The sequence below is a fragment of the Amblyomma mixtum genome, chromosome 7 (genome assembly GCF_055824585.1).
Source record: "Amblyomma mixtum isolate Tamu chromosome 7, ASM5582458v1, whole genome shotgun sequence".
Taxonomy (NCBI): domain Eukaryota; kingdom Metazoa; phylum Arthropoda; class Arachnida; order Ixodida; family Ixodidae; genus Amblyomma; species Amblyomma mixtum.
Window position 1 is genome coordinate 153,096,420 of NC_143018.1, and position 144,179 is coordinate 153,240,598.

Here is a 144,179-nt window from a genome sequence, read left to right on the forward strand (position 1 = left end):
ACATTTCAGAAACACAAAGCAATAGCTGAGAAACAAAGATTCCCATCCGGAGCAGGTATACATGAGGATTACAACCAGCCTCTCACACTACAGGAATTAAAAATAGTATTATCTTCTGGAAAAAAGACAGCACCAGGACCAGACAACGTGCATTACGCTATGCTTGCACATCTCTCCGAGGCTGCTGTACAGGCACTGTTAAAATTCTTTAATAAAATCTGGATAACTGGACATATACCTGACGAGTGGAAAAAAGCAGTCATAATACCTTTTCTCAAACCCGGAAAACCACCAACAAGTCCTAGCAGTTATAGACCAATAGCCCTCACCAGCTGCATTGCTAAATCTTTCGAAAGTGTAATAAACATTAGACTAACCTTCGTACTGGAATCTCGGCAACTACTAGATAAACACCAATGTGGGTTTAAGAAAACATGCTCCACCACAGATCACCTTGTCCGCCTGGAAAACATCATCCGGGAGGCGTTCATCCACAAGCAGCACTGTATTGGGGTCTTCTTCGACTTGGAGAAGGCCTACGATACTACGTGGAAGTTCGGCATCCTCCGTGACCTAGCAGAGCTAGGTATCCGCGGCAGGATGTTGAACTGCTTGAACGACTTCCTGGCTAACCGCACATTCCGAGTCCGCCTAGGAGCAACTCTCTCCATGACTTTTACCCAAGAGAACGGCGTACCCCAGGGGTGCATTCTAAGCACGACACTCTTCATAGTCAAAATGAATTCCTTAGCTAAAGTAATACCCAAGTCCATAATGTATTCAGTTTATGTAGATGACCTACAAATAGCATGCACGTCCTCCAGTATATCAACCTGTGAGAGACAAATACAAATCACACTAAATAAACTAGGTTCTTGGGCAGACAGAAATGGATTTAAATTTTCCCCTCAAAAAACAGTAGCTGTTCTTTTCTCATTGCGACGAGGCCTACAGGTCGATCCCAGTCTATACCTGAATCACACTGCGCTACCAATTAAACAAGAACACAAATTTTTAGGCCTAACTTTTGACAAGAAACTCACATTTCTACCACACATTAACAACCTAAAAAAGAAAGCTTCTCAAGTCCTCAATATCTTAAAAGTGCTCTCACGGAAGCGGTGGGGGTCCGATAGAGCAAGCCTTTTACAAATATATCGCTCTCTGGTGCGCTCCAAGCTGGACTACGGGTGCATAGTATATGGTTCGGCAAGAGCATCCTACTTAAAAAGATTAGACCCCATTCATAATCTTGGTCTGCGCCTATCATCTGGAGCATACAGAACGTCACCAGTAGCCAGCCTATACGTTGAAACTAATGAGCCCGCTCTTGAGGACCGAAGAATCGCACTAACATGCACATACGTCTTAAAAATCCGTTCTCTTCCGAAACATCTCTGCCATCCGGTTGTCACCAAGTGCCCATCTAAAAGATTATTCATCAACAAACCACATTCTATCAGACCATTACTATTGCGCTTTGAAGACAAATGTGAAGAGCTAACAGTACTTGACTGCTTACCGAATATTGCACAAAGGAATGAATATTTGCCACCATGGTACAGCCTGCCTTCAGTATGTGACTTCACAATGACACATTTAGATAAAAAGCAAACGCCAAATGATTACGTATTACAGGAATTCTTTGCACTACAAGAAAAATATGACACCTACATTGAATTTTATACCGATGGCTCAAAAACAGAAAGTCACGTTGGAAGTGCAGTAATCCAAGGAAAAAATAAACAGATAATGCGACTACCAGACTGCGCATCGGTTTTTACTGCTGAGTGTTATGCCATCTTTGTAGCTGTAGATAAAATAGTAAGAGAGAATATCAAAAATAGCATCATTTACACCGATTCCCTGAGTATGCTTAAAGCACTGCACTCCAGAAATGCAGCTGAACCTATAATAGGAAACATCATACATAACATAGTTAAAATCACAAAACAAAATCATAACATTAAATTCTGCTGGGTTCCTAGCCATGTTGGAATTGTAGGTAATGAGAAAGCAGATGTATGCGCTGCACAAGCCCGGAATGGCCAAATAAAGCAAGTGAACATACCGCACAGGGATTGTTTAAAGTTTATATACAGTAAACTCAAAAGTAAGTGGCAGGCTGCATGGCAAGAGCACGTAAACAACAAACTACATTCTGTGAAACCAATTTTAGGGGAATGGCAATCATGTAGGCATCAAGAACGTTTTACCGAAGTTATTTTATGTCGGCTCCGCATTGGACACACCCACCTCACGCACAGCTTTCTACTAACCAAACAGAACAAACATCTTTGTGACATGTGTGGTGCTGAACTCACGGTGAACCACATTTTAATTTCATGCATAAAACTAGAAGAACTAAGAAAGAAATATTTCACAACATTTTACAGGGAAAGCATCCCATTACACCCCATGCTACTCTTCGGTGATCGAGCACTGGTTGACATTTCATGTATTTTTAGGTTTCTCAAGGAAGCCAACGTTTTAAACAAACTCTAAGTACTTTTAAAAAGCTTCACCATTAACAAAAACTCTAACCTTGTGTTTGGCGCATCATAGCCTCAGTTGCTTTTGCGCCATTAAAATCAATATAACTAACTAATAAACCTACATACTGCTCCCCAACCTCGGGGAAAATGAGTGTTTTAGATTTGTCTTTTAGTTCACCGTCTGTTTTTAACGATTTTAACTGGAGTGTTTTAGACAATCCATACGGAAGTGATCATCTCCCTGTCATAATAAGTCTTTCATCCTCGCTAACAGTTATTCCCACAAAACCACGGTGTTGGAAGCTACATTTAGCTGACTGGCAACTTTTTACAGCACAAGCTACATTAGAGAAAATAGTTTTAGAAAATGTTGCCATCAATGAGATAAATGAAAAATTCACGAATTGTATCTTAGCTGCCGCACATTTAGCTATTCCTCAATCCTCTGGAATAGTAAAACAAAATCACAAATACTGGTACACAAAACAATGTAAAGATGCAAAAAAGAAACAAAACAAAGCCTGGGGCATTTTTCGGAGATATCCAACACATGAGAATCTCATAAACTTTAAAAAAGCAAGAGCAAAAGCACGATACATCAGACGCAACGCAGAAAGGGCATCATGGCAACAGTACATATCCTCGATAAACAGCTCAATAACATCCAAAAAAATGTGGGAGCAGGTGCGGAAATTCACTGGAAATTTTACTCCTTTCACATTCCCAATGCTAACAACACCCGGTACTCAAACAACATTAGAAGAGCAGGCCAACATATTGGGTGAGCATTTTGCTACAGTATCAAGCTCAGCCAACTACACACACTCTTTTCAAAAGCACAAAACAATAGTAGAAAAACAAAAACTTCCCTTCAGAACATGCATACATGAAGACTACAATCAGCTAATTACAATGCAGGAACTAAACGCAGTACTTACATCCGGTAAAAAGACAGCACCAGGCCCAGACAATATACATTATGCCATGCTTGCTCACCTCTCTGAGACTGCCATAGAAGCTCTCCTAAAATTTTTCAATAAAATATGGATGAGTGGAGAAATCCCCCAAGCATGGAGAGAAGCAATCATTGTACCCTTTCTAAAACCTGGCAAACCACCAACTAGTCCCACTAGTTACAGGCCAATAGCACTCACTAGCTGCATAGCAAAATCATTCGAAAGCATTCTAAACATCAGACTAACCTTCATACTTCAGTCCCGGCAACTTTTAGATATACACCAGTGCGGTTTTAAAAAGACATGTTCCACAACCGATCACCTTGTTCGCTTTGAGAACACAGTCCGGGAAGCGTTCATCCACAAGCAACACTGTATCGTGGTCTTCTTCGATCTGGAGAAGGCTTACGATACCACGTGGAGGTTCGGTATCCTCCGTGACCTAGCGGACCTAGGTATCCGCGGCAGGATGCTGAGCTGTTTGAACGACTTCCTAACCAACCGCACGTTCCGAGTCCGCCTAGGCGCAACCTTCTCCAACACTTTTATTCAAGAAACTGGCGTACCCCAGGGGTGCATCCTCAGCACGACCTTATTCATAATCAAAATGAACTCAATAGGCAAAGTAATCCCAAAATCCATAATGTACTCAGTTTACGTAGATGACCTCCAAATAGCATGCACGTCTTCCAGCATACCTACCTGTGAGCGACAGATACAAATAACAATAAATAAACTGGCCACCTGGGCAGATAGAAACGGATTTAGATTTTCTCCTCAGAAAACAGTAGCGGTTCTGTTCTCTTTGAGACGAGGCCTACAGGCCGACCCCACACTATATCTAAACCAGACCCCATTACCTGTCAAACAAGAGCATAAATTTCTAGGGGTAACTTTTGATAAAAAGCTCAGTTTCTTGCCACATATAAACAGCCTAAAGAAAAAAGCTTCCCAGGCCCTCAATGTACTGAAACTACTGTCAAGAAAACGCTGGGGGTCTGATAGGGCATGCCTGTTACACATATACCGTTCTCTGGTTCGCTCTAAGTTAGACTATGGGTCCATCGTATATGGCTCAGCAAGACCATCCTACATAAAACGACTGGATCCTATCCACAATCTTGGTTTAAGGTTGTCTTCAGGTGCTTACAGAACTTCACCAATAGCAAGTCTGTATGTGGAAACGAATGAACCTTCCTTAGAAGATCGAAGAACTGCACTAACTTGTACATACATCCTCAAAATCCTTTCACAGCCCAAACATCTCTGTTACCCAATTGTCACGAAATGCCCATCCCGAATGCTCTTCAACAACAAGCCCCATGCAATTAAGCCGTTGCTCTTGCGCTTCGAAGAAAAATGTCAAACTCTGAACATACTAAATGAAATCAAAAATATTGCCCCAAGACACGAAGCGCTACCACCGTGGTACACTCTCCCCACAGTGTGTGACGTCACACTAACACGCTTCAGTAAAACCTGTACGCCACACGACCACATAATACAAGAATATCTGGCACTACAAGAAAAATACAGAAATTACACTGCATTTTATACTGACGGGTCAAAAACTCATGCGCATGTAGGAAGCGCAGTAATACAAGGAAAAAATGAAAATGCAGTACGACTGCCCTCATGTGCTACAGTTTTCACCGCGGAGTGTTATGCTATTAGTGTTGCGGTACAGAAAATAACAAATGAAAACATCAAAAATAGCATCATTTATACAGATTCACTGAGCGTCCTTACAGCATTAAACTCCAAAAATGCCACAGAGCCACTGATTGGAAGCATCATAGACAATATAGTAAAGGTCACAACACGAAAACATTTTATAAAACTCTGCTGGGTTCCCAGTCACGTTGGCATTAGGGATAATGAGAGAGCTGACACGTGTGCTGCACAAGCCAGAGCCATGGAGGTGAAACATGTAGGTTTGCCTCCGAGGGATTACATGAAGTTAGTGCATAGCAAACTAAGAGCCAAATGGCAAGCTTCTTGGGAAAATGAAAGAAACAACAAGCTGCATACTGTAAAGCCTATTTTGACAGAATGGAAATCATGCCGTCATAAAGAACGTTTTATCGAAGTAATTTTATGTCGTTTACGCATAGGCCACACACACATCACCCATAACTTCTTATTAACAAAAAAAGACAAACCTGTGTGTGAAATGTGTGGTGAGGAGCTCACAGTGAATCACATTTTAATCTCTTGTTCGCATCTCGAAGAACTTCGAAAGAAAATTTTTACGGTATTTTACAATGAACACATTCCATTTCATCCCGCATTACTTTTAGGCGAGCAAACACTCGTCGAGTTTTCACTTGTTTGCAAGTTTCTAAAGAAAGCCAATGTTTTAAATTTAATATAATGTAACTTCTATACACTTAACATAACATCATCTAACCTTGTGTTTGGCGCATGATAGCCATAGTTGCTTATGCGCCATAAAACCCCATATAACTAACTAACTAATTACAATCAACAAAATGGCAACATGGGCAGACAAGAATGGTTTCCAGTTCTCAACACAGAAAACAGTGGCCTTACTTTTTTCACTCAAACGAGGCTTGCACACAAATCCAACATTACACCTCAACCAAACCGAGCTGCCTTTCAAAAAGGAACACAAATTTCTAGGCATCACCTTCGACAAAAAACTTACTTTCCTGCCTCACATAAACGCACTGAAAAAGAAGGCGTCGCTAGCACTGAACATACTGAAAGTCCTATCACGCAAACACTGGGGTTCTGATCGGGTATGTCTTCTACACATTTATCGCTCTGTAGTACGTTCCGTTTTAGATTATGGCTGCATAGTGTATGGATCAGCAAGGCCATCGTACTTGAAGCGACTGGATCCTGTGCACAATTCGCGATTGCGCCTTTCAACTGGTGCATACAGGACGTCACCCATAAATAGCCTGTACGTCGAAACCAATGAACCACCACTTGCAGACAGACGAACAATGCTCACATGCTCATACATTTTAAAGATCCGTTCCCAGCCTAAACACATCTGTTACCCACTCGTTACAAAGTGCCCATCCCGAACACTATTTACTAACAAACCTCTAGCAATCAGACTACTTCTTCTCCGCTTTGAAGAGAAATGCCAAGAACTAGACATAATAAATGTATTACCTAATATTGCCCGCAAACCTGATCCACTCCCGCCTTGGTACTGCCTACCATCTGTGTGCGACTTAACATTAACACAATTTCGGAAAAAACATACACCACATGAACAGATATTACAAGAATATTTAGCACTCAACGAAAAATACGAAGAATACGAAGCATTTTATACCGATGGATCAAAATCGGCGCACTACGTGGGAAGTGCTGTAGTTCAGAATAATTGGGAAAAAATAGTACGGCTACCTGAGTGTACACCCATTTTCACCGCTGAGTGTTACGCAGTCTTGCTAGCTGTAGAAAAAATAATAAATGAGAACATTCAGAACAGCATCATTTACACTGATTCTCTGAGCATATTAACCTCACTTCACCATAACAATGCAGTGACACCACTAATTGGTGATATCATACACAACATAAGAAGCGCCACATTACAGGGACAAGACATAAAATTTTGCTGGGTTCCCAGTCACATTGGAATAGCTGGAAATGAGAAAGCAGATGAATGCGCTGGAAAACCTCGAAAAAAAGAAATAAAGAAAGTGTACATTCCCTACAAAGATGGTATGAAGTTGGTGCAGTGCAAATTAAGAAATAAATGGCAGTCGCAATGGAACATCGAAAGAAATAATAAGCTACATTTAGTAAAACCCATCCTAGACGAATGGAAATCATGCTCACACCAAAAACGATTCATCGAAGTTATTTTATGCCGTCTCCGTATAGGACACACACATCTCACACACAACTTCCTGCTAACAAAGAAAGACAAACCTGTTTGCGAGCAATGCGGGCATGAACTTACCGTAATCCACATACTACTATCATGCACAAAACTTGAACCATTAAGAAAAAAATATTTTGCTGCATTTTACAAAGAACATATCCCATTTCATCCAGCGCTGATTTTAGCTGAACATGCACTCGTTGGTATACTTGATGTTTTTAGCTTTTTAAGGGAAGCCGGTGTGCTTCAAAACCTGTAATGTTCCGACCCTGTGTTTCTCTACTTAGAACGATACACCTCAGCCACTTTCTCAGTCCTGAGAAGGAGGCTGAGGTTTTTATCTGAGTAGTTGGGGACCTCGAGATCCTTGCCGAGCCAAGGATGTCTGCGGAGGCGACCCAACCTTTAAAAGTTTCTGCTCTCAGACATTTTTAAAATTATTGTCTTTTATCAGCTAGTTAGTAAAAATAACTTTTAGGCCCTTTGCACCACCGTTTTTATACACTTTGTCTTCAAACTTTGCTCGAGCCAATTTTACTAAACCTTGTTCTTGGCGCATGATAGCCTTAGCCGCTTATGCGCCATTAAACACAACACAACACACAACACAACACAGAACTCGAATATCTAAGAAAAAAACATTTTACTACCTTTTACAAAGAACACATTCCTTTTCATCCAGCATTGATATTAGGCAAAGATGCACTTGTCAGTATACCCTGTGTTTTTAGCTTTTTAAGGGAAGCCAGTATTCTTCATCAACTCTAATCTACTCACCCTGTGCTTCGCTACATACAATTATACACCTCAGCCACTTTCTCAATCACGAGAAGGAGGCTGAGGTCTTTATCTGAGTTGTTGGGAGCCTCGAAATCCTTGCCGAGCCAAGGATGTCTGCGGAGGTAACCCAACCTTCAAAAGTTTCTGCTATCAGACATTTTTTAAAATTCTTGTCTTTCTTCAACTAGTTAGTAAAAATAACTTTTAGGCCCTTTACACCACCGTTTTTATCCACTTTGTTTTCAAACTCTGCTCAAGCATAATTTTTCCATACCTTGTTCTTGGCGCATGATAGCCTTAGCTGCTTATGCGCCAATAAACCCAACACAACACAACACAACACAGTTCTACTGCGCCTGTGGCAGGGCCATCCACGCCCCAGGCAGGGACAGCGAAGGCTGCTCTGCCAACTCCAAGCCAGGGAGTGCCGGCCCATGGGTCGACATCCCGCAGGACTTCCCCCCGTCGGGGGAGGCCTGACACTCACCCACCCGCGGCTTCCCCGCGGTCGTCCAGCACCTCTTGCGAGGTAATGGACCAAATTCCCAGCCCGCCTGCTTTACAGCGGCGGAACAGCTCCCTTGAGCGGAAAAAAGACAGGACCGTCATAACGGCCCCAGAAAATAAGTAAACTCTCAATCACTCCTATCCCAAACATAAATATGGCTTTTCTGGTTCAGTGGAACTGTAGAGGAATGTTGAGGAACTACAGTGACATAAAAGATATTCTAGGGTCAATCTCGCCCGTAGCTTTATGTCTTCAGGAGACCAATCTTGGTCCACAACATGCAAATATCCTGAAACACTAAAAACTTTTAGACGCGATCGTGAGCAGGCAAATAGACTCTCTGGAGGCGTCGCGATTGTTGTGCAAAGCGGCGTCCCTGCTCGAGAAATCACACTCAAAACAAAGCTTGAAGCTGTTGCGGTCAGTGTTGTCAGCCATAAAACAATTTCTATCTGTTCTGTATATATTCCTCCACATTTTACATTAACAGTCCACGATTTACAAGAACTTGTCAATGAACTTCCAGAACCGTATCTAGTAGTTGGGGACTTTAACGCTCACTCCCCTTTTTGGGGAAGCGAGCACCGTGACTCTAGGGGTCAAATAATTGAAGATTTTATCCTCACAAATAATGTATGTCTTTTAAATACAGGAAAAGCCACCTACTGCTCCCCTGCCTCGGCGAAAATGACCTTTTTAGATTTGTCTTTTAGCTCACCTTCTGTTTTTAATGATTTTAACTGGGACGTCATTGACAATCCATATGGCAGCGATCACCTCCCTGTACTAATCACTTTAACATCCCCACCGGAAATAATCCCCACAAGGCCACGTCGCTGGAAGCTCCACCTCGCCGACTGGTCACTTTTTAGAGCAAAGGCAACTTTAGAAAATATAGTTTTAGAAAATCTTACTATCGACCAGATAAACGAAAAGTTTACTAATTGTATCATAACTGCCGCACTCACAGCTATTCCTCAGTCGTCAGGAGTGACACGACAAAACCATAAAGTATGGTGGACAAAAGAATGTAAAGAAGCTAAAAAACAACAAAACAGGGCTTGGGGTAAATTCCGTAGGTATCCGACACATGCTAATCTTTTAATTTTTAAAAAGGCAAAAGCTAAAGCTCGGTACGTCCGTCGCAGTGCCGAGAAAGCTTCATGGCAGAATTATGTTTCATCTATCAACAGTCAGCCCTATTGGAAAAAAAGGCAATGATGTAAATATTGGAAACCAACACTGGAAACCTTGGTGGATTATGGTAATGGAAAATGCGTTGGAATGACTGGGCATGTTGGAATGACTGGGCATGTTGGAATGACATGTTGGAATGTTGGAATGTTGGAACAGTGGACACCTCAATCGTGTTTTAAGCTACGTGGCGGTAGTGACAGATGTGCGCTGCATGCTTTGGCATTGACAACGTTGTGCCAGAAACGCTGCCACCTGCCAGGGTGGCAAGGTGGGTGGGGGCTTTGATGTAGATATAAAGAGAAGTGGGAATTTCATACCACTTATGTGGGAGAACATACCGTTTCTCTCGCTCGTAATGGCTCCCACTACTGTGACAACCTCGCAAAATGCTTGCGCAGACCTCGTCTTTGAGAACCAGGCATTGGTGCAGCAAGACCAGCATATATCCATCTATTTCTCAGTCCACAAAGCTTCCTTCATGACAATCAAGAACTGTTAGTGGAGTGTTTCTTGGAAAAGGAATATATGTGGAAAATAACAAGTTGTCTGTGATTGTGCATACATGTCTTGCTCGAATTCTTTGTCTCAGTGTATCGAAAAGCTGAAACACCTGATCAGCTGCGCTCAAATTTTGCATTAGGAAGTAAAGTAATTGTCAGCAATTTTTTAATTCCCTGAATTGTTGAGCTTCCGGGTCTGCTAAAAGGAAGAGGTATATTTGGGCACAGTTTTCTGAACCACAAAAAGCGCTAAAGATGGAGGAAGCTCCTCCGCAGAGGTGGTGGCGCGCGCGTTCGGTTTGAGAGGGCTGAAGAAGGGGAAATCGAAAAGAGGACGATGTCAGTTTTCGGTGCTCGGAGTGCCTCCCCAGATCATCTGTGCTATGGGTAAGCTGAGAATGGCTTGAATGTCTGAAAATGTCGAGTTGTGAGGAGCAGTGCAAGACAGCGCTAAAGGAAAGAGTGCAGTTTTGAGGAGTAGTCTGCTAAATACAGGCAGATGAGTTGACCGCCTGGTGTCCAATCATTTCGCTTTCTTAGCAGTGATGAACTGGAGCGCGCAATTATTGACATCTCCAGAAAGCGGCCAATAATGTGCTTCATTTGTATTTCACGCTGTGTTAGGCTCCTAGCTTCACAGTATAATATCTCCTTAGTGAACGGCTCGAATGGTGTTGTAAGTCCTACCGCAGGTTTGGTCTAATGGTTTGAGCCTCCGCTTGCCATATGGTAGGTGCGGGGCTCGCTTCCCAGTGCAGCCGGATGTCCAGCGGTGATACAGTTGGTAGAAGTTTTCCGCTTTCCTGGCGCTGGGCTTATTTCGGGTGAAATGACTTAGAAATAGGGATTTGACCCCACCTTGTGTAGCCGCAATTATTTTGTGTCAGGGCGCTCTATGGCCAAACAGTCGCTTGCGCCATTAAAAACTCATCACCCATGATGTGGTAAGTATGACCGAAAATTCCCGCATTCACTTCTTGCGCATAGACAGTTACCTCAGGGGCTTTCAACCACATGAGACATGGGCGCTCATCAGAAAACGTCTTGTGTTTCCTAATGGTCCAGGTGAACCTCTTAAGTGTGTGCCATAATGGTGGCGCAAAGGGATGAGTGAAAGCGGTACTGAGATCACAACCTATGAGGCTGCTATTGAAACGATGGCAGTGTGTTTTAAAGTAGACAATAAATAGGCCTTCGAGACTGCTAATGTTGCCACAAAGGCAGAGGGAAATGCATGACTGCAAGTTATTCATCTCAGTGGAAACAAAGCGGTGCCTGAAAAACGAACTTGTGCGTGCGCTTTAAAGATATCGAGCAATTAAGGCACAGGGCAGGCTGGCAGATGGTCTAGGTGTTTGTGCCGTTCTTCGAATGCGTCGTCTCAGCCAGCGTGCTTAAGGATCGTGACGGTGGACGTTCAGGCATATGGAACCGCTGCCTTTTGCGGAGTTTCCTCGCAAGATTCGTTTGGCCGGAATACTCACGACACTTGCATGCCTCCAGGGTACAGTCTTTGCCAAAAGTAAAGGGGCTACAGTGCTTGCTTTCTTAGCCGCGTAGCGACCCACTTAAAGCAGCCTTTAAGCTCTGAATCTGTGTAAAGGCGAACCCTTTTACTCACGTTCTGGCACCTTTCGTTCCTTATGCGCGCCGCAATGGCTCAGTTACGCTTGAGAAGAAACAAACTGCTGCTCAGTTACTTCTTCGAATGGGGTACGTAGCTGTGGAATTGAAGCGCCGCGAAAATTTTAGAGAGAGCAAAATTGACAACATGCGTGCAGTCTGTGTGGGAGATTACAAAGCATGCAAAATGTGTACTGTGTTGAATTCCCTTGTCTTTACGTGGCTTCGTCTTTTCTTCCCTGGCATATATAAATAAATACCCCTTATTTTGTTTGTGATTCCAAACGATCCAGGGGAACTTAATTAAAATATGCTTTTTGACTAACTGGTCATCGGAATGTGTCAGTTCGAGACCGAAGGATTATGTCGAATAACGTAGGTGACACGAGCTGCGGGGTTTTAGATATGGAGAAATGTAACCGATATATTGTGCGACGTGAAGAGAACCTATAAAACGGTCATGGGCACATACAAGCTAACAAGGCGTCGAGTCAGCACGAAAGGCCATGGTTTTGGGCAACGCTAATTTTTTGCCTAATTAATTTTCCTCTCACCTGCCTTTTACCCTTCAACTTTATATCCCGTTATCCCTTCTCTAGGATTGGCTTAGCAAACCCGTTTCTTGTCCCAGTTAACCTTTCGCCTTTCCTTACCCTTCTCGGCCTCATCCTTAACAATCAAGTTGTCAACATTTCGTTCTGGAAAAAAAAATTAAAAATTTTGCATTTCCTCTCACGCAAAAGGGGTGGAAAACATAACTCGACCATTGTGGGTGGCGTACCGAGGCGTCTACGCATACGGGTGATGGCAGCAGCCAATCGCACATCGAGGCTAAGGATCGGCATCATAACGGCATGCACCTGCTTCTGTGTGCACAATAGTAAAAAGAAGGGAACTTTCGCAGAACCGAAATGCTGTGGTGCTATTTTGACTTAGGCGAAAAGAAGAAACGCCGTGTGATATGCGATTTGAACGCGCGTTAACCCCACGTGGTAGAAACTGCCGTCCCTCACAACCATTTCTCAGCTTTGAGCCATCAAACCGCGCATAGAGTACTGCAGCAAAAGCATATGCAAACTTCTTTTATACAGATAATAGGGAAGTACAGGAAGTCGAAGCATTAGTAATTAACAAAGGAATCATATTTTGGCTTAATTTACCCACGCTGAAAGTGGCAAATGGCAATCATGAAGCCATAAGGGAGAGGCAGAGCTGGAATAAAAACAGGAAGTTCGCTGTCTTTCTTAGACCTAAACGAGATATAAATGATGTTAAGAATTAAAACATTTATCAGAGGCCCAAAAGTTTGAACCAGTCACAGCAGGGAGTAGTTTTCACGTTGTTTACGGCCATAATGGCTGCACTTTGGCCCGTTATTGGCTATTATAAATAACGGTATTTTTTTCCGAAAGTATTAACTACTAGCAAAGAAAAATTTTTGTAACCGGTTGCATGGTTTCACGAAGTTATCCCATAATAGTGAACGTTATTGACTTCTCCTGTTGCATTAAAACGGTAAAAAAAATTGCTTAGAGTTATAGGAAAAAACGTATATTTGCGCAAATTACCGCAGCTTTTTCTTTTCTGTCCATATCTTTTTGCAATGCTTACCATGTTGGATTCCATAAAACAACTGGCCCAGTTAAGAGCAAAGGAAATATTTTGGGCAGAACAAGCGCTGTATTTTAAGGCGAGAGCCTTTCTTGGCTCGTAAGTTGTGTGGGCGTAGGTTGCAGACGGAAGTTTTTAGACGGAAGTAGTCCACACGAATTCTCAATCATAAGCTGTATGATTACGCTACAGATTATAACAAACATGTGTAATGAAATAAAAAAACGAAATGGAAAAATTAAAAACAACATATCCAAAGATTGAAAATTACAAATAAGCAAAAAATGGAAAATGAAATAACAAGAAAATAAAATAAAAACATAAACATAATCAAAAATAAATGAAAAATGGGGGGAGAACATACACGGAAAGGCTTTCGTACTTCCACTCTTAAGCAGACTTCAGTGCAATACTGTAATTTTTTCGTACTGAATTCACGCTTCAATATAAATGAAAGCAATTTATTTTTTTTTCCAGCTTTGGGGAGAGTGACTAGATCGTTTAATCGATCTGCGTAGCGGTGGCCCTCGCATCACTAATTAACCAACTAATCCTGGCTGAAAAGTGAAAGCCGTAACTTACGATTTCGGCGAGAAAGCTAAAATACGCTAGACGATGGAGAGATACAGCGATGACCACCGAAATATGCGCGGCTCGCTTCATCGCAGGCTACTTATTGCAATAAGTGGAAATTAAACATGTTCTACCTTTCCGCACCGACAAAGCGGAACCAGCGCTCTGGAAAAACTGCAGCACTCAGAAGAGATGACTAGCAAGAAGTGAACCAGTACACACACACAAAAGAAAATAATAACACAGCGCGTGTTTCGCGTAATTTCCGCCGCTTTTTTTTTACCTCTGCACTCTATCTTGCGCTACATATCAAAAAGCGCAGCTGCAGACCCTTCAGCGGTTCATGACTGTTCACCTAAGAAAAAAATGACAGGGGCACTAAATGAGCCTTCTTACGAGCTTCGGGACGAAAGCATTTATTTTTAATTTATGTTTTTTTATTTTCTTCCTAATACCCCACCTACTCATTAACATAGAGTCGTAAAGGAACGCATAGCGTAGTTCACCTTTATTCGCTGAGAAGCAACGCAGATTTGTGGCTTCTGTGCTTGTGTGATGGCTCATTTTGTTAAAATGGCCCTGGGTCCACACTTGGCATGAGGACATTGATGCTCAGACACCAAGAATGGTTTTAGAATATGATTTAATGAATGGATCTCCCTTGATGCCGCTTACGGGAAAATGCAGTAAGGCTCGTCCACGTCGGGGCTGTCAGCTTGTCGTGGGACGGGCTCGATGAATGGCTGGATGTATGCTGCTGCCGGGTTGGGGATTCTTCGCGGCTGTGCGGCTCTCGTTCTCGGCCAGGCGTTGGATGAGCTGCCAGGTATCGAAGCGTGCTGTCGGAGGCCGAACGGGAGCGAAGGCTAGACCCCGGGCTCCCTGGTCCATGCGCCGCCCCGGTCTTCTGCTTTCCTCCGTCTCGACCGCTCGCTCGAATCGTCCGTCTCTCCCCTGTTCCTCCCGTCGGCTCCCCCTTTTAAGCCTTTTGCTTCTTTCTTTCTGCAGCCTCCCCCTTCGCAGTAGCCGCTGGCTGCTTCTCGCCGCCCCCGCGGCGCCGCCCGCTCGCCGCTTCCTTTCGTTCACTCCGCGCAGATCTCCCTCCTCGTGACAGCGTCGAGCCCCCTCCGCGGCGACACGACGCCAGAATGGCGCGGCCAGCCGCTTCCCGGGAAAGTCGCTGACCGGGTTCACTCCGCGCAGCTCTTCCCTGGAATCGTCGTGACAGGCTTAATCCCCACCGTAGGAGTCGACGACGGTCATCCTATGCGCTATGTGGCCTGGCCGCTTCCAGGGAGTCACTGACCGGGTTTGTGCGGGCGCTGGTGTACGCGCACGAATTGTCACTCTTGCTTCGCGATCGGAATGTCCTTGGTTCAATTTCGCGCACCTTCGGATATTTTCTTCCCTTGCTGATGACTTGGTAGGGGTTTTCTGGATCGAATTTCCTGCACGCTGGTCCTTAAGGGTAACGGAGTGAATTCCCAGAGAAATCAAGCGTAGCAGGGGGTGGCAGAAAGTTAGGTGGGCGGATGAGATTAAGAAAGTTTGAGGGGATGCGGTGGCGGCAACTGTCAAAGGACAGGGTTAATGCGAGAGATGGGAGAGGCATTTGCCCGGCAGTGGCCGTAGTCAGGCTGATGATGATGATGATTCCTGGACGCTGACAACGACGTCGGTTTCGTTGCTAATGGGCCACGTAAGGCTTTCGCCTGAAAATATTTCGTTCGATGCGAATCATGAGAGTTCCTGTTGCGATGGCCGGTGGTGCATCAACGCTTCGCAGTATGCCGGAAAACACAGCGACGCATCTTCATGCGTCGCAAGAATTGCGTGAAGTGCTCAACCGTGCCAAAAAGACGACGTTATGAAAATTCATATTTAAGATGTTTGGCTCTAAAAGGCTGTTTTGATAACGTCGGTTTAGGTCATTAGCTCCCATGTAATATCTAGCACACAACGCAGGAAAGATTTCCTGGGTGTTTCCCAGGATTTTCCATGGTTTGCAGTGTTTTGTGTCGTCTGTTCTCCAACCCTGTATACGTGGCTAACGCTGTTGGCGAGAGATTTCGACTTGAAATATCCTAGTGGGGAAAGCTGTAGAAGAATGGCGACTTGAGCCAATCGGATGTATCTCACCTAAAACATAGCACACAGTTGAAGGACACAGAACACAATGCTTGTAGTGTCTACTCTTACTTTTTCATTCATCCATGAGCCCTATATTTTGTTGGGGAAAGCTGTGTCTGACACTGAGGACGCATAAGACTCTGGTTAAACACTCCTTTACTTTGTTTCAGATGAACACACAGTCGTCGAACCCGAGCCTAGGTGTGAGCTCGGTGGTAAGTTACCTGTATTTTATTCACGAGCATCTTTCTGGATCTTAAGCATTCGAACTCGTGTGGCACTTCATGACACAGAGCTTCATACCGAACCGGACTTTAGAAAAGGCAGTTTTGTAGGAGGAGCTGATTGACGCCATCTTGACTTCTCAGCAGGATCCGTTCTCCGCGCTGAAAGCTATAGAGCAAATTTAGGGAACAATACCATGTTTAGTTCTACCATGCAGATATTCTTCTTCTTCTTCTTCTTCTTCACCTCTTTATAATGTCCCCGCAGGGAGGCGTCTGCAGCATGCAGACGTTGGTGAGTGGCGACACCACGGGGTTAACCCGAGCATCCGCAGGGACATCCCCGCAGGGGGATGATGGTGAACAATGCGTCACCACGGACCCGAGCATCCGCGCTTAGCCGTGCGTGGCATCGCCGTGTCCGGGGAAAAGGGGATCCTGGTGGTTGAGCTGATGCCGAGCGTTTGGACCCTTAAGGCCCCTCGGCGGAGGCAACACACCACTTTGGCCCCAGCTTCCTGTAGACGGCACCTCCGGCCTGACCCGACCGGGGGAAATCGGCAGTCGCCTTTTCCTGTTCTCCTCTCCATCTTTCACTTTCCTATCTCCTTTCTTACAACTCTCCTGTATCCTCCTCCCTTCTTGGTTCTTTCCTCTTTTTCCTGGCGGCGAGGGTTAACCGTGTGTGACCAACTACCCTGTGTTGAGTCATATTAGGTTATAGTTAAGGTGTACAGCTGGCGTGGGCAGGACTTTCTTTCAAGTTCCTGTCGCGTCCCCTTGTTGGACTCCATGGTGGGTGGCTGGCACCATGACCGAAAAACATTAATTTTTTATGGCTCCCCCCCTTTCCAAACTTGATCGCTCTCTAAAAAGAGTGCGGAACGAAGCAGAGAATTTTTTTTCGAAAAAGAAAGCAACATTTGCCAAATTCCATGTCATCCACAGTGAAGTTCAAGATAAACAGGCCAGAATTCTTTCTCCATTCATGGTATCGAAATGCTTAACAGAAGCTTTGGGCCCCGGCTACAAAGTATCAAAAATGACCAGTGGCGATTTATTACTGGAACTCCGAGAAAATGTCCAAACCACCAAACTCTGTAACATAGTGTCTATTGGGGACACACCTGTCTCCATCACTGCACACCGATCACTCAACACTGTCCGTGGCGTCATCTCAGAAAATGATTTTCTACATCTCACAGAGAAAGAAATGCTGGAAGGACTCTCAGATCAAAATGTCATAGATGTATACCGCATCAAAATCCGCAAGGACAATAAAGAAATAGATACCAAACACCTAGTTCTGACTTTTAACACATCCACATTGCCCGAAACCATCGACGTTGGATACCTCAAAGTAAATGTAAGACACTACATCCCTAACCCCCGAAGGTGCTTTAATTGTCAACGGTTTGGCCACGGATCACAGAGTTGCCGCGGCCGCAAAACTTGCGCGAAATGCGCGTCAAAGGACCACCATTCTGAGGAATGCGACGCAGCTCTACGCTGCGCTAATTGTGAAGGAGACCACGCTGCGTACTCCAGGGCGTGTCGGTCCTGGAAAAAGGAAAAGGAAATCATCACCATTAAGACCAAAGAAAACATTTCATTCAAAGAAGCCAGAAGGCGTTTTGCACTTAACAGCACATTCTCCTTCACAGCGAAACCAAACTTCGCTGATGTGGTGCGCAGGGGCGTAGCACCACACAGCACTCCGGCACCTGCCGCGGCCAGTTCTACTGCGCCTGTAGCAGGGCCACCCACGCCCCAGGCAGGGACAGCGAAAGCTGCTCTGCCAACTCCAAGCCAGGGAGTGCCGGCCCATGGGTCGACATCCCGCAGGACTTCCCCCCGTCGGGGGAGGCCTGACACAAACACATCCGCGGCTTCCCCGCGGTCTTCCAGCACCTCCAGTGAGGTGATGGAGGTAACTCCCGATCCGCCCGCTTTGCAGCGGCGGAACAGCTCTCTTGAGCGGAAAAAAGGCAGGGCCACCATAACGGCCCCAGAACATAAGTAAACCCCCAATCGTTCATACCCCAAACATAAACATGGCTTTTATAGTTCAGTGGAACTGCCGAGGAATATTGAGAAATTACGATGACATAAAAAATATTTTAGGGTCAATGTCACCCGTAGCCTTATGTCTCCAGGAAACCAATCTAGGTCCACAACATATGAACATCCTGAAGCATTATAAAACTTTTAGACGCGATCGTGAGCAGGCAAATAGACTCTCGGGAGGCGTCGCGATTGTCATACAAAGCGGCGTCCCTGCTCAAGAGATCAGGCTGAAAACAAAACTTGAGGCAGTTGCAGTCAGCATTGTCAGCTACAAAACAATTACAATCTGCTCTGTATATATTCCTCCACATCTCACAATAGCAGTCCACGATCTACAAGGCCTCATTGATGAACTTCCAGAACCATATTTAGTAGTCGGGGATTTTAACGCTCACTCCCCTTTTTGGGGAAGTGAGCGCTGTGACTCTAGGGGTCAAATAATCGAAGATTTTATCCTCACAAACAATGTATGTCTTTTAAATACAGGAAAAGCCACCTACTGCTCCCCTGCTTCGGGGAAAATGACCTTTTTAGATTTGTCTTTTAGCTCACCTTCTGTTTTTAATGATTTTAAATGGGATGTCATTGACAACCCATATGGCAGCGATCACCTCCCTGTACTAATCACTTTAACATCCCCACCGGAAATAATCCCTACAAGGCCACGGCGCTGGAAGCTTCACCTCGCCGACTGGTCACTTTTTACAAAAAGTGCCACACTAGAAAATGAATTTTGTGACCACCTCAGCACAGATGAAATTAATGAGAAGTTTACTGAATGCATAATATCGGCCGCAACACTCGCTATACCACAAACAACAGGACTTGCACAAAAGAAGCACAAAGTGTGGTGGACAAAAGAATGCACATTAGCAAAAAAACAACAAAACAAAGCCTGGAGCGCTCTGCGTCGATATCCCACTGCAGAGAACTTACTTACCTTTAAGAAGGCAAAAGCCAGAGCGCGGTATGTGCGAAGGAATGCTGAGAAAACCTCTTGGCAGAAATGTGTCTCCTCAATAAACAGCTCAACAACATCAAAGAAAATGTGGGAAAAACTTCGTAAATTTACTGGTGACCATACCCCTTTTACACTTCCTCTCTTGACAGCACCCGGGACACAAACATCTTTAGAAGAACAGGCCAACATTTTGGGCGAGCATTTTGCTGAGATCTCAAACTCATCGAACTACACAAACACATTTCAGAAACACAAAGCAATAGCTGAGAAACAAAGATTCCCATCCGGAGCAGGTATACATGAGGATTACAACCAGCCTCTCACACTACAGGAATTAAAAATAGTATTATCTTCTGGAAAAAAGACAGCACCAGGACCAGACAACGTGCATTACGCTATGCTTGCACATCTCTCCGAGGCTGCTGTACAGGCACTGTTAAAATTCTTTAATAAAATCTGGATAACTGGACATATACCTGACGAGTGGAAAAAAGCAGTCATAATACCTTTTCTCAAACCCGGAAAACCACCAACAAGTCCTAGCAGTTATAGACCAATAGCCCTCACCAGCTGCATTGCTAAATCTTTCGAAAGTGTAATAAACATTAGACTAACCTTCGTACTGGAATCTCGGCAACTACTAGATAAACACCAATGTGGGTTTAAGAAAACATGCTCCACCACAGATCACCTTGTCCGCCTGGAAAACATCATCCGGGAGGCGTTCATCCACAAGCAGCACTGTATTGGGGTCTTCTTCGACTTGGAGAAGGCCTACGATACTACGTGGAAGTTCGGCATCCTCCGTGACCTAGCAGAGCTAGGTATCCGCGGCAGGATGTTGAACTGCTTGAACGACTTCCTGGCTAACCGCACATTCCGAGTCCGCCTAGGAGCAACTCTCTCCATGACTTTTACCCAAGAGAACGGCGTACCCCAGGGGTGCATTCTAAGCACGACACTCTTCATAGTCAAAATGAATTCCTTAGCTAAAGTAATACCCAAGTCCATAATGTATTCAGTTTATGTAGATGACCTACAAATAGCATGCACGTCCTCCAGTATATCAACCTGTGAGAGACAAATACAAATCACACTAAATAAACTAGGTTCTTGGGCAGACAGAAATGGATTTAAATTTTCCCCTCAAAAAACAGTAGCTGTTCTTTTCTCATTGCGACGAGGCCTACAGGTCGATCCCAGTCTATACCTGAATCACACTGCGCTACCAATTAAACAAGAACACAAATTTTTAGGCCTAACTTTTGACAAGAAACTCACATTTCTACCACACATTAACAACCTAAAAAAGAAAGCTTCTCAAGTCCTCAATATCTTAAAAGTGCTCTCACGGAAGCGGTGGGGGTCCGATAGAGCAAGCCTTTTACAAATATATCGCTCTCTGGTGCGCTCCAAGCTGGACTACGGGTGCATAGTATATGGTTCGGCAAGAGCATCCTACTTAAAAAGATTAGACCCCATTCATAATCTTGGTCTGCGCCTATCATCTGGAGCATACAGAACGTCACCAGTAGCCAGCCTATACGTTGAAACTAATGAGCCCGCTCTTGAGGACCGAAGAATCGCACTAACATGCACATACGTCTTAAAAATCCGTTCTCTTCCGAAACATCTCTGCCATCCGGTTGTCACCAAGTGCCCATCTAAAAGATTATTCATCAACAAACCACATTCTATCAGACCATTACTATTGCGCTTTGAAGACAAATGTGAAGAGCTAACAGTACTAGACTGCTTACCGAATATTGCACAAAGGAATGAATATTTGCCACCATGGTACAGCCTGCCTTCAGTATGTGACTTCACAATGACACATTTAGATAAAAAGCAAACGCCAAATGATTACGTATTACAGGAATTCTTTGCACTACAAGAAAAATATGACACCTACATTGAATTTTATACCGATGGCTCAAAAACAGAAAGTCACGTTGGAAGTGCAGTAATCCAAGGAAAAAATAAACAGATAATGCGACTACCAGACTGCGCATCGGTTTTTACTGCTGAGTGTTATGCCATCTTTGCAGCTGTAGATAAAATAGTAAGAGAGAATATCAAAAATAGCATCATTTACACCGATTCCCTGAGTATGCTTAAAGCACTGCACTCCAGAAATGCAGCTGAACCTATAATAGGAAACATCATACATAACATAGTTAAAATCACAAAACAAAATCATAACATTAAATTCTGCTGGGTTCCTAGCCATGTTGGAATTGTAGGTAATGAGAAAGCAGATGTATGCGCTGCACAAGCCCGGAATGGCCAAATAAAGCAAGTGAACATACCGCACAGGGATTGTTTAAAGTTTATATACAGTAAACTCAAAAGTAAGTGGCAGGCTGCATGGCAAGAGCACGTAAACAACAAACTACATTTTGTGAAACCAATTTTAGGGGAATGGCAATCATGTAGGCATCAAGAACGTTTTACCGAAGTTATTTTATGTCGGCTCCGCATTGGACACACCCACCTCACGCACAGCTTTCTACTAACCAAACAGAACAAACATCTTTGTGACATGTGTGGTGCTGAACTCACGGTGAACCACATTTTAATTTCATGCATAAAACTAGAAGAACTAAGAAAGAAATATTTCACAACATTTTACAGGGAAAGCATCCCATTACACCCCATGCTACTCTTAGGTGATCGAGCACTGGTTGACATTTCATGTATTTTTAGGTTTCTCAAGGAAGCCAACGTTTTAAACAAACTCTAAGTACTTTTAAAAAGCTTCACCATTAACAAAAACTCTAACCTTGTGTTTGGCGCATCATAGCCTCAGTTGCTTTTGCGCCATTAAAATCAATATAACTATAACTAACTTTATAATGGCACATACCCACGTGGGGGGATTGGCCAAGGTGTTGTGGTATACATAAGAAAATTTTCATAGGATTAAACGTGAATTTTGAAAAATGCGGATATTGACACCGTCCATTCATCGTCGTCGTTCTACTAGACCCACGTGAACGCGGAATGCGCGCGCGAGCTGGCCTTAGGAAGAAGCCGAAGTGTCTGGCTGCGAATGCTCCGCTTTTGAGACCGCTACTGACGTCCGCTGCAGTCACCTACTTTGAAGTGTCCAACCGAGCCGGACGTACTGTACCACCCGTGACATCTGGTGGAGGTGCTGTGTAACGCATTCCATGCCTCGGACTCCCCCAGCAAGCAGGGATTCAAGTCCTCGAGGGTCATCTGCCATCGAGGTGACGCCTGTACACCACAGTAGCCGCCGGCTCCAAGGCCTTCAACCCGAGTTTGGGCTTCTGGAGTCTCGCTCAACACAAGTGGTTCGTTCAGCGCCATCGTCGACGACCATCCAGCCCGAAATAGGCATGCAGACGACGATTAGTTCACCTTCTGTTGTGCTGCAGCAGCCTCGGGAGCCACCGATCTTACAAGGTTCTCCAGTCGAAGACCCGGAAGACTGGCTGGAGAAATTTGAACGCGTAGCCCGGTACAACAGATGGGCGGAAGACTCGAAGCTTCAACACGTGTTCTTTTCGCTGGAGGGCGCAGCTCGTACGTGGTTCGAGAACCGGGAGTCGTCCATAACGACATGGAACGTATTTAAAGACCAGTTCCTGAAGGATTTCACTACGGTGATTCGAAGAGAACGGGCCGATCTGCTTCTTCAGTCCCGAACCCAGCTACCAAATGAAAGCATACTGGTATACTTCGAAGAGATGGCAAAGTTATTTCGTCGAGCTGACCCGGACATGACAGAGCAGAAGAAACTCCGGTACCTTATGCGAGGTGTCAAGGAGCAAATCTTTGCCGGACTTGTTCGCAATCCACCGAGAACGGTCGCAGAGTTTCTGTCGGAGGCAATCACCATGGAGAAGACACTCGATATGCAGTTGCGGCAATACGAGCGTCAGCCTTTGGCCATGACTGCGGTAGCCACGGACATCAGTAACACCCACATGCTTCGCGAAACCGTACGAGCTATCGTTCGCGAGGAGCTCCAGAAGCTGTTCCCTACTACGCCGCCTGCGCCAACGGTTTCTGCTCTATCCGAGGTTATTCGGGAAGAGGTGCAACAGGCGCTTACAACACCAGCTCCCTTCCAGCCGTCCACAGCCCCACCGCGAATGACATACGCCGCTGTTGCTCGTCGCGCACAACCGCCGCCGAGTCGTCTTCAGGAAACCCCGGCCTCTTTTCGGCCGCCATCACCTGCTCGTCCTGCTCTATCGTATCCCCGTAACAGTGACATCTGGCGCACTCCCAACTACCATCCTCTCTGCTATCACTGCGGTGAGCCGGGTCACCTGTACCGCCACTGCAGGTATCGTCAGATGGGCCTGCCGGGGTTCCCTGCAGATGCACCCCGTCCGCAGCCTGGGCAGCGACCCAGAGAACTCAACGATTATCTGGCCGAATCTGCCGGTGGGAGACGCAGGTCGCCATCTCCACGTCGTCGGTCTTACGGTGACTTTCCTCGGGGAAGGTCACCAAGCCCCCGCCACGAAAACTAAAAGCAGCAACCTTTGAGGGGGAGGTTGCTCACCGACGAAATGTAACAGACCCTCCTACGCCGCAACTAGGTGGCCACCCGATGCCACGACCGAATGCCGTCCAACACCGTGAACCGCCGACTCTACGTGAATGCCACCTGACGTATCGAAATGAACCCGCACCGCAGCCGTGACCGAACACCGCGCCGTACCTCTCACACGACGTCTACGACAGCAAACCTGAGCATTTCCCTCGACGGAACAGACGTCACTGCACTCGTCGACACAGGGGCGGATTACTCTATCCTCAGTGGAACTTTCGCCGCCACTCTGAAAAAGGTCACCACTCCGTGGATGGGCCCACAGATTCGTACAGCCGGGGGTCACTTAGTTACACCGACCGGGACTTGCACATCAAGAGTAGCAGTTCAAGGCGCAACCTACCTGGCAACGTTCGTTATACTTGAACATTCTTCACGTTACGTCATTCTCGGCATGGATTTCTTGACCGAGAATGGAGCGGTCATTGACCTCCAGTCAAAGGCCGTGTGTTTCTCCACAGAGAATGCAATACACAGAGATCCAGACCATCCGACCGCACTTTGCATCCTGGATGACCACGTCACCATCCCACCTCGTTCGAGTATTATGGTTTCTGTCGGCGCCAAGACTGTGCGGAATTTCGAAGGCGTCGCGGAAGGCAACCAGATCTTGCTTTTTGCCAGGAGCCTTGCTGTCGCCAGAGGAGTCGTTAATCTCGTCGACGGAGAAACAGAAGTGCTGATAACCAATTTCGGTGGTGCACACCAACATCTGAACGTGGGAACCGTTGTGGCTCACGTTGATGCCATCCCCCATGTCAGCAGCACACCCAGTATTTCCACAATGTCGTTGTCGCAACAGCAGAGCCCAGTCACTGGTTTCACGTTCGACGTCAATCCAGCACTCTCCCCGACGCAGCAACAACAAGTTAAAGATCTTCTTCTGCGCTACGGCGACACCTTCTCGGTATCATCGCGTGTTGGACGAACTCACCTAACGAAGCATCGCATTATTACGGACGATAACGTGCACCCTCTCCGACAGTCCCCCTACCGAGTGTCTCCCGCTGAACGCGACGTTATTGGCCGCCAAGTGAAGGAAATGCTCCGCGACGACGTAATTCGTCCTTCCCGGAGTCCCTGGGCAGCGCCAGTCGTCCTCGTGAAGAAGAAAGACGGAACATTGCGGTTCTGTGTAGAACCGTCGCTTAAACAAAATCACCAAAAAGGATGTCTATCCTCTCCCCCGGATCGACGACGCTCTGGATCGCCTTTGTAGCGCGAAATACTTTTCTTCGATGGACCTCAAGTCAGGTTACTGGCAAATTGAGGTCGATGAGCGGGACCGTGAAAAAACAGCTTTTATTACTCCAGATGGCCTGTACGAATTTACGGCCATGCCCTTTGGACTGTGCTCTGCACCGGCAACTTTCCAACGCCTTATGGATACCGTGCTTGCCGATTTAAAATGGCAGACGTGTCTCGTCTATCTTGACGATGTTGTCGTCTTCGCCCCGACTTTCCAGGAGCATCTTCACCGCCTCGAATTGGTCCTACAAGCAATAAGGTCTTCTGGACTCACGCTCAAAAATGAGAAATGCCACTTTGCGTATACAGAGCTGAAGGTCTTAGGGAACGTTGTGAATCAAGCCGGTGTTCAGCCTGATCCTGAAAAAACAACAGCTATTGCCCATTTTCCGCCGCCGCAAGACCTGAAAGCTGTCCGCCGTTTTCTTGGATTGTGCGCGTATTACCGTCGCTTCGTGAAAGATTTTGCTCGCATTGCCGAGCCGCTGACGCGCCTAACACGGTCGGACACACCTTTCAGATGGGAAGCAGCGCAAGAAAATGCATTCCGCAGCCTTCAAAGCCTCCTGCAGGCACCTCCCGTTCTGGCTCACTTCGACGTCAACGCCGACACGGAGCTCCATACTGATGCCAACAACATCGGCTTAGGTGCTGTCCTGGTCCAGATCCAAGCGGGTCAAGAACGGGTCATCGCTTACGCAAGTCGGTGTTTGTCACCAGCCGAATCAAACTATTCCGCTATCGAGAATGAATGCCTTGCCATTGTATGGGCCACTTCGAAATTCCAACCGTACCTTTACGGCAAAAATTTTAAGGTGGTGACCGATCATCATGCCTTATGCTGGCTCGCAAGCCTTAAAGACCCGTCCGCTCGCCTCGTCCGATGGGGTCTGCGGCTCCAGGAATACGACATGACTGTCGTGTACAAATCCGGGCGCAAGCACTCTGACGCCGATTGTCTGTCCCGCGCCCCAGTAGATCCTTCTACCGACGCCTGTAATGATGACGACATCTTACTCAGTGCTCTCAGTGCCTCCTGCCTCACTGACCAACAATGCGCCGACCTCGAACTTCGAGATGTAATGGAATTTCTCAACGGCAGCAACACGACCGCCCCACGCGCTTTCAGGCGCGTGTTGCCTTCTTTATGCATCCGCAATGGTCTTCTGGTCAAGAAAAATTTCGCTCCAAACAATACGCAATACCTAATCGTTGTACCGGCTAGCCTGCGCAATGAAATCCTCCAGGCCTCCCATTACGAACCCACTTCTGGACATTTGGGCATAGCGCGTACGCTAGCCCGAATCCAAGATAATTACTACTGGCCTCGTCTCCGTGCTGATGTCACTCACTACGTCAGAACGTGCCGAGCCTGTCAGCGTCGCAAGGTACCGTCAACCAAACAAGCTGGGTTCTTGATGCCCATTAGACCACCTACAAGGCCCTTCCAACAAATAGGAATGGACATGCTGGGTCCGTTCCCACGTTCGAACTCTGGCAACAAATGGATAATTGTCGCGACGGACTACCTTACCCGCTATGCTGAAACGTCAGCTCTACCCAGCGGCACCGCTTTAGAAGTCGCCAAGTTCTTCGTGCATCAGATCGTACTCCGCCATGGGGCACCTGAAGTGCTGATCACTGACAGAGGCCCTGCGTTCGTGGCTGAGCTGCTGCAGGAGATCTTGGTTTACCCTTTCTGAACCCTTTCTGACATGATTTCCATGTACGTCGATATTGAACACAAAACGTGGGACGAAGTGCTTCCTTATGTCACCTTCGCCTACAATACGGCCATGCAAGAAACAACGCAGATGTCCCCATTCCACCTCGTCAATGTCGTGCAGTGACGACGATGCTCGACGCAATGTTGCCACACCTGGACGACTCTAGCCTTCACACTGATACCTACACGTTCCTGGAACGCGCCGAAGCTGCTCGCCAACTGGCCAAAGTTCGAATTCAGGACCAACAACTTCGAGATGCAGATCGCTACAATCGGCGCCGTCATGACGTCCATTATGCGCCTGGCGACCGCGTGTGGGTGTGGTTTCCCATTCGGCGACGAGGACTGAGCGAAAAACTCCTCCATCGCTACTTCGGACCATACCGCGTGGTCAGGTCATTGGGCGACCTCAACTACGAAGTCATTCCCGATGGATTTCGGAAGTCCCGGCGGTCTCCGTGCCGTGAAGTGGTTCACGTGGTCCGCCTGAAGCCTTATCAGGAGCGGTATCCTCGCCCACTAATCCCGTTCTTTCCTTCCGACCTCTCCACTCACTCCCAGCATCGGGACGATGCTTCTTTTTGCCGGGGAGTAATGACACCGTCCATTCATCGTCGTCGTTCTACTAGGCCCACGAGAGCGCGGAATACGCGCGCGAGCTGGCCTTAGGAAGAAGCCGAAGTGTCTGGCTGCGAATGCTCCGCTTTTGGGACCGCTACTGACGTCCGCTGCAGTCACCTACTTTGAAGTGTCCAACCGAGCCGGACGTACTGTACCACCCGTGATAATATAATGATTGGTTTGGTTTAATGGGGTTTTAAGTCCCAAAGCGCCTGAGCCTATGAGGCACGCCGTAGTGAAGGGCTACAGAAATTTCGACCACCTGGGGTTCTTTAACATGCCTTTACATCGTTCAATACACGGGCCTCTATAATTACGCCTACATCGAAATTCTGCCGCCGAGACCTTGATCAAACCCGCGTTTTTTGGGTCAGCAGCCGAGCGCCATAACCACTGTGTTACCGCGGGGGCGGGACGCAGATATAATAAGGAAAAAAAAAAGAGCAAAACGATGAGGCAGCGTATGAGTATCGAGAGTTAGCAATAGTGAACTAATACTGCGTCATTAGTCACCTAACTTGGCTTTGTTCCCTTCCTTACCCACTATTTTCTCTGCCTTTTCCTCAATGATGCATCTGTAATTTCCTTTGCATAGCTCCCTTCGTTGCACTCAAATTAACTTCTACCCTTCTGTTACGCTTCCATGTCTCTGTCCCATATTAAGTTAGTGCCTGTAGAGTACAGTCCGCGTCACTCTTTCGTTGAGCGCTCGAGCGGCGCACATCCCCGCAGAAAAACCGACACCTTTTCTCTGCGATTTAGAAGTAGCGCTTGCTTTCAAGTACAGCTCAATAAATTTACACGCATATGACGAAGAGCACTTTGCTTGGAAACTATGAGCTGCTTTCTATTTTTAGTTTTCATTGCACGGACTACACTGCCCGAGCACTCTATACAAGGGTGACGCAGACTGTACAGCTTTTACATGCTTTTCTGTGGAAGAAGAGTAGTAAACTTGAATTATTGATTTGAGAGTGCGTGCCAGAGTTCACTCCATCCCATTCTTAATCTTGTAGCTAATTCACTATAGCGGTCCGGATATGCGGTCCATACTGTCCTAAGTACATCTATTCCCTTACCAATTCACACGCTTCACTATCTACACTTGACTGCTGCTCCCTTCCGAGACTGTTGAGCATTTCCTTAGTTTCTTGCATATTAATTTTAAACCCGCTATTCTATGCCTGCCTAGGTCATTCATCATGCTCTGCTTTTCGTTCCCGGAGTTACTTGGCAACGCACTATAATCAGCGAATCGCAGAACGCTAATGTATTCTCCGTTAATTCTTACCCCTTACTCTTCCCAAACCAAATCTATGAATAGCTCGTAATACAAACGCCGAAGGGTTCTGCAGAGATCCTGTATCCTGACACCCTTCCTTAATACGATTTTATTTTTTTCGCCACTGCAAATCTGCGGTGGTCGCGCAGGCGCAATAGATATTTTGCAGTACTTCTAAATACTCTTCTTCTACACCCTGGTTCCTTAAGGCCTGCTTAGTAAGCTTATCGGTGACCTTATCGGTCTTTAATTTTTTAAGTCTTTTACGCCCCATTTATTCTGAATTAAGATTAGGGGACTCTCGAGGTCATAAGGCATTGTGCATACAGAGTGGCTACATTATCTAGCACAATCTTCTTACCGTCCTTCAACAGATCTGCTGAGTGAAGTTCGCGGTGCTGTAGTTTGTTTACCGCATCCGGTCGCGTTATGGGAATGCCCATTACGTTCTTTTTCTTGGGCCCTCCGCACAACCACACAGGAAGGGGTCAGTCAACCCGGCGGGAGAAGAGGGGGCGCCGAATGGCGGGGGATTACAGGAGACGTCAAACTCCCCTCATGGACTCAGTCGTTAGGCGGCATCCTGTGTGCACGTGTGTACGGCGAGGCTGACCCGCGCCACAGTGCGTGGCTCTTTGTACCATGTCTGCAGCGGCATGCTTTGACATATTGTCACGCTAGCTGCAGGCATGAGGAGCGACGACGAGAAACAGATGAGTTGAAATGGCGTTCCTCGAACTTGGCGGCCACCGGACGTTGGGAAAGCGAGTGTTCGCGAAGCTCGCAGCGGGAAAGCATAATTATCCGAAATCGTGATGGTGGAAAGTGTGCATATGTGTACAGTGTCGCGATGAGTTACCTTCTTTCCCCAATCATTCATTGGTTGTGTTATTCTTTCCCCAATTGCCGATTTGTGGTATTTTCCTTTCCCCAATAAGTTATTGGGTGGATATTTGTATAGTACTTGATTGGTCCCCCGCAGGGAGGCGTCTGCAGCATGCAGACGTTGGTGAGCGGCGCCACCACGGGGTTAACCCGAGCATCCGCAGGGACATTCCCGCAGGGGGATGATGGTGAACAATGCGTCACCACGGACCCGAGCATCCGCGCTTAGCCGTGCGTGGCATCGCCGTGTCCGGGGAAAAGGGAATCCTGGTGGTTGAGCCGATGCCGAGCGTTTGGACCCTTAAGGCCCCTCGGCGGAGGCAACACACCACTTTGGCCCCAGCTTCCTGTAGACGGCACCTCCGGCCTGACCCGACCGGGGGAAATCGGCAGTCACCTTTTCCTGTTCTCCTCTCCATCTTTCACTGTCCTATCTCCTTTCTTACAACTTTCCTGTATCCTCCTCTCTTCTTCATTTTTTCCTCTTTTTCCTGGTGGCGAGGGTTAACCGTGTGTGACCAACTACCCTGGGTTGAGTCATATTAGGTTATAGTTAAGGTGTACAGCTGGCGTGGGCAGGACTTTCTTTCAAGTTCCTGTCGCGTCCCCTTGTTGGACTCCGTGGTGGGTGGCTGGCACCATGACCGAAAAACATCAATTTTTTCTGGCTCCCCCCCTTTCCAAACTTGATCGCTCTCTCAAAAGAGTGCGGAACGAAGCATCAGACTTTTTTTCGAAAAAGAAACCTACATTCTCAAAGTTTCATGTGATACATAGCAACAGTGACCAAAAGCAAGCTCGAATAATATCCCCATTTCTTGTAACCAAATGTTTAACAGATACCTTAGGGCCTGGCTACAAGGTATCCAAAATGTCCAGCGGCGACCTACTCCTCGAACTCCGTGAGAGCATCCAATGCTCGAAACTCTCAAACATTGTTTCCATAGGGGACATCTCTGTCTCCGTGACTCCCCACCGATCTCTTAACACAGTTAAAGGCGTTATCTCAGAAGCTGACTTCATCCATCTAACAGAAACCGAAATGCTTGAAGGACTTTCTGATCAAAATGTAATTGACGTGCACAGAATCAAAATCCGCAAAGACAACAAAGAAATAGACACCAAACACATGGTCCTCACGTTTAACACCAGCAGTTTGCCCGAAACAATCGATGTTGGATACCTGAAAATCACAGTCAGACACTACATACCCAATCCCCGCCGCTGTTTTAACTGTCAGAAGTTTGGCCACGGCTCGCAGAGCTGCCGCGGCCGCAAAACCTGCGCGAAATGCGCTTCGAAGGACCACCCTTCTGAGGAATGCGACGCAGCCCTACGCTGCGCGAATTGTGAAGGAGATCACGCTGCATACTCCAGGGCGTGTCCGTCCTGGAAAAAGGAAAAAGAAATCATCACCATTAAGACCAAAGAAAACATTTCATTCAAAGAAGCGAGGAGGCGTTTTGCGCTTACCAACACATTCTCCTTCACAGCGAAACCTAACTTCGCTGATGTGGTGCGCGGGGGCGTAGCACCACACAGCGCTCCGGCACCTGCCGCGGCCACTTCCACCGCGCCTGTGGCAGTGCCATCCACGCCCCAGGCAGAGACAGCGAAAGCTGCTCTGCCAACTACAAGCCAGGGAGTGCCGGCCCACAAGTCAGCCTCCCGCAGGACTTCCCTCCGTCGGGGGAGGCCTGACACCCACACACCCGCGGCTTCTTCGCGGTCGTCCAGCACCTCTTCCGAGGTGATGGACCAAACTCCCAGCCCGCCTGCTCTACAGCGGCGGAACAGCTCTCTTGAGCGAAAAAAAGGCAGGGCTACCATAACGGCCCCAGAACATAAGTAAACCTCTCGTTGCTCCTACCCCAAAACATAAACATGGCTTTTTTAGTTCAGTGGAACTGTAGAGCCCCCGCAGGGAGGCGTCTGCAGCATGCAGACGTTGGTGAGTGGCGACACCACGGGGTTAACCCGAGCATCCGCAGGGACATCCCCGCAGGGGGATGATGGTGAACAATGCGTCACCACGGACCCGAGCATCCGCGCTTAGCCGTGCGTGGCATCGCCGTGTCCGGGGAAACGGGGATCCTGGTGGTTGAGCCGATGCCGAGCGTTTGGACCCTTAAGGCCCCTCGGCGGAGGCAACACACCACTTTGGCCCCAGCTTCCTGTAGACGGCACCTCCGGCCTGACCCGACCGGGGGAAATCGGCAGTCGCCTTTTCCTGTTCTTCTCTCCATCTTTCACTGTCCTATCTCCTTTCTTACAACTTTCCTGTATCCTCCTCCCTTCTTGGTTTTTTCCTCTTCTTCCTGGCGGCGAGGGTTAACCGTGTGTGACCAACTACCCTGAGTTGAGTCATATTAGGTTATAGTTAAGGTGTACAGCTGGCGTGGGCAGGACTTGCTTTCAAGTTCCTGTCGCGTCCCCTTGTTGGACTCCATGGTGGGTGGCTGGCACCATGACCGAATAACATCAATTTTTTATGGCTCCCCCCCTTTCCAAACCCGATCGCTCTCTTAAAAGAGTGCGGAACGAAGCATCAGACTTTTTCATGAAAAAGAAGCCCACTTTCACTAAGTTTCATGTTATACACAGTAACTGTGAACAAAAGCAAGCCCGAATCATATCCCCATTTCTTGTTACCAAATGCTTAACAGATACCTTAGGGCCTGGCTACAAGGTATCCAAAATGTCAAGCGGCGACCTACTCCTCGAACTACGCGAGAGCATCCAGTGCTCGAAACTTGCAAACATCGATTCCATAGGGGACATCTCTGTCTCCGTGACTCCCCACCGATCCCTCAACTCAGTCAAAGGCGTTATCTCCGAAGCTGACTTTATCCACCTTACAGAAACCGAAATGCTTCAAGGACTCTCCGACCAGAATGTAATTGACGTCCATAGGATCAAAATCCGCAAGGATAACAAGGAAATAGAAACTAAACACATGGTCCTTACATTTAACACCAGCAGCTTACCCGAAACAATCGAAGTAGGGTACCTGAAAGTCAACGTAAGACACTACATACCCAACCCCCGTCGCTGTTTCAATTGCCAGAAGTTTGGCCATGGCTCGCAGAGCTGCCGCGGCCGCAAAACCTGCGCGAAATGCGCATCAAAGGACCACCAGTCTGAGGAATGTGACGCAGCACTACGCTGCGCAAATTGCGAAGGAGACCATGCTGCGTACTCCAGGGCGTGTCCGTCCTGGAAAAAAGAGAAAGAAATCATTACCATAAAGACAAAAGAAAACATATCATTTAAAGAAGCCAGAAGGCGTTTTGCAGTTACAAATACATTCTCCTTCTCAGCAAAACCAAACTTCGCTGATGTGGTGCGCAGGGGCGTAGCACCACACAGCACTCCGGCACCTGCCGAGGCCAGTGTCACTGTGCCTGTAGCAGGGCCACCCACGCCCCAGGCAGGGACAGCGAAAGCTGCTCTGCCAACTCCAAGCCAGGGAGTGCCGGCCCATGGGTCGACATCCCGCAGGACCTCCCCCCGTCGGGGGAGACCTGACACTCACACACGCGCGGCTTCCCCGCGGTCGTCCAGCACCTGTCGCGAGGTGATGGACGTATCCCACAGTCCGCCTGTTTAGAGCGGCGGAACAGCTCTCTTGAGCGGAAAAAAGGCAGGGCCACTATAACGGCCCCAGAAAATAAGTAAACTCCCAATCGTTCCTATCCCAAACATAAATATGGCTTTTCTAGTTCAGTGGAACTGTAGAGGAATGTTGAGGAACTACAATGACATAAAAGATATCCTAGGGTCAATCTCGCCCGTAGTCTTATGTCTTCAAGAAACAAATCTAGGTCCACAACATACAAATATCCTGAAACATTATAAAACTTTTAGACACGATCGTGAGCACGCAAATAGACTATCTGGAGGCGTTGCGATTGTCGTGCAAAGCGGCGTCCCTGCTCGAGAAATCACACTCAAAACTAAACTTGAAGCCGTTGCGGTCAGTGTCGTCAGCCATAAAACAATTTCTATCTGTTCTGTATATATTCCTCCACATTTTACATTAACAGTCCACGATTTACAAGAACTGATCAATGAACTTCCAGAACCGTATCTAGTAGTTGGGGACTTCAACGCTCACTCCCCTTTTTGGGGAAGCGAGCGCTGTGACTCTAAGGGTCAAATAATCGAAGATTTTATCATCACAAACAATGTATGTCTTTTAAATACAGGAAAAGCCACCTACTGCTCCCCTACCTCGGGGAAAATGTCCTTTTTAGACTTGTCATTTAGCTCACCTTCTGTTTTTAATGATTTTAAATGGGATATCATTGACAACCCATATGGCAGTGACCACCTCCCTATACTAATCACTTTAGCATCCCCACCGGAAATAATCCCCACAAGGCCACGGCGCTGGAAGCTTCACCTCGCCGACTGGTCACTTTTTAAAGAAAAGGCAAATTTAGAAAATATACTTTTAGATAATCTCTCCATCGACCAGATAAATGAAAAGTTCACTAATTGTATCATAACTGCCGCACTCACAGCTATTCCACAGTCATCAGGAGTGGTGCAACAAAATCATAAAATATGGTGGACAAAAGACTGCAAGGAAGCAAAAAAATTACAAAACAGAGCTTGGGGTAAATTTCGCAGGTATCCGACTCATGAGAATCTCATAAATTTTAAAAAAGCAAGAGCTAAAGCTCGGTACGTCCGTCGTAGTGCCGAGAAAAAATCATGGCAAACTTACGTCTCTTCTATAAACAGTCACACCACATCTAAAAAAATGTGGGAACATGTGCGAAAATTAAATGGAAACTTTTCACCGTTCACAATTCCTTTATTGACAACACCTGGCACACAAACAAGCATAGGGGAACAGGCAGACATATTGGGGGAACATTTCGCAGCAGTTTCAAGTTCATCACACTATGCGCAGTCTTTTTTAAAATACAAAAACACAGCCGAAAAACAAAGACTTCCAACTAGTGGAGGGGCAAACCAAAAATATAACAGTGTGATTACCCTCCAAGAAATTAACACAGTACTGTCTGCTGGTAAAAAAACCGCTCCAGGACCCGACCAAATCCACTACGAAATGCTGGCCCATCTCTCTCAACCTGCCGTAGAAGCACTTTTAAGGTTCTTTAACACAGTTTGGATATCGGGAAAAATACCTGAGGCCTGGAAAAAAGCTATTATTGTGCCGCTTCTTAAACCTAGTAAACCCCCAACCTCTCCTAGCAGTTATAGACCCATAGCCCTGACTAGTTGCCTCGCCAAATCCTTCGAAAGTGTCCTAAATATACGACTAACCTTTGTTCTTCAATCCTGTGAACTTCTTGATATCCACCAGTGTGGTTTTAAAAAGGGATGCTCAACTACAGATCACCTAGTCCGTCTCGAAAATACAGTCAGAGAAGCTTTTATACACAAACAACACTGTCTTGCAGTCTTTTTTGATTTAGAAAAAGCATATGATACAACCTGGAGGTTCGGGATCCTCCAGGACTTAGCTGAACTTGGCATCCGTGGCAGAATGCTGAACTCCATTAAAGACTTTTTATCTAACCGTTCATTTAATGTCCGTCTAGGCTCAACCCTTTCGAGGGATTTTATTCAGGAAAATGGAGTGCCTCAAGGATGTATTTTAAGCACAACTCTTTTTATTGTAAAAATGAATTCTCTTAACAAAATAATACCAAAGTCTGTTATGTATTCACTTTATGTGGACGACCTCCAGATAGCTTACACATCCTCCAACATATCAACATGTGAAAGACAAATACAGCTGACAATAAATAAACTGACAACATGGGCAGACAAAAACGGTTTCCGATTTTCACCACAGAAAACAGTGGCCATTCCGTTTTCACTCAAACGAGGCTTACAGGCAGACCCCACCCTACACCTGAACGAAATAGATTTACCCGTAAAAAATGAACATAAATTTCTAGGCATAACATTTGACAGAAAACTCACTTTCCTGCCTCATATTAACGCGTTAAAAAAGAAAACTTCCCGATCACTAAACATACTCAAAGTCCTTTCGCATAAACACTGGGGTTCTGACAGAGCAAGCCTTCTAAAAATTTATCGTTCCGTGGTACGATCCTCATTAGACTATGGCAGTATAATATATGGTTCAGCAAGACCCTCGTACTTGAAGCGACTTGACCCAGTGCACAATTTAGGTTTACGTCTTTCAACTGGTGCTTATAGGACGTCGCCTATAACCAGTCTTTATGTTGAATGTAATGAACCATCACTTACAGACAGACAAATCATGCTCACATGCTCATACATTCTAAAAATCCGTTCCCTACCGAAACATATCTGTTACGAAATAGTTACAAAGTGTCCATCCAGAACACTTTTTAATAACAAACCACAAACTACCAGGCCACTCCTCCTGCGTTTTGAAGAGATGTGCGAGAGTCTCGGGGTACTAAACACGTTGCCTAACATTGCGCTCAGAGGAGAGCCACTACCTCCATGGTACAACTTTCCTCCAATATGCGACTTCACTCTTACACAGTTTCACAAAACGCAAACCCCACAACAACATATAGTACAAGAATTTCTCGCACTCGAGGTAAAATACAATGGTTTTACGGACTTTTATACGGACGGTTCAAAAACAGATGCCTACGTAGGAAGTGCAGTAGTACGGGGTCATGAGAAAGAAATAATCAGACTTCCACAGTGTGCATCAATTTTCACAGCCGAATGTTATGCTGTAGGCTTAGCCGTAAAAAAAGTATTAAATGAAAACCTCAAAAACAGTATAATTTACACAGACTCTCTTAGTTTACTTACAGCTCTCCATTCTAGAAATGCAATTACTCCGATCCTCGGTGACATCATACACAACATAGCAAAAGCCATAGCTCAAGGAAAAAACATAAAACTTTGTTGGGTGCCGAGTCACGTCGGAATTAAAGGCAACGAGAGAGCAGACCTCTGCGCTGCGCAGGCTCGTAGCAAGCAAATAACGAAAGTAGATATTCCCTTTAAAGATTGCATGAACTCGATACTTTGTGAAATAAAGAAAAAATGGCAGTCTGCCTGGGACAATGAAACCAACAACAAACTACACTTCATAAAACCAGTTTTAAGAGAATGGAAATCCTGCACCCACCAAGAACGCTTCAAAGAAGTCATTCTTTGTCGTCTTCGCATAGGACACACTCACCTGACACACAATTTCCTACTGACAAAAAAAGATCAACCTATTTGCGAGGAATGCGGAGTTGAAGTTACGATTAACCACATTTTATTCTCTTGTACGAAACTGGAAAAAATAAGAAAAAAGTACTTTACTCAATTTTATAAAGAATACATCCCTTTTCACCCTAAACTGCTTTTAGGAGATAATGCAATTGTTGATATATCACATGTTTTTAGCTTTCTTAAAGAATCAGGATTTCTTAAGTGTCTCTAAATGTGTTTTACCCACTGGTCTGTTTTAATTCTAATGCACCTCGGCCACTTTCTCACTCCCGAGAAGACGGCTGAGGTCCCTATTCCATTGGTTGGGGACCTCGAGATCCTTGCACAGCCAAGGATGGCTGCTGAGGTGTCCAACCCTCTTTAAAGCTTTGACCATAAGTCACTTCTAAACTTTTGTCTTACGTTTATACTAGGTTGCATGAATTAACTTTTTAGGCCCTTTACACCACCGTTCATTTAGTCTTTTGTATAACATCCTATATAAAACAATTTTCTTTACCCCGAGCTTGGCGCATGATAGCCTTAGTTGCTTATGCGCCATTAAACACAACACAACACAACACAACACAACACGGAACTGTAGAGGAATATTGAGAAATTACGACGACATAAAAAACATTTTAGGGTCAATGTCACCCGTAGCCTTATGTCTCCAGGAAACCAATCTAGGTCCGCAACATATGAACATCCTGAAGCATTATAAAACTTTTAGACGAGATCGTGAGCAGGCAAATAGACTCTCTGGAGGCGTCGCGATTATCGTACAAAGCGGCATTCCTGCTCGAGAAATAAAACTCAGAACAAAACTTGAAGCCGTTGCGGTCAGTGTCGTCAGCCATAAAACAATTTCTCTCTGTTCTGTATATATTCCTCCACATTCTACATTAACAGTCCACGATTTACAAGAACTTATCAATGAACTTCCAGAACCGTATCTAGTAGTTGGGGACTTTAACGCTCACTCCCCTTTTTGGGGAAGCGAGCACTGTGACTCTAGGGGTCAAATAATCGAAGATTTTATCCTGACAAACAATGTATGTATTTTAAATACAGGAAAAGCCACCTACTGCTCCCCTGCCTCGGGGAAAATGACCTTTTTAGATTTGTCTTTTAGCTCACCTTCTGTTTTTAATGATTTTAACTGGGACGTCATTGACAATCCATATGGCAGCGATCACCTCCCTGTACTAATCACTTTAACATCCCCACCGGAAATAATCCCCACAAGGCCACGGCGCTGGAAGCTTCACCTCGCCGACTGGTCACTTTTTAGAGCAAAGGCAACTTTAGAAAATATAGTTTTAGAAAATCTTACTATCGACCAGATAAACGAAAAGTTTACTAATTGTATCATAACTGCCGCACTCACAGCTATTCCTCAGTCGTCAGTAGTGACGCGACAAAACCATAAAGTATGGTGGACAAAAGAATGTAAAGAAGCTAAAAAACAACAAAACAGGGCTTGGGGTAAATTCCGTAGGTATCCGACACATGAAAATCTCTTAATTTTCAAAAAAGCAAAAGCTAAAGCTCGGTACGTCCGTCGCAGTGCCGAGAAAGCTTCATGGCAGAATTATGTTTCATCTATCAACAGTCAGATCCCATCAAAAAAAATGTGGGAGCAGGTTCGAAAATTAAACGGTAGCTTTTCACCATTCACAATTCCGCTTTTAACAACACCCGGCACACAAACAAGCATAGAGGAACAGGCAGACATACTAGGGGAACATTTCGCTGCAGTTTCAAGTTCATCTCACTATACACAGTCTTTTTTAAACTACAAAAACACAGCTGAAAAACAGAGGCTCCCAACAAGTGGAGGCACAAATGAAAAATACAATTGTCTAATTACCCTCCAAGAAATCAATAAAGTACTATCTGCCGGCAAAAAAACTGCTCCAGGACCCGACGAAATACACTATGAAATGCTTGCGCATCTTTCCGAGCCAGCCGTGGACGCACTTTTAAGATTCTTTAACACAATATTCATGTCTGGGAAAATACCGGAAGCCTGGAAGAAAGCTATTATTGTACCGCTTCTTAAGCCTCGTAAACCCCCAACTTCTCCTAGTAGTTATAGACCCATAGCCCTGACTAGTTGCCTTGCCAAATCCTTCGAAAGTGTCCTAAATATAAGACTAACCTTTGTTCTTCAATCTGGTGAACTTCTTGATATCCATCAGTGTGGATTTAAAAAGGGATGCTGCACTACAGACCACCTAGTCCGCCTTGAATATACTGTCAGAGAAGCTTTTATACACAAGCAACACTGTCTTAGCGTCTTTTTTGATTTAGAAAAAGCATATGATACAACCTGGAGGTTCGGGATCCTCCAGGACTTAGCTGAGCTTGGCATCCGTGGCAGAATACTGAACTCAATTAAAGACTTTTTATCTAACCGTTCATTTAATGTCCGTCTAGGCTCAACCCTTTCGAGGGATTTTATTCAGGAAAATGGAGTGCCTCAAGGGTGTATTTTAAGCACAACTCTTTTTATTGTAAAAATGAATTCTCTTAACAAAATTATACCAAGGTCCATAACATATTCAGTCTATGTCGACGATCTTCAGATAGCGTGCACATCTTCCAATATATCTACATGTGAAAGACAAGTACAACTTACAATCAACAAACTAGCAACATGGGCAGACAAGAATGGTTTCCAGTTCTCACCACAGAAAACAGTGGCCTTACTTTTTTCACTCAAACGAGGCTTGCACACAGATCCCACATTACACCTAAACCAAACCAAACTGCCTTTAAAAAAAGAACACAAATTTCTAGGCATCACCTTCGATAAAAAGCTTACTTTCCTGCCTCACATAAACGCACTAAAGAAGAAAGCGTCGCTATCACTGAACATACTTAAAGTCCTTTCACGCAAACACTGGGGTTCTGATCGGGTATGCCTTCTACAGATTTATCGCTCTGTAGTACGTTCTGTTTTAGATTATGGCTGCATAGTGTATGGATCAGCAAGGCCGTCGTACTTGAAGCGACTGGACCCTGTGCACAATATGGGTTTGCGTCTTTCAACTGGTGCTTACAGGACATCACCCATAAAAAGCCTTTACGTAGAAACCAATGAACCACCACTTGCAGACAGACGAACAATGCTCACATGCTCATACATCTTAAAGATCCGTTCCCAGCCTAAACACATCTGTTACCCACTCGTTACAAAGTGTCCATCTCGAACACTATTTACCAACAAACCTCTAGCAATCAGACCACTTCTTCTCCGCTTTGAAGAGAAATGCCAAGAACTAGACATAATGAACATATTACCTAATATTGCCCGCAATCCTGATCCACTCCCGCCTTGGTACTGCCTACCATCTGTGTGCGACTTCACATTAACACAATTTCGGAAAAAACATACACCACATGAACAGATATTACAAGAATATTTAGCACTCAAGGAAAAATACAGAGAATACGAAGCATTTTATACCGATGGATCAAAATCGGCGCACTATGTGGGAAGTGCTGTAGTTCAGAATAATTGGGAAAAAATAGTACGGCTACCTGCGTGTACATCCATTTTCACCGCCGAGTGTTACGCAGTCTTGGTAGCTGTAGAAAAAATAATAAATGAGAACATTGAGAACAGTATCATTTACACTGATTCTCTGAGCATACTAACCTCACTTCACCATAGAAATGCAGTGACACCACTAATTGGTAATATCATACACAACATAAAGAGCGCCACAATACAGGGACAAGACATAAAATTTTGCTGGGTTCCCAGCCACATTGGAATCACTGGCAATGAGAAGGCGGATGAATGTGCTGCGAAAGCTCGCAACAAAGAAATAAAGAAAGTGAACATCCCCTACAATGACTGTATGAAGTTGGTACAGTGCAAGCTAAGAAATAAATGGCAGTCGCAATGGAATATTGAACGAAATAATAAGCTCCACTTAGTAAAACCATTTATAGAAGAATGGAAGTCATGCTCCCACCAAGAACGTTTCATCGAAGTTATTTTATGCCGCCTCCGTATTGGACACACACATCTCACACACAACTTCCTACTTACAAAAGAAGACAAACCTGTTTGTGAAAAGTGCGGAGATGAACTAACAGTAAACCACATATTATTCTCATGTACAGAACTTGATTCACTAAGAAAAAAACATTTTACTACCTTTTACAAAGAACACATTCCTTTTCATCCAGCATTGATTTTAGGCAGAGATGCACTTGTCAGTATACCGTGTGTTTTTAGCTTTTTAAGGGAAGCCAGTATTCTTCATCACCTCTAATCTACTCACCCTGTGCTTCGCTACATACAATTATACACCTCAGCCACTTTCTCAATCACGAGAAGGAGGCTGAGGTCTTTATCTGAGCTGTTGGGAGCCTCGAAATCCTTGCCGAGCCAAGGATGTCTGCGGAGGTAACCCAACCTTTAAAAGTTTCTGCTATCAGACATTTTTTTTTAAATTCTTGTCTTTCTTCAGCTAGTTAGTAAAAATAACTTTTAGGCCCTTTACACCACCGTTTTTATCCACTTTGTTTTCAAACTCTGCTCAAGCATATTTTTTCCATACCTTGTTCTTGGCGCATGATAGCCTTAGCTGCTTATGCGCCAATAAACCCAACACAACACATACAGTACTTGATTGGTTATTCTCCCACCGAGGGCGGGGACATTGGTTTTAAAACCAGCTGCTTCGGCAGGACCGAGGGCTGGTTTCGTCACCTAGAACTGCGAGCCAGTCAATTGTAAATATGTTTTCTCCTTGCTTGTATCCTCCGTTGTGCTTTTAATTGTTATAAAAGTTAACCTCTCCTAAAGTGTCCTCTTGCAATGTGATTGAGCAGAACGAATCTTCAAGACGTCAAAAATCCTTACAACCATCATCTTTAACCCAATTTCCCTCTACGAGATCAAGAGAGGGAATCCAACTGGCGCAGTCGACAGGATTTGCTGCGTCTTCCTGCTCGAGGTATCTGACGGAGGGGCGGAGGAACAAGTCGGTGGACAAGCTGCTGAGCGGTACGTCCTAAAGGAGGAACGTCAGCGTCGTAGAGCGACGTTGAAAGCTTCAGAGACAGCTGGTCTTTGTCAACGGGACGTAGGAGGCTCAAGTCGGCGAGGAGCTGAAGGAGCCAGGCGACCGACGTGTCGTGGAGGTGCCTAATCCGTGAGCTGCGGAAGGAACCAGGCGTCCCCGTTGAGGTTCAAGAGAAGAACCAGGAGACCAGCAAGTCAAACGAGGCAGGACAAGTCAGCGAGCTACTGTGAGAGCCGGGGCTCAACTCAACTCATCCGCATCAAGGAGCCCGCTGTCGTCACTCAGGGCGACGTGACTACCGTGGCAGAGGAAAGCAACCTGCGAGGTAGGAGACCTTTCTGCTTCCTCCGAATTCACCATGTCGGTGTAGTGTTTTCGTGCTATAGATGATAGCACGGAAAAGGGAGATGGCTGCCGTGCGGTACGATCGGGAGGGCATGATGCGATGTTTGGAGACTGAGCAGAAGGCAGAACAGCTGCTTGAAATTGGCAAGTTGAAACTCGAAATTGAACGAGAAAAGATAAAACTTGCACAGATGCAATCTAAATTCAACCAGGGAACTAAATCTGATAGAGGGATGTTATTGGCAGCAGTTCAATGTTTTGACTGCATGGAATTTGGGCATCTAATGATTGACTGTCCGAAATCGAAGCGAGAACAGCATGTTCCCGTATTGAGAGTGACCTGTGGGCCAATGGCTATAGGTGTGAAAGCTGCAGCGTTTAGGCAGCAGGGCCCAACCGTGTGTGCCGTGCCAGCAGAAATGGCCGAGGGCATAGGGGCGTTAGTCACGCCTTTGAAGCGCCGCTTGTCGGAGCAAGCTGAAATAGAGGAGACCCAGGAGGCACATGAGTGTTCTGTTTGTGAACAGGAGTTCAGCATTGAGCCAGAACAGGTTGCCGCAAACTCTGGCGCAGCTGTAACGATCGGCGAAGAGGTAGAGCAGGCGCGCATAACGGGAACACCCTTTGCAGGCGAAGGTAAGCTGGCTGCCAAAAATGAATCGGTTAGCCAGCCGGAGCTGACACTCTGCGCAGTGACAGCAGATGTAGCGGACGGTGTAGCGAAGTTGGTGACACCTGAGACGCACTCGCTGTTAGACCAGATAGAAAGAGAGCGGCTACATCAAGAAAATGAGAGAGCTGATTTGGAAGAGCATTTCAAAATTCGAGACAAATCTGAGACGCCGGTAGAGCTTGAGGCCAATTCGGTAGCTGCAAAAGTTTTTGCAGCAGATTGTGAGCTAACAACGAGCGATGAGGCTGCATTTGATGCCGAGGAAGGAAGGAATGCTCGTTTGATCACTGCAATGGTTTTCGAAGCTGATAAGGAATTGCAGGATTCGGATAATGCGTCTGTCCCTGTGGGTATCTACGTGGAGGAGACACAGTATGCTTCATCGCCAGAAGTGGGGAAGCAAGCTGGTGAAGGTAGTTGTCAGAAAAGAAGGCGTGACAGTACGATTTTCTTTGAAGCGAACGTCGGTGGGCACCTGTACGAAGAGCTAGCGCTACGTGAATCTCAATGCAAAACTGCATATGAAGTAGCCGATGGGAGGCTTGAGCATACTGTAAAATTCAAAGAAGTGGAGAATGCAGACGCGAGGGCAGTAGCAATCTTCGTGGCCCGCGAGCAGCAGGTGTGCTCTATTGATCCGACGGCGGCGGCAGCCTTTAGAACGGGTGTTATCCCGGATAATTCGGAAGTTGGGTCCAGTCTTCTGGGCAAGGCTCAAAAGAAACAAGTGTTGTTTCGAGATGTAGGTGGCTAGAATTAATTTCTGCCAGTTTGGGACACCGATCTGACATGGTGAATTCTGGAATGTGCAGATTGGTTTCCAGCCTTGTGTGTGCGGGTTGAAATATCCGCTGTGTGCGCGCATGTGTGCGTGCTGGTGTACTGACCGGTCAGCCGGTGCATGTGTGCGTGTGTGTGGACTGACCGGACAGCCGACATACGTGTGTGTGCGTGCGTATGTACTTTTGTTGTTGGACACCGTGGCTGAACTTTAATGTCCCACTGACAACAAGTGTCCGTGTGACATTCTTGGTTGGGAGGAGTGAAGTTCGCGGTGCTGTAGTTTGTTTACCGCATCCGGTCGCGTTATGGGAATGCCCATTACGTTCTTTTTCTTGGGCCCTCCGCACAACCACACAGGAAGGGGTCAGTCAACCCGGCGGGAGAAGAGGGGGCGCCGAATGGCGGGGGATTACAGGAGACGTCAAACTCCCCTCATGGACTCAGTCGTTAGGCGGCATCCTGTGTGCACGTGTGTACGGCGAGGCTGACCCGCGCCACAGTGCGTGGCTCTTTGTACCATGTCTGCAGCGGCATGCTTTGACATATTGTCACGCTAGCTGCAGGCATGAGGAGCGACGACGAGAAACAGATGAGTTGAAATGGCGTTCCTCGAACTTGGCGGCCACCGGACGTTCGGAAAGCGAGTGTTCGCGAAGCTCGCAGCGGGAAAGCATAATTATCCGAAATCGTGATGGTGGAAAGTGTGCATATGTGTACAGTGTCGCGATGAGTTACCTTCTTTCCCCAATCATTCATTGGTTGTGTTATTCTTTCCCCAATTGCCGATTTGTGGTATTTTCCTTTCCCCAATAAGTTATTGGGTGGATGTTTGTATAGTACTTGATTGGTTATTCTCCCACCGAGGGCGGGGACATTGGTTTTAAAACCAGCTGCTTCGGCAGGACCGAGGGCTGGTTTCGTCACCTAGAACTGCGAGCCAGTCAATTGTAAATATGTTTTCTCCTTGCTTGTATCCTCCGTTGTGCTTTTAATTGTTATAAAAGTTAACCTCTCCTAAAGTGTCCTCTTGCAATGTGATTGAGCAAAACGAATCTTCAAGACGTCAAAAATCCTTACAACCATCATCTTTAACCCAATTTCCCTCTACGAGATCAAGAGAGGGAATCCAACTTGCTGTTACCTGATCTTCACGAGCAGCTTTCCTCGTTGGCTTTGCTTGTAAGGCTTTGTTTACTTTCTCTTTCGTTACCAGATGACGTCAAATGACCCCGCACCAATCTCTACGTCATTACATTAGTTTGTCTGTGTTAGTCTCAAAGAGTAGCGATTCTCACTCAAAGGTTGCTCTAGAGCGTCTCCAAAAGACGACGACTCGCGTGGAAACGTTCTGCCGCCAGTCGTTATACAGGTTCCCTGAAAACTCCAAAATAAAAGATTGAGAGCGTGCCATGAGTGCCTTGCCTCTAATATCGCAGTCATAGGCTAGATGGCTACAGACTCATAGCTAAAGAATCTCCGCCATATTGTCACGTTGTAGTACACGGCAGTCCAGCGGTCAGGAAGACACCGACAAGACTTGCAAACGAAGCTCTTTATTTGGGCTGACTTGCGCCCGGAAAAGAACTGAATCACTCGGCGGTGGCGTAAGCAACAGACTAGCTCGTCAGTCGTCGAACTTCGAATGCCCGCCGCTCGCTGCATTGCTCAATTTAAAGCCGCCAAGGAAACTTCGAGATAACAGGTAAAAATCAACTACAGTAATCTGGAAACACCTAGATGCAGTTTTTCATGGCTATGAGCAACCGAGATTAGTCGGGTCCCTTCTCGCGTCAAGAACAAAAATGATAACGCCCCGTTCCTGCGGCCTTGAGCGCGAACGAACGGACACTACAATGATACGTGGCATTACCTCCCTCCCAGAGAAGCATCGCCTCGATGCTTTAAAATGAAAATAAACACGAAGGATGCAAACTTCCAGTCCTTTAGCCTTCATAATAGGGTTTAATGCGTACGACATGGTGTGACTCATGCGCGATGTCCATGAGGCGTCGTCGCAAACTTTCGGGAACGACGAGTCTGTCACATCCGTACAAGACGCCCTGCACGACGGACAACTCCGGAATCAGCCGCACGAAGAGTCGGCTGCGAGAGCTGTACTGTTGGCCGCGAATGGACGGGCACGTCGAAGAACTGGTACGGACATGCGTCGTGTGCCAGTCCTGTGACAAGTAGGCTCGTCCGGTAGCACCTCCTCTGCAACCTGCCGCCTCCCCAGAAATACCTTGAGATAAGGTTGGCCTTGATGTCATGGGGCCTTTCGACCAAGCTCCTAATGGCTGCCGGTTCTGGATCGGGCGAAGCCAGGTACAATGAAGGGCCCGGGCGGCTAACACCAGCGGCTGACATCAGCTTGGTTGGAGGCACGTCCCAAGATTAACCCTGGAACACGGTTACGGATTGCGGACTGGTCGGCGGCACTCTGGTGCAGTCGATAGGCGGCCAGATGTCAGCGAAAAGGGCAGCTGGAGCTGAGGAGTGCATTTGCTGCTGAACCACTTCTGGACGAACCAAACAAAACTTGGACGAGTACCGCACTCGCCCATCATACAGCAGATATGACGCAGGTCCACGTTGCTCCACAACCTTCCCAGACTCCCAATACCGAGCTGGCAGTTTGCCTCGCACAGTGGGCTTGCGAACACGCACGTGCTGGCTGATCTGGAAGTCACGACGCCTGGCGCCACTCCGCTGGTCCGCATAAAGCTTGTACTGCGCTTGCTTCTCCTCAAGCCTCTGCCGCAAAAGCTTAAGCACTGTTGTCGGATCCACTGGGAAGCACTGATCCGGCATGCCTACGACATTGAGTCTTGTGCCGGGCAACAGGCCATGAATTAGGAGGGCTGGTGCAATTCCTGCTGTGGCATGTGGCGTACAGCGGTAGACACCGAGGTAGTCCACAATAGCTGTAAGTAGGTTGCGTCGCGCGCACAGACATGCACGACTTGCGTGAGTGTGCGCCGTCGCTGAGATACCGTTTGCCGTCGGGGATGACTTCACAGTCTAGGTCACCGTTGCGGCGGAGAACCCTGTGCGGGCGAAAGTATCGTCGCAGTGATTTTCACTCAGTCAACGGCGGCGAATGACTTGCATATCTAAACACGGTCACCTAGCTTGTAATGCGTCTCCCGTCGGCGCAGATTGTAGCGTCGGGCGTCGGTGTGCTGATGGTTTTTAATGAGAGGCCGAGCAAGTCTTAGGGCTTCCCGGCGCGATGAAGGTAGGCGGCGACGTCGAATTTTGTCTTCGTCTGAAACGTCCGGGAGCATTGCGTCAAGTGTTGTCGTGGGCTTCCTGCCGTATACAAGCCTGGTGAGGGTAGACCTGGTTCTCTCCTGGACGGCAGTGTTATGGGCGAAGATCACGTAGGGTAGAATGGTCTTGTGTTCGGCGTCGATGTACATGGAGAGCATGTCTGTGATTGTTTTGTTCAGGCGCTCTGTGAGTCCGTTGGTTTGCGAATGATAGACAGCTGTCCTCCGCTCAATTGTCTGATTGTAGTTTAAAGTGGCTTGTGTGAGCTCCGATATAAACGCCGTTCCTCTGTCTGTGATGAGCACTTCGGGGGCGTCGCGTCGCAGGAGAATTCGTTCGACAAAAAAATTTGGAACTTCTGTTGCGGTACCATTATGCAATACTTTTGCTTCGGCGTAGCAGTTCATGTAGTCGGTGGCCACGATGATCCACTTGTTACCTGATGCTGCAGTCGGAAAAGGGCCGAGGGGGTCCATCCCTATTTGCTTAAAGGGCTTAGTTGTTGGTGGTATGGCGTTCAGGAGTCCGGCTGATCTAATCGGAGGAGTTTTGCGTCGATTACATTCACAGCACGTTTTCACGTAATGGGATAAGTCGGCAGCTGGCCGCGGCAAATAGTACTTCTCCTGGATGCGGTGTGGCGTCCGAGCAATACGGATATGCCCTGCAGTACGCTCATTATGACATGCCTGCATAATTTCTTGCCTGACATTTTTGGGCACGACAAGAAGATGCACTGTCCTTTTGGGCGCAAAGTTCTTCAGGAGGACATTATTGTGAAAGACGAAAGCCGACAGATGGCGCTTGAACCCTCGGGGAGGCGATGCGATCTTCCCATTCAGATAACCAACCAGGCGTTGCTTCTCAGGATCGGAGCGCTGCTGCAGTGCGAAACTGTTGGCGCTTACCGGTCGTAAGAAAGCGTCGTCCTCTTCCTCTTCGGGTGCTGCGTCGATAGGGGCTCGCGACAAGCAGTCTGCGTCGGAATGCTTGCGGCCAGATTTGTAGACTACAGTTATGTCGAATTGTTTTCGACGCAGGCTCCAACGAGTAAGGCGGCGGGAGGGAACTTTCAAATTGGCCAGCCAGCAGAGAGCATGGTGATCGCTCTCAACCTTGAATGGTCGTCCGTACAGGGAGCGTCGAAATTTCGACGTGGCCCAAATAATGGCGTGGCATTCTTTCTCGGTCGTCGAATAGTTGGCTTCGACTTTCGACAGTAAACGGCTAGGGTACCCGATAACCTTCTGCTAGCTACTATTTTTCTGAAAGACGATCGCTCCCAAGCCCACACTGCTTGTATCGGTATATATTTCGTTTTCGGTGCTTTCATCGAAGTCACCGAGCACGGGAGGGGACTGTATGCAACGCTTCAGCTCTTTGAAAGCCTCCACGTGCCACGTTGCTTATGTAAAAGGCACGTCAGCCTTGGTAAGTTGTGTCAAAAGTTCAGCGATGCGCGAAAGGTTCTTGACGAATCTGCGGTCGTAAGCGCACTATCCAAGGAATCTGCGTATAGCTTTCTTGTCATTAGGCGGTGGAAACTTTGCGATCGCAGCCGTATTCTGAGGGTCTGGGCGAACTCCATCCTCGCTTACGACGTGGCCAAGGAACAGCAGCTCCTCGTAGGTGAAGTGGCACCTCTCTTGTTTCAGTGTTAAGCCTGAAGACTTGATTGTTTCCAGCACTATCCGAAGCCTTCTGAGGTGGTATTCACAGCTTGAGGAGAATACAACAATGTCATCTAAGTAGACTAGACAAATTTGCAACTTCAAGCCTGCGAGTACCGCATCCATTACTCACTGGAACGTCGCTGTGGAAGAGCAGAGGCCGAATGGCATCACCTTGAACTCGAAGAGTCCGTCTGGTGTGATGAACGCAGTCTTTTAGCGATCTCTTTCGTCGACTTCAATTTGCCAGTAGCTGCTCTTCAGGTCCATCGATGAAAAGTACTTAGCGTTGACCAGATGATCCAATGTCTTGTCGATGCAGGAGAGGAGGTAGACATCCTTCTTTCTAATGCTGTTCAGGCGGCGGTAATCGACGCAGAAGGGAAGGGTGCCGTCTTTCTTTTTCACTAGCACGACTGGTGCTGCCCAGGGTCTCCTCGATGGCTTGATGACGCTGACACGTAGCATTTCCTCTACTTGCTTGCGGATAGCTTGGCGTTCCAGCTGCGATACGCGGTAGGGGCTCTCCCGCAGTGGTCGGGCGTGTTCGTCTGTGACAATGCGGTGCTTGGCAAGCCGGGTTCGTTGCACATTCGATGCCGATGAGCAGCAATCGCTGTACCTTTGATGAAGACTGCGTATTCGGTCTTGTTTGCTCCGGGGTATTGCTGGGTTTCTGGCCTTGGTCAGGTGTTTCTACGGGTTGGTCGGGGAGGGAAAATGTGTCTCTGATGTCTACCACGTCGTCGAGAAAAGCAATCGTCGTACCTTTGTTTAGATGCCGGTATTCTTCAGTGAGGTTAGTTAGCAGCACTTGTGCTTGGCCATTCCGAATTTGGGCGACTCCCCTTGCGACGCCCAGTCCTCGATCCAGGAGTTACTGGGTGTTCCCCTCGACGACGCCTTCGGCAGTTTCGATGTCTCCAGTACCTATGCAGGCGACGACCCTTGATCGGGGCGGCACGCTCAATGCTTCGTCGATGACGTTTAAGGCAACGTGATGAGTCGCTCTCGCCGCAGCAGGTACGGCTTTGTCAGTGGTAAGCTTGATCGACTTAGATCGAAGGTCTATGATCGCCCAATGTTCATTCAGGAAGTCCATTCCCAAATTCACGTCTCACGAGCAATGCTGTAGGACAAGGAAAGTTGTAGCGTTGATTCGCCCATTTACTGTAACTCTCGCGGTGCAGCTTTCTGAAGACGTAATAAGGTTACCACCTGCGGTGCGGATCAGTCGGACTGCGAGTGGCGCACTCATGACGGAGTAGTCAGCTCCCGTGCCGACCATGGCAGTGACCGCATGACCGTCGACCGTAACTTCAATGTCACTTGTTCGCGTTCTCGTATTGCAAGTTGTATTCGGTGTACAATCTCGGCTTCGTCGAATAGTAAGGCTGCGGTGGGCTTACTCCGACGTTACTTCTCTGCGCGGTGGTAAAAGCTTCAAGTCTGGCCGTTTCGTTCGCGTCGTCACTGTTTTCATCGCAGCTAAGGCATGGTCTTGCGTTTTCGTCGTTGGAGGATATTTGTTCTTGCGCTCAGAAGCAAGCTCATCTCCAAAGGTTTCTTTATTCAGTTTAACCTTCGGTTGCATGGGGAGCGTCCACGCGCGGCGTAGCCTCGGCTAGGAGATACAAAGCGCGGTGACAATGGCGACGCGGAACGTGATAGGTGGCTCGGTGATGAGTATTCTTCCCGACGCAAGAACTCCTCGATTTCGGCTGGTCGCTGGCCGGGTCGGGGTCGTGGGGCGTCGTATGATAACCCTCGGATGCCCATTCTTCTTTATGGTCAGTGCTGGAGAATGTGACTGTCTACGCCATAGTGGAAGCATAGTGGGCGGCGCTGGTCGGGAGTTCTCCGCTCGTCGCATTTCCTCTTGCGTGTGCTACGCTCTTAGGACGGGCGGATTGGGGCGAGAGGACAGTGGTTCAGCGCAGGTGGCTGAGGGCGATAGGGGCTTGGAACCCGTCGTCGAGGTGCAGGACGGCGCACTGCTGCGGCGTAAGTCATGGTTGGAAGCTCCAGAGGGTGCGTGGTGGTCGGCGTCACACCCAAGGCCTGTTGAACTTCGCCCCGGATGACGTCAGTGAGCGAAGTAAGCTGCGGTTGCGTTCCCGTTGGCAGCAATCGTCGGAGCTCTTGTCGTGCAACTTGACGTATAACCTCCCGCAGGTTATCTTTGTTAGCGGTGTCCGGCCAGCTTGCTACTAGCGGTCATACTGGCGGGCTCTGGCATCAACAGTTTTTTTTTTTATGGTGGATGGCTCTTCTACAAATTCCTCAACGGTTTTCGGTTGGTTGCGGACGAGGCCGGCAAAGAGTTGCTCTTAACTCCTCGCATAAGCAGCTTTACCTTTTCTTCTTCCTTCATGTTTGCGTCGGCACGCCGGAACAGACGCCTCACCTCCTTAGTGTACACTGCGACGGTCTCGTTTGGGTGTTGTATGCGAGAATGTAGCAGCTGCTGGGCTCTCTCCTTTCTCACGACGTTTCTGAAAGTCTTGAGAAGCTGCTCCTTTAAGGTTTCCCAGTCCGTAAGGATAGCTTCCTCATTCTCAAACCAGATTCTTGCTGGTCTCTGCAAGCCGAAGAAGACGCGCCTAGATTTCATGGCATCGTCCCAGTTGTTCAAGATAGCCACACGGTCGAACTGTTCCAGGCATTCTTCGGGGTATGCGCCTGGCGAAGCGTCGAAGGTTGGGGTTGGTAGCACCTGGGGCTGCTGCAGAATGATTGGAGTCGACGTCTGGGGCAAGCTCATGGTGGACGTTGCTGTTTGCTTTCGCTTCCGCGTAGGCTCTCGCAGAGTCCCGAACTCAGATGCGTCCCCTAGCAGACGTTAGCTTGCTCGGTGTTCTGGAGTCAGGTCCTCCGGTGAATGACTCAGAGGGCTGGCATCACGACTTGCCGGTGTATCCGGTACATGGAAGGCCAACCCGCACCTCCACCAGATGTCACGTTGTAGTGACGGCAGTCCAGCGTTCAGAAAGACACCAACAAGACTTGGAAACGATGCTCTTTATTTGGGCTGACTTGCACCAGCAAACGAACTAAATAGCATGGCAGCGGCGTAAGCATCAAACTATCTCGTCAGTCGTCGAACTACGAATTCCCGCAGCTAGCTGCACCGCTTAATTTAAAGCCGGCCAGGAAACTTCGATATAACAGGTCAAAATCAACTACAGTAGTCTGGAAAACCTAGATGCAGTTCTTCATGGCTATGATCAATCGAGATTAGTCCGGTCGCTTCTCGCGTCACGGACAAAAATGAGAACGCCCCGTTCCTGCAGCGTTATGCGCGAACAAACGGACACTACAATGATGCGTGGCAATATTTACCATCAGTGATATTTCCATAGAATACCTTACAATACTATTTTTGATCTCCCTCTTGAGGCAAGGAGTCTGTCACGAGTAAGCGTCCCTCGCCTGATCTTCTGGCGCACCCTTTTTGCATGTGCACCGGTAGGACTGCAGATAATTCATCATGTGTGCTTAAGCGGTGCTGTTGTGTGTTACCAACAACAATTCCGTAACTGTGTGCTGGTTTTTCACATGAGCGCGTGTCTTGGGCACGCAGCCTGAGCAGCTGGGATGTGTCTTTGGACTGCGTGGCTAAACTTGTTTTTCCTGAAGGCTCACGAACTAAGAGGTGCGCTGTAATACGGCCCCCTTTCGATTTCTTTCTTGGTGGACACGGGTCTCCTCGGGTAGTGGTAGGCTGGTTCTGGATTTTCTCTGATATGCGCCATAGCTGGAGCGATTGCCATAAGTACTCTAAGGCTAATCCCGGCTACTGCTTAACCGAAGCCCGGACCAACTAACTTTCAGTGGCCTTCTGAACGCCAATCACAGGTCCCTTTTCATGAACTCCATCGAGTATCCCAGATGCTGTGCTGCCACAAAAGTTCCAAGCTCGCTTAAAAATGCCTTGAGTATTACCGTGGACTCCTGAGGGAATTTCATACTCTTCTTATCCCAGTTGCAGTCGAACCGTGTGTGCTATTCCTCTACTTATATGATGGCTATTCCGTAGCGGTCTCGATACGAGCTGGCCGGTGTCACTCTCACTCCCTTGGTTTATGCCCCTTCCTTCCTTCCTTCCTTCCTTCCTTCCTTCCTTCCTTCCTTCCTTCCTTCCTTCCTTCCTTCCTTCCTTCCTTCCTTCCTTCCTTCCTTCCTTCCTTCTTTCCTTCTTTCCTTCTTTCCTTTCTTCCTTTCTTCATTTCTTCCTTTCTTCCTTCCTTCCTTTACTTCGCTTCTTTCTTCCCTCCTGCCTTTGTATTCATGGTGCCTTAAGCACAAATATATTGACAGCAGTCATGCTATTGCGCCAAGGTTGCGAAATGGGGCAGTCAATACCGATGCATATATATAGGCAGCGTGAACATAATTCCGAAAAAGGTGCATATAGGAGAGAGCGCTGAACTTTCAACTTCACGCTGTATCCTATCTGCATCTTTTTCCTGATGGCGTTCGTGCTGCTGATGGACATGGATCGCAACCAACTAGACCGGCAGATCATGTTCAGTACCGATGTTAGCGTTTCTTCATGCGGCATGTAGCACATTTTTCCTGCAAGAATGGACAATCTGTACCAACTAACTCGTATTAACAGTGAACTATGGCTCCGTTCCGTCCTCGACACGCTAATATTTCGAGCCTATGCGGAACATTCCATTGAGTGAACTATCGCTATGCACACATATACTTTGCTGCTTACTCTAAAACCCATCGCACCGGCGTTAAACATTTGGAGCTGATAATGCTCAAGCGGACAAAATCACAAAATCGTTATTGTCAAGGATGGAAATTAATTTCTGCGTCTCATTTGTGCGCCCCATAGATGATGTGGTACTTAGAACTCGGTCGGCTTTCCCTGATATAAGAAGTACTAGTTGGCACAATGTAATAGCTGACGGATACCGCTGGCACACATAGCGTCCCTCGCAAAAGCTCTGGAGCACCGGTGTATTGATCGTAAAATATTGCAAGAGATAACCTGGAATATTGCTCTGGCGCATATCGGGAGAAATAACTCGTCGGAAATGTTTCTTTCCATCTTTACGCGATTGGTCTAAAGATATATTTCGCATGATTCGCATGTTCATTTATTTTTTTAACTTGCCTTGTAATTTTGCTTTGTGCTTCTTTGTAATGTGTTTATTGTGCCCCTCCTGCCAGGGTCCTTCACTGCGCCTGCAGTATGCCCTAAATAAATAAATTGCAAAAACCTATTATCAGATCTACGCACTTTGGCTTCCCGATAGCAGGCATCTAAACAATTTTATAGCCAGACATGGTGGAAACATATGAGTAAAAAGGCTTCTGGAACGCGATTGGATATTCACGACCAGAATTGCTGAGGGTTCGTGACCTTTCTGAACAGCACGCTCTTTCAGTCCATCCACCAAACACTCACTACTCCCTAATCCTTCGCCTCCCGATTTTCGCAAAAACGCTTAATGAGCTAAGGCAACATGCAATAGATAAATGAGGCTATATCCAATAATGTTCTGTCCTGAAAGACGCGGGTTCGATCCCGGCCGCGGCGGTCGAATTTCTATGGAGGCGAAATTCTAGAGGCCCATGTACTATGCGATGTCAGTGCACGTTAAATAAGCGCAGGTGGTCGAAATTTCCGGAGCCCTCTACTACGGCGTCTCTCATAGCCTGAGTCGCTTTGGGACGTTAAACCCCATGAAACAAAACCAAGCCTAATAATGTTCTATTCGATAGCCTGTAAGCCAAATAATAACGCGCTTAAGAATAACTAAAACGAAGTGGATGAGTATTCACCAGCATTTTTTTCATGTGTGTCTCGCACTGTGAGTATTGGACGCGCGGATACGTCCCACTACGCGAAGATTTTGAGCCCAGTTTTTGTCGGTGCATCTTTCGCCACAGATGAGGAACCACCCCAGTAAGTGTTACCTTCTACTTTCCATCCCAGCAGAATTACTCCACCCTACAACCACTCGTGATAGACATTCATGCAAAAAAAAAAGAAATTCTTTTTCGCCTTTGGATGAGCCAAGCAAGAACAAGTTCGTGATACCCTCCCCTCCGGATGCGGTTATTTTTACTCACGCTGCTACTCTGAGAACTGTGCCATGCACACAGTGTAATAGACAGTGGTATCAACGCTGCGGATAAGGACACGCCAATAGTTCTTCGCCTCCTGAAGTATCCGACAGATGGCGTCACGACGTATTCGGAGGAATCAAAAGCGCTCCCTCCGTCCACACCAGCCACCTTCCTCGCTGCAGCTTGTTTCGCATAGATGTCAACAGGTGGCGTGGCAATGAAATCGCGTCTGTGAAGAGTGCTCTTCACGAGAGAAAGAATGCAAAGAGGCGCACATGCGAGGAAAGGAGAGTAGATGGTGAGACCACAACGGCAATGCAATGTGCGTGCCATCACCATAATATTATTGTCGATTGACAAAGGAATTACAGGGTAATCTAGTCGATAGCTCCGGTCTATCCCATTCTGTGGCAGCATATCGCGGTCATTAAGTCGTCTATGCGCAAGGCCAGTCAAAGTTAATGACGTAGACATCAAAACGAGGAGGAAATTTGCAGGCTGACGCGAGGTCCCGGAGCAATCAACAAAACAGCAGATGACAAATGGGAAGTGTGCAGCTTTTTACATCGGCAATCATTGATTTGATGAAACAGCCGCATTAAAATATTTCCTTCACGCAGATCCGCATTAAATCCAGAGGTATAAGGCTGTCGAGCTGCTTTTAATAGAAAGGGGCCGGCAATGGCGTATGGACAATGGTGTTCAGAAAGTGGCTTGCTGTGGACAAACACTAGAAGGCCTGAGCATACGAGAGGCGCTTTTGAACCTACATGGTTTCCTCCCATACGTCCTGATGGGTATTCCTCGCTTTTCAATAGAAGCTCTCCCCTCGCGACCGAACCTCGATTTGTCTACTATACCTTTGTTGGCAGGAAGATGAAAAGGAAGGAGCGAGAAGCAGCAGCGAGCTCTGGTTACGCCTCGAAGAGCTATTGCTTCCCTATATTTTTAGCACTAGAGGCCTCGTTCTCGAGAAAAGCCGGAGTCCGTCTGTGTAGCGAATAATGCAGATGATCCACCTGCCACGTATGCCAGGCGGCAATGAAGTTTTCGCAGATTAATAAAGGGCAACTTCCGCCTGCTCACAGGGGGAGTGTGCATGAGGTCATTCATCGCTCTCGGGAAGAGCAACGCGTTTTCGAAACGGCACTGCCAGGGCAGTTGCCCATCGTTAAAGAGACCATGCGACGTTAATTAAGCATGTGACGTTTATTCTTTGTGCGCAAAGTAAGTAACGGAGTGATAGCTGAACGCCAGTAGAGATCGCCAAGATTGTAATATTTCTTATTTTTTAACCTTCTCCAGAAATGCTCATTTCTAGCCGGTGGTGGCGCAATGCACCCATGATTTCGGCAGCGGAAATGAGGGGGCATCGAGATTATGCGCTGCTTTCCTAGTTGGTTGTGGTTCCAGTTTGAACCTAACTCTTTTATACTCGGAAACAGGTCAAAATATTATGTTTGTAGTGCTGTAAGCTTTTCGTATGCCCCAAAAACTGAAGAGAAGCACTGAAAGCGAACGAAAACTATTAAGAATAACACTAGGGCCTACACTTCCTATTTCGCTTGAAACTATCTTTGAGGCGAGCGCTGTTGTTCGAACCACGTGAAGAAAACTGCGAAAAAAAAAGCCAGCCGACACACCTTGCCCACAAACCTGAAAAGATGGACAGGAGTCCACTTTACCAGGGTAGGTGGCACCGGTGATAGCCTTTCACTCCTACCAACAAGGAAACATCGGGGAGCTTCCTTTGTTCATGGTGACAAGTACATTCAAACAGCGCTAAACAACAGGACAAGAAAGACTAGTAGACAAACACGGCGCTGAACTTACAACTGAGTTTATTAGAAGGAATAATTTCAATATATACATACAAAAATTGGCACACGTGCGCACAGTCATACATCAAAGTAAAGATAAAATCAACAAGTCACGACAATCGCACGTATTGTACCTGCCTCCCAGCTACCCTTTTGCGCAGTAATGTCATTTCTTTCGTTGACAAATTTAAAGAAGTTTTGCTAACGCAACCATTCGATCTTGTAGTAATGTGTTATACTTCAACGACTTCTCTTGCAGTCTTGTCAGTATGAAAAAATAATAATTCTGTATCATCAAACAATGGCACGCATTTGCATAGACTGCAATGACTTGCCAGGGTCGTGTCTTTTTTTCTGCAATGAATTGACATGCTCCATAAGCCTAACATTAATGCATCCGCCTGTCTGGCCTATGTAAGTGTGACCACACGATAAAGGAATTTCGTATACAACCCCGATCTTGCACTTAACGAATTTGTTCATATGATTCACCTTGCAGACAGACTTACGTTTGGCACCTTCCTGCGTTGTCTGAGCTGCTGCTCTTAACTTACCCCGCCCCGCCGCGGTGGCTCAGTGGTTACGGCGCTCGGCTGCTGGTCCGAAATACGCGGGTTCGATCCCGGCCGCGGCGGCTGAATTTCTATGGAGGCGAAATTTTAGAGGCGCGTGTACTGTGCGATGTCAGTGTACGTTAAAGAACCCCTGGTGGTCGAAATTTCCGGAGCCCTTCACTACGGCGTCCCTCATAGCCTGAGTCGCTTTGGGACGCTAAACCCCAATAAACCAAACCAAACCAATCCTAACTTTCCAGCTTATTGGAGTAGAAAAAACAACCCTCAAGCCATACTTGGCCCCCACCCTTTTAAAACGATATCACAACGCATGCACATAAGGCATGACGACTACTTTTTCCCCTCAGCATTTTCTTTGGGCTGACCCGAAGATTTCAGTGTTCTAAGAATGTTATCAGCACCAGCCCCCAGTACGGAATCAGGATACCCAGCCTCCCTTCATCTCTGGGCTTGGACTGCAAGACTAGCAAACATTTGATGCATATAAGATTTCTGACGGCCATACCAATACATCCTGTCACAATTGTTCTCAGTTATGTTGACAGAAAAATAGAGAGTGACTTAAATGAAAAGTGCATTAGAGTTTTTCGGTATGTGGATGACTTCCTGGTTTTAGTTAGGTCTTTGGGTACTGAGTTTGTGCCTGAGGTACTTGATGTTTTTCCACAGCATGGGTCTAGACTTAGGTTTACGCATGAGATCCCTCAGAGGAACGCCTTGCAGTTCCTAGATATGAGCTTGTCCTTCTTGCCGAACCATGTATGCTGGCGGTACGCTCCCAGGAGTGAAAAACCTCCTGTTAATTACGCGTCTTGCCGTTCTTCAAAAAAGTCTTGTATGCGTCAAATGTTTCCTAGTCTTGCAGTCCGAGCCCAGAGATGTAGGGAGGCTGGGTATCCTGATTCCGTACTGGTGGCTGGTGCTGATAAGGTTCTTAGAACACTGAAATGTTCGGGGTCACCCCAAAGAAAATGCTGAGGGGAAAAAAGTAGTTGTCATGCCTTATATGCACACGTTGTCACATCGTTTTAAAAGGGTAGGGGCCAATTATGGCGTGAGGGCTGTTTTTTCTGCTCCTAATAAGCTGGGTAAGTTAAGTGCAGCAGTTGAGAGAAAGCAGGAAGGTGCCAAACGTAAGTCTGTCTGCAAGGTGAACCATGTGAACAGATTCGTTAATTGCGAGATGAGGGTTGTATACCAAAATCCTTTATCGTTTGGTCACACTTACATAGGCCAGACAGGCCGTTGCATTAATGTTAGGCTTATGGAGCATGCCAATTCATTGCAGAAAGAAAGACAGGAATCTGGCAAGTCATTCCAGTTTATGCAAATTCGTGCCATTCTTTGACGATACAGAATTGTTATTTTTTCATACTGGCAAGACTACAAGAGAAGTCGCTGAAGCATTCCACATAACTAGAACATCGAATGGTTGCGTTACCAAAAGTTCTTTAGATTTGTCAAGGAAAGAAATGACATTGCTGCACAAAGGTCATTTTGAAGGCAGGTACAATACGTGCGATTTTAGTGGCTTGTTGATTTTATCGCTACTTTGATGCATGACTGTGCGCACGTGTGCCCGTTTTTGTATGTATTGAAATTTTTCCTTCTAATAAACTCAGTTGTAAGTTCAGCGCCGTGTTTGTCTACTACTCTTTCTGGTCCTGTTGTTTAGCTCAGTTTGAATGTACTTGTAACCATAGAACACCAACTCGCCCAATCTGCCATTCTGCTACAGTTCCTTTGTTCAGTTATTCGCCCCTGCCCTGTCTACAGCGCTTACACGGAGGGATGACGCCGTAAAAATGTTCGCCTGTGGGCTACCAATCTCCTTTCGAGTGTGTTCAATACAGTTCTGATTCGCTTCGCCCTCTCAGAACAGGGCAAGTGAAATGGGCGAGTAAAACGCGTCTGTCTGATTTTTTTTTATTTTGAATTTTCTGAGTGGAAAACCTTGCTTTCCATGCTCCGATTTCAAACATTTTTTTCTTAAACTCCTTTATGAAGCGCGTAAAGACTCCATTTCATCAGAATAATCAGAAGCCGTGTCGCATTTCGGAGAGACTAGACAACACGAAAAAGATTGAGTGGTCAATGCCGCGTTAATGTATTTAAGTATTCGTTTTTCCCTAACGTAATTCTGGACTGGAACTAGCTTCCGAATGATGTGGTTTGTGCACCTGATTTCCAAAGCGCTGTTGAAATGATGATCTCTGATGCATTTCTTCCAGGTCTCGTGTGTTGACCAGCGCTGCGCCGATGTAGGTAATGTTATCACTCATACTACTTGTGAACTCATTTAGTCTTCTTTTAGTATGTTGTGTTACCTCGCTGATATGTTTCCCAATATCTTACTTGCATGCGTTATTGTATGTAGTTATACCCCCCTACAATAATGCCTCATGGGAGCTGTAGGTACTTGCATTGAAAACATAAAAAAAGGAAGTGAGGAAAAAATGCGGTGCCCGTTAGCGCTGCATCACTGGGCGAGTGGTGGCATCACAACTCCCCGCGTTCAGTGAGCCTATGAAAGAGAAAGAGCATACTGACGCCAGAGGGATCTCGAATGCCATCGTAATGTACTCTTAAGGGTAAGTTAAGCGTCGCCCAGTTTTTTTTTTCTTTTTAATTCCCTCTGTGGTGGTCATTGGAGCATCCCTAGTCGTATATTCCAGTAGAACCTCTTTGAGTGTCGCCGAACATCTTTATCTGTCGTTGCCGTCAAAATATTCTTCTCGGGCACATACAAACCAGTTTTTACGAAGCGGTCTTGGCGCACTAAATTTTTCTCCGTAGAAATCTCTAGATTGAACGATAACCGCAATAACATCACTACGAAGGCAGCAACAAAAGTAAACTGTTCATTCTTAACAAAAAAAAACGTAAAGAGAGAGTGAGCTCTACTCTGACGCTCTCACTCTTATGATAGAGAGTGCACCGGAGGACAGGTTACTCCTTTTTACTCCATACAGGCGTCATCATCATCATCACCAGCCTGACTAAGCCCACTGCAGGACAAAGGCCTCTCCCATGTCTCTCTAATTAACCCTGTCCTTCGCCAGTTGCGGCCACTATTCCCGCAAACTTCTTGATCTCATCCGCCCACCTAACTTTCTGGCGACCTCTGCTACGCTTGCCTTCTCATGGAATCCACTACGTTACCCGTAAGAACCAGCGGTTATCTTGCCTTCGCAATACATGCTCTGCCCAAGCCAATTTCTTCCTCTTGATTTCGACTAGGATGTGATTACTATGCGTTATTCCCTCACCCTCTCTGCCCACTTGCGGCCTCTTAACGTTGAACCTATCATTTTTCTTCCCATATCTCGCTGCGTTGTCCTTAAGCTGAACCCTTTTCGTTAGCCCCAATGTTTCTGGCTCGTAACTGAGTACCTGTAAGGTACAGCTGTTGTGTTCTTTTCTCTTGACGGATACTGGTAAACTGTCATTAATGATCCGAGAGAACTTGCTATATGCGGTCCTTCCCATCCTTATTCTTCTAGTTATTTCCCTGTGATGATCCGGATCAGCAGCCACTACCTGCCCTGAGTACACGTGTTCCCTTACCAATTCTAGCACCTAGCTAACAAATGTGAACTGCTATTTCCTTGCGAGACTGTTGAACATTACTTAGGTCTTCTGCAGGTTAATGGACACACCTACTGTGGTGCTCTGCCTGTCTAACTCATTGATGATGCTTTGCAACCCCTTATGTAATACCCCCAGTGGGTCTTTAAGGTATTAAAATGAAATTTGCTGAGTTACTTAGCAAGGCAATGTCAGTAGCAAATCGACAATTACTTACGTATTCTCCATTAACTCTTATCCCCAACTGTTCCCAATCGAGACCTCGCAACACATCCGATAAACAGGCGGTGAATAGCATTGGCGAGATCGTGTCTCCCCGCTGGACACGCTTCCTTACTGGAATTTTACTGCTGGCTTTATGATGTAATACAGGCGTATTCGTGTGTATAATGTAGGGTAAACAGACAGAATATCGATAAGCTCTCTCAGGAGAAGAAAGATCTCATTACGAAGTTCCACACATAAAACTGGCGCTACTGTCAAAGCTAATCAATACACCTAAGGTAACCGACATAAGGAAACAATGTAATGTACAAAGAGGAGACCCATCTCTGAAGAACGGAGGTCGGCTAAAAGTGCTCAAGAGAAAACTAGGCATGGCCAAGAACCGAATGTACGCACTGAAAGAAAAACAAAGCATGGTAATTACCAGTACCCATAACAAAGTGGGGGATAATGTCTACACAAATCTGTAATCTAAGTAAACTAATCCGGACTCCAATGAAGCATTGTTGTGGAGGAAATCGCCATCCCGTTAATAACGGAACAAGGAGGAAAGAAAAATTTAGACGAAATCCAAAAGAAAAGCAGCATATTAGGATCGGGAAACTACATACCTTTAGAAGGGCGCTCAGTAGATGCGCTAAAAAAATTGGTCCTCCTGAATACGGAATGGAAGATCTGGGATAAGGCCATTCTTGTCATTTAAGTAAAGGTTGGTTTCCTAGAAGCTTTTGGAGCCTTTCGTATGAAGTCCTTGGCGTCACATTTTTATCCGCAGTGATTATGAACGCTCAGGACATAGAGAACAATGCGGACGTTAATACTGTTCCTCTCCCTTTTCTGCAGAGCCGAAGGCGATGCCAGTTCGTACTGGCCCCATCTCGGCGTCATCAACTTAGTCCTCTTCCTTTTGGGAGTGGCCGTGGTCTTGGCCATTTCTTATTTCGGTAAATCACCCTTATATACTAGCCTTTAAGACCATAAAAAAAAATGCGCTCTAACTTCCCTTATAAATATGGCCTGTATACTTTCTATCTACATCCTACAGGCTGCACTGCCTTCCAATATATATTTCCTTTGGCCTATCTGTAGTCTGTGGACTGTCTATACTCTAAAGTCTACTAAACATGCATGGCCATACATCTTCCATGAACTTCCATCTTCCATCTTCCATCTTCCATCTTCCATGGCCATGAACTATATATAAGATTTGTTTACAGAAAGTCTGTAGACTTTACTGCTTGAAATTTATGTATAATCTAAAGTGTGTAAAGAGGCTTTTGTAATGGTTGGAGCAGTGATTAACGATATAATAATAATAATAATAATAATAATAATAATAATAATAATAATAATAATAATAATAATAATAATAATAATAATAATAATAATAATAATAATAATAATAATAATAATTTTATTTCCTGTCAGGCAATACAATACAATTCCGGGCATGCCAAAGCCATCAGTGGCTTGTTGGGCAAAACCCGGCAGCAGGCGGCAAATCTCTTTTTTTCCTACTCAGGAAAAACATTTCAAATTGACAATGCACAAGGAAAAGAAAAACACTTCAAGGAAACACAATAAAGTCATTAACAACAGGAAATGGTCAAGTGGTTTGCTTTAGGTTACTTACTAAAACCGAAAAAAAAAGAAGGTGATGAGAGCGTTATACTCTAAGAACACAAGAAAACAAATCTGGAGCACTACTTCCTTTATACTGTCTTTTCCTTTAAGACAGTGTAGGTTATGAGGGCTTTCTTTATTGCCTTTTTATTCTTCAGTACCTTTATTTCATTAGGTAGACTGTTAAATATTGCGGGGACATAAAAGCAGCGCTGGCTTTCTCCGTATTTAGTTCTAGTAATTGGTAGTTCATAGGTGGAGACAGAACGGAGGTTATGACCAGATGACCGAGCAACTTTGAATTCGTTAGTCCACATATGTCTGACGGCGGCATACTGAAGAAAGACATTGTTAAATTTTGGGAAACTAAAGCTAAGAAACAAATCCTCCTTAGGCACAGAAGTGTTGTACGCTACACTTTTTAACGCACTCTTTAACAAATTATTTACCCGCGTTTTCCAAAATTCCGCACAGTTAAAAAAACAGCAAATACCATATCGCAACACTGAGTAGCCTAATGAGTGAAGTATCACCCTTCTAACCGAGACAGGCGTGTATAATTTGACATTGTATAAAAGGCAAGACACACTTCTCAGCTGTTTACAAACATAAGATAGGTGAGAGCGCCAACTTAAGTCACAGTCTAGATAAATACCCATGTACTTTACCATTCCTTCATAGGGAACCGGCGAACATTGACAGGAACAGCAGTTAGAGGAATGTAGCCTTAGAGGAGCATCTAAGTTGAGAATCTTCAGAGGGCTTCTAAAACATACTAGTTGGGTCTTTGTGTTATTTATACTGATTAGGTTTGAGTCATACCAGTCTAATACGGCAGTCGCATCTTTTTGGAGCAGCTCAACACAGGCGTAATAGTCTATGTGGCGAGAAATAAGAAGTGTGTCGTCTGCATATTGGTACAGGTTAGATGAAGTAATGCTTTGTTTCAAGTCATTGACAAAAATATTGAATAACAAAGGTGATAGAATAGACCCCTGCGGAACACCACACCTAAGTTCTACGGGGGAGCTCCTCTTTTTTCCTATACAAACAAGTTGAGTAGGATGACACAAGTAACTCTTCAAAAAGTCATGGAAATGACCACGGAAATCATAAATATACAATTTTTGAAGCAGTATTTGATGGTCTATTGAATCGAATGCTTTGGACACATCTAAGAACAGACCACAGGCAACCTGATTCAGTTCAAGAGTAGAGTGCAACAGGTCCGAGACGTCTTCCAGCAGGCTCAGTGTGCCCTTTCCTGCCACAAATCCGTACTGATTGTCTGCAATCGTTTGATGTGAATCCAGGAAACTGTGCATAACTCTGGACACTTGTTTTTCTAAAATTTGCGCTAAACAAGGCAACACAGATATCGGACGATAGTTTTTAATTTCTGATGAATCACCCTTTTTAGGCACAGGGATAACTCTTGCACGTTTCATAGAGTCGGGGACTTTGCCGGTCGCAATGATAGTGTTTAACGTACAGAGAAGCACGTTTTTCAGGACCTCGAAATTTCTAACAATATCATCCATACGAATGCCGTCGATGCCAGCGGACTTTCTTTTTTTGAACGACTGCAAAATTTCCCGCATATCAGTTTCGCTCATTTCAGGCAGAAAAGCTGACTCAGAGACTGCGACATTACGCATGCGCGCCGATGAAGAAACACTCAGAGATTCAAGAGTAGGCACGGATGAAAAATGCAGGTTAAATCGATCTGCAAGATCCTTGCTTACAGGACCAAAATTTCGCTCGATAATCCCTTGTGTGTCACGAGGCTTGTAACCGCGCAGTTCATTTACCAGCTGCCACGTTTTAGCAGAGTCATTTCTGGAATCATAAAACTGCTTCTGGTACTGGTTTCTTCTTGCTAATCGAGAAAGCGCCGTGGCTCTATTTCTTGCGGCTCTAAAAGCGTTTCGCAATGCCACATTTTTCGGATATCGCCTACATCGCTGCCATAAAGTATCTTTTTCATGTATCGCTGCGAGTACATCAGGATGTAACCAACTGAGGTCTTGATTGCGTCTTTTTACTTTCACCTTTCTTTTGGCGGTCTGAACAAAAGTGCCGAAACAGTCCAAAAAATCATCATACATCGCTTCACCATGCGGCTTTGACAGAAAAGAGCTCCAATCATAACCGGCCACACACTGATCCAAAACTTTTTTGTCAATAATTTCAATGCTTTCTACTTTTCGCTTATTAGAAACTTTCACCCTGGAGACAATACAACATCCGACAAAATAGTGGTCAGCAAGTTTCTGGTTGATAACAATACCCTCAACTGAAGCAACTTCAGAAACACGGATGTTAACGTGATCCAAACACGAGGAAACTAGCGTATTGCTAAGGATTTCTTCCCGAGTCACTTGATTTATAACAGGCTCGATGCCGAAGTCAGCCAGAATGTTCAAGTAGCTAGAAGCAGTTTTCTTTTCTGCCTTGAGTATGTCTATGTTAATGTCCCCTATTATGCACAGATTATGGAACGCAGCCAAGTTTACGCAGGCGTCATTGAGTTCCCCCAAGAAAGATGAGGCGCTGCTCGATGGTGGTCGGTAAATGGAGACCAATCCAAATACTATATCTCCATTTTCAATTCTTAGAGAAACAGATTCAGCTGAAGTGAATGGAATCGCAACCTCAGTAACGGCCCAGTCATTTTTAACAAAAACTGCAACTCCTCCACCCTTTCTGCCCGGCCTTGTAAAGAAATACTCCTGAAATCCCTCAAGGCGAAATTGATTTATGTCATAATCTTGTATATTAATTTCCGTTAAAACCAAGGCATGAATACAGTCCTTCAGAGTGCACACAACTGCCTGAAGTTCCTCCCAATACTTCTTAAGGCTGCGAATGTTCACATGCAAGACAGAAAATGAGCTATTTCTTTCACAAATACAGTTCTTGTAACTCTCACAGTTGGAGAAGGAATACAGACCAGCGGCCATAATTATGCCAATCCTTCAACGTCAGCCTCTGAAACGATTCGCTTCAGAGTAGCGTTTTCAGCTTTTTTGACGTAGATTTTCCCTGCCTTCACCCACACGAATTTGTAACCCAGTTCCTTAGCTTTTTTCCGCGCCATCCAGAAGATGTGACGATTTCGCTGCGTAAGATTTTCATTGAAGAACAACAGCGCAGGTAGCTGTTTCTTTTCAAAGAGCGGGCGCAGTTTGCCTCGCGCCGAAAGCCAGGTGTCCCTTATAGATGCGGACGGAAATTTAATTAATACTGGGGCAACTCTGTCGCCTTCACAGGCAAGCGGTGAACTGCAATTATGTCACTTGGCTGGAAATCCTTCAGTTCAAGTTTCTTGGAAAGGCAGGCGAAGGTTTCTCGCAAATTTTCATTCTCCTCGACAGCAAGGCCATGGACTTCCAGATTTGATTCACGGCTGTACTGCTCTAAAGCATTCAGCTCCGAGCGCACTTGTTTTATTTCCTGGCTCTGACTTGCCACTGTCGTCTCGAGAATCTCAACATCGACCCGCAGTTTCTTCGATTCTGTTTCTGTAGCATTGAGTTGCTTCAATAGGTCGTCGTACTGCGAGGAGAAGAACTCCAGGGAACTTTGAAATTCTTGAAATTTTTCTTTGAAGGCTAGCACTTCTTCAATGTTAGGCTGGAGCGCTACAAGCCTGTCTACTTTTTCATGCAGGGGCAGAAGCGAATCTATGCTTTGTTTTAACGAAGCCAAAGTGGCTATCACTTCTTCAGAAGAGGCAGGGGGGACTGCGCCGTCGACAGCCCTCAAATCATCTTCAGATACAGAATCACTCTGAATGCTGTCAGTGTTTCTTGTCCGAATACCCCTGCTTGTCTGGCAACGCCTACATTTCCATTTGTCGCGTTTCGCTGGACCCATTGACAAAAAGGTGCTGTCGGCAATTCCTGAGCAAGTTTTACCAACATGATAACCGGCGCTGCAACTGATGCAAGTCATCACACGCCCATCTTTTGGAAGCGGTTTCGAGCACGAAGCACAACAGCCGTTGTTATTCATGTTACAGTTTTTCTACTATCCGAAGACACAGATCATACACAATCAGCTTTTGGTGCAGTCGGCGGCAAATACAGAAAACAGAGAATACAGAAAACAGAGGATGTGCGAAGCTCACCTGTCGCGTTAAAGAACAGAGGCTTAGTGCACAGTCCGAAAAATCGCCGCCGACTGCAATGCAGGCTGGCTTCGTGGGCGCTTATATTCCCGGCGGAGCAAGGATCCGTCACGTGGTGGTCCGGCTCGTCTTGCGAGGTCACGTGGTGGATTGGTCTGCCTGATAGAGGCAGACCAATTATTATAATATAATAATAATAATAATAATAATAATAATAATAATAATAACAATAATAATAATAATAATAATAATAGCCTTTATTTCCATCAACATGATGGGGGAGGTTAGGGAAAAAAAGCTGGAAAGCTTGACTGGTTCCCGCCCCCCCATATCAAATACATGATTGCTTCCATCAAGGCAGAAATCAGCGGACAACAGAATACATTTCAAAGAACAATCATAGCTAACATGACAAATAAGAATAACACGTAATAAAGCAAGTTATCATGAAAAAAAGACACAGCGTAGTAACAAGAAACAAACAGACACCATTTGTATACACTGATATAACTCTAGTGCTATTTAAGATATATCGCATTCACATGGCTCTAGACATACACAAAACTACAAATGCGTATTTACGCGTGGAAAATAGCAGACTTCAAGCCATAACAAAAAGAGCAGAAGATCCAAGAAAGGAGAAAAAAAAATGAATTCAGGCACAACTCTCATCAGGATTAGATTTAATATGCTCTCTTTCTTTCCGTTCTTTTTTCTCTCAAGCTAAATACGGGGAACCAACCAGTACAAATGCGCCACCCAAAAGTGCAAATCCTCCCACCGAAGAGCCCATCATCTCCGACTTCGAACTCAAATGCGATAACAACAATCGAGGCTACCGATGCGGAGTGCTTAGAGCCTCCACACTAAGGTGTCATCTGTTCTGTGTCACTGTTTATTCGTAATCACAAGCCAGGTAACGATGGGTCCTTTCCGTTGCAAACTCGAAATCATCCTGTCATTTTTTTTGCTTTCGCGGGCCGAGACTGGAGACCCGGATTCGGATTTCCCGCCAGTGGGAAGAGATGGCGCCTCTCGGAGAGAGACACACACGGTGCGTGTGCGTGTGCGTGTGCGTGTGCGTGTGCGTGTGTGCGTGTGTGTGCGTGTGCGTGTGTGTGTGTGTGTGTGTGTGTGTGCCGAAACTCCACACGACAGTAATTTTCTCGCACCTTTTATCAAAAATAGGTTCACGAAAGGAAAGAAGACCCCCCCATACTGACGAAACAGCTGTCGAGAGTCGCGGTACACCGTTCAGCAAAGAACGTTCACTTACACCACCCACGCGAGCTTGAAAGTGTTGAAGCATAACATTCTTGCTTGTGTTGTCGAAAAATAAAATTATTTTTGGGGGCGCAATCAATTTAGTGCATACTTCTTTACCCACTCCCTGTAGGCAGGGTGCGGCAATGGTGCTTGCGAACACTTTAAGATCACTGCGGCTATTTTGACGTCTATGCGTACTTTTCCGCACTTAATTATTTAACTACTAACACCTTATCAACCAAATTTTTCCCACGGCACAATTTCATCACGCACTGTCGCACTCACACTATCACACATTTATCTTCACAGAACGACGTAATCGTGCGGACAAAATTGCGGACATTTTTTGGTGACGCGAGAGATCCACATAATGATCTCGCATTAATAAACACAGCATCACTGCAGGGGCTGCTTTGGCCACTAGAGCACCTTTTGTGTACACGCAGCCTTAACTTTTACTTACAGCCGCTCTGATATATGCATTAGAGGGGCAACAAGGATAAATTTAATAGACCTTTATCGACAGGTTGCGCGCTATTAATGACAAAGACTCTATTTCAAGTGTCATCTTTCACGAGAACAAAAATGAAAAGTTCGTGCCGCCACTCCTGGCCGTCTTCGCAAGTAAACAGCAGTGCGTCGGGGAATATTTTTCGGCGGGGATCCCTGATGCTCTGCAGCACTGCCATTCGCTTGCCAGCGGGGATCACGGAGTCCTTTTAAGTATGGTCTTCTGGAGCTTGCATCACGGTATGACACGACTCTTGAAGGAAAAATGTTTATTTGATGGAGTAAAATTGCTTTTACTGTTTAGAATTGTTAGGCAATCAGGAGGAGTAAAGTTTCAGAAAAATGTTTTGTAATCTTTAAATCGTAACGTCTCCCTTTGAAAAGCACTAAATTTGCCTCTCACAAAAGAAGTGGTAACTGGCCTACAATCGAATGCCCACCATCACGCTTTGAAATTTATGGTTGTCGACCTACTGCCTGTACAGTAAACAGTGCAAAGAGTCTGCTATGAGTTAGAAGGCAATTATCAGAAAAAAATTGCAACCATACTTAAAACTTTACAAAAACACGGATATTCAGATAACAGGCCACAACATGGAAAATTTCATTGGATCTCAATAATCCTAGCTCATCGCAAGCCATCATTATCGTCATCATCAGCCTGACTATGCCCACTCCAGGGCAAAGGCCTCTCCCATGTCTCTCCAATTAACCCTGTCCTTTGCCGGTATATAATAAATGAGCGTGCCAAGTTTTAAGAAAAAAATTTCACTGACTGTATCGTTGTCCATGTTTGCGTAACACAGCAAATAACAAAATTTTTATTTCGACAAATATGAGTTTGCAAATTCTGTACAGAAAGCGAGGTCCTAAAGCGCTGAAATGCTCCATTGCGACAGGAATGTTCTCCTTCAGGGTTTTCCTCGTCTTTTCTTTTTGCACGTAAGGCAGCTCGCATTGTTCCTTTCGTTTTGTTTTGGTGTCATTTTTCAGGGTACAAGTAACAATTTAGCCTGTCAGTGACCTTTGAACAGCACTAGCTAAAACAATTTTTTGAAAAGGTAGAAGAACGTTTGTGGTTATAAAAAAAAAATAAGCATGAACAATGCACCTTTGAAAATTGTCTTTTCAAGGCTGTTGTGTTACATAAGTTGGCGGGGAAAATTTCAAGCGCAATTGTCACGACAATAAATGCGCCTTTTTGGCTCCCGAAAAAATATAATATCTAAAAATGCCACCGGATCGGTTTTAATTACGCTCCAACATACGGAAGTTCTAGATGGCGAAAATCGAGTATGCTCTAAGAATGGAGGTAGCCTAAAAGCAGTGAAGAGAAAAGTAGGCATAGGCAAAAACCACGCGTATCCTTTAGGAGATAAAGAGGGCAATGTCATTAGCAATACGAATAAGATAGTTAAAGCTGCTGAAGAGTTCTACACAAATACATGCATTAGCAATACGAATAAGATAGTTAAAGCTGCTGAAGAGTTCTACACAAATCCATGCATTAGCCAATATAATCAGAACGTTAATGACAAAGGTATTAGAGCACAGCAATAGGAAATCACGCCAGTACCGAAGGAGGAAGTAAAGAAACCCTAGGAGAAATGCACAGGGGGGAAAGCAGCTGGAGAGGATCAGATAATAGCAGATCTCTTGAAGGACACAGAGAAGATTGTGCTAGAAAAACCAACCGCCCTGTATACGCAGTGCAAGACAAGCTCGAGCGTACCAGGAGCCCGGAAGAACACTAACGTTAACTCATAAGAAAGGAGACAAGGACTTGTGAAACTACAGACCAATAAGCTTACAGTCAGTTGCCTACAAAGTATTTACTAAGGTAATCGCAAATGGAATCATGACAACCTTAGGCTTTAGTCAACCAAATAATCAAGCAGGCTTTCGCAAAGGATACTCGAAAATAGACAGTATTCACCCTATCAATCAGGTGAGAGAGAAATGCGGAAAATGCAACAAACCCCTATATAAGGCTTTGATTAATTACGAGAAAGCATTTGACTCAGGTGAACCCTAAGCAGTGATTGTGGAATCAGGGTGTAGAAAAGCCTAAAGTGAGAATGCTGCAAGATACCTATAACGACTGCACAGCTGCCATAGTCTTTCATAAAGTTAGCAATAAAATTCGAATTAGGAAGGGTCTCAGGCTAGGAGGCACGATCTCGCCAGTACTACTCACCGCCTGTTTACAGAAAGTGTTCCGAGGCCTGGATTGGGAACAGTTGGAGAGTTAATGGTGAACACGTAATATGCTATTCGCTGATGACTTTGCCTTGCAAAGTCACTCAGGAGATGAGCTGCAAAGCATGATCAGTAAGTTAGACAGGTAGAGCAGAACGCTGGGGATAAAAATTAACATGCACAAAACCAACGTAATGTTCAACAGTCTAGCGAGTGAACAGCAGTTCGCAATTGGTAGCAAGGTGCTGGAAGTAGTAAGAGAATAAGTATACTTAAAGCGGGTAGTGACCGCTGATCCGGATCATGATTCCGCGTATTGTCCTGTGCTTTCCTCTCTTCTTCCCTCGTCGTTTTGCGCGGTTGCAGTATGCACTCCAAAGTACATCGCTGCAAGCTATGGAACGAAAAATGATAGATGTAACGTCAAGTGATCGGAAGCGGGCAAAGTAGGTGACGGTACAAACGCGGTTTTTTGACATCCTAGTCGAAATGATGAGGAACAAATGAGCTTGGGAGGGCATGTAATGCAAAGGCAAGATAGCCGCTGGTCCTTAAGGGTAACGGAGTGGATTCCAAGAGAAGGCAAGCGTAGCATGGGGGGGAGGGGGCGGGCAGAAAGTTAGGTGGGCTGATTATGTTAAGTTTACGGGGTTACGGTGGCCGCAGCTGGCAATGCAGAGGTTTAATTGGAGAGACACGTGAGAGGCCTTCGTCCTGCGGTGGGCGTAGTATGGAAGTAAAAAGGGAGTAAAGTGTCGAATACACTTGTCAGCGATGCTCTAATACTGCTTGGAGAGTTTTACAGGTAATCTTTTGTTGCGCGTGCAAAGGTCCGGCACAACCCCGCGGGACCCTCATCTGCACATTAGGCGACCACTTCAACGCCAGCGCTTTGGGGACACTGCGTGACGGGCTGTGCACCGTCATCTTCTTCGACTCTCTCTACAAGCCAGGTGGGAGCACACTTAATGCACCTTTCAAAGAGGTATTCGAACACTTCCTTCGCCTGGCTGCTGAAGACGAGATCACAAAATACGGCATCGGCATCGACTACGCGTGAGTTGCCTGTGGGGTTCCCTGCCCTGCTGACCTTTACAAGCGCTTAACGAACCAGTTTTTAATGTCGGGACATGCCTGAGATGAAGAGCACTTGATGGAGGCACAAATTCACTGCCTTGTGAGCGACAGTAGACGCCAGCCTGACATGCTGCGCATGGGCGGTGTAAGACGTTACAGAATTTGCAGTAGGTTGTGCTGACGACATTCCCTGAATTGGGTTCGGTTGCGTCATGAGCAAGTTTTTTCAAAAGTACTGCGCCTGAGAAGTGTGCTTCAGTGCGTTTCATTAGGCTGTTTTGGCTTCGCTATCACGGTGAAAGGCGCAGCGGAACGGTTAGCCGAAGAAGAGGCGCCGCCCTCGACCGGTCCAAATGCGCGGGAGGATCACGGAATCACCTGTGAGCGCTGGACTGCGTTGCCACGTCTAAACTGGCCCTACAACGACGACGGCTACCCAGATGCTGAGAATATTGGCTTTGTATTTGTTAATTTATTACGTCAAAGGCTCCAGGTATAGGGCCTCTGAAAAAAAGCGCTATGAAAAAACGTATCGCAGAATTGTCGCCGCTTCATTAAAAATATTGTCACAGAAGCAGGTAGGCAGGTTTATATTTGCCACAACGTCCAAGCGCCAGCGGAAACGGCCCGGCCGGCTAACCGACTAGCGAGCGAGCTCTCGGACGAAGAAGAGCGCGCGCCAGCCTCCTGAGCGCGACTACTAGGCGGCGCCAGTAATGCGTTGCGGCATTGCCCCTCCCGGTGGAAAAAGCATCGTCCCGATGCTGCGTGGCGAGGTCAAGCAGAACCGTAGGCTTGACCTAGCGGGCGTGGAAGGGCTTCATCCGGGCAACGTGTACGACTTCCGACTGTGTTTGCCGGCGGGACATACGAACAGTTCCTTGCAGAATCACTTCGTAGGTGACGTCGCTGAGTTTGCGCAGCACTTCGTACGGGCCGAAGTAGCGGCGCAGAAGCTTCTCGGAGCGACCCCGCTTGCGAACAGGAACCCACACCCAGACTTGATCGCCAGGGTTGTAAATTACCTCCCTGTGACGAAGGTTATAGCGTTGAGCGTCTTTAAGCTGCTGCGTCCGGAGTCTCATTCGAGCTAGCTGACGGGCGGCCTCAGCATGCTGGACGAATTTGTCAGCGCCGGCAACTGATGGGAGGGCGACATCGGGCAGTAACATTGCGTCCAGCATGGTTAACGGCTTCGCGACCGTACACCAAACGAAACGGGGTGGAGCGGGTCGTTTCCTGGACTGCGGTATTATACGCAAATGTTGCATACGGTAATACCTGGTCCCAGTTCTTATGGTCTTCGTCGACGTACATTGAAAGCATATCGGCGATGGTCTTATTGAGTCGCTCAGTAAGGCCATTAAGGATGGTAAGCTGTTGTTCTGCGATGACAAGTGCCACTGAGCCGCATGACTTCCTGGGTTAGAGCTGAAGTAAATGCAGTGCCTCTGTCAGTTAAAACGACCGCAGGGGCACCATGACGAAGGATTAGGTTAAAGATGAAAAAGTTCGCAATATCAGTAGAAGTGCCGCTGGGAAGAGCTTTGGTTTCACAATAGCGGGTGAGGTAATCAGTGGCGACTATAATGTAGCGGTTGCCCAATGATTACGTAGGATTGTAGCAAGGCCACGACTCATAACGGAAAAATCAGCGCCGGTATCTACAAGGACAGTCGTATGGTGGTTGTCAACGACGATCGGTATCTCAGCGGAAAGAAGCTCACCGTCGACCAAGTGCGCCGTATCACGGATCGTCGGACTGACGGGTCGTTCAGTGCGTCGAATTGCGGCGTCGAAGGTAAGCTTCTGTGATCGTCGGGAGGTCGTCGGACTCGTTGGTGGTTCGGTGCGTCGATTGGGGGCGTCGGAGGAAAACTGCGGCGATCGTCGGAAAGTGGTCGGACTGCTGGTCGGTGCGGGGGGTCGGAGGTCGGAATGTTTGATCGAATCGGCGAATGGAGGATGTTGGTCGTAGTGCTCATTGACGGCGGCTCTACCTCCGAGAGTCGCCGTCCTCAGTTTTCCCGGCGCGGACTTGGGGACTGCCTGAAGGAAGTACGCCGGTTGGGGGAAAACTGTCGCGGCGATGGCGACCTGGACTGGCGTCGCGGTGGGAACGCAGATGGGACGTTGGCGCTTAGGTACTGGTCGATGTCCCGAGGTCGTTCACCATAGCGCGGCCGAGGGGCATCCGGTGAGAATCCGCGCAAGCCCATCTGACGGTATGGACAGTGGCGCAGTACGTATCCGGCTTCGCCGCAGTGGAAGCACAGAGGTAGATTGTTCGGCGTACGCCACACGTGTGCTTTGCAAACGGGCGGTCGAGTGTCGGGTGCATCAGCCGGAGCTGCATGTCGGGGTGCAGGACGGACGAGAGGAGCGGGCCTGTAGGGTGCCGGCGGTGCTGGCGCAGGGGTCCGCAAAGCGTCGCTGTAAGACATGACTTGCGGCGCAGGCGGCTGGGGGGATGATATTTATGGCACTGCTTGCCGGAGCTCTTCACGTATAACATCCGAGATGCCTCCGACACGCGGGTGTTGCTCGAGAAAGGGCAGCTTTTGCAGTTCTTCACGTACGATGCTTCGGACAAGCTCGCGAAGGGCGCCACTCTCGTTGCCGTTCATCGGCAAACGGAAGTCCACAGCAGTGATGTTCGCAGAACGATCAAATTGTACGAATCGCTGTTGTAGGGCACGCTCCATACTTGTCGCCTCCTTCTTAAAATCAGCCACAGTGCATGGAGGGTCACGTACAAGGCCGACGATGATCTGTTCTTTAACGCCACGCATAAAATGGCGCACCTTCTTTGCCTCCGACATGGACGGATCCGCGCGGTTGAAGAGCCGAGTCATTTCTTCTACTAACATGGCGACGCTCTCATTGGGCCGCTGCGCTCGGGACTGTAGAGCCAGTTCAGCCATCTCTTTTCTTGCGTCGTTGCCGAATGTGCTGAGCAGCTTTTGCCGGCAATCTTGCCAGGTGGTGATGGTAGTATCGTGGTTTTCGAACCACATCTTGGCGGCGTCTTCAAGTGAAAAATAAATGTTCCGCAATTCTCGCTCCTCGTCCCACGCATTAAACGCAGCGACCCGGTCGTAGTTGGTCAACCAGTTATTAAATTCCTCAAATCCTCAAATCCTCACAACATCCTCAAATTTGTCGCCATGGGACGGCGTGGGCATACGCGGAGCATGGAAGAACAGCGGCTGGGCATTCACTGGAAGGTGAACGGGCTGGCTTGCCTCTGTAGTCGTCATGGTCCGCCGTAAGGAAAAAAGGGGACCACACTCGGGAGCTAAGCCTCTCAAGCGGCGGCTGGCCTTGTGCACAGGTGTGTCCACGGTGTGTAGCGGGGCTTCGGAGGAACCCAAAAGCTCTTCGGACATGGGATGTACTCAGCAAGCTCCACCAAAATGTCACAGAAGCAGGTAGGCAGGTTTATATTTGCCACAACGTCCAAGCGCCAGCGGAAACGGCCCGGCCGGCTAACCGACTAGCGAACGAGCTCTCGGGCGAAGAAGAGCGCGCGCCAGCCTCCTGAGCGCGATTACTAGGCGTCGCCAGTAATGCGTTGCGGCAATATCTTAAATCTTTTAAAGAAGCTGCCTTTACATTCGCATATGTGTTAATAGCTAGAAATTGGCACCCTCGTCGAGGTTCCCACAATACAGCTAAAGTTTAGTGTCGTCCTAGCGGTTGGTTCCACCCGAAATAGGCTCGTTGATGCCTCTGGTTTCACTTCTTCACTGCAGTCTTAAAGAAAAATCAGTATTGTGACAGCTGTTACATATTTATACTGTACCTCTTTTTGGACAGGCAACGGAAAAATACATCATTAGCGGCTGAGCCTGCTACGAAGCGGCAGTTGAATGTTTTGTGGAAGAACCGCATTTCTCATTATGGCCACATTAATGCGCCAGCATTTGGTGTCATGGAAAGCGATATGGTGGAGTTGATTAAAAGCGTACGGGTAAGTGTCACCCCTGATATGGTTTGTTTTCTCCGCGCATTTTTATACGGTCCGATGGATCAGTGCCCTTGCTGTTTGCTATTGCTGCGGATGCAAGCAGTCCCTGATGCGGCGAACGCACTTTTATGGATTCGAAATACATAAACGCCCATGTACTCGGATTTCAGTGCTTGTTGTGAAGCGCAAGCAATCTGAATAGCTCGGAGGTAAACAGGATTCAAGTGAAACTTATTGCTTTATTCTATTTGGTGGCTACTTAGAGCCACGTAAGAACGTCTCAAAGAGGGGAAAGTTCCCGATGAAGTGTACGCTGCTTTAGTACGCGCAGACTCACCAGGCATGCATTTCAGCCCACTTTGTGTCCCCATCAGTTGGCTAGTCGCACGTCGCAGGAGTAACCAACTACATCACGAGTCAGCTACCGCAATATTTCGCGCGGGAGATGCTCGCTTCATCCGAAAAATAAATGTGGCCATTACACTGAGCGTCGCCTGCGACTTCTTTCACATGTAATTAGTTTTCTGGTTTTGATTTGCAGGCGCTCGCCGCTTTGATGCAGGACAAGGCGAATGCCAACGTCAAACGAGCCTCCACAGCAATCCTAATCCCCGTAATTGATGAAACAGTTGCGAACTTTATTGTACACGAAATAAGGTGAGAGAGAGAAGACCACGTTCGTAATCGAACTTACATATGCTAAACGTGAGCTGCCGCGGTAGCCCAGTGGTTATGGTTCTCGGCTGCTGACCTGAAAGACGCGGGTTCGATCCCGGACTCGGCGGTAGTATTTTGTTGGACGTGAAGCGCTAGACGCCCGTGCACTGTGCGATGTCAACGCACGTTAAAGGACCCCAGGTGGTCGAGGTTATCCGGAGCCCTACACTACGGCGTCCCTCAAAGACATCCGTTGCTTTCAGACTTTACACCCCATAAAACCATATCTTATATGTAGTGATTAGAAATAAAGTGGAATTCGAAAAAAATGTGGTCTAGAAACAAACACTGCAAGAATAGATAGGTAAACGCCCCAGTTGAATTTAGACCTTGTGCAAAACACCGTTCTCCTTATGGTCTGACAATTATTCGGCGGAAGCGAATTCCAGGCAGAGGAAGGAACCAAGGTACCCTCGGAGCTTCAGACAAAATGATGTGATAGCGGTTGGTTTCGCCTAATTTAAATAGTCTTGATTACTGATGTGTTGATCGGGGTGTAGGCTTGTCAGGAGGCATGCTTGGTCTACCTCCTTTAGCCTCACCTCGAGGGCATATTGTATATAATATGGCCAAATAAACGTACTACTACTACTACTGCTACAACTACTTGCGTTGGAAGGGACAACATATCTGCAGAAGAATCAAGAATGAAGAGGTAAATGGCGCAGGCTGTCGGAAGCGTGTTATGGAGCACATTATTAACAAAGCAATTATGAGTTACTTGGAAGAAAACAACTTATTGAATCCGACCCAACACGGTTTCCGAGAAGGGCTGTCCACAGTCACGCAATTATTAGAAATAACGCATGACTTCACGAGAGCAATCAATTCCCGAGAACAAGTTGACAGCATTTTTATTGATTTTTCTAAGGCTGATGACCGTGTTGTGCACTGTAAATTAATTCACAAACTAAAGCTCCTTGGCATTAATTCGGAAGTAATAGCATGGATAGAAGCTTATCTGTCAAATCGCACCCAATATGTGGTTCTAAATAATGAATCGGAGAACCTCGAAGTAGTTTCAGGTGTGCCGCAGGGATCCGTCCTGGGACCTTTATTATTCCTTATATATATTAATGATGTTAGCTCTTGTATTGTCGATGGGGTGAAAATCAGGCTTTTTGCTGACGACTGTGTGATTTACACAGTCGTGCGGGGAGTCGAGGATCAATGGAAACTCAATATGTCATTAAATAACATTGCTCTCTGGTGCGAAACGTGGGGCATGAAAATAAACGCAGAAAAAACTAAGCATTTAAGTGTAAGTCATAAAAAATCGTTGTTAAGGTTTAGCTACACATTAGGGGGGTCCGTTCTCAGCCAAACAGACACTGTTAAGTATTTAGGGGTAACACTTACACGCACAACGAAATGGGATGTACATATTAACAACACCTGTGCAAAAGCGTTTAAAACACTACGATTTTTACGAAGAAAATTAGGCAAGGCTCCTCCTGAAGTAAAACTTAAAGCCTACAAAACTCTAGTTCGACCAATTCTGGAATATGGTAGCATAGTCTGGAACCCGCATCAACAGTACCTGACAGATTCATTGGAAAGGGTGCAAAATAAAGCACTACGATTTATCTACTCGAAGTACTCCCGGTTTGAAAGTGTCAGTGCTCTTACAACACAAGCAGGCATTCCCACACTTGCGAGCAGGCGTCATGTTGCCGCCATGAAGTTTCTTTTCGTGCTTTACCATGGGTCGCTGCGCATCAACAAAGATCAGTATCTGCAGCCATCACACCGTCACACTAAACGAAAAAATCATGATAAGCACATCCGGCCATACGTCACACGGTGCAATACTTTTAAGTTTTCTTTTTTTCCGTCGTCCGTAGAGATTTGGAATTCATTTCCAGGGGATGTTGTTGACGACGATTCTGTGTCTAGCTTTGTCAATAAGGTAGAATCTTTGTTTCACTCAGTGCCATAATGCGGAAGCTTTTTTTTTTCTTCTTTTTTTCCTGCTCTTTTCTACCGTTTGATTTTGGTTGGAATGATGTTCTGTTTCAGATAACAAGTTCTAGTGACGTTGGTCGCCTAGAGGAACGAACAGTTCCTTGAGGGAGAACTTCATAGTTTACCTCGCCGAGTTGGCGTAACACTTCATAGGGGCCAAAGCACCGCCGAAGAAGCTTTTCAGAGCGCCCTCGTTGACGGACTGGGCTCCACACCCAAACATGTTCTCCGGGCTGGTAAGTAACATCCCTGTGGCGATGGTTGTAACGGCGAGCGTCTTTTTCTTGTTGATGCCGGATATGCTGCCGAGCAAGTTGGCGGGCGGCCTCGGCTTCGTGAACAAAGCGGTCGGCCCCCACGACAGTGGAGTTTTCACTACCAGGAAGCAGCATGGCGTCGAGCATTGTCACGGCCTCGCGACCATGGACTAAGCGAAATGGTGTGAAGTGAGTAGTCTCTTGCAGCGCGGTGTTATATGCGAACGTAACGTAAGGGAGTACTGCATCCCAGTTGCGGTGGTCGTCGTCGACATACATGGAAATCATGTCGGCGATCGTCTTATTTAGGCGCTCAGTGAGTCCATTAGTTTGGGGGTGATAAGCTGTTGTTCGTCGGTGACTCGGGCCGCTGAGTCGCATAACTTCCTGTGTCAGCGCCGAGGTAAAGGCCGTTCCTCTGTCAGTTATAACGACCGTGGGTGCGCCATGACGAAGCACGATGTTGTGCATGAAGAAGGTGGCAATTTCCGCAGCTGTTCCGCGGGGAACAGCTTTCGTCTCACGGTATCGACTGAGGTAGTCGGTGGCGACCACAATGTACCGGTTACCCAGCGAAGACTCCGGAAAGGGGCCGAGTAAATCCATGCCGACTTGGTAGAAAGGAACTTTTGGTGGATCAATAGGCTGCAAAACTCCGGCCGGCTTAGTCCACGACGTCTTGCGACGTTGTCACTCGCGGCAAGTTCGGACGTAGCGTTTCACAACCTCCGCGAGCTTGGGCCAGTAATATTTTTGCCGTATGCGGGCCAACGTTCGGGAGAAACCAAGGTGACCAGACGAAGGATCATCGTGGGACGCCTGCAAAACTTCATCGCGAAAGGCATTAGGGATAACGAGCCGATAGGCAGGCTCCGTCGACCTATAGTTCTTTTTGTACAGGATACCCTCCCGTAAGCAGAATGATGACAGGCCGCGTGAGAAGATGCGGGGCGGAGTCTGAGCGCTTCCTTCAAGATAGTCAATCAAGGACCGTAATTCAATGTCGTCTCGTTGGCGGTGAGCCAGGGTGGACGCGGAAATGACCCCAAGGAAAAGGGAATCGTCATCGAGGTCCACGGGACTGGCAGGAAGTGGGGTACGGGACAAACAGTCTGCATCACTGTGCTTTTGCCCTGATTTATGCACGATGGTGACATCAAATTCTTGCAGTCGGAGGCTCCAGCGTGCGAGTCGCCCTGAGGGATCCTTGATATTTGCCAACCAACACAGCGAGTGGTGGTCGCTCACCACTCGGAAAGGGCGGCCATACAAATAGGGTCGAAATTTCGTTACTGCCCACACAATAGCTAGACATTCTTTTTCGGTGGTGGAATAATTCACCTCAGACCGTGATAACGTGCGGCTTGCGTAAGCGATTACGCGTTCGACACCATCCTGCCACTGTACAAGTACCGCACCAAGGCCAACGTTACTCGCGTCTGTGTGCAGTTCTGTGTCAGCTGCCTCATCGAAGTGCCCAAGTATGGGTGTATTTTGAAGACGCGTGCGTAGCTCTTCAAAGGCATGTTGTTGCTCCCGACCCCAGACGAACGGTTCGTTATCTTTGGTGAGGCGAGTAAGGGGCTCAGCTATTCGGGAGAAGTTCTTCACAAAGCGCCGATAGTAGGCGCAGAGACCCAGAAAACGGCGCACACTTCGCTTGTCAGCAGGAATGGGAAAAGAAGCGACGGCGGCAGTCTTGTCGGGGTTTCGACTAACGCCCTTGGCGCTCACAACGTGGCCCAAAAACTTCAGCTCCTGGAAAGCGAAGTGACATTTCTCGGGCTTAAGGGAGAGACCAGCTGAACGGATAGCTTCGAAAACAGCGCGTAAGCGGCTGAGGTGTTCTTCGAAAGTGTCGGAGAAGATGACAACATCATCCAGGTACACAAGACACGACTGCCATTTGAGATCAGAAAGCACAGTGTCCATCTTCCGTTGGAAAGTTGCCGGAGCTGAGCATAGGCCGAAGGGGAGCACCCTGAATTCGTACAAGCCGTCCGGGGTAATAAATGCGGTCTTCTCCCGGTCACGTTCGTCCACCTCTATCTGCCAGTAGCCGCTGCGTAAATCGAGTGATGAAAAGTATCTGGCGTGGCGCAGACGGTCTAGGGAGTCATCAATGCGCGGCAAAGGATAAACATCTTTCTTAGTGACTTTCTTCAGACGTCGGTAATCAACACAAAACCGGAGGGTCCCATTTTTCTTTGCAACTAGGACCACAGGCGACGCCCACGGGCTCTTCGATGGCTGGATCACGTCGTCGCGGAGCATTTCTTGAACTTGCCTTCGAATTGCATCCCGTTCCTTTGAAGATATCCGGTACGGCGACTGGCGTAATGGTCTCTGGCTTTCATCAACTATAATTTGATGTTTTGTTATCGGCGCTTGCCTAACTCTGGAGGTTGACGCAAAACAGTCCTGGAAAGAGTCAATGACAGTCTGCAGGTTGCGTTTTTGACTAGGCAGGAGATTCGGGTTCACGTCGAGTTTAACCGGAGCATTCGTTGATTCCACGGACTTCGTAGTCCCTGTCAACGCGTACTCTCCGGTGCATTCCCCGAGTTCTTCAAAATAAGCAATCGTTGTGTTGGCCGCTAAACGTCGGGGTTCACAACCGAAATTTGTTATCAGTAGTTCGGCTCGCTTATTGTTCAGTTCTATAAGCCCGCGAGCTACACACACTTGCCGACCCAGGAGCAGTGACATGTTGGCTTCAGCGATGCCATGAGTGCCGGCGCTGTCATCGCACTCCACAGTTACTAGCATGGTGGTTCTCGACGGAATCACCACGTTATCATCGCAGACCCGCAACTTAGTCCTGCGTTGCTGCGGTTCGTCGCCAACAGTACGGTGTGCGGCAAACGAGACGATCAGCTCCTTAAAGTCTATGACAGCCCCATATTCCTGTAGGAAATCCAGACCGAGAATCAGGTCTTTAGAACACTCAGGAAGCACAGCAAAGCAGCCGGGGAAAGTGACGCCACGGATCTGAATTCGTAAGGTGCAAACGCCGGTCGGCGTCACAACATGGCCGCCGGCTGTGCGGATCTGGGGCCCAGTCCAAGGTGTCAAAACCTTTCTAAGGGTCGTGGCTAGCCGGCTGCTTATCACAGAGAAATCAGCGCCGGTATCTACCAGTGCGGTTACTTCACAGTTATCGGCGGTTACTGGAATTTCCGTAGAAGCCAACTGCTGGCTCTTCGTCGGCGGTGGGCTCGTCGGGTCAGGTGGTCGTTGGTCTCGTCGTCGCTGCAGATCGTCGAGTGGAGGCTCTTGTTTCTTTCTAGCTGCGGCGGCCCTACCCCCAGAGGACGCCGTCTTTAGTTTTCCCGCCGTGGGGACCTGCCTCTGAATTCGCCAGTGGTCGACAGGCGGCTGGGAGAAGAGAGTCTCCTGGGCGATGGGGATCGAGACTGGCGTCGCGGCACGGTCTGAGCCTGCAAGTTGGACGTCAGGTATTGTTCAATCTCCTGGGGTCGCTCGCCGTAGCGTGGTCGAGGAGCGTATGAAGAGAAACCCCTTAAACCCATCCGACGGTAGGGGCAGTGGCGCAGGATGTGGCCGGGCTCACCGCAGTGGTAGCAGAGTGGCCGGTTCCTCGGCGTTCGCCACATGTCCGCTTTACGCATGGCGGGCCGGAATTCCTGCGGCACGGTGGTGGGCACAGTTGGACGTGGGTACTGCACAGCCGGCACAGGTGAAAAAGCTTGTGCCACTGCCGCAGGCCGTCGAAGTGCCTCGCTGTAGGTCATGATGTAGGGTTGCGGCTCCGGAACAACTGTTGCTGGCTGCACCACTCGACGGATTTCATCCCGTACCACGTCCGACAGGGCGGCGACGCTGGCCTGTGGAGCTTCGAAGCGGAGTTTCGCGAGTTCTTCGCGAACGATGCTCCTTACAAGGTCTCGAAGATCTTCAGGAGGCAGCGTCGTAGACGTGCAGGCTTGAGCGGCTGCCATACTAGCCTGCCGGCCGTACTGTGCACCGCGTTCCTGCAAGGGGCGTTCCATGCTCACTGCCTCCTTCGTAAAATCGGCCACTGTCCTTGGAGGGTCGCGGACAAGTCCAGCAAACAGCTGCTCCTTAACGCCCCGCATCAGGTGCCACACTTTCTTTCCCTCGGCCATAGCAGGGTCGGCTCGACTGAAGAAGCGCATCATGTCCTCAACGAACATGGTCACGCTCTCATTAGGCTGCTGCGATCTCGAGTGCAGAGCGACTATATATTTTACGAAGTGTTGTACATTGTGAATACCTTTGTAACCCACTGCCTGTATAGGCCTGTCAAAGGCTTACAGTACTGCTAAATAAATAAATAAATAAATAAATAAATAAATATTACGCTATCTTTGAGCATCTACGTAGTATTATGCAGTGAATTCCCAATTTTATCTCTATCGCTCTATAAATCCTCTACGTTCCCAGCTGCCGCACTTTCGACAGAGGCGCTAAATCATGTTTTATATGCTGATGCAGTGCAGGTCTTCTTGAATCGCAGCTCGAGTGGAATGTTACGTTGGCGCAGGAAGGCTCCCGTGGACATCCTCATTGGCATTGCACACCAGGTTGGCGAGGACAAGGATAGTCCAAACTGCCTGATGATGCCCCCGTCATTCTTGGACAGCCCCAGCGCAGATTACCCTTACTCACTGGTACGTGTTAGGAGAGTTATTTCTTCCGACCGTAACGGCTTAAGCCTGAAATAAAATTGTCAAAGCACCTTTTAAAGCACTGTAACTGCATGATTGCTCTTGTTAAATCAAACTTCATTCAATGCGGACGTGGAAGCTTCTGCAGTTGGCCTAGCTTACAGACTGTCTGTGCTGACATCAACAACTCTTGCGATTTCAGAAGTAACTCTCCGCGACCAGTTTGTAATTACTTGTGAACATGCTATAGCACGCGATCAAGTGACCTGTGCAGCTCACGGAAGCCATGTTAGTCTGAACCGAAGGATGTAGCTCAAAGAAACTCAGAAACAATTTTAGACTCGCTTATTCTATTAAGCATGCCACCGGTGCAGGAAGTAAATTCGAGAGTTCCAGAGAGATGGTCTACTACTTAGAGGATCTTATATTTTTGTAAATTTCGGATATTTACCCTTTATCATGATGACCGCAAAACCATTGGCACATTTGCGCAGGTCCATTGCATGTATTATCGTAGATAAGGTAGAAAGCACTCCACTTATTCGTCCCTCACAGCCCATGTTTTACTTCAGGACATTGTATCTCGGAATTAGCAATTATTTTACCATACTTAAAAAAAAGTTAAAAAGAAATCACCTATACAGCAGAGGATTAAACGCCTTTTACGGTGAGATCCGATCCTTTGCATAGCATGAGTTGCGTGTTATTTCATTTCAAAAATGAAGAAATTTATTACGGCATGCAGCGATGGCGGATAAGGTACAGCATCCAAATCGTGTGCAAAAACAACTGGCTTAATCTCGGTAGCACCGGAGTTCCTCACCCTTCCCCCCCCCCCATCCCTCCCCCGCCCACTCCCAAGAAAAAAAAATGTGACTGTCGATGGAATTGTCTAGACAGGACTGGAGTGCTTCACAATCCCGGCGAATACCGCCCTAAAGGCACCCTTCTCCAGAACAGGATTCGTTCCCCGTAGTGATCGCGTTCCTAAGTGGCACTACCGGTAATACAGGACCTACTACGTACTCCGCTATGGACGAGATTGGCGCTGATCAACACAATCAATGTTCGGTAGCACTATACTGTCGCGAGTGGAAGAAAAAGACGAGTAGCGATTGCGGCGCGCCGACGACGACGTTGCTGCTGGTGGACCCGCCTGTTTTGTTCTGTGCTCTCTGTCTTCACCCGTTCTCGCCGCCGGCCTGTACGTCAAGCCGTGACATTTGGTGGAGGTGCTGGGTAACGCATCTCATGCAGCGCACCCCGCTCGTAGTTGGAGGAGCCCTCGGCAGAAACTGAGACTCGCGCTAGCCGACGTCAGCAAGGCCAAGCGCCGAAATTCGGACTCTTGCCCGAGGGATCGCGGACATCTAGGACAGCCAACGTCACCATGGCGTCCCAGTCACAACAAACCGACCCCGCGATTGCGTCGAGGATCGTCTACGTGCCTGTCACTCCAAGATCTGTCGTCCCGTTCCGTGGCGATGGCCTCGACGATGTTGAAGACTGGGTCCAGCACTATGAAAGAGTAGCTCGACATAACGGGTGGACTCCCGACCAATGCCTGCAGAATCTGTACTTCTCCCTGGAAGCCACAGCAAAGTATTGGTTTGAGAACCATGAGGCTTCTTTAACATCATGGGAGACATGCAAGAGCGAACTGGTGCGCACGTTCGCGAACCAACACCGGCGACAGCAAGCAGAAGATCTGCTCCACGCTCGCATCCAGAGACCCACCGAAAGCGTCAGGAGCTTCGTCGAAGACGTGCTGCGTCTGAGTGCCCGCGCTGACCCGCGGGCTACTGAGGAGAAAAAGGTACGGGCGTTGATGAGGGGTGTCCGGAATGACATCTTTGGAGGCCTCATACGCAATCCTCCGACCACAGTAGCCGGATTTGTCGCCGAAGCTACAAATATCGAGCACGCATTGGCGACAAGAACCAGTCACTTTCAGAGACTGAGCGCCCTTCCTGCCGTCTCAAGTCTTGCCTCGTCTGGCCTGGGCGGAGTTGGTCTAGCCGATGTTCGAGAAATAATTCGCGACGTCATCCGCGAGGAGCTGAAAAAGCTCTTCCCTTCTCCTGAGCAGCCCGCCTCTGTCTCCATCGCGTCGGCCGTTCGCGAGGAACTGCGACACACGCTGGCGCCAGAAGACGTCCCAATTGTAGCTGCAGCCGACCCACCAACTCTGAGCTACGCCGCCGCAGTTCGTCGTCCGCCTCCCGCCCATCGCCAAGTCCAGAGCGCTCCCGATTCTGGCCTTCAACGCCGCGAGTTCCTGCACCCGTCTGATGCCCGCCTGGGACCGCCGAGACGCAGGAAGACCGACATCTGGAGGACTGCGGACCGGCGACCATTGTGTTTTCACTGCGGTGAGCCTGACCACATGTATCGCTCCTGTCCATACCGCGAGCTTGGCCTAAGGGGTTTTAACCGGGCTGATCCGTGCCCCCGCTACGGTGAACAGCCTCGCGACATACAAGACTACCTTCGACGTTCTCCATCACCGGTTATAGCTTCTCCTCGCACCTCCCGGTCGCCGCCACCTCGCCGCCCACCATCCCCTTCTCGCGGGTCTCGCCGTGAGAGCCTTTCGCCACTTCGGGAAAACTGAGTACGGCGACGCCTGGAGGTGGCGTTGCCGGAGTCGCACGAAGTAAAGAACCTCCGCCTACGTTGGAATGTCCCAGCTCGACCGATGGCATCCTTGGAAGCGCGAATCGTTTTGTAACCTCTAGCAATGTGCACATTCTGATCGACGGACGCGACGTAACGGCGCTTGTGGACACCGGCGCCGATTACTCGGTCTTCAGCGGAAGTTTCTCTCGGCGTCTTCGCAAGGTTACCACCCAGTGGGACGGACCGCCCATACGTACCGCGGGAGGCCACATCGTAAACCCTGTTGGCAAGTGCACTGCCCGCGTCGAGATCCACGGTGAGACGTGCCCCGCCACATTCGTGATATTGGAGAATTGCTCTAAAGATGTTATTCTGGGCATGGATTTTCTCCGTGAATATGGCGCCGTAATCGACATAGGGCAGAACAGGTTGACCCTCCGCGCACGTTCTTCATCGCCAGTACCGCCTCGGGCCACAGGCTTTGCGATGAAAGTTGATGCCGACCATGTCCACTTGCTGCCGTTGTCGACAGTTTTCCTGCCGGTCCGAGCCGATACAACAGCATGTGGAGAAGGCGTTCTGGAAGGCAGTGTCCAGCTGTTACTTACGCGTGGCATTGGTGTTGCGCGAGGGGTCGCAAATGTTCGACGAGGGTGTGCCAACATCTTCGTGACCAACTTCAGGAACGAGCCGCAGCACCTGACAAAAGGGTCAGTTATAGCCCAAATGGAAGAACTTAGCGGCGTTCGTGAAGCTGTTGCGCTGCCTACAGAGGCGGCCCCGTCCGAGTCTCGAGACCCTGCAACGTTGCCCCTGGATATCGACCCCAAACTTGAGCCTTCCCAAACACGTGAACTGCTCTCTCTTTTGCATCGGTACAATAACTGTTTCGCGACGACATCCCGAGTTCGCCAGACACCCGTCGCCAAGCATCGAATTATTGTCGACACCGCAACGCACCCGATTCGTCAGCCGCCGTACCGTGTTTCCTTGAAGGAAAGGGAAACCATACAGGAGCAAGTGCGCGAAATGATAAAGGACGACGTCATCCAACCATCCAACAGTCCGTGGTCCGCACCTGTAGTACTAGTGAAGAAAAAAGACGGGACCCTACGATTTTGCGTCGACTACCGGCGACTCAACAAGGTGACCAAGAAGGACGTGTATCCACTACCACGCATCGACGACACCCTAGACCGTCTTCGTCATGCCCGCTATTTCTCGTCCATCGACTTGAAGAGTGGATACTGGCAAATTGAAGTGGATGAGCGCGACCGCGAAAAGACTGCGTTTATAACCCCGGATGGCCTCTACGAGTTTAAGGTGATGCCGTTTGGCCTGTGTACAGCGCCCGCGACATTTCAACGAGTCATGGATACTGTGCTCGCCGGTCTAAAGTGGCAGACATGTCTCGTGTATCTGGATGACGTTGTCATCTTCTCAAGCACTTTCGCAGACCATCTGGTGCGTCTTGAAGCGGTTCTTCAAGCTCTTCTGAACGCCGGACTCACGCTCAAGCCTTCGAAGTGCCGGTTCGCATACAGTGAACTAAAGTTCCTTGGTCACATCGTCAGCCAAGTGGGTGTGAAGCCAGACCCCGAGAAAACGGCCGCCGTCGCATCCTTCCCTCCACCGTCGGACAAGAAGACCGTCAGAAGCTTTCTTGGTCTCTGCGCATACTTCCGACGTTTCGTACGGAACTTTGCCCAGATCGCGGCGCCACTTTACCGCCTGACGAAGGATAACGTTGTCTTTGAGTGGACCGAGGAGCAACAATCAGCATTCCGCCAATTAAAACACGCCCTTGCAACATCCCCCATACTAGGCCATTTTGATCAAGACGCCGACACTGAACTCCACACGGACGCCAGCAACAAAGGACTAGGAGCAGTGCTGGTGCAATTCCAGGACGGCGCTGAGAGGGTTATTGCGTATGCCAGCCGAGCTCTTTCGCAGGCGGAGGGCAATTACTCGACAACTGAGAAAGAGTGCCTCGCTGTCATCTGGGCCATCACCAAATTCCGGCCCTATCTGTACGGTCGCCCTTTTCGTGTCGTCACCGATCACCATTCGCTGTGCTGGCTCGCCAATATTAAGGATCCAGCAGGCCGACTTGCTCGGTGGAGCCTTCGGCTACAGGAGTACGACGTCACCATCACCTACAAGTCCGGCCGCAAACACCATGATGCTGACTGCTTGTCTCGAGCCCCCGTGGAGCCGGCACCGGGAGGCGAAAATGACGAAGAGGACGGCTTCCTTGGGGCATTGGACATGGCAGATATGGCTGCTCGGCAACGCAGTGATCCTCAGCTTGATCAGCTGATGGCGCACTTGGAAGGCCACGAAGCTGCGGTGCCTCGCATTTTCCAGCGCATACTGCCGACATTCAAGATAATGCATGGTGTATTGTACAAGCAGAACTTCGACAGCAGCCCGAGGTCGTGGCTCCTTGTTGTGCCGGAAGACCTGCGCGCCGAGGTCGCCCAAGCTTGCCATGACGATCCTACAGCTGGTCACCTTGGCTACAGCCGAACACTTTCACGTATTCGAGAACGGTACTACTGGCCAACACTTCCTAAGTACGTCCGTCACTACATAAGAACTTGTCGAGAGTGTCAAAGGCGCAAAACACCGCCCATACGACCAGCTGGCCTTCTCCAAGCACTCGAACCACCGCCTGTTCCGTTCCACACTGTCGGAATGGATTTTCTTGGTCCTTTTCCAACGTCGCGGTCGGGCAACAAGTACGTTATCATAGCGACGGACTACCTAACACGATACGCGGAGTCCCGAGCACTTCCGTCGGCGACAGCTGTTGAGGCAGCCCAATTTTTTATTGAGTGCATTGTGCTCCGTCACGGTGCCCCTGCCGTTTTGATCACTGACCGGGGTGCCGCGTTTCTGGCCAAGCTCACACAGGAGATCCTCCGTCTCAGCTGCACCAGCCACCGCCGAACTACTGCGTACCATCCGCAAACGAATGGGCTGACGGAGCGGCTGAACAAGACCATGGCCGACATGATCGCCATGTACGTGGATGTCGCCCACCGCAGTTGGGACGCGGTACTGCCCTACGTTACATTCGCTTATAATATCGCTGTCCAGGAGACGACAGGTATGTCCCCTTTCCAGCTGGTACATGGAAGACAGGTCACCACGATGCTTGACGCTATGCTACCGCACGAGCCACCTGTCGACGTCGCCGATGATGCCCGACTAGTCTGCGAGCGCGCAGAAGAAGCTCGGCAACTCGCCAGACTCCGTACCCAACATCAACAACATGCCGACGCTCGTCGGTACAATCTCCGTCGACGCGACGTCCATTTTTACCCTGGAGACAAGGTCTGGGTGTGGACACCGGTGCGCCGTCGAGGTCTCTCCGAAAAACTCATGAAGCGCTACTTCGGCCCGTATACAGTTGTTCGCCGCCTCGGTGAACTTAATTACGAGGTGCTGCCCGAAGGAACCCGACCGTCATCACGTCGTTCACCCCGCCCTGAAATAGTGCACGTAGTGCGGCTTAAACCGTATTACGCGCGATGATCGCCTGGACCCGAACTGATTTTACCACTCCCTTTTACACTGGCCAGCAGGAGTTGCTGGGCGCGTGTGTGGCTTTCCTTCCTGTGCTCTTGCTTCCGTGCTAGCATCGGGACGATGCTTCTTTATAGGGGGAGGTAGTGTCGCGAGTGGAAGAAAAAGACGAGTAGCGATTGCGGCGCGCCGACGACGACGTTGCTGCTGGTGGACCCGCCTGTTTTGTTCTGTGCTCTCTGTCTTCACCCGTTCTCGCCGCCGGCCTGTACGTCAAGCCGTGACAATACATAAATACCCACGAAAGCAAATGATTCGACAGCTGTCGCAGTAGTTCCGTTGGTAGAGCACCAGACGCAATATTCGGAGGTGACTGTCTCGGATCCCAGTGGCGGCATATGGTTTTTTCTTCTGCTTTCTAATGAATTTTATATTAAATATTTACCCCATTAATTTCCCATTGCTGAACGCGACAAATTTTCTCTAAATTTTTTGCGTTCACATTTCTATGCTGGAATTTCCCGATATAGCTTGATGCGAAACCACTACTACAATCTCCCTATTAATGCAACCTCAGTGTTTGAAATAAATAAATATAGCTAGTATTAAGAAACGCCTAATATGCGCAAAGGTTGTATTGAGTGTTGGTTTTCGGCATGTTTACTTCACACGAGCACCTCTTTTCCATTTCCTTATCTGCTACAAAGCTGTTAGTTGTATTCTGGGAGTTCCCCCTTCAACTGATCGATAGTGTGAATATTGCGACGAATGTTTGTAGTGTTCATTCTTCAAAGCTGCCGGCACGCCTCTTTATCGCTTTCTTTCTGGCGCAAGACGCACCTAGATTCATCTCGACTTATCGCATCCAGGCGGAGCCGACTCTACGTTGTTCTGGACTTTTCTAGTAACTTAACAAGCTTTATCTGGAAAGTTCGCTATCACCTTTAAAAAGAGCACGGCCGACAGCGGCGGGCATTCTGTTCGACGACCGCCGAGCACTCTTGTTGCTACGCCGCCACCGAGTGACTCAGTTCTTCGCGGGCGCAAGTCAGCCCAAATAAAGAGTTTTGTTTCGAATACATTCTCGCTGTTTTCCTGTTCGCCGGACGGCAGTCAACACTACGTGACAATATGGTCTATTGTTCTGCCCCCTCTACGAAAGCCTGCCTGATCATTTCGTTGCGTGAAGTCCAAGGTAGTCCTGGCCCTATTAGCGAATTCTTTAGCGAATACCTTATAGGCAGCCAATAGTAATCAGGTCGGTGTGTAATTCCTCGTGTCCTTGACGACTCCTTTTTTTTTAAATTAAGATTATGTTATCGTTCTGCCAAGCTTCTGGTACGCTCGAGGTCATATTTTCCACTAAATGACACCCTGTATGAGGAGATTTGGAGAGAGTAAAAGGATGTATATTCCGCAGATCCAAATGAAAAGAACAAAGCTTTCAGCTTTATGGCGTAATAAAGTCAAAATGATTTTTCGTGACTGCTATCAGCACAGTGTCGTGCGACAGCAAGCGCTAACTTCTTTTCTGTCTACGCCTAATGAACGCGTTCGGAAGCTGTGCCGCTGTTTATCCCACTCCGGGCACATTTCATCATGGCTTGAAAGACGCAGTTTCTACAATGCTGAGCGGCACTTTAAACACCCACAGGAAGATCAGAGGTTCAAGACGCCTCACTTCGGCAAACGCGATGCCTATGGAATCTTCTGGCGAAAACCAGATCATCCCCCAGTGCTTTTTGCCTTCTCTTCAGCTGTCATGAGCCAATTGAACGATTAATCGGCGTGAGACACTTTTCAAGGATATATCGGGTGTTTCAGCAAACACTTTAACAATAGGCTCTTTGAGGCCAAAATATGGCTTTTGCCGCATAGTATTGGCAGCGTTGGCGGACACCAGAAAACCAGTCAATCGTCTAAAGTAGTTAATATTTAACGTTTAAAGTAGTAAGCTGGTCAACAAATTTTCTGATGATTCACGTTTTAACTAGTAGAGGTAAGCGCCTAGTCACCGGTCGTTAGAAATAGCCATATCAGTTTTTAGAATTCCGAAAACGCGATTACCTTCGCCACCGTGGCTCGACAAGATTTGGCTGCATCTTTAAAAAATGCATACGATTTCGAAAGCGTACAGGCACAGTAGCCCCTCCAGTGCGCGTAACTAGTCGAAAAGGACAAATTTTGTCTCTGGTTTTTTGGTTTCCGCCAGCACTAGTAATACTATGCCGCAGAGGCCATATTGTTACTCTCAAAAAGCGTGTTTTTGCAAATATTTGAAAGTGTGCTGAAACACTGGATAGGTGAATCGTTTTATTAGCGTAAAAGAATCAACAAATTTATCGCTTAAGCTTCATTTAGAGCACGCAACATTTTTCCCCTCTGTGCAGTATGTGCGCGCATTGTGGATGGGAAAGTTTGTTTTTACGTTTGCCATACCTACCTATTTCCTTGCCATACCTACTGCTCTTTCTCATTGTACGCCTTCTTTCTCATTGTACGCCTCGACATCCTTGAAGGATGGACGCTGAGGCTACCTGACCTTTTTTACCTTTAGCCATTCCTAAATCTATTTTTCTCTGTTATTAGTAGGTAGGTAAACTTTTAGGCCCTTTACACCACTGATCACTTTTCACAATTTTATTAAATCACGCAGAAATTATTTCCTATACCTTGTTCTTGGCGCATGATGGCCTTAGTTGCCTATGTGCCATTAAACCCAACCCAACACAACACAACGCCTTCCGAAGACTTGCATCGAAAAACCCTCGCAGAAAGATTTCTGGGCGTTTTCCTGGGGTACCATTTCATCATGTGAATATTGCGTGCTATCTTTCTGTGATAGGAAATAACAAGCAAACAAACAATTTTAAAAGAGAGTGCAATGAAAGAAAAAAGCATTAATACCCAGTTGCAAGTATTTCTACAGGTCACTTCGCTTTTCGGTATCTCGGCTGTAAATAATTTGGGTACTACGAATGTTAAACGTTACTTTTTCATCGAAAACGGGCCCGCTGTTCACCCCTCGCTACTGCCAATCGCATGTCCTGAACAACAAACCAGCGACTCTGGTGGCTCTGTCCGTGGGCATCGCCGCCCGCCGGTACCGGCCCCGCAACCAGGGCGACAATGGGACGCTGGACTACTCACTGACACAGCAGTGCACGACCTTCCCGGAACCCCAGTTCATCGAACCGCTCCAGGTAAGAGCTCGGCGCAAGAAACTAGAGTTTTACTTCCCTCGGCGTTGTTTTTTATTCTAATCAATAAACAGAAATGTGGTTGAAATATGATTACGTAAAAGCTGCACACTATATACAAGGTGCCCGTACATTAATTTTAATCCCTGATACCCTTACTTGAACTGAAAGCAATATCGGCCATTAGGCATCAGCAGCCTGTAATTTACAGGCATAGGTAAAATTTTCGCTTCATAGAAACATTTTCGAAATTTATAGAAGAGCGCTTGCAGGCGCGTCGGTGTGTTTTACTGCGACAGTATTACCAGTGCCACTTGTCGAAATGCTGCCGTTGTCTGAGTGAGGCGCAGCAGAGAGAAGCGCGCACCCTGCGTAAGCATCACCCCACGGCTCCCCGGCAGCAACCCACCAGTCCACCCACATCCGTAGCCCGCCCATTTTCACCTTGGCATCGTCCTCCAGAAGGCCACTATAAGCCCGCGATCATGTAGATTCATGCAGAGAAACTCGCCAGCCTATTCAATATATGATTATATTCCAATTACGAGTCCGTTGTCGTTCACTCCTTAATCTGTTTCAACTCGAACTATGCAAAATGAATCGCCTTGTTAGATCGAGGCGAGTCCTCATACCACTACTGGCGCAGTTGCGCAACGGTTGATCGATGCGCCACTGCGGCTGCAGGTGGCTCTTTCAGGCACAACCACCGGTGGGGCTATAGCGATACCCAGGTTGCTCTCCACGACCAATGCGAGAAGCCACAGCCATCTGAAGCCACGTTTTATCACACATGCCTCTAAAGTAAGAAGAGGAAAGTACATAAGAGCTCTGTCTTACCGGTACTCAGCTATAGGTGAGTACCGGTAGGCAGCCGCCCTCCAAAAAGACCGACGGCCGACCACCCCCATTCCTCTGGGTAGGCGTTCAAAAGAATTCTGTCGCGTGTGTGAAGCGTGGACGAAGATGAAAAAAATATCATATTTATCGTTGACGGTAAATATTTGCTATTGAAGCTTGCTCGCATCTAGTTTCCTGATATTCCGGTCTAATTTTTTTTTTGTTTCCCGTTTCAATGAGAAGAAAAGAAACCAACAGTCCGGTGAGTGCGCGGCGTTTCCTTCAACCGGACCACTAGCAACTTCGCATGCACAATACAGCCTTGGTTTATTTTACTATTTGTTTTTTCGCGCTCAAACCCGCAGTCACTCGGCTTTATCGTTTGCTTGTTACGCGGGATGTGGCCAGACTTATCTCGAATGATCGCAGCCTTGCACAACTGCCTCCGTTTCGTTTCCATTTGTTGTAGCTGCTTTGGCGGCTTATCTCGATGGTTCCTTGCCAGCTTTTATTGAGCGCGGCCGTGAGCGACAGGCATTCTGTTCGTCGATAGCCGAGCACATTTGTTAGTGTCGTTGCGAAGGGGTCACTCAGTTCTTTGTGGGCACGAGTAAGCCCAATAAAGGAAGCCTCGCGAAAAGAAGCCTTTCGTTTTCTTTCTGAATGCCGAAATCTCTTCACCACTAAGTGATAATCCAGCTTCAATTGCTTCAATTTTTACAGCCAAGTGTCTGCCATTTCTCCCCTGGGCAGATATGTAGGATGCATGGAGGCCTTCCTTTCCGAGAATACTTTCTCTTCGACAATGTCACCAGGAGTGACTTCACATTCAACGAGATGGACGGCTGGTTATTCACGCACGACGGTGTCCCAGGGCTTAGAGCAAAGGTGAAGTGAAGTGAAGTCTTTATTTCACAACAAAGTGTACAAAAAGAAGTACTGGTCAATCTAAGCACATAGTGCTTGTTAGAAGACCAGGCAGCCAGTGTTGAATCCTTAAACTAGGATATAAAGCAATACATTCACAATATTCACATAACGGGAAAAAATAATAATACAAGGTAAATACAAGTAATACAATCCTATGCGAACAAAATATAAAAACGAGAAAATGTAAAAAAGGAAAAAAAAACCGTCAAGTTTCCCACTTGGCAAAAAAAAAGAAAAAAAAGAAAAAATCACACATTACAAGATAAAGTTGAGCACCATTTCCTTACTTCTCTCAGCATTACAGCTCGTTATTTTAAATCGTACAGCATCTCACTTAGTTCAATGAATACCTGAGGTACATAATAATTTCTGACTTTCTTTCCATAGTTTGTAAAGACTCGTGGTTTAACATATTTCTCAGTTTTTCGTAGTAATACATCTTTCTTTACTAACAGCTTAAAATTGTTAGAATAATAGTAGCGGGTCAACACAGTATACTTAAATAGCTCATGCACTGGAAGTATTCCTAGTATGCGGTATTTGTTTGTTTGTTTGTTTGTTTGTTTATGGGGTTTAACGTCTCAAAGCGACTAAGGCTATGAGAGACGCCGTAGTGAAGGGCTCCGGAAATTTCGACCACCTGGGGTTCTTTAACGTGCACTGACATCGCACAGTACACGGGCCTCGAATTTCTCCTCCAAAGAAATTCAGCCGCCGCGACCGGGATCGAACCCGCGTCTTTCGGGCCAGCAGCCGAGCACCATAGCCACTGAGCCACCGCGGCGGCGTATGCGGTATTTCTCATGTGTCTCTATATGTTCCCATTCCGTTCCATAGGCTATGCTATTGACAATTCTTTTAATTATTCGGTTAATATTTTGTTTCTTGTGGTCAGAACACGTACCATACAAGGTGATACCGTATGTGATAATTGTTTCGGCTAATGACTTATATACCGTTCTTCGAATGTTGACAGGGCTTTTCCCTCGAAGATTATATACATCATAGCTGCGACAGCCCTCAGTTTTCTACAAACATAAATGACATGGTCACTCCAGGATAGGTGCTGGTCAAAAAAAATTCCTAAATACTTGACCACTGGCTCGAACTGTAATGGTTGGCAGATGCATGAACTACAATTAGAAGAATGCAAATATATGTCCCTATTTAACGAAAGCGCCTTATGAGGATTTCTGAAGCACATTAATTTCGTTTTTTGTGCATTTATAAAAATTAAATTATGAGCGAGACCAATCTACTATCGCTGATAAGTCTTCTTGAAAGCTTTGATATCCTGTATTATAATCCTGAATTTCCAGAGCAATTGCAGTGTCGTCTGCGTACTGGAAAATTTTTGGTTTCAGCGGTAGCAGGCCGAGGTCGGAAACATAAACGTTGAAAAGTATCGGTCCGAGAGTGCTCCCTTGAGGCACACCAAACTTTATTATTTGAAGTTCACTGCATGTCTCTTCTAGTTTAACGCACTGAAGTCGGTCGGAAAAATAATTTACAAAAAATTGATAAAAGCGTCCTCTGAAACCTAGCTTCATTAATTTCTTCAGTAATAAGTTGTGTTCTACCGTGTCAAAAGCCTTGCTTAGGTCTAAAAATAGAGCTAACACTACGTTATTATTTTCTATTGATGCGGTTATATAGTCGGAGAATTCCTCTAGCAAAGAAGTTGTGTTCTTATTTTTTGTGAACCCGTATTGCGCCATGTTATTCAGGGAATACTTTTCGCAAAATGATTGCATTACAGAGACAATATGCTTTTCCATTATGTGTGCAATAGTGGACAATATCGCTATCGGCCTGTAATTTGTGCAGTCATTTCTTTTACCGTTTTTGTAAACCGGCCTCACAATTGAAATTTTCAATTCTTTGGGTATTATACCTGTTTCGAATATCCCATTCAATATCTTAAGGAGGACCTGTTTGATAATCTCGAAGTTCGTGCACAAATCCCGAGAGCGAATTTTATCATACCCTGGTAGTTTAATCTTTTTCATGCCCCTTATTATATTCCATAGATCCATTTCAGACATCGCTGGGAGATATGCAGAGTGTGCGCATGCGCGTTTCGGTTCATATTCATAATGTCGGTCACTTTGCGTTGTTCTCAGTTTCTCAGCTGCAGCGCTAAAGGTTTTATTGAACCTGCCACACAAAGTCTGAAGGTTTTCTTTTGGAAAATTTCGTTTGATGGTATCATCGACACCGGCCGTTTTGGATCTGCCCATCAATTCGTTTGCCGTACTCCAAGTATTTTTCACGTCATTTCTGCTGTCTGCAAATCGACACATCATGTATTTCCTTTTTTCCTGCCGTAACTTTGCGTCACTGCGTTCCGCAACATTCGGAATTCTGCCCTGCGATCCTCATTGCCAGGTTCTTTTCTACTTTTGTCTTTTTGAAAGCACAACTCAACAATATCACGCGTGATCCATTTCTTATTAGGGTTCCTGTGTTTGATTGTTATGATTTTAGTAGACATTGCGTATATAGTCCTAAACGTTTCAGTAAACTTGGAATATAAGCTAACATGGTCTAACACTAAAAGCGCATTCCACTCCGTGTTTTTTTATGTATTTGTCAACTTTCTCGTTATCTATGTACTGTTTCTGTATTCTGGTGTCACAGTCAGCATTCCTTTTGTCAGACATAATTACAAGAGACGTAAAGTAATGATCGGCTAGTTTGACTCTAATTACACCGCTTGTGTAGCACTGATTTCTTAGCCGAATAGCAATGTGATCAATGCATTATCTTGTTATTTTCGTGCCCAAGTATTCCGCTCTTGTGTAGTCATTAATTACATTTACCAGTCCATATTAACCTATGGTATTAAGGTAATCTGTAACAGCCTTCCTCGATACTTGCATTACGTCAATATTGAAGTCCCCTACCAATATAAGGTGCTGCTCATTCATGTATTTCTTTAGTAGAGATTTTAGTTCCTCTAAAAACAGATCTGTGTTCATGTTCGGCGGCCTGTATATCGCACATATGGTGTAGGTAACATCCATTTTGCTCAAGGTGACAAAAATAACTTCCGCATACTTGAATTTTACTGCGATATTATGAAATACCCAGTTATCTTTTACAAATATAACTACTCCTCCGCCTTTTCGAGTTTCCCTGCATAAAGCAATCTGAGAGTACCCGGTCAGTGTATACCTGCTCAGTTTGTTTGTTTCGAGATTGACCTCTGTGATCACTGTTACGTCAATGTTAGCAAGCCTCGCGTGTAAATATGCGCATAACTGACTGTCTAAAGTGCGTAGAGGCGAAAGCGTTTTCCGCACCACTTTGACTGCTTCTGTGGCACTGGTGGCGTCACATGTAATTGAGTACTAATTGCTAAGTGACGACAAATGACTAATTAATGGTTAATTACTGATTTGTACCTGAATACTAATTAACTGCTAATTAATGACGATTAAGCTTCGCCTTTAAGAGTGGAACGCGACAGGGTGTTGTAGCGCTGCCAGGCAGTCCACGGAACGCCACCACCCGTTCGGCGCGATGCCTTGCCCTTTGAACGCTATTGAGGAAAGGAAAGGGTGGACACCTGAACCGCACCGTAGAGGAAGGGAGGAAGTGGGAGTGGAAGAAGAAAGACAAAGATGGCCCGTAATGAAGAAAATGAAAATTGTATTTGAGGAAAGGAAATTACGCAGTAACTGTCTCACATGTCTCGGTGGACAGCCGTCACAATTCAGGGGGGGGGGGGGCACTTTTTTGACCTAAAGTACGGTCACTGATGTGTGGTCAAGATGTTAAGCTTCCCCTCTAAGAGTGGAACGCGACAGCGTCTTGCAACGCTTCCAGGAGTCCATAGAACGCCATCGCCCATTCGGTTCTATGCCTCGCTCGTCGGTAAATTGGTTTTTGAGGAAAGGAAATGTATCTGTCTCTCATCTCGGTGGACACCTAAACCTCGCCGGAAGGGAAGGGAGGAGGATGGGAGTGAACGAAGACACCGTATTCACTAGACGCACCTTTGTTCTTCCCAAAACCATCGAGCTGGCATGGTGGAGTGGATAGCATGCTCGTCTCACACTCCGAAGACCGGGGTTCGATTCCCGAGCTCGACCAATTTCTTACTTGGTTTTATTTATTTATATGGCCTGACTAGAAACGTTAATTAGGCTAATTCAGTAATTAAGCAATTAACTAAGCTCAGTCGCACTTACTTGGAGCATCACTATACGATCCCTTCAATTGGTTACTAGCCCAAGTACAATTGGCCCCGTTTGAAATTCGCGCACTGTGACGTCACGACCGTTTGGACCAACTGAAAAGCGTGACATTTCTGTCGACAACTGCTGCTTACAACGATGAGACATTAAAGGCTTTCGCCTTAATATAACTACTCCTCCGCCTTCTCGTGTTTCCCTGCATAAAGCAATCTGAGAGTACCCACCCGGTCAGTGTATACCTACTCAGTTTGTTTGTTTCGAGATTGACCTCTGTGATCACTATTACGTCAATGTTAGCAAGCCTCGCGTGTAAATATGCGCATAAGTGATCCCAGTTCTTCTTTATGCTCCGCACATTTACGTGTATTAAGCCAAGCTCTCCTTTTCTCTTGTTTTCAGCTGTAGCGTTGGAAACGTGTAGGTCCCAATCGCGAAAAGAATCGAATGTAGCCATCTAAGACATTTTTGCAAGATCATTCTCAGTGGCAATGACAATTACACTAGCGTCTTCCGATTCGCGGGCTAGACACCTGCCATTCTGTGTCCAGATAAATTTATACCCGAGTTCCTTGCCGAGCTTTCTGCACTTCCAAAACAGTTCTTTTTGTGCTGTCGTGAAGTTTTCATTCACGAAGACATTTTCGCTTCGAAGGGCGTGTTTTTTGGTCAGCCACAAGTCCCTTGTTTTCCGCTTTGTAAACCTCACTATTACGTGTGCGATTTTGTCTTTCTGTGCCTTTAATCTCTGCACAGCTTCAAGTGAGTGTTTTTCAGGCACCGGCAGATCAAGCTTGCTGCTAAGGTCCACTAGGACCTGGTACAGATCCTGGTCCTCTGCTTCTTGAACGCAGTGTATTTCAATATTCTTCCGTCTCGAATATTGTTCTCCACTTTCTACTCGTTCCCTGAGCTTTGCGATTTCGTTATCTTTTTCTTGCATATTTTGTTGCAGTTCTTGTGAGGTTTTCTTTAGTTCAGCAATTTCCTTCTGCTGATCGTTTACCTTTGTCAGGAGGTCTTCAAACTTAGCTGCTAAAAATTCAGTTGACTTCTCAATGGCCTCAGTTGTGTTACACTGCTTATCTACCTTTCTTTCATGATTTTCAAGCCTACCCAAGACTTCCACTATCTTCTGGTTTAGATCACCATTTGCCCAACGCAGCATGAGAATCGCTTCACGACATGTGTCGCACAGGTGGTGTACAAGTTCCCCCTCACATGCGAGAGAGTTTACATCGGCCAAACTGGCCGGTGTATTAATGACCGGCTTCGTGAGCATCACTCCTCCCTGGGGTCCGGTGGCGGTGCAAACTTGCCTCGCCATTGCAATGATCCCCGCAGGGAGGCGTCTGCAGCATGCAGACGTTGGTGAGTGGCGACACCACGGGGTTAACCCGAGCATCCGCAGGGACATCCCCGCAGGGGGATGATGGTGAACAATGCGTCACCACGGACCCGAGCATCCGCGCTTAGCCGTGCGTGGCATCGCCGTGTCCGGAGAAAAGGGGATCCTGGTGGTTGAGCTGATGCCGAGCGTTTGGACCCTTAAGGCCCCTCGGCGGAGGCAACACACCACTTTGGCCCCAGCTTCCTGTAGACGGCACCTCCGGCCTGACCCGACCGGGGGAAATCGGCAGTCGCCTTTTCCTGTTCTCCTCTCCATCTTTCACTTTCCTATCTCCTTTCTTACAACTCTCCTGTATCCTCCTCCCTTCTTGGTTTTTTCCTCTTTTTCCTGGCGGCGAGGGTTAACCGTGTGTGACCAACTACCCTGTGTTGAGTCATATTAGGTTATAGTTAAGGTGTACAGCTGGCGTGGGCAGGACTTTCTTTCAAGTTCCTGTCGCGTCCCCTTGTTGGACTCCATGGTGGGTGGCTGGCACCATGACCGAAAAACATCAATTTTTTATGGCTCCCCCCCTTTCCAAACCTGATCGCTCTCTTAAAAGAGTGCGGAACGAAGCAGAAAACTTTTTTTCCAAAAAGAAACCAACATTTGCCAAATTCCATGTCATCCACAGTGAAGTTCAAGATAAACAGGCCAGAATTCTATCCCCCTTCATGGTATCGAAGTGCTTAACAGAAGCTTTGGGCCCCGGCTACAAAGTATCCAAAATGACCAGTGGCGATTTATTGCTGGAACTCCGAGAAAATGTCCAAACCACCAAACTCTGTAACATAGTGTCTATTGGGGACACACCTGTCTCCATCACTGCACACCGATCCCTCAACACTGTTCGTGGCGTCATCTCAGAAAATGATTTTCTACACCTTACCGAGAAAGAAATGCTGGAAGGGCTTTCCGAGCAAAATGTCATTGATGTATATCGAATCAAGATCCGCAAAGACAACAAAGAAATAGATACCAAACACCTAGTCCTGACTTTTAACACATGCACATTGCCCGAAACCATCGACGTTGGATACCTCAAAGTAAATGTAAGACACTACATCCCTAACCCCCGAAGGTGCTTTAATTGTCAACGGTTTGGCCACGGATCGCAGAGTTGCCGCGGCCACAAAACTTGCGCGAAATGCGCGTCGAAGGAACACCATTCTGAGGAATGCGACGCAGCTCTACGCTGCGCTAATTGTGAAGGAGAACATGCTGCGTACTCCAGGGCGTGTCCGTCCTGGAAGAAGGAAAAGGAAATCATCACCATTAAGACCAAAGAAAACATTTCATTCAAAGAAGCCAGAAGGCGTTTTGCACTGACAAATACATTCTCTTTCACAGCCAAACCAAACTATGCTGACGTGGCGCGCAGGGGCGGTGCACCACGCAGCACTCCGGCATCTGCCGCGGCCACTCCCACCGCGCCTGTGGTAGTGCCATCAACGCCCCAGGCAGAGACAGCCAAGGCTGCTCTGCCAACTCCAAGCCAGGGAGTGCCGGCCCATGGGCCAGCATCCCGCAGGACTTCCCCCCGTCGGGGGAGGCCTGACACCAACACATCCGCGGCTTCGCGGTCCTCCAGCACCTCTGGTGAGGTGATGGATACAACTACCACTCCGCCCGCTTTGCGGCGGCGGACCGGCTCTCACGAGCGAAGAAAAGATAAAACCCCGGTAACGGGCCCAGAACAGTAAATTCCTTCAGTTCCATTCACACCCAAAAAAACAAACATGATATTTGCGATTCAATGGAACTGTAGAGGAATGTTAAGGAACTACAGTGATATAACACATATTCTAGGGTCCGTGATGCCTCTAGCTCTATGTCTCCAGGAGACCAATCTTGGTCCACAACATTCAAATATCTTAAAGCATTATACAACTTTTAGGCGTGATCGCGAACATGCAAGTAGACTCTCGGGAGGCGTCGCAATCATCATCCAAAGCGGCGTCCCGGCTCAAGAAATCAAACTGAAAACAAAACTTGAGGCGGTTGCGGTTAGCGTCATCAGCTACAAAACCATAACAATATGTTCTGTATATCTTCCCCCACACATCACATTAACATGCCAAGATCTAGAAGGCCTGATCGATGAACTGCCGGAGCCATTTCTGGTAGTTGGCGATTTTAACGCTCACTCTCCGTTTTGGGGAAGCGAACGCTGCGACTCTAGAGGCCAAACAATCGAAGATTTTATACTTTCGAATAATGTCTGTCTTTTAAATACGGGAAAAGCCACATATTGCTGCCCAAGCTCAGCAAAAATGAGCTCTCTCGATTTAGCCTTCGCATCACCATTACTTTTTAACGATTTTAAATGGGATGTTTTAAATGACCCCATGGGCAGCGATCACTTACCTACCGTCATCAGGCTCTCATCATCCACTCCAATCATCCCCACAAGGCCACGGCGCTGGAAAATTCAGCTTGCCGACTGGTCACTCTTTACAAAAAGTGCCACTCTGGAAAAGGAATTTTGTGACGACCTTAGCACAGATGAAATTAATCAGAAGTTTACTGAATGCATAATATCGGCCGCAACACTCGCTATACCACAAACAACAGGACTTGCACAAAAGAAACACAAAGTATGGTGGACAAAAGAATGCACATTAGCAAAAAAACAACAAAACAAAGCCTGGAGCGCTCTGCGTCGATATCCCACTGCAGAGAACTTACTTACCTTTAAGAAGGCAAAAGCCAGAGCGCGGTATGTCCGAAGAAATGCAGAAAAAACCTCTTGGCAGAAATATGTCTCCTCAATAAACAGCTCAACAACATCAAAGAAAATGTGGGAAAAAGTGCGTAAATTTACTGGTGACCATACCCCTTTCACACTTCCTCTCTTGACAGCACCCGGGACACAAACATCTTTAGAAGAACAGGCCAACATACTGGGCGAGCATTTTGCTGAGATCTCAAGCTCATCCAACTACACAAGCACATTTCAAAAACACAAAGCAATAGCTGAAAAACAAAAATTTCCATCTGGAGCAGGTGTTCATGAGGATTACAACCAGCCTCTCACACTACAAGAAATAAATAAGGTATTATCTTCTGGAAAAAAGACAGCACCAGGACCAGACAACGTGCATTACGCTATGCTTGCACATCTCTCCGAGGCTGCTGTAGAGGTACTGTTAAAATTTTTTAATAAAATCTGGATAACTGGAAATATACCTGACGAGTGGAAAAAAGCAGTCATAATACCCTTTCTCAAACCCGGAAAACCACCAACAAGTCCTAGCAGTTACAGACCAATAGCCCTCACCAGCTGCATTGCTAAATCTTTCGAAAGTGTAATAAACATTAGACTGACCTTCGTACTTGAATCTCGGCAACTACTAGATAAACACCAATGTGGGTTTAAGAAAACATGCTCCACCACAGATCACCTTGTCCGCCTAGAAAACACCATCCGGGAGGCGTTCATCCACAAGCAGCACTGTATTGGGGTCTTCTTCGACCTGGAGAAGGCCTACGATACTACGTGGAAGTTCGGCATCCTCCGTGACCTAGCAGAGCTAGGTATCCGCGGCAGGATGTTGAACTGCTTGAACGACTTCCTGGCTAACCGCACATTCCGAGTCCGCCTAGGAGCAACTCTCTCCATGACTTTCACCCAAGAGAACGGCGTACCCCAGGGGTGCATTCTAAGCACGACACTCTTCATAATAAAAATGAATTCCTTAGCTAAAGAAATACCCAAGTCCATAATGTATTCAGTTTATGTAGATGACCTACAAATAGCATGCACGTCCTCCAGCATATCAACCTGTGAGAGACAAATACAAATCACACTAAATAAACTAGGTTCTTGGGCAGACAAAAATGGATTTAAATTTTCCCCTCAAAAAACAGTAGCTGTTCTTTTCTCATTGCGACAAGGCCTACAGGTCGATCCCAGTCTATACCTGAATCACACTGCGCTACCAATTAAACAAGAACACAAATTTTTAGGCCTAACTTTCGACAAGAAACTCACATTTCTACCACACATTAACAACCTTAAAAAGAAAGCTTCTCAAGCCCTCAATGTCTTAAAAGTGCTCTCACGGAAGCGGTGGGGGTCCGATAGAGCAAGCCTTTTACAAATATATCGCTCTCTGGTGCGCTCCAAGCTGGACTACGGGTGCATAGTATATGGCTCGGCAAGAGCATCCTACTTGAAAAGATTAGACCCCATTCATAATCTTGGTCTCCGCCTATCATCTGGAGCATACAGAACATCACCAGTAGCCAGCCTATACGTTGAAACTAATGAGCCCGCTCTTGAGGACCGAAGAATCGCACTAACATGCACATACGTCTTAAAAATCCGTTCTCTTCCGAAACATCTCTGCCATCCAGTTGTCACCAAGTGCCCATCTAAAAGATTATTCATCAGCAAACCACATTCTATCAGGCCATTACTACTGCGCTTTGAAGATAAATGTGAAGAACTAACAGTACTAGATGCCCTACCGAATATTGCACAAAGGAATGAATATTTGCCACCATGGTACAGCCTGCCTTCAGTATGTGACTTCACAATGACACATTTAGACAAAAAGCAAACGCCAAACGAGTACATATTACAGGAATTCTTTGCACTACAAGAAACGTATGACACCTACATTGAATTTTATACCGATGGCTCAAAAACAGAAAGTCATGTTGGAAGTGCAGTAATCCAAGAAAAAAATAAACAGATAATGCGACTACCAGAATGCGCATCAGTTTTTACTGCTGAGTGTTATGCCATCTTCATAGCTGTAGAAAAAATAGTAAGAGAGAACATCAAAAATAGCATCATTTACACCGATTCCCTCAGTATGCTCAAAGCACTGCACTCCAGGAATGCTACTGAACCCATAATAGGAAACATCATACATAACATAGTTAAAATCACAAAACAAAAGCACAACATTAAATTTTGCTGGGTTCCTAGCCATGTTGGAATTGTAGGTAATGAGAAAGCAGATGTATGTGCTGCACAAGCCCGGAATGGCCAAATAAAGCAAGTGAACATACCGCACAGGGATTGTTTAAAGTTTATCTACAGTAAACTCAGAAATAAGTGGCAGGCAGCATGGGAAGAGCACGCAAACAACAAATTACATTCTGTTAAGCCCATTTTAGGGGAATGGCAATCGTGTAGGCATCAAGAACGTTTTACCGAAGTTATTTTATGTCGGCTCCGCATTGGACACACCCACCTCACGCACAACTTTCTGCTAACCAAACAAAACAAACCTCTCTGTGACATGTGTGGTGCTGAACTCACAGTGAACCACATTTTAATTTCATGTATAAAGCTAGAAGAACTAAGAAAGAAATATTTTACAACATTTTACAGGGAAACCATCCCATTACACCCCATGTTACTTTTAGGTGATCGAGCACTGGTTGACATCTCATGTATTTTTAGGTTTCTCAAGGAAGCAAGCATTTTAAACAAACTCTAAGTATAGAAAGCTTCACCTTTAACAAAAACTCTAACCTTGTGTTTGGCGCATCATAGCCTCAGTTGCTTTTGCGCCATTAAAATCAATATAACTAACTAACTAACCATTGCAATGAATGTGGCTGTTATCCTTTGTTCAGCAATGCCACCATTCTTGGTAGAGGCAAGGGAAAACAGGAGCGGGAAATACTGGAGGCATATCATATCGGTTTGTTAGGCTCTGATTGTATAAGCACAACTTCGGTGCGCTTACTTGAAAAAGAATTTGCTTTTTTAGGTCGTCCACGATAGTTTAGATTTCTTGTCTTTGTCTCTTTTGCGCAGTGATTAGTGATGATGCTGTTGCGCATGCTCTGCTGGCCTTGTTCGGATCATGTATTTTCCAATAAACTTCAGTTGTTAGTCCAGTCGTTGTGGTGTGTACACTCTTCTTGTCCGTCGTCTTGTGTGACTGGTTTTTTTTCCGTTTACAATGTACCAACTGGCCCGCATTTCAACCCTTCTGCATATTAGATCACCATTCAGCCTAGCCAAAGAGCTGTGCTCACTTGACTCAGATAGTGCTTTTTTTCTGCGCTCTTCCGCATCACTGCTATCTGAATCAGTTTCATCATCTTTTCCTTCTCTGTTACACGTGTCACATTCCCAAGCCTTGATTTCACCCTGATTCATTTTCTTGAAATTCCTGCTGTACACGCCCGAACATTTGCCAGCATGATATCTTTTCTTGCACCGATTGTAAATTAGATGTTGTTCATCTTTTTCAAAGCATTTACAACATGTCACACACTTCTGCGGCATAATTCAGCTCAAGGAATGGTGCAGTCCGGTGGAGCAAAAAAGAGAGCACAACTTCCACAAAAAGGCTGCTTACCTAAAAGCAGAGAAGACTGTTATTCTGTCTCCTGGTGCTCCACCGGACAGCGAGCTGGCATCACAAGTGTTGTCCTTTTAAAGCTGTGGTCCGTGCCGTCACCACCGTAGCTTGCGCGAGCAGCGACGTAATCGCCTTCGCCACGTTCTTCAGGTAGTTCTGCGCTGTTCTTGATTCATCGACGATCCCTCCCGCATCCGCCAGACAGGTCAGCAGGAAAGCGGAACGTAGCCAGGCAAACAGCGGGCGGTAGGCGGCAGGGCTCGGCCTAAAAGCAACGTAGGAGTGGGCTTCCCATGAGACAGGACTCTCCGTCCGTAACAATGCCGAGAGAGCTGCAACGTCTGTAGGACTGCTGCACAAGGCCGCATTCGTACATCGGCACCAGTTTTATGTGCATTATTTTTTATCTACTTCGGAACCACGCGTTTATAATGCGATGCCTTTAAGGTTGTTCTACTGGCAAGGCACATGACGACTGAAATTCCACTGGCAAGGCATATGGCACCTACAAATCGTCGAATGCGATCATTTATTTCAAACGCTTTGCCTATTCACAGCCACGAGCTGATGAGACGAGCATGATGGAAAATATAGGACTTTCTATAAAGGGCTCAGTAAAGTTTCACAGGTTCTTTCGTCTTCCTTATTGCACCAGCGGTGCCCCGCCAGAGACGGTTTGTTCCAACTGGAAGACTGAAGCTCTTCGCACCAGGGGTGCCCGTCAGAGACGGTCTTGTGTTCAGTTGAGACGCAGGGGTAAGGCGAACACTTCAAATTTTATGTACAGTATTTACAATAGATACAAGTTAAGGCACTAGACACATTAAGCAGCAAAAAGGACAAACCAAACAACAAAAAGGTGGAACTGGCTAATACTAGGGGAGGCCCCTACTCGGCGTTGCCGAAGATGCGTAGCATCTCACCTTAGCTCAGAACCCCGCTTCCAGCTCCGGGGCCCGGTTTTAAAGCCCTAAAGGCCCAGCCCACATTCGGTAACTTCCAATCATGTTGCGGCCTTAACATCATTGGTTCATCCAGGGCATGGCCAGCCCTCCAGCTTCCGTAGGGCAAAACGCCCTTTCCACAAACCCAAACGCACGGTCGTGTCAAATGAAAATAAACACAAATATACATTCGTGCTCGGTACGCGTGTCGGGTGGACACCCGTACTTCCCGGCGCGTTCGCGAGCGGCGGCGTTCCAAGAAAGGAGACGCTCCGCTTTGAGTGCCCCCAGCCGCGTTCCGATGACCCCCGCGAACGCTACCGATACGTTACACGCCCTTCCCAAGATTCTACAAAGGGCTCAAATGCCACTTTTAGAATTATAAAAAGAAGGGATCGGTACGGGTCACAAAACCACCCTGTGGGTGACATACCGCAGCTACACAAGTACTGGCAGCGACAAAACCAAAAGCAAAATAATGCACACGCGCACCAACACATTACAGAAAATGCTTACGGGCACCAAGAAAACAAGCAAATTGCACACTAAAATACACCCAGTGGCATGCCTGCCGTGCGCCGTAACACAGCGTCCAAGTTGGTGGGTTGCACCCAGTTCACCACCACCAAGTAGACACCCTCGTCCTGCTCGCGAACGAGCACACGCACACACACAGACACTCGCAACTTGAGCGTTCAGTAGCACTCGCACGACGTCCGTAAGTGGCCACGTGAGCCTACTTAGTCGCACCGAGCGTCCTTGTGTGCGTTCGAGCCACTACGCGTCTCAACACAATTAACGCCTAACTGCCACTCGGCTCATAAGGCTGGTGCCACAGCAGGGCAAGAATTCAAAAATTGCTGCCCTCCAGGATCGAAAACAACGTCCTGATCCTCGATAAGTCCAAATCTTTGACCCCACGACGCACCTGAGGGCCCGCTCTCTCTGGCGCGCCGGTACGAGCCGCGCGCTGCATAAGGAGCATAGCCCCTGCCCTGTCTAACCGTATCACTGACGCCGGTTTTGCTACTCTTGATCTGGCATACTGCAGCACGGAACGTACTTCTCCACGCAGCGACTTTCAATTTGAAAGCCACGCCCTTGCCTCCTGCTACTTCGCCTCGCTTGGAACCATTTGCCCCGTTCCTCCACGAGCAAACACTGATGTTGCCGTTCCCTGCTTGATAGGCATTTGCCGGCTTCGTGGCATCGTCTAACTCCGAGGCTGCATGAGCTCCCTGACAGTCACTTGACCCGAGCTTGCCTTGCGGCAAGTCGCCACTCATTTCCGGGTCCTCGACTGACCTGGCCGGGCACACACCGGGTGCGTTCGACAACTGCGCGGCGCTCTGCCCGGTCGGCCCAGCGGGCCCACCTCCGCTCTCTGCCTCGGATGTAGAGCTGTTGTCACCAGGAACGCTACGGGGCACTTCATGCCCTATGGCCGACACAGTGTGTGTTTGCAGCAACGCCAGATTTTCACCGGTTACTAGCTCCGTGTCGGAGGTCACAATCTTAGTCATAGAGCCTGCAGGAATTAGATCACTCTCCTGCTTGGTTTCGGACAATTTGGTCTCGACTGGCCCTAGACCATCAGAATTGGGCTGCTCTTTTTCTTTGCTAGCCGCCCGCAGTGGCGAAGCTGTGATTCCTTCAGAAATCTCGTTTTCGCTCTCTGCGGCATTTCCCAACAAAGAGGCGTCCGCGCATATCGGCTGATTACCTACAGCGACCTGACTGCTCTTTCCTCCACCTGTGCTTGAGCAGGATAAGTCTTTGTCTTCCAGCACAGGCGGCCTCATCTCTCGGGACTCGGAGCAGTTCTCCGTGGCTGATTGACTGGCTCTTCTGCTCTCCTTGATCTTAGGGATCTCGAGCTCTACCTGCTGGCGTCTTGCTTCTATAACCTTCAAGACATACTTTAAATCCTGAGGTCCTTCCTCGCGAAGCACCGCCTTTCCGCCATTCACTTTCGCGAGTTGAGCCTGAAGGTCCGCTAAGCGCCCCTTCGCTAACTCAACCTGGTACCTCACATCGAGTGAGGGCCGGCATGGATAGCCCTCCATACGGCCGTCTGTACTCCTCAACTGTCCTACTGGCTCGAACACATGCAAAGGGACGCTAACAATGCGACGAAGGAAACTCACAGTTTCGATGCGTCGATCCGCATTGCCAGCTCCTTGGCGTCGCAGTCCACCGCCACTGGCACCGGACGCTGCGATGAGCTGTCGCACGCCGCTGGTCCTGTGCACGTTGTCACTTGCTGCGACCCGCCGCTGACCGTCGAGTTCTCGACGCTCTGCCTTCCTTGACCGGACGCAGTCTCGCGTCGCTGGACTACTGCCGTGGTCCTTGCGTCCTTGCCGCCGTCTCTCCGCAGGTCCTTTCTCGAACGCTGCTGTCGCCTGACCGTCGCCTTTCTCCCTGCCCTCAGTCTTCCTCCTGCGCCGTCTTCCGATGGCCGCAGGATCCTGTCGACTGCGCCAGTAAAGTTTCACAGGTTCTTTCGTCTTCCTTATTGCACCAGCGGTGCCCCGCCAGAGACGGTTTGTTCCAACTGGAAGACTGAAGCTCTTCGCACCAGGGGTGCCCGTCAGAGACGGTCTTGTGTTCAGTTGAGACGCAGGGGTAAGGCGAACACTTCAAATTTTATGTACAGTATTTACAATAGATACAAGTTAAGGCACTAGACACATTAAGCAGCAAAAAGGACAAACCAAACAACAAAAAGGTGGAACTGGCTAATACTAGGGGAGGCCCCTACTCGGCGTTGCCGAAGATGCGTAGCATCTCACCTTAGCTCAGAACCCCGCTTCCAGCTCCGGGGCCCGGTTTTAAAGCCCTAAAGGCCCAGCCCACATTCGGTAACTTCCAATCATGTTGCGGCCTTAACATCATTGGTTCATCCAGGGCATGGCCAGCCCTCCAGCTTCCGTAGGGCAAAACGCCCTTTCCACAAACCCAAACGCACGGTCGTGTCAAATGAAAATAAACACAAATATACATTCGTGCTCGGTACGCGTGTCGGGTGGACACCCGTACTTCCCGGCGCGTTCGCGAGCGGCGGCGTTCCAAGAAAGGAGACGCTCCGCTTTGAGTGCCCCCAGCCGCGTTCCGATGACCCCCGCGAACGCTACCGATGCCTTACAGGCTCTACGAACACTGTTTTGAACATAATTTCAGGCTCACTTTCATACTGCATTCTCGCATACCCAAGCTGACGAGTTGATCGTGTGAATGGTCAGTTTAGCCTTAATGAATAAAAAAAATAAAATTAGCAGTCGGGAATCGGCAGATGCAGTAACTGTCTCACTCTAAGTGAACACCTCAACCGCACGGTGAAAGAAGGAAGAGAGAAGGAGGCGTCGTGCTGGTGGCTTCCTGGTTAATTTCGACTGCCTGTTTTTTTTTAACGTGCACCGACTTCCCAAAGTCTGCAGGCGCCTTTCTCATTTCGTCTTCATCTAAACACGCCCGCGTCCACACAACTGCGGGCAGCTCAGGCACACGCGCCTCGGCACCTTACGTCGTTGACCGAATTGATTTCTTTGCGCAGATCGCTGCTCATCGCTCGGTGAAAATTCCATCTTCATGTCTCTGCGATAATCTTGTCACCTTGAGCTGGAACCATTATCAATTTAACAAGGTGGAAGCTGCAATCACAAGACCGGAACAGGACGGAACCACGTCACAACAAGCGGGCGTGAACTTCCGGGGCAAGCCTTCATAAGCAAGCTGCGTTCCCGGACCTCATCACAACTGCGGGCAGCTCAGGCACACGCGCCTCGGCACCTTACGTCGTTGACCGAATTGATTTCTTTGCGCAGATCGCGCTGCTCATCGCTCAGTGAAAATTCCATCTTCATGTCTCTGCGATAATCTTGTCACCTTGAGCTGGAACCATTATCAATTTAACAAGGTGGAAGCTGCAATCACAAGACCGAAACAGGACGGAACCACGTCACAACAAGCGGGCGTGAACTTCCGGGGCAAGCCTTCATAAGCAAGCTGCGTTCACGGACCTCATCACAACTGCGGGCAGCTCAGGCACACGCGCCTCGGCACCTTACGTCGTTGACCGAATTGATTTCTTTGCGCAGATCGCTGCTCATCGCTCGGTGAAAATTCCATCTTCATGGCTCTGCGATAATCTTGTCACCTTGAGCTGGAACCATTATCAATTTAACAAGGTGGAAGCTGCAATCACAAGACCGAAACAGGACGGAACCACGTCACAACAAGCGGGAGTGCACTTCCGGGGCAAGCCTTCATAAGCAAGCTGTGTTCCCGGACCTCATCATAACTGCGGGCAGCTCAGGAACACGCGCCTCGGCACCTTACGGCACCGAATTGATTTCTTTGCGCAGGTACGTGCTTTTCCTGAGTTTTTCCCGAGCGCGTTCCTGAGCTGCCCTGCAGTGTTTTCTTTTGTTGTTGTTTTTTTGCCTTGAGATGGGTGATAAACAGCCATCAACTATTAAAGAAGTAGCAAAGATGCTCTCAGAACTTTCCACCAAGTTTGACGACCACAAAGCTAACGTTGTGACAGAACTGCAAGACATCAAACAGTCACTGTCGTTCATAAATGATAAATTTGAAGAATTCAAGTCCACCGTAGAAGACATGAAGCGGAAACAACAGACACTGAAAGCAGAAAACAACGATCTTAGAGCAGCCCTAGAGAGTGCAAAAACTGAGATTGCAGAGTTAAAGCAGTATTCAAGACAACAGAACATCGAAATCAAAGGACTACCCCTCAGGACTGACGAAAAACTTGCTGACGCCTTAATACAGTTTGGTGAAACGCGCGGTGTTCCAATATCCAGCTCTGATATTGATGTGATTCATCGCGTACCCGGAAAGGACAAGAAAAATCCAAACGTGATCGTGAGGCTCACATCTCGCTCCGTGCGTAGCAGAACACTGCACGCAGTGAAAAAGATCAGTTTGTCTCCGGTGGACTTTGGCTACGAAGGCACAGACACAGTCTATATTAATGAGCACCTCTGTCCTGAGTATAAGGTATTGCTTGGAAAAGCAATTGCACGAAACCGAGAAAAGGGCTGGAAGTTCACCTGGGTCGCTAATGGAAAGATCCTTGCTAGGAAGGCCGAGAACTCGAACGTGATTCAGATCCGTTCCGAAGCTGACATAGCTCTGATCTGTTAAACCAAAATCGACAGTAAATCATGGACAGTGTGCAGCTAGCAAACCAATTTATGAAAAAAAAAATGCCCGTGCCTCTCTGCTTCATTGCAATGTTCGAAGCTTGAATAAGAACATAGATAATGTCTGCTGTCTAATAGCTGAGCACTGATTTACGTTTGACTACATAGCCGTTTCTGAAACTTGGCTACATGAAGCGGAATTCCACTATATCCGAGGGTTCAATTTTTTTCCTGTAGTAGAAAAACTTCTACGAGAGGTGGTGGAGTTGGCCTACACGTAAAAACATCGTTGCATTCCGCGCTTCTTCCTGGGTTGACAAATTCATATTCTTCTGGTTTTGATTTTTTGGTTGTTCAGTGTATGAACCTTACAATTGCTGTCGTATATCGTGCTCCAAATAGCTCTCTATCACTCTTCCTTGACCATTTTGAATCGCTGCTCACGAACTTATCTAATTTAAGAGTCAAAGTATTAATCTGTGGTGATTTAAATATTGATTGTTTAAGTGATAAGAGTGTGGTATATACTAACTTATTAGAGTCATATGGATTCAGTAATGTAGTAATAGGCCCTACACGGCTGTCAGTTCTTCTGCTTTCGGGGGTATTTATGTTTACAAGTAACTTAACCTTGAGCGTGTTCATTAGCGCCACCCACGTTCATAAGCGGCGGACGTAGAACGTCCTGAGTTACCGCAGGTGTGACGTAGAACGTCATCGAACGGGGAGGGTGGAAGCTGCGTGAGAACCCTCTTATGCTTCCTAAGGCATCAGGGCTGCCAGAATCGAGGCCCTCGCTAAGCAATTAAGCACACAAGGGAAGGGGATGAGGGGCTCGTTATAAATATGACAGAAGCCAACAGCTACAGAAACCAAGGGGCACAGGGGTTTTTTTTAGTTATTTTATTCTGTGGTGTTGATCAATTTAGAATATTACTGAATATGTTATCGTTTAAAGATAACTGATTAGAAAAGCAGAAGAAAAAACAACCACCTGCCGCCGGTGGGATCCGAACCCACGACCTCCGAATTACGCGTCCGGTGCTCTCTCTCTCTCTCTCTCTCTCTCTCTCTCTCTCTCTCTCTCTATATATATATATATATATATATATATATATATATATATATATATATATATATATATATATATATATATATATATCTTGTTCGGAGATAGGAATACCATGGCCATCACGTGATGATAAATTTTGGGGGTTTGAGGCTGACGGTCTTCTAGAACTGTCTATGGGCTTCGCCGCAGCACAGCATGTAAAATCGATGCGAAAAATGAACGTTTAGTCTTCTTTGCAAGGGATTCGTAATTATTTTCTGTGCTGCGATAGTTTTACTATGAAATGGGTATTAACGCTCTCAGCAGTCAGGAACTGTCAGTATTTTTTGTTAAGACACTTTGATGTTACGTTTAACCATGGTGAATTGGATCGCTAAGCAACGGCGATGCTGGAAATGTAAGCTTGTTTTAGCCTATGCATCTTATTTTTAAATAGAATCATGTTTCTTTCTGCATCTCGTTGTGAAAAGCCCAAATACAAGTGTGTCACAAAAATTAGCTGGTTAACAGCGTTATAGTTGCCTTTGTCATATATAGTTATTATTTTCTTCCGTGCCTTATTCCACGTTGTTAAGCGAAAATGAAATGAAGCTTGGATAACAGTATGGTCACTTGGCTCTGGCAGGCGGGTTAGCAATACAAGGCGGCAGAGGAGTGACAAGGAACACAAATCAAAGATAATAGACGAATGACCAGTCTGTCTAGTTGGTTCAGAAAAAAGCTGTGACAATCCTAGCGGTACTCATGGATTTACAAAGTCGCTTTCGGTGTTGTGTTTAGAGAACGTTTGTGACAGTTCAGACCACATTTTCCCAGGAAGGTTAAAAATCAAAAACTAATATAATAGAACTATCGTACATAGTCCTACGCATTGACTCTGCGGAAGTGGCTCGAGTAGGAAGTCACCCTGACAGAGCCCGACCCGAACGCATAAAGGCGAACTTGATAGGAGCGAGCTGTATTATGTACGCGAGGAGTTGCGAAAGACGTCAAGAGAACAGGCGATGTCCGTCAATGAGAGACAGAAACAAAGGTTTTGATGCAATTGTCCTCCTTATTTATTTCCTAAGAATTCTACTTCGCAATACGAAAAGGTTTGCCAACAGGCGGATATGGGCCCTGTAGCTGCAGCAGAAGACCGACAGTACTCTGAGCGGGCATGGACACGGACGGCAATAACGATGAAGCTTCATGAGCGCGCTGGACACAATGGCGCGTAATAGAGCGAATAAATTTTATTTGTGTAGAAGGCAGAGCATGTGTTGAATGAAATAAGTGCAGAAAGCACTTGCGACGAAGTACTTCCGTTCACTAGAGATGACCAGCGCCAATGCCCTTTCGAGCAGACAGACGAGCTAAAGGTTCCAGTAAAAACAGCGTATGCCATCTCATGTTGTGGAGCGCATAATTATAATAATTTAATTATAATAATTTATAATTATAATTAATTTCGGATTATAGAAAGCATTTCCTCATTTAGAATTATGTGCGACAAATAAATAAAGGCATTCAGATTTATTGGGCACTGCAAGATACTGAGAACATTCATTCGAGCAATGCAGACGCCCTTAAACACCAAACCCCAAATACGAATGCCTCGCCCGATATCCTCCTTCTTGATCTCGACTCCGCTGCTCGCAACTTGACGCCCTCTATAAGGAGAAACGTGCTTTACACCCCCGTGCAGTTATTTCCTCCCTCATAACTTAATGAGATTGAAGGAAGTCAGAAGGATAATGGCTGCGGCGGCCCTTACCCCTTCAGTGACGTGCGATGTAAGCACATGCCCGAAGTGCTCCACACCGGCCACTGAGGTGCATCTTCGCCAAATTTTGCAGACGTGCCCAGGAACGCAGGACTAAAGAAGACGATTTCTGGAAGTTGGACACAAGGCTGCAAGGAAGGAACACCTGTACCTGTGGCTAACAGAACTCTAAGAGCCACTCGTTTCTTAAAGCGAATATTCTGGAGAAACTACTCTAGCTTTTCGAGAGCGCCTTCTCACGGCACACGGCAAGCCTTGGAATTAAAAAAAACATAATCAGTAGAGAAGGTTCGATCACACGCGATGGAAGTATGCTAGAACGCCTCTCGCCATTGCATTCATTCACGAAAGCAGTCTAGAAGACCTCAAAGTTATTTCATGCCTGGGCAGTCTGAAGTAATATTCTGCTTATCACAGTGTGAATGCATGAAAGCATTCCAGACAGACTGATTAGTTTACATGCATCTTGAAAACGATGCCGTCCCTGGTAGAAGGAATAAAACGCGTAATTTTGTTCCGGCCATTACGAGCGGGTTGAGCGAGATTAAAATATTGGTGTGGTAAGCTCCACTCGCTTCTTAAACCTAACTACTCTCGATCACGATATGTGCAAGAGCTGACATATTAATTGGTTGGTTTATTGGGGTTCAACGTCCCAAAGCAACTAAGGCTATGAGGGACGCCAAAGTGAAGGGCTCCGGAAATTTCGCCCACCTGGAGTTCTTTAACGTGCATTGACATCGCACAGTTCACGGGCCTCTAGAATTTCGCCTCCATCGAAATTCGACCGCCGCGGCGGCTGAAATATTAATGTCCTCACGGCTGCGAGTATCATCGCGAATTTTTGGGACGGTAAAATTCGTGTACTTACAATATAAGGCTGCAGCAGGCAGAAACACGGGTTGCTTTCGAGGTATACTGACACTAAGTTACGCTACTAGTATGGATTTATAAAACTAATCCCTCTGTGTTGAATGCATTGCAGGTACTAGAGAGAGCACTGTATGCCAAGGTTCGGAAACTGTTTCACTTTTCATCCACTAGGGGCGAGAGGTTGCTTCCATGTGTGCTGTTTACGTATATTACCAAGGATGAAATAGGCTATCTTCCTGAACAAGAAGCACATGCTTGAATACAGCATATACCGAGAACCAAGCCCAGAGAATCAACAGTTGTTGTTACGCAGTTTTAGCTCTCCAATATATCTTGAATTTACAAGCCCAGTAGTGGATCTCGTCCATAGGCTGCAGCAGCAACGGTAAGAAACACGAAATTAAGAAGAAAATTTGTGTTTCGTGAAATTGGAAACTCGTGGTCTACAAAGCATTTGATGCACATCACGGAGTTTCTTGCCATTGGAGCTCCGCGCGAAGTTATCCCCAGGATCTGTCAGTTCGATTCTCATCCGCGTTCGAATTATCTATGGCTGCGGACAGTTTCTTGCGTTAGGAACGACAACTGCTCTGTTGTTAACATACGGCTGACCGGAAGCTCGGCAAATCAAAGGACGAACCAAACGCATTGTGAAAGCAAGCTGCACGAAAGTACCGTCGCGGAGCGAGCTTTTTTTTTTTTTCACTACTGCCCTACTAGTCCAAAGTTTATAGTTTTTACCCCAGCCGCCCTTTTCTGCATATGGAATACTCTAAACTGGGATACCACGCTTATTTCAAGGCCCGCTGAGTAAAAATTAAAATTGACCCTAATAAATATAGCTCACCATGTTCAAATGATCAGGACGCTGTTCTGACTGGAAAAGTGATTTTTATAAGCAGGAAAACAATAAAGCCATGTAAAATAAATATAGCCTAAAATCCCCCCTTTCTCTAAAGCAAACTACGATCAAACCTAGACCGGTTTTTAAGTGCTGATCTCAGAGGCCAGGCTAAACCAGTTTTAAGTGGTGATGTCGGAGGATAGGCTACACCGCCATTCACTTTCATACAGCTTCAATAAGCTTCATCTATCAGTGCAGCTTCATCTATTCAGTTGTTGCTGGGCATGCGCGTTTGGTTCCTCGAGCTCGGGAATTTCGCTTCATATTTTTCAGTTGTAAGTTAGCGCTGGTCCTGTGTCTTGTGTCTCTCTCGTCCCTGTCTTTTTTTCGCGCTATGACTCCCTTAAACATGCTTTACCAACTGGCTCAGAACACCACTCTGCTCACTTTCATACAGTGGACATGTTACCATTTTGCGTCACGACGTCACGAGTCTGAATTCAGCAACGGGAAAAAAACGCTGCATTGTCAGCTGCAACTTTGTCCGTAATAAGTACCACTTTTGTTGTCGAACCGACAGCAGCATTACCATAATTAATCGTAAAATCGATGTTTCCGAGAAAGGAACTGTGCGCAGTTATCCTCAGTGTCCGCTTAAGTCGGATGATGATCGTACTCCTTTACTGCTTCAAGACTGCTCGACGTGCTTAAAAATGCTACGCAGCGATACGCAAATTCTGCTTTCAAGGCTCCCAGGTCATTTCCTGCATTGTCTCGCAAAGCTCTATAAAGCCACTTGATCATCACAAAAATGCTCGACGATTCAACCACCAAGCTCTCGTATTACAGTCGCAACACGAATAGGATTCTTAATAAGAAAGAACAAAGACAGCTTCCTCCGCTCTAATTACTGTTTGTATCCCCAGGTCTCCTCAGATAACAGAACATGTGGCGGCATATTTTAGATTGAAACTTGGACTACAATAGAGCGTTCGCTAATATTACTGTTTTTTTTTTGTCAACAGCTCTGCGAGGCGAAGAAGAACTATACTTCGCTCAAGTACGCTTTGGCACCCATGGGCGTCGAGTACATGGACCGGCATTTTGAATGCTACCAAGACTCATACTATAAGATCGAATTCCTCAGTGTACTAGCCGGCTTCTTCGACCGGAACTACACTTCGCCAGATGCGTTTGAGGAGTGCTCATCTCTGGAAGTGTATCGATGCTGCGACGGCCAGGCAACTCCCATGCTGCTCCAGAAAAATCTAATAAATGGATGTTTTTAGTCTGACATTCTGTCATATTTCGCACACGAATAATTTCCAGTCGCTGTGTGTGCCTCATCTCTTCTCTGTCCTACGTCTTTTGACTCGTTCATTCAATGAAGCCTTGATTGTGCTTGCTGTCAGCAAAGGCAAAAATTTCGTTATATATGGCCCCACAACACGGCAGGAAGAATGTACTTCATATTATGTGAATGTAAATTAGACCGACAGAAATGTGCATTATTTGAAATGAAAGCCAGTTTCATTTCTTGCTCTGATAACTGAATAATGTGGTACTTGGTTCTCATTTTCATCAACATTTTATTTTTGCACTTTCATTTTTTCTGGTGCTTATAACTGCAAGTGCACGGAATCAAAAAGTAACGGCAAAGAATGATTGATGGCTAATTCACGAAAGCAAATAATCATGAGGAGCAGTACACAAAACAAAGAAAAACTTTACGTAAGTATTTATATTGCAAGCTGAACAATGGCCCCTGAGATTTTTTTTAACGATCATTTCTAGATTGAGTTGGACATTTTTTGCTTACATAAAACAATTTCACCATTTGGCAAAGGAATATCACTGCAACTGACAGAGGGCTGGAAATGTATACCATTTATACAAAACAATCTATAATATAAGTAGTGGCATGTTTTTCTTTCGAAAGAAAAGTCTATTTCGCCACTAAACAATGGTAGTCGTATCATTATATATTGAAAAAAAAAAAACGCCAAACATCTCTTTAGTGCATTTGAAGTACAGCAAGTGTGTTTTTTGAACATGTGTTAGTTGAACTTCTTAAACATGAATATTTACACAACCCTCTGAAAAAAATACACATCACCCCTTTCACACATATTGTCACGGAAGATAATGCGCCAGGTCACTGAAAGGCAGAATACGGCAGCTAGCCACTGCGATACACTTCAACGTCGTCACTTTCGTGTGCCACCCGAGAACACCAGGTGGCATTACTCCCCCTCCCCCCCCCAAAAAAAAAAATTATAAAAGCAGGACTCGAGCACGAGCGAAGGAATGAAAACAAGAAGTCCAGCACAAGAACACAAAAATGAACAAGGGAGATGGGCGAAGATGTCCCACGCGATAACTAGACGAACACAGAGCGTACTGCCCATTACCGCGTAAAGTACGGTTTCATGCGGACTACGTGCACGACCTCAGAGCGGGGTGGGCGACGTTGAGGCTGCACAGTCCCGACTGGAAGAACTTTGTAGGCCACTTCGGTGACACGGCTCAAAACTCAGTAGGGTCCAAAGTAACGGCACATCAGCTTTTCAGACAAGCTTGGGGGCCTACCGGGGTCCACACCCAAACTTGGTCCCCGAGATAGTAGTAGCATGGCATCCAGCATCATCTTAACGTCACGTCCGTAGACCAGACGAAATGGCGTAAAGTGCGTCGTCTCCTGGGTGACCGTCTTGTAGATGTATGTGTCGTACTGGAGAATCTCGTCCCAGGTTTTGTGCTGCGAGTCTATGCATATTGCGATCATGTCAGTGATTGTTCTCTTGAGTCTCTCTGTGAGCCCGTTAGTCTGTGGGTGATAGGCAGTGGTTTTCGCGATGGCTCGGGCGACTGGGTTCGAACACGTCGCGAAAGAGGTGTGCCGTAAACCCCGTACCTCGATCAGTGATTACATAGGACGGTGCCCCATGACCCAAAATGATTTGTTGCATGAAAACTGGTCGATCTCAGATGGCGTGCCACGCTGCACCGCCTTAGTTTCCGCATACCTTGTTCAATAGTCGGTGGCGACTATGATCCATTTATGACCGGCCGATGACACAGCAAATGGGCCCAGAAGATCGATGCCGACTTGGTCAAACGGCGTCCGAGGCGGTTCAGTAGGTTGGAGCAAACCCGCTGGCTTGAGAGGGGGCGCCTTACGACGGTGGCACTCATGGCAGCCTCTGGCGTAACGTTGGACGGCGTGAGAAAGTTTGGGCCAATAATATGCCTTGCGCACGCGTGCAAGTGTGCGGGCAAAACCCAAGTGGCCGGATGTGGGCTCATCGGGACACGCTAAAAGGATATCGGTGCGGAGGTCTGCTGGAACGACTAGGAGGTGTGCTGGGTCAACAGTGCTGGAGTTTTTCTTAAACAAAATTTCGGACCGGAGGCAGAAGGCCGACAGGTGAGCTAGAAAATTGTCGAGGTACGTCAGAAGCTCGGCACTCCAGATAATTAATGATAGGTCGCAGGTCTGGGTGAGCTCGCTGCCGAGTCATTACGTCTAAGTCGCTGACAACTCTAAGAAAACCACTCTCGTCCTCCATGATATCATCGGCTAACCCGACGAGTGCGCGAGAGAGTGCGTCAGCGTCTTCGTGCGTCTGGCCAGATTTATGTACAGTAGTGTAGTCGAATACTTGGAGGCGGAGGCTCCATCAAGCTAGGCGCCCAGTTGGGTCGCGAAGACTGGCCAGCCAGCACAAAGAATGGTGGTCAGTAACTAATTTGAACGGGCGGCCGTAGAGGTAGGGACGAAATTTCATCGTTGACCACGCAACCGCGAGCCATTCCTTTTCTGTAGTCCAATAGTTAGCTTCAGCGCGAGAGCTCGTGTGGCTTGCATACACGATGACACTTTGTGGTGTGTTGGGTTTAGTGGCGCATAAGCGTCCATGGCTATCATGCGCCAAGCTCAAGATGGAGGAAAATTGATTTCTGTAAACTTTTACTAAAATGCGAAAAAAATCAGGGGTGTAAAGAGCCTAAAACTTAGTTGCTGCTACACTGTAACGCTCGGAAAGAAATTTTCTAAATTTTAGTATTAAAACCTTTAAAGAAGGTCGAGTAACCTCCGTGGCAATCCTTGGCTATGCAAGGATCCCGAGGCTCCCAACCCATCAAGTAAAGACCTCAGCATACTTCTCAGGAATGAGAAGACGTCTGAGGTATATAAAAGTGCAGCAAAGCAGCGGATCAGAATTTATAGTCCCTCGAGAAATCCTGCTTCTCTTAAAAACCTAAAAACACAAGATTTGTCAACGATTGCATTGTTGCTTAAGTCTAGTGTAGGGTGAAAAGGAATGAGTTCATTGTAAAATCGAGTGAAGTGCCTTTTCCTTATTTTTTCAATTTTCACGCATGAGAATAAAATGTGACTAATTGAAAGTTCTCCACATTTCTCGCAGACTGGTTTCTCTTGTTTTGTTAGCAGGAAACTGTGTGTGAGGTGTGTGTGTCCAATGCGCAGACGACACAAATTACTTCCATAAAACGTTTCTGGTGCGCGCAGGTTTTCCATTCACCAAGGACCGGCTTTACTAAATGTAGCTTGTTGTTAAGTTCGTTGTCCCATGACGCCTGCCATTTTCCTTTAAGTTAATCTTTAACACGTTTGATGCAGTCTTTATAAGGTATATCGACTTTTTATTTGCACATTAGGGGCACGTGCGGCACATGCGTCAACGCTCTCGTTCCTCTTGATTCCCACGTGACTACGGACCCAGGAAAACTTTATTGTAGATATTTTTGTTTCAGCTTTCATTATGTCCTGTATTATGTCTCCTATTATGGATTCAACGGCATTTCTAAAGTTTAGTGCTGTATTTACGCTGAGGGAGTCGGTGTAGATAACACATTTTTGTATATTTTTCTTGAACATTTCTTTAACCGGGACAGCAATGGCGTAACTTTCTGCCATGAAAACTGATGCGCACTCGCGTAGCCTGACTATTTTTTCTTCTTTCTCTTGTACTACTGCACTCCCAACGTAGTGTGCCGCTTTCGAGCCATCTGTGTAAAAATCAATGTAATCCTTGTACTTATCCTTCACTGCCAAAATTTCCTGCTGTATATGTTCTAGTGGAGTTTGCTTTTTGTGGATGTGCATCAACATAAGAGCACATAGTGAGGGAAAGCTGTACCAAGGTGGCAGTGGGTGGGGTCTCGGGGCAATATTTGGCAGTGTATTCAGTATACCTAATTCTTCGCGTTTTTCTTCAAATCGGAGGAGGATTGGTCTGATTGTTTGGGGTTTGTTGTGAAACAGTTGTTTGGATTGACATTTTGTAACTATGGGGTAGCAGAGATGTTCTGGCAGAAAACGGGTTTTTAGGACATACGCGGATGTCAGCATGGTTCTTCTGTCTGTAAGAGAGGATTGATTGGTTTCGACACAGAGACTGTTTATGGGGGATGTTCTGCAAGCACCAGTTGAGAGACGTAAACCAAAGGTATGCACGGGGTCCAGTCGTTTTAGGGGTGATGGTTTCGCAGACCCATACACGATGAACCCGTAATCGAGGCAGGATTGTACTAGAGCACGATAAATGTGCAAAAGGCATGTCCTATCGGACCCCCACCGTTTACGTGAAAACACCTTTAGGATATTTAATGATCGGGAAGCTTTCTGCTTCAGGTTGTTAATGTGTGGAAAAAATGTGAGTTTTTTACCAAAAACAACATACAGATTTGTGTTGTTCATTTACTGCTAATTTTATTTCCCTTAGGTGGAGAGTGGGACTGTTCGGTACGCCTCATTTGAGAGAAAACATGACGGCCACGGCTTTCTGAGGAGAGAACTGGAATCCGTTCCTGTCTCCCCATGTCGCTAGTTTATGTATTGTCAATTGTACTTGTCATTGTACTTGTCAATTGTACTTGTCAGTACATAACTGATTTTCGGATTATTTGGGCTAATGAATTCATTTTCACGACAAAGAGTGTAGTCCTTAAAATGCACCCCTGTGATACTCCATTCTCCTGAACAAACTTCTTTGAGATGGTTGAGCCTAGGTGTACGGGAATGGAACGGTTGGATAAGAAGTCTTTTATGCAGTTCAACATCCTTCCCCGGATGCCAAGCTCTGCTAAATCGCGGAGGACACCGAACCTCCAAGTGGTGTTGTATGCCTTTTCGAGGTCGAAGAAGACAGCAAGACAGTGTTCTATGTGTATGAAAGCCTCTCAAATAGTATTGTCTAGGCGAACTAAAGGGTCTGTTGTCGAGCATGCCTATTTAGACCCGCATTGATGACTGCCAAGGAGTTCCCGAAATTCAAGCACGAAGGTTAGCCGGATATTCAATACGCTTTCAAGACTTCGCGAGGCAGCTAATAAGTGCTGTGTTGTGTGTAGTGTTAGGTTTAATGGCACATAGGCATCTAAGGCCATCATGCGCCAAACACAAGGTATTAGGAAATGTTTCTTGCGAGATTTAATAAAAATGTGGAAAGTGATCAGTGGTGTAAAGGGCCTAAAAAGTTTAACTACTGATGTGCTTGGTTTCTCGGCACCATGGGCTTTACCGCGTGAGGACGAGGTGGGCAGACTACGGAGGGAAGTCTTCAGGGGGAGAATGAGTTGCCCGATCAAAATGCGTAGACCCGACTGTATTATCAGACATAGGCAGACCTACGTCCATTGTCGGCTGGGGGTAGTCTACAAGATCCCCTTGTCCTGCGGTAAATTCTACATCGGGCAAACGGGCAGATGCCTCAACGTACGCCTAAAAGAGCACGCGAAGAAAGTCAGAGGTGGTGTCGACGGGCATCTGGCATTGCATTGTAAGACATGTGACTGTGACCCTCCTTGCCGTCCAATTTTTGAAGATACTGTAATCTTGTATCATCACCGCGACCAACTTACCAGGGAGATTGTTGAAGCGTCGAACATCGTGCGCTTTGAACCGGATTGTGTCAGTGAACCTTCCGTTAATTTGTCGAAAAAAGAGATTGCATATCTGGCACAATAAGCAGATGGCTGTCGAGGGGGTGTGTGTCTTGTTCATGTTATCTTCGATCATGTTCTTTGTTGCCTATCTGGACATTTGTATATATGCTCCCGATTTTGCAATAAACCGTCTGTTGAAAGTTAGCGCTTGTCTGTGTCTCCTCGCTTGTCCCGTCTTCTCTTGTGCGCTATTTATTTCCCTTAAGTTAAGCATCCTGAAGTAGCTTGTCATTTAACTTCCACTTTTCCCACGAAAAACTATTCCCCTTCTTAACGATCCCTATGCTGCATTGAACCAAAAAATGGTCAGAAAATGATACCGGCAAAACGCCATAACTATTGCAATTCGGTACGGTAGCCACAGATGCATAAATGAGATCTAGCCGTGCATGACTAGAGCCCTCCAATCGTGTGTACTTTGCAGCACGCGCTCTTTCGAGACAATCTGCCAAATCCTCTAGGTTGCAGTTCTCTATCATTCGCAACAACACTTCAGTGCTTTTATCTCGAAAACCGTGTACGCTTGTCTTATCGCGCGCACTAAGGACACATTTGTAATCGAACATAACAATGAGCTGTCTATCCGTGCGAACCCGTTTTTCGACATTTTCAAAAAGCGCGGCCCGGCCATCAACTGCATTAGTCGCGTACAAGCAAACAATACGCCAGTCAGTGTTGCTCAGCGAAAAATCGAGTGACACATATCGGCCCAACATGCACGAATGATGACTGTACCTCTAGCCCCTTTTTATTGTAAAACTCTCATGAAATGAAATACAATAAAAAAAATTCGAGAGGAAGCCCGCACCCAACCAAAGGTTATCGCAGGCGAACCAATTAAAAAAAAGAAAAGGGGGCAACGCCCAAGAAAAGATTTAAGAAAAAGCAATTACAAGAGAAAAAAAACAGAGGCACAAATGATGGGCGGGCAAAAGTGATTGTTAGACGCAAGACACTCCTGAAGGATTAAGAATTAGGAAGGACAAAGTTAAAATGAAACAGGGATGGGTGCAGCGTGCCCAGATTCTTCAGACAGGCTCGCAGGCGGCAGGAGGAGGGATGGTGCGGGGATCTGTAGGAAGGAAGAGGAGAGAAGAAAAGAAAGCAAGGAGAAAAAAACAGCAAACAGGAGATAATGGGCTTAAGAAAGCAGAAGGAGTAGATAAAAGAGAGGGGAAATAGAAAAGAGAATCAAGGAAATGACAAAAAGGCAGGTAAAAAAGAAACAGAATAAGTGAAATGAAAAATAACCGAAGAATTAAAACATGAAAAATATAACAGCTAGAGGAAAGAAAAGAAAAAAGGAAAGGAAACAAATTGAAAAAATAAACAATAAAAATAAACATTAAAACACGAAAACAAAACAAAGACTGCGTGTGCACACAAGGCGAACAAATATCAAGATCCACATGCCATCCACATGACCGCGAGGCAGGGGCAGGGCCACGGCCCACCAAAATTGGCCATATGGTGCCCCCGACCACATGAGACATGGGGAGGCGCAGAAATGGCAAGGAGGTCTACGAGCCATCCGAGCAGGAATAAAGACGAGAGACAGGTGAAAGAAGGGAAGAAATGCGAACAGCAACGCGAATAAGCAACGCACGAGACCGAGGGGAACCTAACAGAGAGGGAAGTCACGAGGGGAAAGAAAGTGCGGATAGCCGGGAAGCCGTGCTGCTATGTCCGCGGTGAGAGCGCAGGCACGCAGGTAATGGAGAACATCTCCCACAGCTCCCCGCAAGAAACAAGAAGGCGAAGGAAGGAGGGCAAAACGATGGAAGTAGGAGGGAAAATGACCACGGCCAGTTAGGAGAGGGACAAGATATCGGGGTGGACGGAAAGAGAGCGGGAGACGGGTAATAGAGGGGACAAAACAGCCAGGAGGGTGTCCGAATGTTCCGCGGTCCAGGTGTCTGACCAAAGCCTGAGTACGGTGGTACGCATGCGGGTGCGCACTGACAAGGGTGGCAGCCACGACGGCCGCAGGAGGCAACGCGCAAACGCCAGTGAGGCGGCCCAGTCAGCGAGCTCGTTGCCCCAGACACCACAATGGGCGGGGACACGATAGAGGAAGACAGGACGCTGAAGAGAAATGGCGGCAAGAGTGCGCTTGATGTCGCGGACGCGTAAGTCGTTCGTAGAAAGAGAGTGAAGAGCCTGAAGGAGAGAAAGGCAATCAGAGTAGACATGCAAGGGAGAACGAGAGGGGGCGCGCCGGGCGTAACAACAGGCCTCATGAAACGCAACAGCCTCTGCGCAGAAGGCACTAGAGGCTGTCTCTAGACGAAACCGGCCCACGTTCCGCAGCGCGCCAGAAGATGAGAATGCGACGTAAGCAGCACCCGCAGAGTGGGACGTATAAGAGCCATCCGTGAATATATGAAGGCCGGGAAGGAAGGACTGAGATGGAAAGTGAGAAGGGAGAAGACGGGCGAAGGAGAATGAGGGAGCCAGAGAGGGATGGTCGCAGCAGGGATCAAAGCGGGGCAAGATATCAGACGGTAGGTAAGTGTGACCGCCAAAGGTGACGGAATCTACACCATTTAGAAGGTTGAACTCTGCACAGAGGCGATCCAATTCCAAGGGAAGAGGGGGTACCCGGAGGTGTACCTGAAGCGCAGCCGTGCGCGTTGTGCGGAAAGCCCCTGTGATAGCGAGAAGAGGGACCCGCTGCACAGAAACAACCTTCTCCCGAAGGCGGGAATTTGCGCTGCGAGACCACCAAGCGGGCGCGGCGAAAGTAAGAGCGGGTTGTATAACCCGCCGCACCTTCTCTCTGCTGGCGCACTCTCCCCTAGGAGGCCTAGAGAATCTCAAGACCTGGTAGTGCTGGGAAACCCTGCTGCGCTCGCTCGGAGTTCCCGGCCGCGCAAACCATCGCCACCGGCCGGGCCGGCAGTTTTATGAACCTTGGGAACATAACCGGTTCAGGGTTTTTAACATCCCAAACCGACTCAGTCTATGAGGGACGTTGTATTGAAGGGCTTCAGAAATTTCGACCACCTGGGGTTCTTTAACGCTCACTGACATCGAACAGTGCTCGGGCGTCTAGAATTTCGCCTCCTTCGAAATGTGACCTCCGCCGTTGAGATCGAACCCGCGTCTATAGGGTCAGCAGCCGAGCGCCATAACCATAGAGTTACCGCGGCGGGTTTGGAACATAAACACCTGTTCTCCGTACTCCGTATTGTTTCTAATAGTAAAAAATTTCTCTCTCTCTCTGCCATCGGAATAGTGCTTTCGCACCAAAAGATAGATAGCTCAAGGAGTATAATAATGGGTGCGGAGTCGAAAACCCGATGGAAGTACAGTGGCGAGACAGGCATGCATTCGCATTTTCCAAGCATACCAGCATCAGAATCAGAATCACAATCATGTTTATTCAACATCATGTCGATGTTGGGTGCGTCGACAAAAAGCCAGTGAAAGGCTTGACGAGGCCGACACACCCCACAGAGGCATTGCAGTGGTACACAAACTTAAGAGCACTTTCGAAGAAACAAACGAGCATACAAACAAACAAAATAAATAACAGATTTGGCATTAGCTATGCATCAATTCGGACTCCTTGTTTAATTGATGCGGGAGGGTGTAGCTCAGCATTTGATAGCCGTAATTGGTTCTCATCCTAGGCACATATCATTTGGGTGTCGCTCGTGTAGAGTACTTTGGCTCTTTGCATTGTAAACCTGACAGCTTTGCCATATGGCAATTATTTTTATTAACACTGGATTTATAACGCCGTAGAAGTAAAGTTTCATACAGCTGTGGTAGGCGGGTGATTCGAAGTTCATCGAAAATCGGTTCAGTGTGTCCTAGCCGAGGAGCATTCATAACATTTCGTACAGCTTTCTTTTGAAGGAGATACAAACGGTTAATATTTGTATAAGACGTGGTACCCCATACTAAAAAGCAATAATTTAAAACAGAACAAAACAGCGCGCTATACAATATCTCCTTAATACTCTTCGGCATGAAATACCTCAATCGACACAAAATACCGACAACCTTTGATAGCTTGTTCATCACCATGTCGACATGACCGTTCCAGCTCAGATTCTCATTAAAAATAACACCTAAACTTTTAACCGCTGGGACCATTTCGATAAGTGACTTACCAATCCTTAAACTGAGTGGTGGCACATTAGTCAGCTTGTTACGAGGCCTGAAAAGCACAGCTTTCGTTTTTGCAGTGTTTATGTTTAATAAATTATTTTGAGACCATTCTTGGAGTGACTGTAAACATTTTGTGGCTTGTTTTTCGAGATCTGGCAACTGTGCAGCTCTAAAGAATAAAGTTGTGTCGTCAGCGTAAATGACAAATGTTGGAAGATTACTAATACAAACGATGTCGTTAACATAAATAAGAAATAGTAATGGCCCCAAAATACTACCTTGCGGAACTCCTGAAACTATGCGCTTAATATCAGATAAATCATTGTCTATTTTTACTTGTTGGGATCGAGAACTTAAATAAGACTGAATTATGTCAAGAAACTGTCCGCGGAAACCGTAGTGCTCGAGCTTAGTCAACATTATTTTGTGGTTTATGCGGTCAAACGCTTTTGAAAAATCGATGAATATGCCAAGAGTAAGTTTCTGCTCGGAGGACTCTAAAATTAGCTCTTTTTGTGTTAGCAGCGCGGTTTCCGTCGAACAGTTCTTCCTAAAACCATGCTGACTGGGCGTTATTATGTTATATTTGTCACAAAAACTAGATATGTGTTTGAACAAAATCTTTTCAAAACACTTGGAAAAAACAGGTAGAATAGATATCGGACGATAATTTGACAAACTGTTCTTGTCTCCACCTTTGTGAATAACTGTGACTTTGGCAAACTGCATTCTATTAGGGAACACTGCGTGTTCGATACAGCTGTATAAAATAAATTCTAACACTGGGCTAATTACATCAGCGACGTATTTTACAGGTGAAATTTTGAGGTCATCAATATCAGACGACTTGCTGTTTCGTAAAGCTAGGAGACAGTTTTTGATTTCATTAGCATCAGTTGGAGGCAAAAAAGCACTGGAAACAACGCGCGAGTCAAGACACTTAATATTCGAAAAATTGTAACTCGTATCTGCCTGAGACACAAAATAATTATTGAAATCGTCTGCTAGTCGTTTCCCACTCAGTGGTTCATTGTTGACTAATATTTCAAGCGCACTAGTAGCAGTTTTACCTCTGTTTAAGATTCTGTTAAAACTTTTCCACACAAGATCGCTCCTCTTTAATAAGTCGTGGTTGAACAGATTTTCCATGTACTCTTTTTTTGCCTGGCGAAGGAAAGATGTAACTGCGTTCCGGTATGTTTTAAATTGTTTAAGGTCATCTAGTGACCTGGTTGCGATAAAACGGTTGTAAAGGTCCGTTTTTGTTTTTATCATTTTGAGGCATTCGGCGCTTATCCATGGTTTCCGGGCTTTGCGGGGTTTCTTGGAATTTACGAGAGGAAAGCTTTGTTCATATATTGATTTAAATATGGTAATAAAGGCATTGTATGCATCTTCTGGGTCCTTTTCGTTTTTCACAGCACTCCAGGCAAAATTTGATAGAGCTGCCCTAAAGTGATTCAGTGTGTCATCATTAGTGCGCCGGTGTGAAATTTTATTTATTTATTATTTATTTATTTACAATACTGCCAGTCCCAGCAGGGACCATAGCAGGTGGGCGAACAAAAATGACAAACATGATACAAATTTGAGCAGTGCACTCTGGAATTAAAAAAAAGTGAATACAAATCAAACACAGGTGAACAGTAAGGAACAAGCAAAATAAAAGAAAAGGTAAACATTAGCAAGGAAAAAGAAAAATACATGTCTAGGAGTCGGGTGGAGCATTGCCATAAGGAATTCAATTAGAGCACATGGGAACACAGCAGCGGAAAAAATAAGAGAGACTTTCTTCACGATTAATTAACAATCTAATGAAGTGATGAAAGACGGTTGAGTATGTCAGTGAAACTGCTTTATTCGGTAATTGATAAGGATTCTATCCGTGACGTGAACTGAGATAATGTGGTTGCAGTTATGATTGAGGGATCAAGGCGATTCCATTCTCTGATCACGAGGGGAAAGTACGAATACATGAACGTGTCGTTATGGCATGAGTATTCTGTTATCGCGCGTGCGTGTTTATGCCTCGACGGGCGTGATTGCGAGAAAGATATGTATTTTGATACGTCTATCTTGTAGTAGTTGTGCATCAGGTGAAATAAAAATTTTAGTCGTGCTTGTTGCGCTCTTGATGATAGCGTCGCTAAACCCGAAATAGCCGCGAGGTTAGTTGGTGAATCTGTGCGCTTATATTTGTTGTGTATAAACCGCAATGCTTTACGCTGTACTTTTTCTAGTTTTGTTACATTAGTCACTGAATGGGGGAACCAAACTGTGTTAGCGTATTCTAAAACTGGTCGAACGAAAGTAGTATATGCTAGAAGCTTTGTCGATGTGGGTGCAAGGCGCAGACATCTTCGAAGAAAAAATAGTTTGCGTAATGCTTTCGAGGTTATGCTAGCAATGTGCGCGTCCCATCTGAGGTCAGAAGTTAGTGTGATACCTAAGTACTTACGCTGGTGAACTTTCGTCAGTATTCTGCCATTAACAAAGTACGGAAAATCATATGGCTGCCTTTTTCTTGTTACCGTCATGCAAACAGATTTAGTCGTGTTTACCGTCATTTGCCATGTTTTGCACCATTCGGTTATTTTGTTCAATGAATCGCTGAGTGAAATGTGGTCTACGTAGCTGTTAATTGTTTATAGATAATGCAGTCATCGGCGAAGAGTTTGATGTTAGAATCGATATTGTTGGTTATGTCGTTGATGAAAATTAAAAATAACAGTGGCCCCAACACGGATCCTTGAGGTACACCTGATATGACGGGTACAGTCGCAGATTCCATGTTCTGAAACAGTACGAATTGTGTCCGGTTTGATAAGTAATCTGAAATCCAATCTAAAATTTCCCCATCCCCGATGGCACCCCGTAACTTTGCTATTAATTTGTTATGACAGACGCGATCGAATGCTTTAGAAAAGTCCAATAATATAATGTCAGTCTGGCTACAGTTATTGATGGCGAATGCAAGGTCATGCACAACCTCTGTAAGCTGTGTGACGGTTGATAGCCCATGCCGGAATCCATGTTGGTTTGATGATAACAGATTGTGAGTATCAAGGAAGTTTGTTAGGTGTTTAAGGATGACATGCGCGAGCAACTTGCAAGCCGTGCTGGTGAGAGATATTGGTCTATAATTCGATGGTAATGTGGTGTCTCCTGTTTTGTGTATTGGTATAATCTTTGCCTTCTTCCAGTCGTCGGGTAAAGTTGATGACGAGAGAGATTTACGAAATATCAGACCCAAGTATCTGCTGCACCATTCTGCGTATCGTTTCAAGAAATCGTTTGGGATATTGTCTGGTCCGGGTGATTTTTTAGGGTCAAGCGTGAGTAATAGATTAAAAATGCCCGCATCTGATATGATTAAAGGGTCAATGCGTGATGTTTGATTGCCGTAAAAGTCCGGGAGATTACCGTCATCTTTTGTGAAACTTGAGTGAAAAAACGTGTTGTACGCATTAGCATTGTTAGCTCTATCCTCAGGAGACAAGTCGGATAACGGGTTTTTAGTTGGGCGGAAATGGTTCCAAAATCTATGCGGGTTGTTTGTCAGAAAGTTAGGCAGTGTTACATTAAAATAGTGTTTCTTGGCCTGTTTGCCTATCTCTCTGAACTGTGCGATTGCGCACGCTAGTTTTGTAATTTTAGAAGGACATGAACCATGATTTTTGATAGAAATACGCAACCTTTTCACATGACGTTTGCATGGGAATACACCATTTTTAGGGGCGGGGGCTCTTTCAACAATCAGGTATATTGGTAGATGGTCACTTATGTGGCCATTAATTGCTCCAGAAGTCAGATGATTTGGTGGGGAGTTAGTAAAAAAGACATCAATTGCTGTCGCTGCTTGTAATCGTGTATGGACATTTATAACGTTAATAAATCCATTGCATTGCAATATCGACTCAACTTCTAATTTATTAGCTGAAGGTGAAAGAAAATCTATGTTTATGTCAACCCCTAAAACAAGGTTTAGGTTGTTCTCTGTGGTCCATTGTAGGTATTCATCAAGGAAGCTGGCAAAATTCGAAAAGTTACTTTTGGGTGGTCGGTAAAACACAGAAAAGACATTTCTACCACTTTGTAAGGAGAGTATTTCATAGTCATCATGAGTTAGAGTAAACTCGGCAAGAAGGCTGCAATTAAATTTCTTTTCTATCGCTATCATCACGTCCCCACCTCGTTTATCAATACGATTTTGAACGTACATGTTATAGTTTGGCAACTGTAAGGCTTCACCGCTGTTTTGGTACCAAGTTTCAGTAACCATTATTATGTTAAAATGGAAGTTAAGTGCAGAAAGAAAACATTCGAACTCGTCACCTTTGTTGCGCAGGAACTGCGCGTTCACGTGAAAAAAGGACATGCTGCTCTTTTTCCGAGCAGGCGCAGTATTTAGAGCAGATGGCAGGAAGAACTGAGACTTTGTTTGGCTTAAAAGGGGAGGAGGCAGGTCCATTATGGGTGCGAAGGGGTGGACTTCCTAGCAAGGGCCTAACCCCTAGAGCATTGCACCAAGTGTGCTTTCCTTTGAAATGACTATCGCTGGCATGCCATCAGATTTTCGCACCAGCACTTTCCCATTTGTGTGCCAGACATATTTGAAGTCGTGTTGCTTCGCCCATTCCTTCGTTTTCATCAGCAGTTCGCGTTTCTTTTTGGTCAGGTTCTCAAGGACGTGGACATTGCTGTCATCATTTGCTATCTATTTCCTGTTTGCCCACCACAGGTCCCGGGTTTTTTGTCTTGTGAACCGGAAAATGATACCGGGAATCTTATCTGGTTTCGAGGGCAGTCGATGTATGGCATCCACGTCATCAGAGGACATTTGCGGCAGCTGAACCTCAGCAGCGGTGGCATTAATTTTTTCCAGTAAGTCTTCTTTCTCGGAAAACGGTATTCCATGAAACTGTAGGTTTGCTCGCCTATTCCGCCACTCCAGTTCGTCAAGCTGACTTACCAGGGATTCAGCGCATTTACTTCCTTCCAGTTTTTCAACCCTCTTTCTGATTTCTGTTATTTCTTGCTCATTTTTTTTGTACACGTTCGACTAAACCAGTCAACTGATCAGACATAAATTGCACAGCTGTTTCCATATCATCAACAGTACGTTTCAGCGGCATCAACACTTCCAGTTTTTGTCAATGGCTTGCAGCATATGCCACATATCCTGTAAGTTTGGTTCTACTGCTGATTTCTCAGGCGGGTTGGATTTTGATCCTCTGCATTTAGGACGTCTCCAAGTTTTCCGATAGTCTTTTTTGGATTTTAGTGTCGCTTCAGACACGCCAGCACATTTGCCCACATGGAACACAGTGTGGCATACGCTGCAAGACACACCATTTTGATCTTCGACTACGGACTCGCACTCGGGACATTCTTTGTCGTCACCATTCATTGTAATACACTTGGCAGCAGCAGCGGTCAGACAACTGATTAAGAGGTATGCGAAGAAAAATATCACCAACCTGCGATAGTACAGGGGAAAAAATGTGTCACAGGAATGTCGCCGTGACCACCGCTGCCGCCAATGTGTCGCCCGATGATGCCGCGGCGCCGCTTTTTATCCCAGGCCTGTCGATGGTAACGCCGCCAAACGGATCACAGATTTCTGGTCGTGATGAACAAGTTGGGGCGTGACGAAGGGCACATGCACCGGCTCTTTTTCGTCGCAGATGGTGTTGTAGCTTGCGTCGACGACGAGTGGCAGACGACCACAAGGAACTGAAACCGCGAAGTGATTTCATGAATGATTCGTTTCACGAACTGAAAACAGTTTACAGTTTGTTTGTTCATAGCTGACTTCAGCAAAACAACAGCAGAGGGAGGGCGCTAAAGAAATGAAGGAGCTGCAAAATCAAATGTGCCAGCTGTACCACGATGTTATCGACATCAACTAATGCAGTCGCAGAAACAACATCGAAATCAGAGGAGTCCCACGCTGATGTGACATTAATAATTGCTACGGCAGTGAAGATGGAAATCACGATGGGGAAATAGATTCTATCCACTGCGCTCCGAATAAACGCTACAATGTACCGATCATACTTGTGAAGTTATTGTCAATGAGGACACGAGATAAGATTTTGCAGATGGAACGAAAACTGAAACGCACAACATCTGCTCTGGGTGTTGGCACTAGTGAACCAGTGTACGTTAATGGGCACGTCCGTTGAGAGAAGATCTTTCTCCGTGGGGCTGTGCAGGACAAAACGGGCAAAGACTGAAATAGCATGAGTGAGCAATGGCAAGATGCTAACGTGTGAAACTAAGACGTCTAAATTCCAGCTCATGAATTAAGAGGAGGGCCTTGACCAAATGCTGTATGCCAGTGAGCCTACAACGCAGAACAGTTTTCACAGTTCAACATCAATGTGGGTTTTACAACTGCCGAAGTGAATCTTGAATTTCGTAAGCGGAATAACTTTTCCACCTTTCATTGCAGTGCTCGAAGTTTCTATAAAAATCAAAACTGACCGATAGCACTGTTACCTGATAACGAATTCTTGTTTGATGCTCTACCTTTAACAGAAACCTGGTTGAAAAGCGGGGAACAGGCCCCTGTACCTGTACATACACTCCTAACAAACTGTAAGAACTGCCTGTTTAGATGAGCACGAGCAGCTGTCTAATTACGCCCGCATTGCGACACATGACAGTGAACACATATCAGTAAATTACCAAACATTAAAATGCCTTTCTGTTGAGCTTTTCTAAAGGTATAATAGTGGGCATAGTATACAGGCTCCCCGTAAGCTCCGTCTATTTCTGGAGCAAATGAACGAGATTCATGAGTCTGTACACGATAAACATGAAGACGCTGTTTAAAGAAGAGAATTTAACATTGACGCTACTATAGTGTTGGCTTCTGAGTAAATACTGCTGCTGCAGTCTTACCGTATTACTAAAGCTGTATCTGTACAAACTCGAATCACAGCTACATTGGTCACAGCTTTGGGTCAAATTTTGTCCGGCAACGTCCATACGTATTCTGGAATCCTTAACGTGTGTATATCAGACCATTCATCAGTATTTTCATTCCTTCGCATCAAAGCCACTGGTGAAAGATGTGATACGTCTGCACAAAGGCCCAGAATCAAGTACAACTTATTACGTAATGAAGCACTAATCATAATAAACAGCTGTGTCTGAAGCGATGTTGTTACTGCCGAATTTTTTAGGTATATATACAGTTGGAAGTGATTTAAGAACAGAGTTTGACATATTCCGTCCACCGGTAAATCAGTCCAATATGCCTCTGGATGACTACCGAAACTCTTAAGTGTATAAAGACAGCCGCGTAGTACCAAAAAAGGAGAAAGAAAACACCTTTTACCTGCAAAAGTTCTGCACTGTTAGGAACAAAGTGCTGACTTTGATAAGAAAGAGGAAAAAAGAATTGCATACTTCACCTATAGAACAGCCCCTTGGAAATACGAAAACAAATGTGGGATGTTAATAAAATATTAGGATAACGACGTCAAAAACTACTGCTCCGAATTGTGATGATTCCATTTCAGCTGAGATTTTTAATAGCTACTTCGTGAATATTGTGACGCAACTAGCTAGCCCGGTGGCCTTCAATAGGGACGTCCCATGTACTGGTACAACAGATAACAATTTTGAGCTTGATGCCACAGATGCTATGCAAATCACTGCAGTAGTTTCTAGCCTGCGCGATTGCAAAGCTGCAGGATCTGTTGACGTACACGTTAAGGTGCTCATTGACAATGTTGGCGTTCTGGCACCGATAATGGCGGAGTTAATTTTTTCTATACCACAGGGTTAACACCAGGATATTTGGAAATGAGCAAAAGTTAACCCATTTTATAAAGATGAAAATCTGGACGACCCATGCATACCAACCCACATCGATATTTAGCGTTGTCTACACTGTATTTGTGCAAGTAACATCAGCGCGTGTACAAAACTTACTGCATGAAAAGAATATAATAAGGAGGAGTTCACAGTACGTTTTCAGACCTCAAAGATCAGCAGCGACTGGGGTGACGGAGCTACCACGATGTATTTGCTCCTCGTCACACAAAGGTAATATATTTCTCCATCTTAAAAATGCTTTTGATACCACAGCGCATTCAGTTTTGTTGGATAAGTGAAGCCGAACGGGTTGAGAAGAAATCTCAGACTTTTCATTAGCTATTTAAAGACCCTTCAACATTACGTTCGTATCAAGGAATTTTCATCCCCATGCTTTAAAGTTCTAACAGGAATACCTCAGGTTTCTGTTTTTAGGGCCAATTTTGTTTTCTCTTTATATTTATGCGGTACTCTCTATTACGCGGGCACCTAAAACAACCATCTATGCTGCCGATAGCGCATTCGTTTTTTCTGGCTAAGCACTGCAATTGTAATGACGAAGAAGTGCCCGCGCGGCAGCGGGACTCCTCTTGGCGAACGCGTGCTTCGAGTTGGTGCTGCTGGAACCGCTGAGTGTCGGTGAACGCCATTCTGCGCTTCGTGCTTTGTGCCGGGCTCTGATTTGTGCTTTGCGCCCGAAAAACCCATTGCACAACAAATAGATGCCATTCTGAGCAAAAGATTAATAAACCTTCAAGTGTGATTAAGAATAACGAGCTTAACACTAAACGTCTTTTAAGCAAAGTACATATTGTGTCGCTCTGCATACCATCATATTGACCGCCATTTACTAAAAAATTATTTCCGGAATTGTCTGTTCACAAAGAAAAAGAAGCCTCTCGGTTTAGCATTGCTAAGCACGAAATGTGCGAAAGCACAGTTTTTTGCAGGTGGACACCACAGCCTCGAAGTACGTGAAAGCGCGACTCAGGTTTCCACTCACCCTGGGAGCCCGTTATGCGTGTCTTCAACTTTTTCCTCATAATTGCTCATTTATCCATTGTATGCCGGCAACTTTTATTCCAGTGACGAGCTTCTGCAGCGATGTTGTCAGCGCAAACGCGCATTGCTCTAGCGCCATGTTTTTCTTCCACAACGTTGTCCACTCGAACGAATGCGGCACACATTTCTCTCTAGCTACCGTCCCATAGTTCACAGGGCGAATATTAGTTTGATAGCAATATTAGTTAAACAAGACGATGTGCAATCCACAGCTCGAGACTGTGTTGCAGTTTAACACCAAGTGGGATCGGCTGTGGCGATAGCCTAGGGCTCTCGCACAACGCCCAGCAAAGCCTACTTTTTCGCGCCGCCACGGGTTCGAATTCTATGAGCGAGTATGTATCTAATTTCCATTTATATCACTTGCCACAAACCCACAAACACAGCGAAATCTTGAGCGTTGTTTACTCATCCGAATAGTCATCTAGCACTCAAATATCTGGCCACTGTGTGGGAACCACGCCTTGAGCATCATGTTCTAAATTTGCGTCATAAATGGTATGCTCTACTTAGAAGTAGACCGTACTTTGATATTTATTTTATTTATTTATTTATTCAGAATACCCCTAAAGGCCCTCGAGAGGGTATTACATAGGGGGGGGGGGGGGGGGCAGAGGCAATTGAAGAGAATACAACAAAACCACAAATATAAAACAAACAACAAAAGCATAAATAAGACACTTTGCATGACATAAGTAAGCAAAAGAATCAAAACAATGGCAGCGCGGCAAAGAACGAAGATTACTGCAGTATTAAAATTATACAAACAGAACACTAATGCAATGAATCATTTTAGTAACATACCCTGCAAAAAAGGAAGCCATGAACAAATAAAATAACAATGTATTGGAAGAATTAAGTAGTAGTTATTGAAGATATAAGTTTAAACTATTTATCAGGATCAGTGGTGGTTGCGATATGTGAAGGCAGAGTGTTCCAGTCAGATATTGTGCGTGGTAAGAATGAATGCGTATAGTTCAATGTTCTGCACGTTAAACGCCTAACTTTAAAGGGATGATCGCGGCGGTCAAAAATCGAATGAGCCAAAGAAAAAAAGTCGTTATGAAGTGATGGATGATGATAAAGTTTATGAAAATGTGATAGTCGTGCAATTTTGCGGCGGAGACATAAATCCTGGAGACCTGCGCGTTTTTTTAAGGCTGTGATGCTGGTGTTACGTGAATAATCGGAGTAAATAAAACGAACGGCGCGGTTCTGCAATGATTCAATGTTATTTATTAGGTAAGATTGGTAAGGGTCCCAAATAGCTGAGGCATATTCAATTTTATGTCGAATTAGAGTGGTATAGACATGGGCACGGAGGTGAGGAGGAGCATGCTTTAGGTTATGTTTTAAGAGACCTAATGACCGATTAGCAAATGCAAGCATAAGGTTAATATGGTGGTTCCATGCTAAGTCTGAATGAAGGTGAAGTCCTAAATACTTATACGTGGTGACTAGCTCGAATGAGCTATTATTTAAGGAGTATGCTGTTTGAATTCGAGACATTCGGTTAGTAAAAGACATCAATTTAGTTTTTGAATGATTAAGTTGCATAAGCCAGGTTAAGCACCATGATGTTACTGAATCCAGGTCCGATTGAAGGGATTGGCAATCGCTGTTAGAATAAATTTTGCGATAAACTACACAATCATCAGCAAAAAGTCTGATACGGGAAGAAATGGAATCCGGTAAATTGTTGATAAATATTAGGAAAAGTAAGGGGCCAAGCACACTTCCTTGTGGGACGCCAGAGTGTACTTGGCTGAAAGACGAATTGTGGTTATTGACAGTTGTAAATTGAGACCTGGAAAATAGAAAATCTTTAACCCATGCAATGACAAGAGGGTGAATATATCTCTTCTGGAAAACTTTTGCTACGCAATTTTGCATTGCCATCACGCTTATTGCTGTAACCAGTGAGTAAGATAGACAGGAGTGCCGACTAAGCCGATAACAGGCACTCGGTGTTGTTACATCAGAGAGAGCATGATGGGGCGTCTGATAGATGGCATTGGGATTTGGCATTGGTGTTGCTACTGCACTGCCGGCAAGCCGGCGATCTGCACTACCGTACCGGGGTCCCTAGTGAAAACGTTTTCTCCATCTCTTTAAGAGTGTTACCTCTTGCTTGTTACGTTTGTCAAGGACGAGTGTATGTGCAATGAGGTGAAATTGACCAGAACAGCAACCACGTGACCACACTACACCACATCGGAACAGTGGGTGCGTAGCGCCTCAGTTGATACCAATACCTTCGTTCCGTTATATCTGCCAGTATAGCGCCCATCGAAGTGAGGCCCCCCTCCCCGACGGTACCATAATTTGCATAAAATTGTGGCGGGGGACGCCTGTCGAAGTATAATTTCGAAGTAATGTTAAATGACTGGTCATGATCCTGAGGATAAAATTACTAATTGAGGTGAAGCCCAAAATATGCGTGGGATTCGCACCAACGACCTTTCCGTCCCCAAACCATTCATTCCGAGGACCTTCAGACGGCCATTACGACCGAACCATTTGTCTCTGGGGGTTTCCGGATGTTTTCAAACGAGTGGTCGTGTTGTGATACACAGTTTTATCAAATTTATTCACTGTATAAGCAAGAGGGTTGGGGTTTGATGCCCCAGCAGCTAGCGCCGACGAAGAAGAGGAAGAAAGGAAGCCGACGCTGACGAAGTTCGGGCTTTGCGCTTGGCCGTGGGTATGTGCCATTCAGCTGCACCGCCTGTGTCTTGGCCACTCCCCCGTAGTGGGTATGTGCCATTCTACTTGAGGCCAACCAACCAACCAACCAACCATTCAGCTTGATGACATCATCATCATCTTTGCGCTTCCGAACGCTGGCCTGCTGAGCACCACCGCTGGAACAAGGACTGTGGCCGTCCATGCTACCTTTGCGTGTCGCCCCATTACACTTGGTGGAGGGGCTGCCTGCTCTTCGCCTGGAGCTACGCCACGATGCCCAGGCTACCAGGCTCTACCACGACGTCCGACACCCTGACCCAACCTGCCCAGCTCGCTGTCATCAGTTCCGGTGCCGTCCGTCAGCGGGACCCGACGATATTCAGCTGCACTGACGACACAAACGTAGAAGACTGGCTGGCCTCCTACGAACGTGTGAGCGCTTACAACAAATGGGACGACGTCGTTAAGCTCACGAACGTCAGCTTCTACTTGACCGACGTCGCCGACTTATGGTTCCGCAAACGCGAAGCGGATTTTACTACCTGGGCGGCTCTCAAGACCAGCCTGACTGACGTCTTCGGCCGCCCCGCTGTCCGAAAACTTCGTGCCGAACAACGTTTGCGCAGTCGTGCCAAGCAGAACGGCGAGAATTTCACCAGCTATATCGAGGACGTCGTTGAATGGTGTGAGCGGCTCAATCCATCTATGAGCGAGGATGACAAAATCCGACACATTCTGAAAGGGATTGAGGACGACGCATTTCAAATGTTGGTGTCAAAAGATCCCCAAACCGTCTCTGTTACGACCCATCTTGAGACCTGAGATGAAACGGAGGGAGATTCAACGTAGCGGCAATTTTGACGGGTCGTTTGACTTCAACTTGACCCCACGATGACCTCACGAAAAAGGGTGGCTTTCTGGGAAGTGGCCGACGAGGCTCTTCCCACACTCGGCTCGGCGAAAACGACCTCCCTTCGAGAAGCAACCGACGACAGGAGAAGAAAGGGTGTCCCTCGTCTTGAAAAAAAAAAACCCGGAACGAATCAGAGGAAGCCTGCGCAGCTGCAGCTGTGACGTCAACACGACACAATGCTATAGGAATGCGGACTGCGGACTTAGGAATGCGGACTCGCCAGTTCCCACGTGCGGGCTCTAAGCAGGTGTCTTGGTTGGCAGTGACGTGTGGTGCCGATCTTTTGTGCCACGCTGAGTTACCGCCTAGTGAGGGGGCTCAACAGGTCTTCGATGGCGGTGCTGGTACCGATCTTTTGTGTCGCGATGGAATGTCGCCTGGTGCAGGGGCGGAGTCTTGGGCTATATAACCTGCGACCAAAGTGGGCACGAACGCTCTGGACCCTCGGTAATAGGTTCATCCAGTGTGGCTCTGGACCTGCGGTAATAGGTTCATCCAGTGGCTCTGAGCCTTGGGTATCAGGCTCATCCAGACGCTCGACGCTATGAACTCTTAACTGTTGGTTCCTTGTTCTGTTTTTGTAAATAAGTGTCTTGGTTTCTTGCCATTAAATCTGCTTGTTTTTGTAATCTCTAACCATCTGAAGTTCAGACCATTCCCTCATCCCGGACGAGCCCCCTTGGTGACGTAACAACTGGTAGCAGCGGTGGGATCTGCTACCTTGCGTCCCAACAACTGGTAAACAGCGGTGGGATCTGCTACTTTGCGTCGCAACAACTGGTGAACAGCGGTGGGATCCGAAGCCTTGGGATCCGAAGCCGTGGGATCCGAAGCCGTGGGATCCGAAGCCTTGGGATCCGAAGAGATTGGTGAGATACGAAGACCCAACAACTGTGGATCAGCGATGGGAATCTGAAGCCACAAGCGACGACAACGGTCGGCCAGCGAGAGTGCAGCTGTCTTGGTCATGATCACGTGTGTGGGTGAGTGCTTGCCTTTTCCTTTGATGTGGACCAGGTTCTAAAAGAGGGTTAAAATTTAGAACTGGTAGACACCTGTGCTTAAATCCTAGAGGTTCGGTATTTTTGCATAGTTTTTTTGGAAATAGCCCAGACTCGGAACTATCATGGACCTACAGAAGCTGCAGAAGTCGGACCTGTTGCTATTGTGTGTGGAATTGGGGATTGATACAAGGGGTTTGGCACGAAAAACCGTGATAATTCAGGCCATTACTGATTTGGGGGCAGATGATGAGGAGCTCATTGAAGAGTGGAGTCTCATCGAACAAAAAAAGGAAGAGCAGCTCAGACAGCAAAAAGAGCAGGAGGAAGAGCAGCTCAGACAGCAGGAGGAGCGAGAGAGAGAGGAAAAATGGCGTCAGCGCGAACGTGAGAGGGAAGCAAAACTACTGAAGCTAAGGGCTGAGCTCAGTAAGTTAGAAATGGAGTTGAGCAAGAGGTCGGGCGGTTGTCCCCAGCAAGTGGTACCTCTTCTCAACAAGGAGGCAGGCGAGAGGTGTGAAACTATTCTGCAGAAAAGCCTCCGTGTGGATAAAGAACAAGAAGGGCGAAATCTTCGCGAGGAAAACGAAAGGTGTGACGCGCTTACTGTTAACCCTGAGACAGATAGCGCGTTGGCAGATAAGACTGAAGTCCCGCGCCAGAAAGAATGCAGTGAGTTTCGGTGTAAACGCAATGAAAGAGCCAGAGAAGGGACACCTCTGGTGCAGCTGGCGAGCACTAGCATTCAGGAAGTCGAGGCGGTATCAAGCGGCACAAAGAGTGAAAGGGAATCGCCTGACGGTAGCAGTGAAGCGCCAGGCAAGAGCGCAACGTTCGCTGAAAAGTGCCGTACAGACGAGATTGTTTCTGTTGCCCGGAATGAGGAGGAGGCTGCCCCGATAGAAAGACAGCCGGAAAATGAGCTTGGGTGCTCAGACGAAACCACAGGAATGGACGATTCGTCAGTTGAGCCGCCGCCTGGCACTGTGAGCGAAGCCCAAGTAGCGTCGCTACGCAGGAAAAACCGCGAACGCGACAAGCGAATGAGGAATGCTGGGGCAGGTGTTAATGCTGATGCGAGGGCCGGCAAATTAACTCGGGGCAGCACCGCGAAAACTGTGAAAGAAAAGGGAAAACCAACAGTGCCATTTTCCCGAAGGCGGCTGGGCCCGAGGAAAGCCAAGGTGACTGCCCTTGCAGGCCGAAGGCACCATTGTCCATCGAAGAAACATCGCGAACGCGACAAGCAATTGAGAAGTGCCAGTGCAGGTGTTGATGCTGATGCAAAGGCCGGCAGATCAACAAGGGACGGCACCACGAAAGCTAGTGTGCGAAAAGGAAAATCAGTGAAATTTTCCGGCAGGCGGATAGGCCCGATGAAAGCCCAGGTGACTGCCCTTGCGGGCCAAAAGAGGGACAGACGGTGTGGTCGTTGGACACGTGACGCATGCTACGCGTTACTAGCGTTACGAAGAATAGGGCGCGAAAGCCACACAAAAGGGCGCCCAGAGAGCGCGTGAGTCGAAGGGGGTCGCGGCAGGCAGAGACAAAGAAATGGAGGAGGCACCCTATCCGCAGAAGGTCGAGCCGAGGCGGAACCAATCAACCCCGCAGTTTTCTTGAAGCACCTGCTTGTAGACCGGCCATCCGACCACGACCGCGCAGGGCGCGGCTAAAGAATGTCCAATTCAGGGAATAAGTGTTTGCCTCTTTTTTTTTTGTCCATTGACTCACTGAAAAAAAAAACGAGACAGGGGTGCAGGGAGTTTCCAGTTTTTAGTGGTAATGCTGAGTGGTGTTAGTGGACTACAGGATTTTCACTCAGTTATGCAGCTTTTGGAGCTGTTTACTTTTTTTTGTACATGCAGTAAGGGACGCGGACTTCTTAGCTGTTCTTTTTAAGCAGTCCGGAATGCTCTTCATGTAACCAAAATTGCTACTCAGTTTTTTTTGTTTTTTTTTCGTGCGTTTTTGAAAGTGAGGGTGCACAGTAGCAGGTTCGGGTTTTCTCAGCTTGCGTAGGTCCTGGGAGTTTTCAGTGTGAGCTATTCACAATGGCTATACTAACCGGATTATAGCACCCTCTTTTGGAACTGGTTTGCTCGGAGGAAAGTTGAGTGCTTGCTTGCGCATGTGGTTGGAGTTTCAGAGACGCCTCAAAGAATTTGGCCGGCGTAATAGAAGACCACGTTGCGAGCGGCAGAGGGCTTCTGGCATACTTCTGGCACGCTTCTGCAAGTCGTCTCTTCGTGCAGCAGCGATGACTGCTACTCGCCGAGACTCGTCTGGCGGGGGAGGTAGCTGTTACGACCCATCTTGAGACCTGAGATGAAACGGAGGGAGATTCAACGTAGCGGCAATTTTGACGGGTCGTTTGACTTCAACTTGA

At 46.8% G+C, this 144,179-nt stretch overlaps 2 protein-coding genes and 1 long non-coding RNA gene across 3 annotated transcripts; 2 read left to right on the top strand and 1 right to left on the bottom strand.

Annotated features, from left to right (window-relative positions):
- Positions 1–14,849: 14,849 nt before the first annotated feature.
- LOC149337890 (uncharacterized) lies at positions 14,850–52,454 on the top strand. The gene is made up of 4 exons (XM_089554539.1): positions 14,850–14,940; positions 22,689–22,817; positions 22,857–23,464; positions 52,416–52,454. Exons 1-4 carry the CDS (start codon positions 14,850–14,852, stop codon positions 52,452–52,454), a joined length of 867 nt encoding a protein of 288 aa, XP_089410665.1.
- Positions 52,455–65,422: 12,968 nt separating this feature from the next.
- LOC149337891 (uncharacterized) lies at positions 65,423–110,574 on the bottom strand. Its single transcript, XR_016284443.1, has 3 exons — positions 109,631–110,574; positions 106,537–106,804; positions 65,423–67,044 (listed from the first exon to the last, which is right to left on the bottom strand). It is a non-coding gene; the product is annotated as an uncharacterized LOC149337891 (long non-coding RNA).
- LOC149337892 (uncharacterized) lies at positions 68,877–76,568 on the top strand. Its single transcript, XM_089553660.1, has 4 exons — positions 68,877–68,901; positions 71,691–71,916; positions 75,757–75,910; positions 76,449–76,568. Exons 1-4 carry the CDS (start codon positions 68,877–68,879, stop codon positions 76,566–76,568), a joined length of 525 nt encoding a protein of 174 aa, XP_089409786.1.
- Positions 110,575–144,179: the final 33,605 nt, after the last annotated feature.

What these genes read in the sequence shown, in the direction of transcription:
- LOC149337890 (XM_089554539.1), top strand. Translation starts at nt 14,850, where the DNA reads ATGAATGGCTGGATGTATGCTGCTGCCGGGTTGGGGATTCTTCGCGGC. An exon ending in GGCGTTGGATGAGCTGCCAG is followed by an intron (nt 14,941 to 22,688) that starts GTATCGAAGCGT and finishes GGACTCCCCCAG; the next exon opens with CAAGCAGGGATTCAAGTCCT. An exon ending in TCGCTCAACACAAGTGGTTC is followed by an intron (nt 22,818 to 22,856) that starts GTTCAGCGCCAT and finishes AGCCCGAAATAG; the next exon opens with GCATGCAGACGACGATTAGT.
- LOC149337892 (XM_089553660.1), top strand. Translation starts at nt 68,877, where the DNA reads ATGGTCTTCTGGAGCTTGCATCACG. An exon ending in CTTCTGGAGCTTGCATCACG is followed by an intron (nt 68,902 to 71,690) that starts GTATGACACGAC and finishes GCGCGTGCAAAG; the next exon opens with GTCCGGCACAACCCCGCGGG. An exon ending in GGCATCGGCATCGACTACGC is followed by an intron (nt 71,917 to 75,756) that starts GTGAGTTGCCTG and finishes CTTTTTGGACAG; the next exon opens with GCAACGGAAAAATACATCAT.